Source organism: Antechinus flavipes, chromosome 3, assembly GCF_016432865.1.
Source record: "Antechinus flavipes isolate AdamAnt ecotype Samford, QLD, Australia chromosome 3, AdamAnt_v2, whole genome shotgun sequence".
Taxonomy (NCBI): Eukaryota; Metazoa; Chordata; class Mammalia; order Dasyuromorphia; family Dasyuridae; genus Antechinus; species Antechinus flavipes.
In genome coordinates, this window is record NC_067400.1 from 26728201 (window position 1) to 26848511 (window position 120311).

Genomic DNA, 120311 nt, shown 5'->3' on the forward strand with positions numbered 1-120311 from the left:
GTAGATGAATCGATGGTTAGTGGATGGTGGATGGTGGATGGTAGATGGGTAGGTAGATGAGATAGATAGATAGATAGATAAAATTTTAAACAAAATATCTCCTGCCTTCAAGGAGCTACATTCTAAAGGATGACCACAAAGATCTTCCCTCTAACTTCTATGTCAGAAGGTATGAATTTTAAAATTATAGAACGTTATAGATTGTAACATTCCATGACATCTTCTAGTTTGGACATTGTACAAATACTATACTGCATCAGGAAAAAGAAAAGAATTTTACATTAGCACATAATACAATTCACAATTATATTGGTCATCAATAGGACTGTATGGTTGGTTCGAGTAGATGCACGGCAAGTAGGTTGTATCACTTTGGCTATGTTTTTGAAGACATTTTAGTGAGAAAATTTGGACTTCTTACAAAGACTGAATGGACCATTTCCTATTTATAGAAATTTGTGTTTCTCCCCAAATGATCACCTGTGTCTAAGAGTGATGTTGATGATATAATGATGTCACCGGGTATTTTAGGTGAGAGCTTTTGTAATGTGATTCACGATTCAAGATTCATGATCTTGTTTGATTAAAAACAACATGTAGATATTTTGTATCAATCAGCTAAGAGATCAATTGATTTCGTAAAGTCAAACAAGAGGTGATTATGAACCAGGATTTGAATTCAGATCTTCCCAAGTCAAATCCAAGACCATATTCATTTCATTATATTATTTATATTGGAAAATAACTAATAGCTAATTACAAGGAAGACTTTTCTGTGTCTTTTGTCTTTTACAAAATTTGATTATAAACATATAACCAGATTGAACATTTTAATTTAATTAACATTTGATTTAGTTCAATCAAATAATCCCCTATGTTGATTTTTTCATTGAAATAATAATTATGTCAATGGGGTCATCAATCGAGTCCAAATCATTATTTTTAAAAATGAGTAAACCATTTATATTTACAGTTATATTCTAACCATCTTCTTCCAAAATGAGCATGACTGAAGTAATGAGTCCAATCTATTTGGACCATCTGCTTCTTTCTGAAATATTCACCTTGAAGGAAAACTGTTGGCGATAGGCAGTGGAATTCTCCCAACAGCCTCTGGCCCGATTCTCATCTCTTCCCTGATGCCTAAAGCTTGGTTCTTTCTTGTCACTCTCTTCTATAAAAGCAGGGCCCTTATCTAAATCAGGGCAAAGAAAGAACGTGTGTCACAAACTTACCGAACAACAATTAAGAATCTAATCAGGTCCCGCGGCCCTCGCCTCAACGGCATACAGGAAGTGAGATGGAGGAAATTCATCTCCATCCCGGCACGAATGGGAAATCTGATTTTCAAAGTTGCTGTAAGATAAATTGTATTTAAATAATACATCTCCCATTCACTCCAGCAGTGAGACACATTCCCCTTACCAATCTGGTTCCCAGCAGGCAGTCCAGTCTGATGAAGTATCAGCAAAATGTCAGCTCCCACTGAGAGGAACAACTGAGTGGAGACAGTGAGCAGTGACAGGCCTTTCAAAAAGCTATTATACAAATTCACATTTTCAAATAAGGATGTGTACGCGCTTGCATGTATATATGCATATATATGACATATGCATTCATTGTTCGATTAGCCACATGAATAGATAGAAACTTTGGTACAAGAAATCTGAAGCTGCCAGTTTTGGCACATGTGGCTTTGAAGCCAGATTTATCTTACTAATTATATTTTTCCTTAACTGATATTCAAATTAGCCTGTGCTTGCGACCAGGAAAATCTGGGTACAAATCCTGCCTCTGAAGTTTACTAGTTGCATGACACCCTAGGCAAATCATTTAATCTTGAAGTGTCCCAAGGAAAATGATGGATATCAGCACCTCCTCTAAAACTATAGCCTACAGAAGAGGGGCTGGTCTTTACTGATCAAAGACATTTCTTTATAATAAGATGATATCTCTAAAATATTTTCTAAGCCTTGAATGCGACTTTTTCTCAAGCTCTAGCCTGGCACTGAAGTCACCTTCTAGGTTTTCATACTTCCTCTTGCCCCTGGTTACTCTGGGCAATACTTCTCCTAAGGCCATTTAGGATATATTATTATTACCTGCCATGAAGTGGGGGCTTAAGAAAGGACCAGAACAGTATAATCACCCCCCCTCTCTCTACTGATTTGTCTTCAGAGATTTTTATCCTTTATCAATCATTAGCCTATTCCCATCCCATTGTATTCTGCCCATTCTAATGATTCTGAATTCTTGGCTTTTAATATCCCAATGGCTCTTCCTGTGCCCAACTCTCTGCCTCCTCACACCTATTCACCTTGACCCTTCCCACAATGTTTCATTACAAACATCCTTCCATTGTGTCTTCTGGAATTTCTGCTTAATAATTAACATACTAACTTTCACCTTTCACCTCTTCCTTTTTAATTCTTTTCATTTTCTGGTAATAACTGATACCTGTTTTCCATTTAATAACACAGGTTCCTTTACCACCCTTTCCCCATCTAACCTTGCTTTCTCTTATTTCCCTACTTACTAGTGTTGGTGAAGCATTTGCAATATACCTTGCTCTTCCTTGCCTTCTAGTATCATTTATCAATAATATCCCCTCCTTTGAAGTTCATGCTACTTAAATTTATCATCCAATGCAGATCCTGGGCTCTGTCAATATCTGAGGCATTATCCATCCTTCTTTTATTAATTCAATAGCTGTCTCATTGTTCCTTTCTACTTCTTAACCCTTCCCCTCAGACTAGGGGTCTCCACTATGGCTGTGGATACTTCCTCAATAACCCTAACTTGCCACTTTCCCCATCTACTCCCTTCCCTTGATGTACTTCTCTACTTCAGCTACACACATAATCATATCTTTCATTTTGGAATCACTTACAATTATGCCATTTTATATTGATGAGCTCTAAGATTCATTTATCTAATGAAAATTTTTATATTTCTATCATTTCATATACTTTACAACCCATACTCCTGTTTCTCATTGTCATTCTTAATGCAACTCTCTCCAGTTCTTTCCCAGGTAATCACCTTTGCACTAACTAATCTATAATCTCCTCTTTGCTGTACCTCAGACCTTTAGTGAATTATTTTAATTCTACACTATCCTCTCCTCTTGAATGCTTCACCTCCATGTCTTGTCCCTGATCATGTCTTACCACTTCCAAATCCCTGATTATTTCACCAGTCTCCTTCTTTACTTATCCTACTGAACTGAGCTGAAAGAAATGACAAAACCATTCTGATTGGGTCCAGTATAAATGCAGATTATCTTATTTCAACTGGTTCATCACTACATCCAGGGAATTATCTCACACATCCTTAATCAATTCACTATCACAATATCCATGGAAAACTCTAACCATCTCATCTTTCTTCAACCTCCCAAAGCACTCAGTCCCGGCTCCATCTCCATTATATGTGAGGACCTCATTGCATAATTCAATCAAAAAATAAATTGAAGCCATTGGCCAAATGTTCCCTTTTCTCCACTTATTTACCTCATAATCCTCTTAAATAATTCCTCATTATTTTATGAATTCTGGTCCTGAACAAAGGATCTTGCCAAAGTCAACGTCCTTAAATATCCCCTTGATTCTATCCCATCCTGACTTCTGCTGAAGATTAACTCCACCTCTGGCCCATGTTATCATTCCCTCTCCTGCATCAGTCTCTTGAAATACAAGTGCCTCTTGTTTGCTGCCTAAAACTCTGCCATTCTCAAAAAAAAAAATCCATTCGATCCTACCATACCCACTATCATCTTATCTCTTTTTTCTCTTTTCAATTAAACTCACTAAAAAAGCACAGTAAACTAATTGCCCCATGTCTTTGCCTCTGATTCTTTTAAAACCTTCTGCAATTCTGCTTTTTTATTTCATCATTCAATGGAAACGGCTCTCTTCAAAGTTATCAGTGATCTCTTAATTTCCAAATCTAATGACTTTTTTTTTAAACACCAGACCTTCTTGACATTTCTGCAGCATTTAGTACTGTCAATCAAGAGGTCAACTAGGTAGTTATTAATCATTATTATTAATTATTAGTATATCACCTCTTTATGGATAATTCTTTCCTCTTCAGGTTTTCATGAGACCCCTCTCACCTGACTCACTTTTTCTTAATCTCCTTTGTTAGTTCTTCACTCATATTAGGTTTCCTAATTAGAGATGTCCTCTAAGGATCTCTCTGGGCCCTCCATTCTTTTCTTTCTATACTATTTCATCTGATGATCTCATGAACTCTCAGTGGTTCAATTTGCATATGATTCCCAGATCTATATTTCTAACCCTACACTTCCCTGATATTCCCATATCAACAAATCTCTTTTGGAAAACTGGAAATGTTGATACCATAGGTAATTTAAGTTCAACACACCAAAATACAACTCATTACCTTTCCTCAAAGACTTTCTCTCTTCCAAACTTTCTTATTATTTCCAGATCTTTATCCTTCCAGTTATTCAAATTCACAACTTGAATGTCATGTTTGACTTCTCACTTTCACTCACCCTACCCAATTGTGTTTCCAAATTTTATCATTTCTACTCTCACAGCATTTTCCCCTTCTCCTCTATTTGCTCAACCACCAACCTAGTTCAGGTCCTCATCAACCCTCATCCAGACTATTGCAATAGACCTCAATTCCATGCCTCATTCTTTCCCAACTTTAATTCATTCTCCATAACATGTCAAAGTGATTTTTTTCTTAAATTTCCTAAATTTGAGTCTGATTGTGTCATATATACTCATCCATCAATAAATTCCAATGCTCCCTATTACCTCTAGGATCAAATATAAAGACTTCCATTTGAAATTTAAAATAGATCATTAACTAGCCCATTGTTACTTTCCCAAATAGACTTTACACTTGCACTGCTACATTTGCACTAGTTTTGACTGGCCCTGAAAACAACATTCTCTCCCATCTTTCCTTTTAAGTTAACTATCCTACAGGTCTGAAATCCTTTCTTTCCTCACCTTGCCTCATCTTGAGTCCCTTCAAGACTCATCTCAAATCCCACCTTCTGAAAGAAGTTTTCCCTGGTCTTCTCAGATATTATAGAGCATTTCTTGAGATTTTTTCCTCATCCGGCAGTATATAATCTATAAGTACTTAGCTGTTTATATTTTTTCATAGAATGATTTTAAGTATACACACACACATAAGGAGCTAATGATAGTCACCTTTGGGAGGGAAGGAAAAAAGGGAAAAAAGAAATTTACATGATAGCTTTTTATATATTTAAAAGAAATAGCAAGTTGTATATTATAATTTGCAGTTTCATGTAAAATTATCATTTTATTCCCTGTATTGTGGAAATGGTTGTTTTATTTCATAAATTAAAAGCAAAATACTTACTTTTAAAAAGAAAAAATGAGAAAGTTCCTCCAGAACAGTAACTGTCTTGCTTATTTTTATTTGTATCCCTACTGTTTAGCAGAAATATTAGAGAAAATAGGAAGCACTTTAGTGCTTGTTGACCAATTGATTGATTGAATTATTACTGTCAGAGCTGAATAATTTTCTGTGAAAAGAAATGGGCAAGCTTTTGCCTTTATTTGTATTCTCAATGCTAAGCAAGTGTCTGGCATACAGCAATCATTTAATAAATGCTCATTAATTTATTGTTAACTTGACCAATGGAGGAAAAACATGTGTTTCATCAAATATTCAAACCCAGAGGCCACCCAATACAGTTACATTTCCTTGTAGCTGTCAGGAATTCAGGATCTTAAATTTGGATACTTTTTTCAGCCACCAGTTTTCCGGGGACCTAAACAAGTCTATAATCTATAAAATGTTGACAAATAATGCACATATAAATCATTACCAAAGTGAAGAATGATCCTTGCTCACCCCATCTCTCAAGATCTCAGCCATTCATTTTCTTTGTCCGTTTATTTGTTTGTTTGTTTTTTTTAGATCAGCCTGCTATTTAATTGTCATGGGCCACTTACAGTAGGAAAATTCCCTCTACAACTGCAGGTCATATCTACAACTTAGTCATAGAGAATTGTCTTAAAAAGTGAGAGGTAAAGTCACTTGCCTAGAGTCAGAATTTGAACTTGGGACTCCCTGACCCCAGGGACAGCCTCAGACACATACTAGCTGTGTGGTCCTGGTCATGTCACTTTATCCTCTTTTCCTTGGTTTCTCATCTGTAAAATGAGCTGGAAAAGAAAATGGCAAAGTATCTTTGCCAAGAAAGCCCTAAATGGGATCATGAAGAATCGGGCCCAACCAAAATAATAATAATAATAATAATAACTTCTTGACTCTGACACCAGACCTGTCTCCATGGGTCGACCTTTTCTTGTTGGCTTGATGTCACTGGTGGTGGATACCGTGGCCAACTTGCCGGCTTTCCTGTCGCCATAAAGGCATGAAAGTTCTGAATGGGATTTGGTGTGAGCCACCCTCCGGCCTAGATCAAACTGTAGACTCAGTGAAGTTGGAAACTGCTCACGGGCTCTGTGCCTCTGTTAATATAACCAATGATGCCAGGAATCTGCCCTTTTCATTCTGAAGGTTCTGAAAAGTCTCCTCTTTTATTTGTTTTTCTTCTTCATAGGTTTCTGCCAATCATAACTGGGTTTAAAATTCTCCTTATGTGTTGGTAAATATGGTTGCTTAGCTGCCCACAGTAATCCTTAATTATTCTTAGAGCACAATTCCAGAGCCCTGAATTAGATGCCTGGCAAAGCGCAAAATACAATGCAGTGAATCATCCAGAAATCACTCAATCCGCCCTCCCCTGTACAGCTCCTTCTTGTACCATCAGCATTTTTTGACTGATGGCCCGATGTCACTGTTGTGGTTGTTTCTCTTTGGGGCAGACTGGAAATTAATCTTTACTTCCGCAGGGGTTCATTTACTCTGATAGATGAGAGCTAACCACTGATTTCTAGGCTTATTCTATAACACCTGAAACAAATATTGCATCTCAAACTCATTAAACTATGTACTGAATTATTCCTCAGCTTTTCTTTCTTTGATCAGTTATCACTCACCCTTGTCTTTTTTTTTTTTTTGACATGCAAAAAGCTCCCTCAAACTTAACCCAGAGTCATCTAGAAAGGCATGTATTTGTCCCATAAACCACTGGACCTGGAATCTGGAAGTCCTATATTCATATCTAACCTCAGATACATAAGTTCTTAAAGAATAAAGACTTAAAGAAGTAACTTACATTCTGTGTGTCCCAGTTTCCTCAACTGTAAAGTGGGCAGGCTATTATCATCTTCTTCTCAGGATAGGATCAAATTAGATAACATAAGCACAGAGTAGGTACTTAATAAATGCTTATTTCTTTCCTTTCATCCATATGCATTAGAATCTTTCATGAAGAAGCCCAGGAGATAGTTTGTGACAAAACATTAGTAAATGTTTTGCTTCTAGAGGTTCTTGTAATCTCTCACCTAGACCATTATGATAGTTCATTGGTGGTCATTCTATACTAGTTCTCCAACTTTTAACATATCTTCCACGAAGTAATCAAATTAATATTCTATGTCACATATATTCATATACCCACTCAAAAATCTTAAATGATTCCTCATTCTAGGATAAAATACAAACATCCATCTGAAATTTAAACTCTCAACAATTGGGCTTCCTTCCAACTTTTGAGTCTTAATTCCTATTGTTTCCCTTACTACATTCTCTTTTCTAATTAAAGTGGTCCATTAGATAGCTAAGACACAAATGATAGCTGATGGCTAAGACACAAATGATAGCTGATATCCCATCTCTGTATTTTTGATAAAAGTGGTCCCTCATGTTTGTCTTCTACTCTTCTCTCATCTGTCTCTTGCACAGTCCATATATTCCTTCATTTCCAAACTCCTACACCTTTCTTTATCTCATCAGTTTTACTATTCTCTTCCTCTTGAAATTATTTTTCTTCTTTTGTAATCACTTTGCACTTACATTTTTATATGAAGGTCATCTTCACCTAGTAGAGTGCATGCTCTTAGGAAGGGACTATTTGTTTGTTTGTTTGTTTTTCATTTTTATCTAAGCTTTTTCTGTAACTAAGAATTCTGTAAGTAATAATATAACTAATATTATATTTCAAATGACTGATAAGAGTTGTTCCTTCTGAATGGTCCTCTGGTACTACTTAGGGAATTGGTTTTTTTCATAGATATCCAAATCTCGTTAATCCTAAAGAAGACCCAAACTCAAGCAAACTCTGATGGAAAGATTACTGGGATTCAAGGATCCTCCACATTAATGCTATTGCATCATATATTGATTTGAATTATTGAGTTCAAATATTCACTCCAATTCAATTTGACAGACATTTTAAGCCCCTATCTTGTACAAAGTAAGAAGTATTATGGCCGGTAGATAAAGAATTGTAGCTGAAGAAAATATGGGTTCAACTTCTGCTGTTGATAATTATTAGCGGCATGTGATCTTTGACATATAAAAACTTCTCACTGCCCCCATACAAATCTCTGACATGATAGTATGTCTTAGTACATAGCACATTTGACTTGAAGCCAAGAAAACTTGGATTTAAATTCTACCTCAAAGACCTGGTATGTGACCCTGAACAAGTCAGCCAGTTTTATCTCCATTTTCTCATCTGTAAAATGAGAGGAAGACACCTGGTGACTTTTGAAGCTTTGTCTGTGATCATTTGATTATAAATTACAGAGGGTTCTTAATCCTCCCTCTATCTATGAACCTCAAAATGCATTAGGCATTAATATTAAGTCCTTTGAGATTTAAAAAAAAAGAACAAAAAAGATCTTGCCCTCAGAGAACTTATATTTTACTTCACAAATATAAGATAAGGAGATGTAATTAAATAGCAGTGATTTTGAAAGTGATATGGAAATTTTAGTGGACTGCCAGCCTAATATGGGTCACCATTGCAAAATAGTAACTAGTCTCCCCAAAAAAATATCTTGAGTAACATTGAAAAACATAACTTCCTAGTATAAAGACCTGATAGTACTGCCATGGTCAGACTATATCTGAAGTAGTATATTTAGTTCTAGGTAGCATAATTTAAGAATATTGCCAAGATAGAGAACATCCAGAGGACAGAAGCCAGTGTGGTCAATCACTAAGTCAGCAAGTTTTCATTAAGCACTCATTCTGTGGTAATTAAACTTTAGAAATACAAAGAAATCAAAAATATAGTTCTTTCCTCAAGGAGTTCATATTATAATATGATAGATAACATTCAAGCAACTGTGTATGTATAGGATATATCCAATTTCTGTGGAAGATTAAGGGATAGGGTGGACTCACTGGGTATATTAAGCTTCATATAAAGTAGAATCAGGGTGGTTATAATGTTAATCATGTAATCTTGGAGAAGTATTTGTCTCATTAAAATTTGGCTCCAGAGAAGTGAGTCAAATTTAGAAAAAGCAAGAGCCATGCCCCAATTGATTAATTATCAAAAGATACGATGTATGTCCAAAGGGCTTTAAATTCATGCATGTTCTTTGGCCTAAGCACCCCTAATAATCATGAATACCAAAAAAATGAAAAAAAAAGAAAAGAAAATGATCCATATGTACAAAAATATTTATAGTAGCTCTCTTCTCAGGGGAAAAAAAATGGAAATTGAGGAGATGACCATCAATTGGGGAATGGCTCAATAAAGTGTGTTTTGTGTTTGTAATAGAATATTATTGTTCTATGAAAAATGATGAGCAGGATGCTCTCAGGAAAAAAAAAATAACCTGGAAAGTCCTCTATGAACTCAAGCAAAGAGAAATGTACTTTATACAAAGTAATAGCAATATTGTGGAATGATCACAAATGTAAATGGCTTTGCTATTCTCAGCAGAACAATGATCCATGAAAACTCTGAAGGACTTATGATCTTATGATGAAAAATCCTTTCATACCAAGAGAAGGAACTGATTGTGTGTGAATACAGATTGAAACATTCTCTCTCTCTCTTTATCTATCTCTCTATCTCTCCATCTCTCTCTCTCCTCTCTCTATTTTTCTTGAGAGGGTTTTTTTTTAATTAGGATGAGAAATCTGTTTTCTTTCATAGCATGACTTTAATGGAAATGTTTTTTCATAACTGTGCATGTGTTTTTTTAATTAGGAGTGGGGATAAGGGAGAGAACCTAGAACTCAAAAATTCTACAAACAAATGTAAAATATTTGTTTTAAATGTAACTGGGGAAATGTATTAAATAAACAAATTAAATGCCACAAATATTTGCTTTAAATTTTTTTCTAATAAATAAGTAAATACTTTTGAAAAAAATTGGCTCCAGAGTACAAAACTAGGAAGACTGAGTGATAACAATAAAGAAAAAAATGTAAATTTGATACCAAGACAAATTTCATAACAATTAAAGTTATCCCAAAATGAAATGAACTATGTTCAGAAGAGAAGAGGTTCCCTTTCATTGGGGATATTCAAACAAAGGCTTGATGGGCTCTTATTGGTTTTCTTTTAGTTGGAATTGGTTTTTGGGTTTAGGTTGTTTTAGTCTGTTGTTGAGGACCCTTCTAATACTGTAATTCTATGATGTGGTAATGTTCAGTGACCAATATGTTGTCAGAGACATCCAGACACCAAATCTTCACATCCTTCAGTCTCTGCATTTATCTGTCTTTTCATTTCAAGTGCCTTGGATGTGATTCATCAATATGTTAACAAACCTGCTTCTTTCCATGATAGTCCTGTTTCCACATTACATTTAGAGAAGGGGTCCATAAGCAATGTAGGAGGGAATTTTTATTTGGTAATTGTCCAGATCCATGGGAGACAGCTGAATGAGAAAGAAATCAGTTTGAATATGTGTATTTAATCAATTTTCAAAGAGCCTGAAGTTGCTCAATTTTAAATGCTTGATTGAACATAATAGTTTGTTTCTAAGCAGAAAGAAAATAACTGCAAGTTGACTTCACAGACAACGTTGCTCAGATTGAATGTAGTTTCACTTGTTTCTTCCTTAATGAAGACAAGTAAAACTGAAGAAACCGGGGGAAAATTTTTTCCTACTATTTTAAGATACTGTCTGTCTTACTCACTGCATTTTGGTGTCATCATTAATCAATTGTCTGAATGTGGAGAAGGGAAGAAAATGAACCCACTGAATGCTTAGCTTGGCTTATTTTAGCTTAGCTAAGAAAGAGCCCAGATTTCTTAGTTATCTACCTTTGTGAGTTTTTCCATGTCATTAGTATATTTTGCAAACCCAACTTGGAACTCAAAATCTCAAGGAAGAAATTCATATAATATCATTGAGATTATCCCAAATCTTCCAACAAGAATAAGGCATGATAGATACTACAGGAAATTCTATTATACTGAATCTTACAACTAAGAATGGAGCAACCTGAAGCTGACAAACTATGATTGAAAGTCCAGAAAGGTCAAGTAGGTCTTGTTCCCCTGGCCACATTGCACATAAGCCACAATGGATATTTCAAAATCCATTATCGAATCTTTAAAAAATGTGACCAAAGGGATCAAAATATCAATGTCTCTCACACATCACTTTGATATTTATATTCCCTTTAAATTTCAACTTATTTTAATCTTGCTCTCTTTTGTTCCCAAAGAGAAACATGTAAGAGGATTTCAGTGATAGAATGCTGTCACAATATTCAGATGGCACTAACTCAGTTGTACTTAGAATTTTGAGCTATTGATGGAACACAGATGAGAATCTGTGTGATTCTTATATTGTCTGATGTAAATTCTTAATGTTGTACTATCTTTGGTTTCACAGACCATTTCCTCCTTTATGAATGATTACTCAGAAGAAAAAAAAAAGATTTTTCGGAGGAATATAATATCAAAAGACTTTACCAAGTTAATCCTAAAGCTTTAAGTAATTTTTTTTTACCAAATGAAGCATGTATTATCAGTTGGTATATTTAAAGTATATGAGAAAAAAAGGATAGGTTACATTTTGATTGATGGCATATGTCATGTTATACATGTATGCATATACACACATAAACATATATTAAATATTCACATTCAGTATATACCTGACAAGATAGTAAAATATTATATTCATCAATACAGACCCAATTTTTAATATTTTAATATTTTGATTAGTTCTTAACAAGACTTTGAAATTATGATAAATATATTGATTCCTTAATAAAGATTAATTTTCATGACAACTTTGAGATCAAAGAGTTTGATGGTTTTCCTATATCTAACTTAAACTATACGTTCTTATAAAAGAATAGCTTGTTGTGATTTCTCACAAAACCTTTATTTAGCAAAGATAATTTTCTTAGTAGTCAAAAAACATGTACTCCCTATCAAAATTCCCAATAGTTTAAAAATTTAGTAGAAGGAATTTCCAGGGAAACCCATTTTGAAAATACAAACTATCATCTCCTCTAAAGCATTTCAAATCTAGATGGTTAATCTAATTGAATATGTTTGGCTAATTGGAAGCAGTTGTCAGAAACATAGAAACCAATGATATCCTTTAAAGTTCAGGGTTATCACTGTGGATTTATTAAGCAATAGAAGCTATTATAGGTGTTTTTCCAAGTGGAAAATGCCTAAAGAAATCAGTAGGAACCAGGAGTAAAGCAATAGAAATAGCAACTTTGACCTTTGACAGCAATGTCAAGAGAAAGACAGAGATTCCCACAATAGTATATTGAAATAGGTATAATTTATGTCATACCTTTATATCCCTATCAAAGTAAAACAGTCCCTGCCTTCAATGAATTTACATTTTACTAAGACAACAGAAAATGCAGAGCATATGAAAAAACAATAACAATTTCATTTCAATGGGTCAAGAATGTTAATAAATGGGGATAAGGAAAGTTGAGAAAACACTTCCTGAAGGTCATGGCACTTGAACTGTTTTAGAAGAAATCAAGGATTCTGAGAGGTAGAAGAGAAGAAGGTAGTTAGCTGCCCTAAAATTACAAATAATTACCATAGACATCACTGAAATCTATACAAAAGATAATATATCAAGTTTTTCACTTGTTTTCATCTATAAAGTAGAACTGGATGGTACTCTTTTGTTCACAGTATTTCCTCATTATTTTTCCAGTTTTCTCAAATATTTCTAAAATGTTACTTAGGAAAATTAATTGCAAAGCCCAAACCTGTATTTCCTGCTTCAAATTTTGTTAGAGTTGTCTTTTGTCCATCTGGCATCAGATTTACCTTTGAAGTGAAATTTATTTCTAAGAAAGAGCATTCAATAAATTTCCATGGTAAGAAGTATCATTATATAGTTCTGAATGTCATCTCCAAATGTAAAGCTGCCTGTTGCTTCAAGGGTAAAATTCATTCTTACATCATTATGTGTTTCTTTGCTACTTTATGCTACTGGTCATTGCAGATAGGCCTGAGGATACTTAAATGACTGCATGAAGCATCATAATAATTGTGATGCCTACCAGCCCATGGCTCTATGAAGCCAGTTACATAGGGAAAAAAAATTCAAATAGAATAAGCACACACTGTTTTGGTGTATGCAATCTATCATGTGAGTGTATGGGATCAAGGAATGAATTTAGCTTTCTTCTCCCTCCTCTTCCTCCTCCTCCTCCTCTTTCTCTCCTCTTCCCCCTCCTCCCTTTCTTTCTTTCTTCCTCCCTTTCTTTCTTCCTCCCTTTCTCTCTCTCTCTCTCTCTCTCTCTCTCTCTCTTCTCTTTCTCTCTCTCTCTCTCTCTCTCTCTCTTCTCTCTCTCTCTCTCTCTCTCTCTCTCTCTCTCTCTCTTCTCTTTCTCTCTCTCTCTCTCTCTCTCTCTCTCTCTCTCTTTTTCTGTCTATTCCTCTGTCCTTCTCTCTGAGTGTCTCTCTCTTTCTATTTTTCCTTTCCTTTCTCTCTCTCCCTCTTGTCATCTTTCTCTTTCTCTTCCCCTCTGTCCCCCCCTCCCCTCTCTTTCCCTCCCTCTTTATTCCCTTCCCCCTCTTTCTCCTTTTACCTCTCCTCTCTTGGTTATATTTTAGTACATCTTCCAAGTTGTTGAACTCCCAGTGCATTCCTGTTTTAGTGTTGGCTATCTTAGCCAACCATTTGAATTCAAGTGTGCAATCTATTGGTTTCTAAGCTATTTTCAAAGATGTTTGGCTCCAGCAGCCTGTTCAACAATTAGAGTTCAGTGTTGAGGATGAAAGAGCTTTTGGGTGTTGTGTCTGCTCACTCACAGAGTATCCTACAACACCCGATCACAGCCAGTAACTGTCCATGGTAATTTAAAGGTACTTGTCATATCTTTGGATGCTTTTCATCTTCAGTTGTTGAGGTTGATTTCAGTTCAAAGGACGGTTGAAAGATGAAAGGGTTACTGTAGGGTTTGACTATTCATGATTCAGCCCACTTTTCATCTGGGTCTCCTAACCACCCATGGACTAGACCACTTTTAATCTTCCCACTACTTTCCCCTAATGGTTGTTCCTCCTTTGAACTCCTTCCTCTAATGTCAAAGTCTAGAAACAAGTGTCACAAGGGTTTCAACTAGACCTCCCATTCAGATAAAGTGCCAACACAGAAATCTAGATGTCTAAAGACATTACATATGGTCACCGCATGAGGCATAAAGTAATGGAGCTTCTCTGAAAATTTCAGATAGTAAAAGATTCAGTCCTTTCCCTCTGGCACAGAGGTTCCATTTCACTCACACAAATGCACGCAGATCTGCAGCGTACACATGTATACAATGCATATACAGAATGCACACACAGTCACAGATGTACATATGCATACATGTCATGTGTATGGCATTGTGTGTTATGTATATATGCAAATGTGCCTATCTCTACTGCAATATGCACATGTGTGTTTATATGTGAGGTCATAAGTGTATTTGTGTGATATGGGTACATATATGTCACATGCACAAACATACATTCCTATGTTGGTTTGTGCAAGACCGTATGATAGAAACTAAGGACAAAAAGTTAAAAATAAAAAGGTCTCACCAGCCCTGAAGTCAGGAGGACCTGAGTTCAAATCTGGCCTCAGACATTTAACACTTCCTAGCTGTGTGATCCTGGGCAAGTCACTTAACCCCAATTGCCTCAGCAAAAAATAAATAAATAAATAAACAAACAAACAAACAAATCAGGTCTCTTCCCTCAAGAAGCTTAATTTTTCTTATGAAGGTTGGGGTACAAAAGAGATGAATAAACAAAGTAGATACAAAATAATGTCGAAAAAAGGGAAATTCTAACAAATGAGGGAGGATGCCATAGGGGAAGGAGGTGCAGATGGCAAGATCAGAAAAGGAATTTTATAGGAGGGGGTGCTTCCAGCCACAGAGTCACAATCCTTCCCTCACATTCGGCCACTATATCCTTTGAAGCAGAGATTAACATGGTACTGGCAAAACACCATCTCCAACAAATGCGAAAAGGCCTTAGTTATAACCAGAAATATTTTTTAATCATCTTCCACTCCTTTATTCTTCTGTAGAATTTCTGGGCACCTACAGGTACTTCCTATGGTCCAATTTAAAACCCAAATGGAGGTGGTAATCGACAAACGTGAGATATAGCTTTAGGATCTCTAATCCAATGTGAATTTATCCATTACCCCTAGAAACAAATGAGTGAATAAAGCCACTGAGCTGTGAAGAAATCTGGATTATTGGCTAATTCCCTCTTACAATACTTAGATTAATATCAGTATCATTCTTATACCATGGAACTTTGATGTTGGAGTTTTTCATTTATGTTTTAATTTTTTTTTTAATTTCCTCCATCATAAGAAATGAAAATGATTGAATGGCTCCCCCTCTGACTTGTTTTTTTTTTTTTTTTTTTGCTTGGTGCCCTGAAACTTCACTTTATTCTATTGAAAATGAATATTCTGGATTTGTTGAGCATCAGGTGCTCCCTACTAACAGGATGATCATCTCAGCTCTATTTGGTGGTCAAATGATTACTCTGTAAATGGATCCAGGAATCAGGGCAGTTAAAGGAAATAAAAGACAAACAAACAAACAAAAAAAAAAAATCCACAAAGCCTTTTTAGTGGCTAGTACCACTAAAAAATAATTGGCTGGAATCCCACTGTCTCTTATTCAAACACAGTGAGTTCATTTGGAACTTGCCATAAGTAGTGAGTCTTACTATTATTGAGAGTTTTAAAAGCCTCAACAGTGGTGACTAATGTCAAGACTAGCCAGCAAGCCACTGCAAAGATCATCATCCCTAGACTTTTGTGGAGAGCCCCCAGTCTCACTTAGTCCATAAATCTAGACGCACATTTTACTCTGGGGCTTGTAATACCAAGAGGAGTGTACAGAGGAAAAATAAACCCCATTTGGTGGAGTAAATGGTATGCCTGCTCCCATAACTACCCGTGGTTTATTATAGTGCTATGTTGTTTCCAGCCCTACTTATAGCACTGATCATATGGGACCCTTAAAGGCTTGTTGATGCCTCATGGGCAGCTTCAGAATGATTTGGTTTATAAATAATTCTGCCTGAATATCTTATATCTTTAGCATTACCTCTCCTGTGCTTTTTATTAGCGGGACATTTGCATGAAACTGGGCTATTTGGATACTTGCCCTTGAAGAATATTGCTCCCCCCCCCCAAGCTCCCATTCCAAGCCTCTAAGTCAGAAGGGCATTTTTCATACCATGGCCATTTCCATATGCTACACAGCTAAGATTTGTGACCTGAGATCAGGGGAAAGGAGCAGGAGAGGATGAAATACAAAGAAAAAAATGTGGTATTCATAAGATAGTCTAGATCTGTCCATAAATGTTCTTCCCCTTTTCTGTATTAACTAACACCTGAATTTTGGTTGTTTCACCTATAATCTTTATTTAGATGTCTCACTGGGGTTTTGGTCCAATTTAATTCACCAGATATTGATTAACTGCCACAAAGTAGTCTAAACTTAGATAAACTTAAATTCAGAAAAACCTGAGTTCAAATTTTGTCTTGGATATTTACTAGCTGTGTAACCCTGAATAAATCACTTAAACCATTCTGTTTTAATTTCCTCATCTCTAAAATGCATATGATCGTAGCACTTAACCTTCCAGAGAGTGAGAATAAAATAACATATGTCAAGCTTTTTGTAAATCTTAAAACGCTTCTTGACAAGTCAGTTATGTTGTTTGTAGGGCAATGTTTTATATACTAAGGACTTAAAAAAAAAAACCCTGCCCTCAAGGAGTTGATATTTTCCTAGGATGATACAACATATGCACAGACTGTTTAAGCACATATAAATCAAGATAGAGTAATATCAAAAGAGAGTATACAACAACCAGAAAGATCCCAATGGCTTCATGTAGGTCTAAGTATCTAAGAAAAAAGGGGGGCAGCTAAGGGGCGCAGTGGATAGAGCACCAGCCCTGAAATCAGGAGGACCTGAGTTCAAATCTAATCTCAAACACTTAACACTTCCTAGCTGTGTGACCCTGGGCAATCACTTAACCCCAATTGCCTCAGCAAAAAAGAAAAAAAAGATAAAAATGCAGGGTAGATACCAATTACCAAGAGGGGCATTGCATGCTTAAAGATTATGTTAAAGTTTAGATATAGCACCATGGATAGTCCATAAATTATCATTACCTCTAGGATGAAATGCAAACTCTTCATTGCCATTTACCCAAACTGAATCCAGCCTATTTTCCCTTCTCTGTTATACTCTCCTTCATGCTGTCTACATTTCTATCAAATTGACCTTTTCATTGGACTACCATTGGCCTTCTATGCCAGGAATGGATAAAAATCTTGACCTTGATTTCTATAACTCTTACTTTCTTTCAAAGTTCAACTCAAACACTACCTTATGTAAAACCTTTTTTTAAATCCATCCAGTTGCTAGGACCATCACCTAAAACACATACTTTATATTTACTTATCAGTGAATATGTCAAGTTCTCCCTTAGAATGGGAAATCATTGATCTTGATAGCAAGAAATATTTGATTTCTGTTTTTGTATCTCCAGCACCAATTATAGTATCTCTTACATAGTAAGTACTTAATAGATACTTTTTGGTTAATGGACAAGTTACTTATAGGCAACAGTTTTTCTTCTGTCCTTGAAAATTTTAGATCCACGGTGTTCATTTGATTTTGTTGTTGTTGTTTGTTTGTTTTTTACAACCTCAAGTCCAGCATTCCATGCTTATCCTTTTATTTGTGAAAGTTTTTTTTTCCTCTCTAAATTATCAAACACCATTGGTTCCATGTACATCTGCAGCTGTCATAGTCTTCGGGTTTGGCATTCAGAAATGAGACAGTATTTGGATTGTATAAAACTCCCCATTGGAATTTGGGAGCAGAGCTGGATTGACTGAAACAACCTAATTCTGATAGAAATTCCAATTGACTAATGAAAATTAATACTTATTGATAGCATTCTCACTTTAATATGAAATATTTGAATGTTAATACATGATGGTTATTAAAATATTATTATATTAATATATTATTAAAAGATATTGGATGTTCCTAAAGGTTCTCAATTGTACAACAAGAAATACCACAATAAATATAAACAAAATCTCTTTGGAGTAAGATACAGTGGATGGAAAGTCAAGAAGTATCTGGGCTTCAGTCCTGGCACATAGTTAGCATTTAATGATTTGTTAATTCATTTATTTAATGATTTAAACTAAATGTAATATGATAGAGAGGTGAATCAAGTTTCCAGTACCACAAGGAATATTCTAAGATTATGAATTAGATGTTATAAATTTGTAGGGGTTGTTTCTTTTTTGGTATTTATGTCCCTAAACCCAAAATTCCTGGCACACAGTAGATCTTTCATAAATGGTTATTAATTGATTGATTGATCTGCAGTTGTAGGAGGGATTTCCATGAGGAAAAATACATAGTTGTTTGCAGATCATTTCCTGCACTAGATTGTAAGCTCAAGAAGTCAGGTGTTATTTTTGCCTTTTTATGAGCTCTTCCCCCTAGTAGTGTGCTTGACACATAGATCATACCTAATAAATATTGCTTAATAAATAAAAAAATAAAAAAAAAGACAAAAATAAATTAAAAAAATAAATAGAACTTGACAAGTGATGAAGCTACAGACCACAAAGCAAAACAAAGAAGTAACAACAACAACAATAGCTTTATACCCAGGGAAAGAATATTTAATTTTGCTTTATTACCCTGATTTTTTTGGCCAATTCCTTCAAATATATAGTTTAAAAGTGCCCATTGAGAGTTATCTTGTTTTCCCCCTTAGGGAACAGTGGCCTGAAAATGAAAACTTATTTCTATTTTTGCCTGTTTGGAAGCTGACACTGTAAATGGTTGAGAAGTTTCTCAAGCCTCAAACTGATAATTTAGTTGGGCTGTTAAGATAACCTCACAGATGAGACTTGATTTGTGTGGGTGTTTCCCTGCCTTTGAGATTTTGTCTCAGAGTTAATATCCTTCTTTATTTAAAAAGATATATATGGGGGAGAAGAAAAAAAAATTTAAAGGAAGATCCTGGGAAAAGGGGGAAAGGAATACACCTCTGCTCACCTGTCATAGCAGGTTAAACGCTCGGAGGATGTGGGGCAAAGAGAAAATTCTAGAACACTATGTGCAGCCCATCAAGCCAGATGAGGAACTGGGGAGTTGTAATCTGGGAAACTGTAGCCTGCGTTGCTGTTGTGGCAAACATTGTAGCCTCTCTGGGAACTCTCGGAGCTCCCATTCGGCCCTGCACATGTGGCAATAAAGCCCAGCACATGCTACCCACATCAGAGTCTCGGCTAGTATCTTCCCAATTGCCTGTTAATGGTCATTTTATTCTGCATTTGGGGGGATCAAGTGAGACCCTGCTCCTCGCCTTTTGGCTGCTTAATAAGGTTTCTGGTCTCTCCCTGTTCACTCTGTGCTATTGTGAAGTAGCTGACACAGTGTAATTCCCAGATATCTTTTTGTCTGTGTGCAGAATGCCCAGAGGGGACCTTTGGTCCAAGATGTGGGTTCAGCTGTCAATGCAAGAATGGAGCTGTTTGTGACCCTGTGAGCGGAGCCTGTACCTGCCCAGCTGAGTGGACAGGAACATTCTGCGAAGAAGGTAATTTCTTCCTGCCTTTCTCCTTTAATTTGTGAGCAGACTTTTTGCAGGTCAGCTCCCATCACTTTCAACAGAGGCAGCTCTGAATGTCGAGCGATCGGGCTGGGCATCTTTCCAGGTTTGTCATTGTCTACCCCCGGGTGCCACGCGGAGTGGCCTTTGCATCAGGCTATTTTGAAGAAAAAAAAAAAGGTGGTTTCCTGGACCACTTCTTCGCTTTCAAGAATGGAATAAACAAAGAAATAATGGCACATTGGAGAATGAAGGACAGCCTAAGAATTCACATTCTATACCAAATTGCTTCACTCAATGTCACTGACCAGCCCATTTTCACCAAACCTTTCTATAATACTACATGTAGGTAAGACTAGTGTATTTATGTCATTGTTAGGTTGGCGAAGCACTTTACATATTAACTCACCAGATTGTCACAAGAACCTCATGAGGTTGGTCCTGCGGGTAGCGTTCTCCCCATTTTTTTTCAAAAAACAGACATGTTTCCAAATTACAAACAGGTTGCCCAGGGTCACATAGCTAGGGCCAGAGAAAGGACATGGACCCAGGTTTTCCTGATGTGATTCCAAGGAGATTAGTTTGTCTACACTGTCATCAACCACTTGTAACATAGGTTTGATGTTAAATGACTTGATCAGGGTCACACAGAGAATAAAATCATTTGTATTAGCAAGTGGGAATCGGCTTGAGATTTGACCAGGATCTGTTCTTCACATATCAGTGTCAGGAACTCTCCACTAATACAGATTGACCTCATAAGTTTTAGAAGAATTTCCAACAGGCATTAAGATGAAGTGATTTATTCATGGTCCTATCATGTGTCAGTTCTGATCAGTCAGATTTTAAGACTAGCACTCTACCTCCTAGGTATTTTCACACATATATATGTATACATACGCATGCAGGTATACTTGTACATGTATGTTTGTGTATGTGTATACCTTTGTCTGAAAATGCTGTCAAGGCATGTTATATCATGGACTCCTGACAGGCTTATAAAATCTATGGACCCCTTCTGAGGAAATGCATAAAATAAAATACATCAGTTCACAAAGGAAACCACTTCTATTGAAATACAGTTATCGAGATTTTTTTTTTAAGTTCACAGACCCCCCCCCCCAGCTTAAGGACCACTGTTTAAAGGACAATATAAGAAAAACAGAGATGCCAAACTCTATTTCTTCCTAAAATGGACTGTGAAGTTAATATAGGGTGGAACAATACAATACAGTAGGGGCAGATTCATTCTTAATTCACCATAGTGACTGAGACTTCCCTGTTGCTTGGGAAAAATAGACTAAAAGTATCCAGGAGAAGGAGGCTTGATTGGAATCTTGGGTAAACAAAGGCAGAAGTTGTTTTTTGGTCTGTTCTAAGGAATATTAATACAGTTAACAATACACCCCTCTAGATATATCAGGAAGTAGAATAAAACCTCTCTCCTAAAACTATGAAACTCTAGAAGTGAATATGTTATCACATAGTAATTTGCTAAACTGAAGCAAGAGTTATTTTGGATCGAATTTGCGACATAGCTCATGCATGAAATGATCTGTGGCGTGTTCTTGTGAAGTTGTTTTCACACCACAAAACGATGAAAACTAGAGAAAAAAAAATGTCTCCTGGCTAGAGCATTGCACAAATATTGAAACCTGTGATTGAGGGTTTTGTAGAAGGCTCTGAGTGCAACTTATCATTTATATTTTATGAGCCAATAACTGTTCACCAAAATTACAGCTGTTTAGCTTTCAAAATTATCTGTTAATTTATAATAGGCTAAAGAAATTTACCTGCAAGAGGTGGTGGATGCTACTCATGGGGCTGCACTGCCATCTCGTGGTAGACCTTGCCTCCTCAAGAAGGAGTATCATGGAAAAGATGTGAAATGCATGGGTGATATTCTTTCTTTTTGCCAGAAAACCCAATGTTCAAAAGAGTATTGCTATAGCAATAGAGGTTAAGTGTGAGGTGGTGAATTATGGGGAGGAATTGGGTCCAAATTCCTTTCTTATTATAATTATGATCTTGGTTAAATCATGTGACTTCCACAGACTTGTTTTTTTTTTCCTCATCTATAAAATGAGTTTCATAGCTCTGAAAACTCGTGGTGTCTGTTGTCCCTTGGTTGAGTTTAATTTCCTCATCCACAAAGTCAGTATATTAGCTTTGATAATATCTCTAAGGTTGCTTCCACCTCCATTGCTCCATATCTAGTCTATGAGAATTTCCTAGGACAGATCTAGACATGGAAGAGACCTTGCAGACTTTATTGAGTCCAATCATTCCGTTTGACAGTTGAAAATACTGAGGCTCAGGGAAGTTCGGTCACTAGCCAGGGGCACACAGCTCTTAAATATCTGAGGTAGGATTCTAACCCATGTCTTGATGACTATAAATCATCGTGTGTGTGTGTGTGTGTGTGTGTGTGTGTGTGTGTGTGTATGTGTGTGTGTGTGTAAATTTATACAAATGTTTATCTATATGTGTGTAACTATAGGTACATGTTGAAGAAAATTGAACAAGTTATTTTAAGCATTTACTATTTACCAGGTATTGCATAACTATAAAAACAATCTCTGCCTTCAAAGAAACTTCTAACAGAGAAGACAACATAAAAATAATTAGCAAGAAATAAGCAAGGAAATGGAAGGTGGATTTAGCGGGGGAGACTCTGAAGGTTGGGAACATAGGGAAAAGGCTTCCTCAAGTGACAGGATGGATGATGCTTCTGCTGCTGCTACATGTTGCAATGATATCTAAGGTTAACTAAGCCCTTTCCTTTATATGACTTTGATATTTGAGTTTGGGGTCAATGAGGAAACTCAAACTCAGAGACATTTTGATTTGTGTCAAGTCACACAGCTGGTAAATAATGAGGCTGAGACCTATGATTAGGGTCTTCCAATTCCTCCTGCAGTGGCTTTCTCATTAGTCTATATTCTTGTGAATTTTAAGGTTCAAATGAGTTAATGCTTAGAAAGCACTCTGCAGACTAGAAAGCACCAACAGGTAAGGTGTTCGGCTGAATCGGAAAATTATCTGTGAGTGTTAGGTGTTGTCAATATCCCTGTAATTATTAGCAATTGAAAAGCAGCTTACTTAGCAGATAGAGGGTTGATCTTAAAAACAAGGAGACTTATGCTACATGAAGTCTTATTTCTGATATGCATAAGCTGTAAGACTGGGCAAGTCACTTAATTTCTTTGTACCTTAGACAACTCTCTAATACGATGAAGAGGCTTGTCTGTTTTCATGGAACAACTTTTCCTTCCAGGAGTTTACCCTACTGAGTAATCCCGGGTTCAGATCCATACCAGTAAATCCTTGATTGAAGGAATATAGACAAAGAACCTGCATTAATATACTTTTTCCCTTAAGTGTGACAAATTAAAAACAAAATGGACATCACTAGTTTAAAAATGAAATCCTTTTCCATATGTGCTGTGACATGTCTAAGTCTAACAAACTTCATAGCCATGCTTATGGCAAAAGTAACTATCACAATACAAAGATTTGTGTATCACTAGGTCTAGGTTAAGGCAAATAATTTATGCCAGGACGTAGTCATAAGTAATTCAATTCACACTGTTGAAAGTTCTAATTATTTAAAATATGGTCATTGGTTCCAGTCCAATAGAAATATGCAGTTTTAATTCAAATAATGCAACAACTTCATGAGATTCATTGTTTGCATTAATTAGCTCCTAGCTTATCTTGTACTGAGACTGAATAGAAATGTATATTTTTCTGTTTTAAAAACTATCTGGCTCAAAAGGATAGTTCTATAGATATATTGGGCAGAGGGCTGAGTCTGGAATCAAGGCATGGGATGGGATCTCAGTTTTGTTACTTTGGGATCTTAGGTTAGACATTTGGCCTCTGTTTCTTCATCTAGATTTGTGACTGACTCGGTGATCTTTGAGACCCTTTCCTCTATGGTTCTTTGATCTTTAACATTTCAAGTAATGTTTGCTGGAAGGAAGGTTCATTTCCAGTAAACACCTCAATGTGTTGTCATGAATTAGACCTTCACAATGCACCACAAGACCTGGATTTTCAGATTGGTGTTATTCTACTTGGCTGTGCACCTCTAGGATGATCATTAAATCTCAGTTTCTTCATCTATAAAACCAGTGGATCAGGTCTCCTTAACTCCCATAAAAACACTCAGTTATTCCATTCCATGTTAAATTGGATTGATTGGCCAATGATCATCAGGTAGTTTCCTGGCAATGCATGTCTCTATTTCACTTCAGGCTGGGATTTCTCTTTTGAGCTTTTAATGAGATAAGTTGCTTTACGTTTTCCTCTTGATTTTTCACCCATTTTCTTCCCAAACTTGCTGAATAGCTCAGTGGCCACCAGATGGCTCTACACCACCATTTCCTCAGTGTAGACTTTTCTGACATGCATACAACTTTTGTTTTCAGATCTAATACTTGTCTGAAACACAGCATTTGGAAATTCCATGGGGTAGGGACGTTCAGGTCAACCCTAAAACCCAAAATAGGAAAATAAGAAGTAAAGAATGAACATTACGGAAGGTCTCACTGACTGTCACAGAAATAAATGTATCCCTTTAAGATCATTGTGTCTTCAAGAGTGGAGGCTTTATAAGCTTGATATTGAAATTTAATGTTTGCTAGAAATCATGGAACCTCTCTAAACCTCAACTTTTTTCTTGGTAAAATGGAGATAGTATCCATATTATTCAAACCCATAGTTCAAAATATTATTAGGAACCCCAACTGAGATAGAAAACTATTTTCAAATGTTAAAAAATAACCTCTGAGAGACCCAGGAAGGTATTAGGATAAGAAATCACATAAGTTAGGTGGGAAAAGAGCACATTTTTCTAAAATAGTGGTAAAAATACCAGAAATTTCCCAATGGAAAAAAATCCAAGAGAAGGAACAATAGTGATAAAAATCAAAGTGTGTTAAAATGCTAATTTAACAGAAAAAAAAACTACTGGATTTTGTGATAATCACTGAAATTAGATGTAATAAGACTCCTTACTAGAACATGATTCTGGAAACATATGTCATATTCTTATTTAATTACAACAGGAAGCATTTATGTACTGTTTTAAGATTTTCAAAGCATTTTAAAAATCATCTCATTTGATCCTCACAATAAACTTATGAGGTTGGTGCTACTCTTAGCCCCAAGATATAGACAAGAAAAGTAAGGCAGTAACTTGCCAAAAGGCACACAGCTAGTGGGAGTCTGAGGCTAGATTTGAACTCAGCTCTTTATGATTTTGGAACCAGCATTCTATATGTTGTTCCACCTAGTAAATAATAGGGAGAAATGTGGTTCAGTAGGAATGTATATTGAAGTTCAATTCAAATGTAGAAATCCAGGATCCAGGAACTAGATGATGAAATGATGGTAAAGAATATTCAAGTGAAGATCAACAGAAAAATTAGTATTGTCATGAGTAAATACTGTAGAATTCTAGGGAGCATTTAAAATAGGATTTGAACCAAGTCCTCCTGAATCTAAGTCCAGTGCTTTATCTACCATGTCACCTAACTGATTAAGGAAATATATAAGAAATAGAGTTGGGTTGGTTATGTAGTAAGAGTAAATGATAATGAGCATCTTCTAAATTTATAAGATATAAAAATTCCTGGAGGAAAGCCTCTAGCACATTGGTTAGATTTATGGGGAGAATATATAAGAGAATATGGATATATAGGATCAGAAGACATGGACAGCTGTAATGCATCCCTTTTGGGAGGGCATATAAACATTCAAGATGGCTAGACTATGGGAAGACATGCCATAAATGGAGGGAACTTTCCTCCTTCGCCTTCTTCCTCCTTTTCTTGAGCTATTTGACTGCTCACAAGACCTATATGAGGAGGGCATCAACAACAACAGTATTGCCCATGATATGAAAGACTAATAGATCTTCCATTTACCTTACCATGAACTGTAACATCCTCACTATGTTCTCCTAGTCTTTACCTAGAAATTCATTGGTGCTGTCATCCAACCTATTTATGTTTCCTAAGGACCTCTAAGTCTTGCCCTTTCTCCTACAGCTGAACTTTCTTTAATTTGTTGTCTCCCTTAATTAGAGTCTGAACTCTGGTGGCAAAGACTGTCTAGAATTGTCTATTTGGATTCCCAATGGTTATTTTAATATCTTAATCACTTAATAATGTTTTTTTCAATATTCATTCATTTGGCTTGGCTCTAGTGGCAAGAACTAGAAACAAAGAGTAGATGTTTCAAGGAGACAGATAAAGACTTGACATCAGAAGCTCATTCACAATTAGAAATTTCCAAAAGTAGAATAGAATTGCCTCAGAAAGTTGCAACTTCTTCTCGTTGGAGGTCTTCAGTCAAAGATCAAAATGACCACATGTGCGGTGTGTTATATAAAGGGTTATTATTTAAGGGAGGATTGGTGTAGATGGCCTCTGAGTTTCTTTCTCCCTAACATGCTTTGATTTTGTAAGTCAGTGATAGAATCCCAGAAGACTTTAACCACATCCATATTGACATCCTCATAAATGAATATATAAATGAAACAAGGAAACATCAAGAAGCTGTGGCTAAATTGAATATTGGCTAGCAGGTTCTCATCAAGGAAATAAATAAAGGAAATTGACAAGTTGATTTTATCATCCCTTCTTTTCCCCACCATGTGATAGAAAATACCAATTCATGATCCTCTTGAGTCATCTTCTCTTTTGGTGTTCATAATGAACTAAAAAATAGACCACTAAACTGCAGTTTGTAAGTCAACTTACCTAAGGGAACCCTCGTCTCTTGCTTCACCCTTCACTGGGGCTGCCAATATCTATCCAAGAGGAAGTTTTTTTTTTGTTTTTTGTTTTTTTTTAAGGAAAGAATAACTTGTAGAGACCCTTCATATACCTTAATGCTCAAAGATTTTAGTGGAATAAGGTGCACAGGGAAAAAAGAAAAAAAAATCAATGAAGAAAAGTAGTTCAGGAACTGTCTTTAATATTCTTTGTATTCCCGGTGCGTACCACAGTGCCTGGCATGTAGTAGGCACTTAATAAATGTCTGCTGACAAATTAACAAAAGCAAAAAAAACTTGTGGACAATCCTAAAACTTCATGGTATTGCTTGTGAATACTTTTTTATCAATAAAAATCAGAAGACAGTAGTTGTGTCAAGGAGCAGAAAATCTGAAATGAATAAGATCTTAATAGGTAGGAAATGCTTGGTTGAAGATAGAGCATCCATTTCAGAGACAGCTGCTGGTATACAACCCAGTCTTCAACTGGCACAGATCAAATTAAACACTAAATGAGAAGGAAGAAGAAAAATGAGAAAATACTATCTGAAATTATAATAATCTCAAATGAAACTTTAGAAAAGAAAATTAAATGGATAAAAGTAAAAACATTGGTACTATCATTTCTTATAGGGAAAAATCCTAATTGAAAATAGTTGACAGTGAGAAGATTAAAAGAGTCCAGAAACCATCTAATCCCACTGTTTCCCTGCCAGTTAAGGAAAAATGAGAGCAAAGTCAATGTAGGGGGGAAATTAATGGGAAATGATTATATCATCCCCATAAAGAAGTGAAAATTAACATTACTATAGTTGCTGGCAGGGCTAACCAAGATACATTTACTTGTAAAAGAAGCCAAAAGTTGGTCAAGAAAATTGATATAAGGTAGGACCAATATTCTAGAACATTATATTTCTTTATTGGCAATGATTATGGAACATATTTAGACACTATCATCTCAGTACATGATATACTATGAGGGGAAGTGCTAACAGCCCATAAGAATATCAAGTCATTAACAACAACAACAAAAGCTATTATCTATCTATGACTTTAAAGTTTTGCCAAGCACGTCACAAATTACCTTATCTTATCCTCACAACAATCTTCTGAATGAAGAGTTATTATTATGTCCATTTCCCAGATGAGGAAATTGAAGCTCAGAAAATGTAAGCAACTTGCCCAGTAAGAATCTGAAGTACATAAGCAACTTGCCCACTAAGAATCTGAAGTACATAGTTACCATTTGCCCTGCCATAATCCCTGATGATATCCTCCAGGCTTTACTGTGGGCTCTTATTCTTTACCTAGCAATTAGATAAGTATCTGAAGCTGAATTTGAACAGAGGCCTTCCCAACTTCAAATTTATTAGTTTTCCATCTAGCTGCCTAATTATACATAAATAAATACATGCAGAAGAATAAATCAAAGCAGAGATGAATTTTTAAAGATTCTCCATAAGTGATTTTAAAGAGGGATGGATTCCAATAGAAAAAGTCATGAATGATTACTTTACTAAAAAAAAATAAACTAAAACACTAATAGTCATCTTGATTCATTTGCCTGCTTTGTCTTCTTTTAAAATGTTTATGACAATGGTCTATATGCTATCAAAGTTTTTCTCCATGTAAACAAGAATACGGAACAACCCGACTTTTATAGATTGCTTTTTTTCTATCAGATTAAATCTTTAGAAGCACACAATGAAATTGGCTAAAAAGTGGGGATTCACCTTCATATCCACTGTTTAATTGATTCTTTTGTACTCAGACAAGATGTCTCCCACGCACACATTAAAATTACATAAGACTCAACAAATCCAGCTACAGAGATAACCATTTAATGATCCACAGGGTACTGACTTCAAGTGAGTGTAAAACGAGAAGAGATATTTCCCATTAAATGGTTTGCTAGTGTCACAGAAGATATCCATCAGAGTCCAAACAAAAAAGATCTCAGCTGAGGTGGGCAGTTTATGCAAAGGGCCTTTCTCCGCTATTTCCTTTATGTCATGAAATACTCTGAAACCTCATCAGAAAAAAAGAGCAATTGAATAAAGGTTGGACTCAACTTCCTCATTGTAGGGGGAAAATTGAATGACACGTGACTTGGAATATGGCAGACAGCTCAATCTGTAGCCTATCAACTCCAGTTTCAGCAAGTATCACAAACAACCAAAAAATTAATTACCCCTATTTGAATATAAGAAGACTGGGCCTGGTCTCATTTGGTAAACTATAGTATCCATGATCCAAAACTCCTTGTTGCAAAGGCCACCTCACCTTTCGCACCATTTCCCAAGTTGAAGCTACATGAATGGAAATCATGCATACTCATGAAAGAATTAGATTGACAAATAACTGAAAGGACTTTTGAAAGGTGAGTCACAGGAGTAAGTTGGCTGTCTGCCACTGAGTTAACTGGCAATGTCTGTTACTAAAGAAAAATAACGGAAGACATCAGTGTAGATTTAGGGAAGTGGCAGATGAGAGACAACAGATGGGCAGTCCATTTGGATTGTGGAGATACCAATAAGGCAGAGGAAAGATTTCAATACATAGAATGGTATGGTACTAAAAAATAATTTGAACAGAAATCACAGAGAATGAGAAGGTATTAAAATCCATCAAAAGAAAACAGTTGGAAACATATATTTATGTTTTTTAATTTAATGTTTTTGTTTATACAAAATCTAGTTTCTTCTTATAGATCATCGAACTAGAAAGGAACTTTGAGATCATTTCGTTCAATGCCCAGGGAGGTTAATTTGCTTTCTCAATATGTTGCAAGTAATAATTCCAAGTGATAATTCTGGTTCTAAACCCAATTCCTTTTCTACTGTATCTCATTTTTCCCCTTCTTCACTTAGTTTATTTTATAGTATAGGTTGCTGTTCAGCCATTTTGAGTAATGTCTGAGTATTTGTAACCACATTTGGGCTTTTCTTGACAAAGTTACTGAAGTGGTTTGCCAATTTCTTCTCCAGCTCATTTTACAGAAGAGAAAACTGAGGCAAACAGAGTAAAGTGGCTTGCCCAGGGATACTGCAACTAAATAGTCTCCAAGGCCAGATTTGGAGATAAACCTTCCTAATTTCAGGCCCAGCACTCTATTCACTGTGCTACCTAACTAAAATAACCATGAGTCTCCAAAAGGTATTCACCCAAATCATCATGTAGAGTTTTCAATGAAGCACCACCACGAAAAAAATGGGTCATATTTGAAAGCAATGTCCAAATAGACTTAGAAACAACTATGACTTTTATTGGAAGTCCAGACCTCCAGCCTGAAATAAAAAGGAACACAATCATTTGCATGTTCTAACAGGTTTACTGAAAGCAAAGGTAAAAGAAAATCCCCATACATACCCTAAGAAAAGAATTCTTTGGCTCTTCTCTCAGTTGAGAAGCTCCATGGTCTCTGGCTATCCTCACTCTAGTGTGTTTCAAGTTCTTTGACTTGAGGGCATTGTAACTCAACCACAAATGGAGCTCCATCAGTTGGGGAATTAGAGTAGCAATCAAAGTGTCCCATTCAGAATGGCACTCAGGCATTCAGCCATTGGGCCAGAGGAGTCCTTTCTATACTCTTTTAAAGCACAGATGATATGAGTGATTTTTTTTTTTGTAAGCTTTGATGGCTGTAGTAATCATCCATCGCCTTTAGGCATAAGCCCTAACAGGCTCACAACAAAATGGACAGGTTGGAATCAATTACTTCAACGTCCCCTTGTAATAAATTGTTAGATATATCATCGTTTACTTCAAATAAATGCGCACATTGGAAAAGGAGAATTTTATGCTCTGAGGTTCTGTCCATAAACCAATCCTCTAAAAAGCATGTATGTGTGTGTGTATACATGAACATAGATGCACATTCATATATCTATATACATATCTCCATATTTACATATCTATCTGTTTATACACACAAATTAGTCACTAAATTCAAGGTATACAAACTATGAATGGAATCAGTTTTGTCTAGGACCAATATCTCATGAAAAGTTATATCTTACTTGGGCTTCATGGTTTTGAAAATAGTACTTAGCATGCCTTGAATCTGTCCATTTCCAATGAAACTGATTTGGCCTTGAACAAATGCTGGGCTTTGGCTTTGTTTTTTTAATTTTTTATCATTATTGTCACTGGCAGGTGAGGAAAATCTTTCCAGCAATGAAAATCAGTATCCACTTTGTATGTTATCGACTAGGAAAGAGACTTAGCCAAGTAATACCGCTAGTATGTGTCAGAGGTGGACTCAGTTTTTCCTCACTCTAAAACCTGATCATCAACCAATATACCACAAATAAAAATATGTAAAAGGATATGATAAAGTAGCATGGCATCCTGGATAGAAGTCTTGCTTTGGAGTCATGAAGACACAGGAATTCACGGTCAGTTTCTGATGTACGTTATTTATGTGACTAGAAGTGAATCATTCCATCATTCAACAAACTAGACAATTCTCTAAGAATTAAAGTTATAGATGTAATAATGCAAATCTGCATTAAAGGAAGATAATTTATGGCTGGTAAGTTCTCCACATTGATACAATCACAGAGCCAAATTTCCCAAAAAAGTTTGTCAATGAGTAAATCACTTTCTAGTGATTTGACTACTTCAGCTCTCTCTAAAAGCTATAACTCCCACTATATAAACTATAGTAACTATATACTAACTATACTAAACCATAACTTCCACTCCAGAAAAAAAGTTGACACAGAGCTAAGAACTGGAGTGTGATTTCATTAATAGAGAACTCCTAAGTGAGTAAATTCCCTTTACCAAAGCAGGTTAGTACCTTCACTACAAACTGTAGTCTGAAATAGCCATCTAGAACAATGACAAATTGAGTGATTTTGCCCAGAGTCATAGAGGTGAGCTGAGTTAGATGTGGTTTATCCCAAAACTAAAAGGGAGAACAAAACCCCTGAATGCCTCTCCCCTCTAGAAGCCCTTTAACCAAACAAATGAAACTGCTTTCTTCTTACTTGTTCAGCAAACATCGTTCTTCATTCTAAATAAATGAATTACAATAAAGCTGTCTTATCTTCTAATATCATCACATACACATAATTTAACTGATGATAAGATGGTACTATTTCCCTTAAGTGACACGTCTACTCAAAAGGCTTAAATCATTAGGATAACGTTTATTTTGATAAAGATTTCCTTTTGAGGAAGGAAGAAAATTAATAAAAGGTCATAAGGAAAAAGGAGCAGAGATAGCAATATTAATTTTCTAAGGTTGTTTCTTCCCTCTTTGCTGAATACACAGGGATGCATAATGTGGTCAGGTGAAGAACTCCTGCAGAGAAGTACCAAGTACTTGACTGGAGCAAGTAGAAATTGAAGTTTCTCCATGCTCATATTAGTAATAGGCATAAGATATAAGATTTGAACTCAGACCTCCCTAATCCTAAGCTTTTGTCTCTTTTTCCCTTTGAACTTGTTGGAGGGCAGCATGGTATAGTAGGTGAAATGCTATATTTGGAGTTAGAAGATTTTAATTCAAATCTCACCTCAGATATTTATCAGCTATACGACTGAGCAAGTCACTCAACTTCTCTCAGTTGCCTCAACAGTAAAATAAAGTAAAATAAAGGTAATAACAGTGCTTGCTTATTAATAAGCCTGAGGGTAGATAAATGGTGTAGTACATAGAGTTCTGGCTCTGTAGTTAAAAAGACCTGAGTTCAAATCCATCCTTTGACATTTACTTGTTGTATGACCCTAGGCAAATCCCTTTACACTATGTGCCTCAGTTTCCTTATTTGTAAAATAATCTGGAGAAGGAAATAGCAAACTACTCCAGCATCTTTTTCAAGAAAACCCTAAGTGGGGTCTCAAAGACAAGACTGTAACAATTGAACAAGACCAATCATCTTGCTTCACAGATTGTAAAGATCAAATGCTGTAGTTGATATAAAGCATTTGCAACTAAAGCACTATGTAAATGCTAACTATTATTATTGTTAAAGTTACAAAATGAATTCATTTAAAGAAGGGAAGTGGTCAGTCTGGAGTAAGGGATCCTTGCATCCCAGAACAGAGATCAGAATAAGAATATTCCCTTTCAAGTTCCTCAAGGCTTCCTCATAATCATCATCCTTGTATCCTTCCCCAAACACTCATGATTATTGTCTTCAATATCTCGTCACCTTAGAAGTCTATGGACTTAAAGCTGGATTCAATGGGGAGCCTTCAACCTCATTTCAGATACAATTGTATGCATTAATACTCATCTGTGCCCCCATCATCTTCTGGAACAGTTTGCCCCGGACAAATCTTGACATCTCACACAATAACAAAATCATTATAAGATAAATAATAATAAATAAAATAAATCCTATCTCTGCTATTTAACCATTACTTAATAGCCTTGTGCCTCAGTTTCCTCATCTGTAAGATGTGGGGATGAGGTGGTCTATTTGGCCTCAGAGGATGCTGTTAGCCCTCAGTAGTTCATCTTTTCACCCTAAAGGTGACTCAGCTCAGAATGGAAAAGTAAACAGTTGCTGCATTCCCAAAAAGAACAACAGCTCATCTAGAGGAAGCCACAGTGATAGGTGCATGGGGATCTTCCAAGAACAGAAAGACGGGAAACGGCATGCCGAGAACTAGCCATAGGGAGTGGAGCCATTCAAATGTCCATATAAGGCTGGGAAATATTTTCTCCACTCGGTAATGGTTTAGGTTAGCCCATGGGAAATAGACACCTTCTTTACTCATCTCCAGTGATTCAGCTTGGGGTGAAGGCTGCCTACATAGATTTGATTTGGGGCCAAGTACAATTTCTCCTTCCTCCTCCTTCCAACAATTTCAGGAAGAGAATCAGTAATAAGACTATCGGATGATAAATGCTTGGCTTTTCCTGTATTTGAAAAACGTAACCATCCCTGCTTGGGAAGCACATTTTTGGAACAAGCTGTAAACCTCAGTCCTTTCACATGAAGGGCAACAAACATTATCGTTCCAAGATCTGGATTCTCCAGAAGCCAGTTTGTCACTGGAATACACAGGAAACACATTGTAAATCTAAATCACATCAAGATGAGCCCAGGTTTTAAGAGGGGAAAAATTCTAACATCAATCACAAGGATCTTACCTAGTCATTTTTTCTGAGTTTGAAAAATCCTTGAAGATACTATCTGATTTAAAGTCCTAGATGATTCTATCAACAAAATAAAATTAGTTCCTTAGGGAATTCTTTCAAATTTGGACTGGAATGGGCTCAGAGTACTTCCAGGATTTTCCACTAGAGGGCTGTGGCTCACTCCTTCTTTTCTTTTCCACAGTCTTAAATTTGTACTGAGTAGACACTTTTTTTCTTATTGTATTGTTGTTTTTAGCACTAGATATACATTGTTAAGGTTTGTTGTCCTTCAAATTTGATTTCCTACCTTGAATTGTGTTCTGCCAGATAGTAGATGCTTATAAATTATGCTTATTGATTGATTAATTGAATTTGATTTCTCAGGTATCTTAGTCAATGTGCTGTGGCCACATCCCATACAAACATCTAGGAGGAAGGACTAAGCCAGGTTGATCTCAAATCTATTAGGGGGATGTCTATTTCAAGTTTGTGAAGACTTCCCCAACAATGGTGGATGAGAACATTTTGTTCCAACAACCATGAAGACAACTGAAGCATGTGCTGTGGAGTATTTAGTTAGACATCAAAGATTCCTGATCATCCATTGCATTCTGGGCCATTGCACTTAGTCAGACGTCAAAGATGTCAGGATCATCCATTGCATCCTGGGCCACTGCTAGTCATCTTGACATTTATCTCACCAATGGACTTTGATGACTCAGGAAGGGAGAATGAAGTTGGTGACTTTGTACAGCTCTGAGTCACTTAAATCCAATTCACAAACAAGTCAAGACATCACTCATGATATCACTGGTCCTCTTCAAAAATGAAAAACAAACAACAAAACACTCAATATGTAGCCTAATATGAATCCTAGATTTATCTAATCCTTCAACCAATTAATTTGATACTTAGTGAGGTTCAGCAGTTACTTTTAATTCAATTCCATTTTTTTCTGTTCATTTATTAAGCCTCAACCTCATGCCAGGTTCTGTGATGGATATTTAGGTACAAAAACAAAAAAGCAAATAGTTCTGGATGTCAAACAGCTTATGCCTAGAATATAAAACAACTAATCATAATTTAAAATGGAAGTTGCTAATAAAACTAACAAGATTATTTTATTTTTTCAGCTTCCCTAGGGTTTCTTCCCTATAAGATTGTTATTGTTGAGGAAGCTCCCTCTCTCACTGTAGATTAGCACCTTCCCCTCAACTGATCCCCTTAGAGCTGCCTAGAATAAAGAGATATTAAGTGACTTACTCAGGGCCACACAGCAGCCAGAGTGGATCAGAGGCAGTATTTGAATTCATGTCTCCCTAACTTCAAAATCAGTTCTCTATCCACTGTGTCATGTGCGTTCTCTCCTTTTAAAGAATAGGATATTCCAAAATATTTGTCAGAGGTTGAGTTGATTCAAAAGTTCCAGAAAAGAGGATAGATGAAAAAGGTCTTTCATCATCTTCACCTTCATTATAACAGCACTACAAAAAATTATGTGGAACTCTCTATTTTGCAAAATTTTTTTGCCTCTATCTTTGTGTGATTTTTCACTCCCTGTTAGTCCTATTTAACTGTCAATACCCTACTCCTTCTACTGCTTCTGACTATAATATTGGCTAAGTGGTCCATAGGTTACTTTTTGTGATTTAGAGAACAAAAAGAAGTGACCTGGGTTTTCCTTTTCTCCTTAGAAGCTGCCTTCCCAAAATGTTACCATTCTTTTTCTCTCAATTCTAAAATATAACACCCACTTCTTCCTCTTGCTTCTTTAGCAAAGAACAGAAAGCCAGAAACACAAACAGAATTGAAATGTCAAATATTTTCCCCCTGACAAAATATTTTTGTTACTAGGTTAAAATATGGTAGAGTGAAAATACTTGACCTCAGAGCTGAACTGGTTTGTTGTACCAGGTATTTTGAGAGGGGTGGATGGAGGGGAGCAGTAAAGGAGAGGTCAGGAAACTATTCAGGTGGGTAAGGCAAGTTGGTTCTATTGATCATGGTTTCATGAGTCATAGTTGAACACAGGCCATTCTTCTGAGGGCACTGGAGCCCTAAGCAAAAACTGTGATGTAGGTGAGATTGGTCTTTGTCAGGTTTGTTTCTATTCTTGAGTGATTGACACACCTCTTTCCCTCTCTTGCCCTTTGTTCCTTCTCAAGGGCCTGTCATTTATCTATCTTAGTCTTTGGAAAAATTAGTATTTTTTTTTTTACTGTTGCCTCTTATTTTTACTTCATCTTCTTTTTTAACTACATCTTTCCTCTCATACTTCCAAGTCATCCCCTGCAATGAAGAATTGTTTTTAAAAGAAGGGGGAATTATCAACATCTCAGTCTTTGCCAATAACATGGCTAGACTTTCAAATTCATAAGCAATATCAGATAAGTTCTTAGCTCTTAAGGATTTACAATGCCATACTGTTTTCTGGGAATCAATATATAGTGGGGGAGTTTACAGGCAGAGCCTAGGTAGATACTTTTAGACCAGATGCCTTCCTGTTCGCATCACTGGGGAAAACTGATCCCACTGATGTCTGTGATATGCGGGGTGCACTGAATATTTGGAGGAGCTGAATTCAAAGAGAAATTTGAGGGATCATTTTAATGTAACAAAAAAAGAACCAAAGGAAAGCTAGATAGAAGTAAAGGGAAGCAAGATAAATTTGAAAACTATAGTTTTAACTTACTGCCTACTTAAAAAGGAAAAGTAAACTATCAATAATAGATACCGACAGGTTCACATACAATCCCCTTTCCTACTACTACATATACATGGAAATGCCTGTTTTGCATGGTATTTGTTAAATCCAGAATAAGATTTTCTTTTAAATGGAGGTGGCACATGGCAGTGTCATAATTATCAGATGCCAATTTCTGAATTCAGAAAATATGACGTTACTTGAAAAAAAGAATAAATAGGATGCCGAAGAAATAAGTTAGTTTTGTGTGTTAGGGGTTTGTGTGTGATGCATGAGTTATATTTATATATGGGCTTAATGCCTGAGTGTGACTGATGGCGTATGAAAATAATAATTTCATAAAAATGCATTTATACAAACCAGAAAAGGGGAGATTTGTGTGGATAAACCTGGATTTATTCCTGTCCTATGTTGTAATTTTCTGCATTGAAAAATGTGGCTTTGGATGAGAAAGTTCCAGCTGTGCAGTAATTTCTTATCATTTGTATAAAATAACCTTTGGGCTGCATGCCTTTCCACCAGCACCCGGTGCCTTCTCAGAAATGCTGTGTGTGATTCCTCGGGCTCCATGGTGTAAAGGTAATGAACAATGGGCCAGAGGGTCAGCCAGTCCCTGCCTTCTTTAAAATGATTAGGGAAACCATTAAATAAAATAAACGCAGAATTTTTTAAAAGTTTCCCAGTGGTTAAAAAGTTGATGTCCAGAAGCCTTGAATTTGAGTTGGTCCATTCACCAGGTACTCAAGCAGTACAATGGAACAGGAAATTCATTTTTTAAAATGCCCCATAAACTACAGACTGAAGGTTCCTCCCTCCTCCATTTTCTATTTATCCAGATGGACTTTTGGACTTGAGTGTTGCCATGTGGGTGATTGAGAGAATGCTATTCCCTGCAACCATATTCCAAGAATGTGCCTGAGCTTTTTGGCTAAATAGGAGCCCAGGGGGCAAGTCCAGGCCCAATAATATAAGCCTCAAAAGTGTCCCTCCCAGTCTACTCGATTTTTCCTCTCCAGAGTTTCCTATATGAAATGAAAGATCAAGTCAACCCCCTACTATGTTATATGTTCAACATAGTTTCTTTGGTTCCAGACTATGGAACCATCTTATTTTAAACTTTCCTTTGCTATATATGCATTTTGATTTAAAAAAATAATAAAACCCTTACATCCTCATAATCACCAATATTAAGTGATTTAAGGATTATGAAGCTCTTTGAATCACATTTTAATCTCATCACAACCAATTTTGGGAAGTAGGTATGGTTGGCAACATAGGAATGTAGATTTAGAATTAGAAGATCATCTACTCAAATATCCTAATTTCACAGGGAGTGAACTGAAGTCAGCAAATATATCTCATTTACAGGCTTAGTGCGTTGCCCAGGAACACTAAGAGTGACTTGCTCAAGATAACAAAACCAGTGGGTATCAGAGGTTGGACTTGAACTTCAGCTCTCCTGACTTCAAAATCTTCCCTTCTATTGATTATGTAATTCTGCCTCTTAATTGTAGCCATTAGTAAAGAAAAAAATGTGCCTTGGGAGTTCAGAATTCTCCTATGTCGTTGTAGTAAAAATGAATCACCGTAGGAGATAAAGAGAAGCAGAAGAAATGGGATCTATATGGTTGAATATGTTCCTATGGATGAGGATAATGAAGACCTCCCTGTGACATATACTGACTGTGTGATCCTGAGCTAATGACCTAACATCCCAGTGCTAGACGTACCTCTCTGAGTAAGAATGGCAGAAAAAGCGCCAATTTGCATCATTTCTTATCCAGGAGTTCCCCATACCTATCAAATTCATAGGCCCCAGTCTTGCCCTGTTAGTATAAGCAGATGTTATTGTCCAATTTTACTGACGAAAAAACTGAAGCTCAAAGAAGTTGTCATTTGCCCATGACCACGTAGCTAATAGGTGTCAGAAACAAGACTCAAAATCAGGACTCTCCCGATTCCAGGTTTCTAGAATGAAAAGGAGATTCAAACTTAAGTTAATCTAATTCTTCCCCATTTTACAGAAGAGGAAATGGGGACTGAAAGAGGTTTATGGTCATAGAACCAGAGTCAGAAGCAGAATTTGGGACCCAAGACCTTGAATTCCAAATTCATCAACCTTTGGTATCTCCCGACACTTTCTATTTGAAACCAAGACATCTTGCTTTTGTACCCAACTTAGCTCAAAAATAAAAAAGTCAAGCCACGATGTAGACAAAGCAACTGGTGAGTTGGCTATATGTCACCGTTTCTGCCAGCTCTTTTAACTCTTTGTGTATTTAGCTAGAACATGAGTGGCTCGGAGATAGTACATGTCTCTCCCTAAGTATTTGTGCAATCCTTACATAGAACATTATGTTGGCTACAACTGGGCTCTCTGGGGGCACATAGAAATGATCCCAAAGAAAGAGCATGGGCCAAAATCTAAAGCTTTCAGAGTTCACAAAAACCTCCTATGTTGGCAAACTCATAAAAGAAGAAAGGTCTCTGGTGTTTCTGGGATGCATCATCCTTTGTTGGATCCCCCGGCCTGCAGACCATTCTGGGAAGAGTTTCTCCAAAGGGCTCATTTGCCATGTGTAGGAAAGTGCTCCCCGCACACCCCCCTCCCCAGCAATTTGCAGAAGGGTTTTGTTTTGCAAAAACCCAATAATTTCCTGGAAACTTCAAAAACAATAATATTGAGTTGTCACACACTTCCTGGCTGATTATGGAAGGTTTAGAATGTCTGTGTCAATATTTTTCTTTTTCTTTTTCTTTTTACTGAATCTGGCAACTGAAAAGTGAGTAACCCAATAGTGAAGGTAAGGGGCCATCAATGCTGTTCCTTATCTTTGGGACAACATTTGGAAATCTTTTCTGCATTTTCCTGGAAGAAGATAGTTTTTTTTGTGTTTCAGCTCATTCTAGTGATCACCGATTTTTCCAATGAATGATTTTCTTTAAAAAGAAAAAAAATTCTGTCCTTTGTAAAAAGATATATTTTTAACTAATGGAATAAAACAAGTACTTCTTTAATGGTGTAATGAAAAAAGATAATTGCACATGAAACTATAAATCTATTATGCATGTCCTTTTGAAATTTAAGGAAGATTTCTTGAGATACTGGCATTTAGGGAGTCAGTTTAGACGACTAGATTTCAAGGGGGTGGATTTGGGTTCAATAACTACTCCTGCTCTGCAATTTTGAGTATTAAGTCTCTGGGCTTGTTTCCTTATCTGAAAACTGAATGGAAGTCCCTTCCAGCCCTAAAACAATAGTCCCCGAAACAAAGAAAAATTGGAGAAATACACAGTCACTAGCATATGTGTACATATAACATTGTGTTCCCCTGATCCCCCATGTCTCTCCGGATAACTGTCTTTCCATCTCTTTTCCCTGAGATGGTGATAGAGATAGAGAATAGGGAAGAAACTATGATTTCACTGCTATGCGGAATTCCCAGGTGAAGGATCTCCCTCTCCTGATGCAAGTTTCTGGTGTTAGAAGGTTAATGAGAGTATGAATGGTTTGATTTGCCCAGGTCACATGGTCAATGTATTTCAAGAGCCAAATGAGCTACTTATGAGAGTTCATTTTAAAATGCAGTGGCCAGCAGAGAACTGCCACTTTTCTGATACAAACAGTTGTTGGATGGGTAGGAGTTTCTCAGCTTGGTAGGGCCTGTTAATGCTTATTGGCGCTGGCCCAGCTTTCATGGGTTCAGGATCAAATCAGAGCTCAGATGAGAGGGTATGATCCTGGGATCTTAGAACAGGAGACAGCTGAATTCCATTTTGTCAGATATTTAATTGCTGTGTAACAATGAGGAGCTCAGTTTATCTTCCTGAGTCTCAGTTTTCTCATCTGTAAAATGAGAATGACACTAATTATGGAAATGCAACATATGGGTAAATAGGGGACAATACTAATAACCCTAGATGACAAAGTCTTGGCCACATTGGCCACAGCCCTCAAGCAGAACGAGCGTTGATTTCGTATCCCCAGAACCTGGTACTAGTAGTCACCTAGAAATGCTTTTTGGATTGATTGGGAGAAGGGGAATCCAGAGTTCTCTGAGATGGAGTCAAGAAGGAAGTACATTCCAGGCATGTGGGAGAGCTGCCCAAAGGCACATGGCAGAAGATAGAAGCTCAGCTCAGAGAGAAGCAATAAGCCAGTTTGGCTGGGGAGTAGATTGCAGGAAGGGAAGTAATTTGAAATAATTTTGGAAGTGGAGACCAGGGTTTAACTGTTAAGGGTTCGAAATGCCAAGTTTGTGAGTTTATATTTTATTCCAGAGTCCACAGAGGGCCACTGGTTTCTGACAAAAGGGCAGACCTATGTTTTAGGAAGATTATTTTGGCAGCCGTGTGACAGATGGATTTGAGAGGGGCATAATCTGGAAGCAGAGAGACAAGCTGAAGTATTATAAAAGTGTGGGAGTGGTTGTTGAGCCTTAGAAAAAGAAGGGAAGGAAGGCTGGGTGTGGAGGAGGCAGAATTGACAAGATTTGGCAGTTGACTGGCTTTAGGAAGGGAGGGAGAATAAAGAGTCAAGGAGGACTCCAAGATTTTAAATCTGGGTTACTACAAGGTTAGGGATGCCCTCCATAAAATGGCGAGATTGGAGACTGACCCTGTTTCTGGGCAAGAGTGAGAAAAGGGGAAGAGCTGATCCGTTCTGGTTCAACTCACTTCTACTAAGTTTCAGATATCCACCCAGCAATTGCAAATTGTTACCCCAGACTCTCTGGCAGATGACTTCATGAAATCCAACAAATGTGTAAGATGATCCATGTAGGTTCTCACTTCAGCTCTTGTCTAGTCAAGAAACCCTCTTTTTCACTTGCTTAAACTGATTATATTTAACCAAGTCCTCTCTCACACCCTTCCAAGCATAACCCCTTCCCTCCCCCAGTATTTGAACACAGACATTTTTCTGTTCTATTTTATATTGTTTTTTAACCCACCCTTTTCTTTTTTACTGCCCCTGTCATCACCTTGATCCAAAGCTTCATCACCCCATGTCTGGATTATTGAAGTAGTCTCCTAAATGATATCCTTTCTGCTCTCCCTCCCTCCTCTCTCTATTGCAAGTTAACTACTTCTGGGGAATACTTTTGCTCCCCATTGCCTACAGGATAACATCCAAACTTCTCAAACTTGATACCCCAAATGCCTCACAATCTGACCCCACTCATTTTCCCCCTCCTGGTTGATTTTGTATTCATTGTCCAACTAATCTTCATTCTATCCAAAATAATCTTATTCTCTGCTCCTCAACACTCTTGGTATATATAGCCTCCCTATACCTTTGCTGAATCTTTGGAAAATACTCTGTTCCCCCCCCCCAATCTAAAGTTCTTGGGGAGCAAGGATTCTTTTAACTTTTTACTTCTATATCCTCTCTAGCACCCAATATAGTGCATTCCATGTACTAGCTACTTAGTATACACTTACAGAGTTGAAATGAAATGGATTGTATTTGCATTGAATTATGTGACAAATTACAACTTTCTTTCAAAGTGCAATTCACTTCTGTGAAGCCCCCCTGGACTAGTTTTCTCTCCTTCTTCTGAATATCTATTGCTCTATTATCTCTGTCTGTGACTCTCAACTAAAATGAGATTTTTGGTCTCAAAGCCCCTTTATGCTCTTAAAAATTAACAGGGACTCCAAAGAGCTTTAGTATATATCTGTTATATGTATTAACAGATATATACTATATATATATATTATAAATTAAATGGATGAAATTTTAAAATATGAATTTATTAATTTTAAAATAACCATGACAAACTCACTGCATGCTATCATAAACAATACATTTATGAAAATAATATTTCTAAAACCAAACACAATAGCAAAAAGAGTGACATTGCTTTACATATTTTTTTGAAAATCTCTTTAATGTCTGATTTAATAAAAGGCAGCTGGATCCCCAAATTTGTTTTTGAACATTGTTGTCATATGTTGTTTTGGATAAAGTATTTGAAGAAATGGAGTCACACAGAAATATAATGGGAAAGTTGAGTATCTGAGTAAGCAAATACAATCTTAGTATTGTTATGAAAATGATTTTGACCTCATGACCTTTTAAAGATGTCTCAAGGAACCCCTTATCTATGCCACTTATTTTTTATTTGTGTTATCCTATATCGTTGTGAATCCTTTAGTTAGACATGCCATGTTTTTAATGACTATAGAATAGGGGAGAGGGATCATTATGTTTGATGGATCTTTGTAACTAAGCTTGTAGCACAATTGCACATAATATATTTGTTCAATTTTCAGTAGTATCCAATTCTTCTTGGGGTTTTCTTGGCAAAGGTATTGGAGTAGTTTGCTGTTTTCTTCTCTGGTTCATTTTAAAAATGAGGAAACTGAGGTAAACAGATTTAAATGACTTTCTCAGGATCACCCACTTATTAAATGTCTGAAGTCAGACTTGAACTCACAAAAATGAGTCTTCTGACTCCAGGAATGGTGCTCTATGCACATGGCACTATCTAGCCACTCAGTTGCACTTAACAGACTTTTATGAATGAGGAGGATGAGAAGGGTCTCTGTTATCTTCCGACTGAGCATCTTTCTTCAGGGAATAATAATAACTAATAGGTATAGAGAACTCTACTTGTTTATCTGATTTATCAGTACAACCCTGGGAAGTAGACAAATGCATTACAAATGCATGATCTTTGAGGGGTTAAAGCTTGAGGAATCCCTAATACTAAGAAGAACCCGTTCTTTTACTTCAAACCATTACTTTCTCCATCGTAACAAGCTGCTTGCCTAGATCTTACTCATTGAAGGGATCTGGGTATAAATAAAGCAAGCAAATAATTACTATTTACTGAGCACCTATTATGCTCCATATACTTTCTTAGCTATAGGAAATACAGGAACAAATAAACAACAAAAATCCCCTTCCCCAAGGAATCCTTAGTTTTGGGGAAAACAAAACTCATAAAAAACACAACACTCACTATATGCAAAGTATTAGGGGAAGAGCAGCAGCAGGAGCTAAAAAGATTAGAAAACAGAAGACACTTGGATTGAAATTTGAAATGAAACATGTAGGCAGCAAGGGCATTCATTCCAGATATAGGCAAAGACAAAGAAGAAAGAAACATTATGTCTTATACAGGAGAGAGAAAATGGTCAAGTTGGAGAGTGCAGGAAGGATTAAGAATAAGTCTAGAAAGAAATCTTTCTAAATAAGAGTTTTAAGCTGGAGTCTCAGATTTTTTGCTTTAAAAATATTTTAATGGGGCAACGAGGTGGCTCAGTGGATAGAGTACCAGCCCTGCAGTCAGGAGGACCTGAGTTCAAATCAGGTCTCAGACACTTGATACTTCCTAGCTGTGTGACTCCAGGCAATTCACTTAACCCCAATTGCTAAAGCAAAAACATAAAAATAAAATAAATATTTTGATGACTTTTTCAATATGATTGATTTCCTTTATAATCCAATGTATTTTATTTTGTGTATCTAAAAGCATCCTGAGAAATGGTCCATAGACTTTATTGAGCTGTCAAAGAAGCTCATAAAATTAAAAAAAAAAAAAAAACCAAGATTAAGAATCTCTGTTTTAAACAAGATCATGATGTGGTGATGAGTTATGCAGACATTGGGGAACAGCAATTTTTGACTAAGTCCTCCTACCTAGTCCTCCTTAGAAGGATTGTGGTGTTAACCTTTTCCTCATTGTCCTTCAGTAGTAAGCTATCCAAGTATTATTTATCATCCCCATTTTACTGATGGGAAAACTGGATTATAGAGATTGTGACTAGCTCCAAGATAATACCTAATTACAATCTGAGACCAGAGTCTCCCCTAAATTCAGTTTTAGTGCTCTTGCTTGCTTTGATATCCAATATCCAACTCTCAGACTCAACCCATTGATAAGTCTGGGACAAGTTAGTTTAATGGAATTAGTCAACTTAGTGGGTGTTTTCTCCTCCTTTGTGTAATACCCCATACAGACTGCATTTCAAAGAATCTCTATAGTTTAGTGACCTCATGGGTTGCCCCTATTCAATCTTCTATTTCAAAATACAGCAAAGTTGGCTCCTGATATTTTATTAAGTTCAATTAAGTAATGGAGCTCTTTGTCTTCAGTGTCAACTTCATCTTCCTAGGAAACTGCCTGAACTTTTCTATCTTGTAAAATGGCACCCTGGCTTTTGTGGAAGACTTGAAAGTAAGTTGATTGATCTCTGGCTACAGAGAAAAAAAATCCAGGTCTTTAAGCACTTTTTACCATTACCATCCCAAAGCTCATGGCCAAGGTCAAGTTAACAATGGCATTCTGTGTCTGTGTTTACAAATAATGAATCACCATTGGAGTTTCAAGACTGTGGGATAAGGCTGGACTTGGCAGCTCAGTTCAAAGATTGTCAATAAGCCCTCTAAGTGACCTGCCTCTGGATCTTCTGGTCAGAGTAGACAAGGTCCACCCATCATGAATAGGGTCATCCAGAAGGCGGAGATCTGATTCAAAGAATCTTAGTTTCAGGTCTGATGTAGCCTGGAATGATTTGAGCTAGCCTTAATCAGATTAAAAGCTGCTCTGGTTGTTCCCAAGATACAAATGAAAAAGCTTTCAAGTTATTAAGGGTATAGGTGACTTATGCAGAGATACCTTACAAACAGAAGTTAATGAAACAGATGAATTCATCTATGTTCTATTGTTGAAGAACCAAGAAAACCTGGCTATTATAAAGAATGTGGCTAGAGCTATGACAGATGGCTGACTCGTTTTGCAGGGATAATAGTTGCTGACATTTTTATAGAATGTTAATGTTGACAATATGCTTTACATATGTTATCTCTCTTGAGTCTCATGATAATCCATGATATAGACATAGAATTATGTCTGCTTGATAGAATTCTAAGCATATTGTCAACATTAATCACAACTTATCCAGCATTGCAGAATTAATAAGTAACATAGATGGGGTTTGAATCCACATTGCCTCTACATTTGAAGACCTAGCTTATGGTGTCAAATCCCAGTTATACTACTTTCAACCCTGGGCAAGTTATTTAACTCCTTAGGCCTGTGTCATTATCTGTAAAATAAAGGACTTGGAAAAGATGACCTCTACGTTTTCTTCTGATTCTATAATCTTGCTCGTTTCATTCCCACTCATTTTGAAGAATCGAAAATAATAGAAGTGGAAATTGATGCAGATGATTTATCAAAGCTATTTTCCTTCAGAATCCAGGAATTCTTATTCATGAAAAGTTCAATAAAAAGGTCATTTTTTAAAAATCACAAACCTTGGCTAATTTTGAGTCTTTCCCCATTCAGTCTTCAGGGAATGCTCATGGTGAATAGATCTCAAAGCTGGCCATGCAAAGGATGGTAGTTCAATTCAGAAGACAGAATGATTAAAAAAAAAAAAATTCCAGGAAGAGCCTAGGGATGGAGTTGACATGCCCACTCACTATGCCATAGTGTTCAACAGCTAATTCATGCAGGATGAAAATTAATTGGATTTGGGGGTTTGGGGTTTTTTTGGTACTACGATTTAATATATCTTTTTTAAAAGGATTTTGAGAGTAAATATTGGACAGTGTTTCCAAATTTAACGAGTTAGGAAAAATGTTTTCTTTTTTTGTTTGTTTGTTTTTCTGGTCATGAATTTCTTTCACAACCAATTTTTATACAATACTTACTATCTGCAAAATATTGTCTTAAGTAGGTGCTTGGGAGATGGAGTGGGAATCATACAAAGATCATCAAGCCATGACATTTGAATTCAATAAATTTGAAATTCAGCAACAGGTTTTATAATCTTTTTCACAACTACCAAAAATGCTCTTCTCAAAGGCCATGTCTGACTATGCCATTGTCCTGTTCAAGAATCCTCATTGACTTGTAATTTCTTCTTGAATAAAACACGATTGACATTTCTAGTCCTTCATTGTCTGGTAAAAGGTGATTTTTCTAGGTCTGCTTAACTCATATTCACAAACACTTTGGTCCCAGATGAAATGGCTTATTTGACCCAGACACCAAATTCTTGGTCATGCTGTTCCAAATGCCAGTAATGTACTCCCTATTCACTTCACTTCTTAGACAGTCAGACTTCCTCTAAAACTCAGCTCATATGTTTTGGACTATGAAAAGAGGTCAGTCTCACATTCTAATTACCCCGTAATAATTAGACTCTTCCATTTAAAGATATACATACATAATATATGTGTGTATATACATATATGTTATATACACATGCTACATATGTAAGTCCTTTGGAATTATCTTAGGTTATTGTCTTAATTAGAAAATCTAAGTCTTTCATAAGTGATCATGCTTATAATATTGTTGTCATTGTGTACAGTGTTTTCCCAGTTCTTTTCACTTTACTTTCTATCAGTTTAAATAAGATTTCCCAAGTTTTTTAGAAACCATGTACCTCATCCTTTCTCACAGCTCAGTAGTATCCCATCCTAATCATAGCCCACAGCGTGTCCAGTCATTCCCTTATTGATGGGCATCCCTCAGATTTATAATTTTTGCTGCCACAAAATAGTTATTATAAATATTTTTGCCCATATAAGTCCTTTTCCATTTTCTTTGATTTCTTTGGGACACAGACCCAGGGAGTGGGATTATTGTATCAAAGAATATACACAGTTTTATAGCCTTTGGGTAGTAGTTCTAAATTGTTCTCCAGAATGGTTAGACTAGTTCACAATGCTACCAACAGTGCATAGTATTCCAATATTTCCACATCTCCTCTGTTATTTGTCGTTTTCATTTTCTGTCTTGTTAATCAATCTGATAGGTATGAGGTGGCATCTCAGACTTGTTTTAGTTTATATTTAATGGTGATTTAAAGTATTTTTATGTGACTATTGATGACATTTCTTTTTCTGAAAATATGCCTATCATATCTTTTGGCCATTTATATATTGGGGAATGGTCCCTATTTGTATAAATTTTGACTCAGTTCCCAGTAAATTAGAGAAATAAGGACTTTAACAGAAAAAACTTGCTGTGAATTTTTCCCACTTTCTTCTTTTCATTCTAATTTTATTGAATTAGTTTTGTTTGTATAAAAGCTTTTTAACTTCATGTAATCAAAATTATCCATTTTGCTTCCTGTTATCTTCACTAAATCTTATTTGGTCATAAACTCTTCTGTTATCCATAGACCTGACAAGTACATTTTTTCTGTGCTGCCCTAATTTGTTTATGATATCACTATTTATATCTATATCATTTACTTATTTTGGCAAACAGTATAAGATGCTGATTTGGCATAATTTCTTTCTTTTTCTTTTTTCTTTCTTTTTTTTTTTTTTTTGGTTGTTGTTTGCTAAGGCAATTGGGGTAAAGTGACTTGCCCAGGGTCACACAGCTAGAAAGTTATTAAGCATCTGAAACCAGATTTGAACTCAAGTTCTCCTGAATTTAGGGCTGGTGTTCTAGGCATAATAATTTCTGATTGGAAAATCAAGGCAGTCTTCTTGAATGAAGTGGGATTTAAAATTTTAGGGTTTATTTTTTAGGATAGCTAAGAGTCCAAGTAGTAGAAACAAAAAGAAAAAGGTTCCAGAAATCAAAACAATCATGAGCAATGACTCAGAAATCTCTATGTATATGGAATGATGGATGGACCGGTTAGCAAAATATTCTGACACATAGGGAGGGGACCACTTAGATATCAGGTTAGAAAAATAGATCAGTGCCAGTTAGCTGAACTGTCAAGTAAAAAACAAAACTAAACCTTTGTTTAGTAAGCAATAGGGACCTGTGTCCCTACAGAGGGGCCATATTGTCTCATTTGAGTTTTGTGTGTTTATGAGAAAATACTATTTGCTCTCATTTTTATAGTATTTTCAGACTTGCCAAATCCTTTTCTTAAATTAATTATTCAATCCTCACTGTCCTGTGGGGCAAGTTGTATCATTATCCCCATTTTCCACATGAAGATGATCAGCAACACTGTATGACTTGTCCAGAGTCTTACACTTAATGATTTTCCAAGATGGAATCCAAACCTAGAAATATATAACTCAAAATATCTTTGCAATGTCACAGTTCCTTAGGCACCAAAAAAAAAAAAAAAAAAGAAATGTAAGACTTGCATGAAAAATATGTACATATGCATTTAAATAGCTTTTTATCTATTATAAAAATACACATTCTTCTTCATCCTGGTGCTGTCCTCCAAATGTACCTTGGATATTTTCTTAGACATTCATCAACATCCAATTTGCTTATTCTAAATAATATTATTCATTATTGTTGAGGTGATTATTAGTATTAGTATTTGATTATATTGTGGTGAGTAGGACCATAGACATAATGGAAATATTAATTTATCAAATATAATTGATGACAATGGGCCAAACATGGCACATGAGACATAGATGTCACATACTAGACATTTGCAAATGACTCAAGGCTGAGAGGAATCATTAACACACTGGATGTTAGCTATCAGATTAAAAAAAGAAAAATCCAAACAGACCATAGCATTGAGCTAAATCTAGCTAATATCCAGATGATATTTCAAAGGGATAAATAGACATTACATACCAACATCACCATTGCCAATCAGTCATTTTTCAGTTGTTTCAGAATCTTCATCAGCCAATTTGGGATTTTCTTGGCAAAGACATTAGAATATATTACCATTTCCTTCTCCAGCTCAATTTACAAAAGAGGAAACCAGGGCAGACAGGATTAAGTGACTTTTCCAGGGTCACAGAATACTAGTTCTGATACAGTTCAGATACAGAACTAGTATCTGAAGCTAGATTTGAACTTAAGAAGATGAGTCTTGTAGATTCCAGAACCAGTTCTCTATCCATTGCACTACCTACTCGCCCTCTATATATGGTACCACATACTACAATTGCTATCCTCACTGATCTTCATAGTTTAAAGGAACTGGGGGATACATTCAGGGAATTATCATAGAATGACAGTATTGAAAAAATTAACTTCATAAGCACAAGCTTATAGGAGATCAGTTAGAGGGCAATGTGAAAAGAAACTGGGAGTTGCAATAGGCTGAAAGTTCAATCTGAGTCAGAAATGAAATACAATCACCGATGGCGATATGTTTTTGGTCTTTATTAATAGAAGCAATATGTTTTTGGTCTTTATTAGTAGAAGCAAGGGAAGAGAAGATGCTTCTCCTGTATTTTACCTAGGTTAGATCAAATTTGGAGAATTGTGTCCACTTCTGAGTGACACAGTTTAAAGTGGATATTGATAGTCTGGAGTGTCCAAAGGAAAGCCATTTGTATGGTGAAGGACCTTAGGTCTCAGGGAACCTGAGGTTGAAAATTGGAGGGTGGAGATTGCAGAGATAATTTTTCCCTTAAAATATTTGAAAGGTTGCCATATGAAAAGGAGATGTTTTTCATACTTCATTTTTGAAAAAGATCAGTGACATCAAGGGGTGATTGGATTTAAATGAGGCTGAGTTGTACAAAATAGATTAGAGTTAGTTACTCTTTTTGACCTTTGAGAGCAGAACCAGCAGCAATGAAAGGAAATCATTAAGAAACAAATTTAGATTTGAAATCAAGGAAAACTCCAGAACAATAAGAGAATTGTTTTAATGTTAAACAGATTGCCTCAAAATGAGATAGGATCCTCTTCATTAGAGTAAAGGCTAAGCTTGCTGCACATGATATAGTAAAGATTCCTGTAATTTATGACTGGACTAGCTGGATTGGACTAACTAGGGTTCTTTTAGCTCTCAAATTTTGTGATTCTATGTTTTACAATTTTCTGCATGTGTCCCTCACTTTCTTTAAATCAATTTAGATCAATGAGACTAGTGAGTGTCCAAATATATGATGTTCATGAAGATGTACTTAACCTATTTTAATCAATTCAGGCCAACACTTTAAATTTAATAGCAAAGCAGTGGATTCTGAGGCCTAATTCTTATTCATTCAATAATTGTACTGACACTACTAAAGCACTGTACTAGGTACTATGGGGAGATATAAAGATGGTAGAGAGAGGTCTGTGCCATTGTAGAAAGAAGATTGAATCAGTTACCAATGGAACTGGGTTGAACATATGATCATAGATTTACAGCAAGAAAGGATCATTGATATCATTGAAACCAGATGCATCATTGGTAAGAAAACTGAGGGTCAGAGAAGGGAAGTCCCTTGTCCCAGTGGTTGCCACAGATAATTTCTATCATCTATGCACAGGATAGTTTAAAGGAAAGTATCCTGTAAGCCTTGAGTTCCTACAGAAATGCACCAGTACCACCTCTCCTTGATCTCACAACTGCTTCCAACACTGTCTTACAGGGTGAAGGAGAGGTAAGGCAATAAACTAATCTATTTTAATAGAAGAGGGTTAGAAGTTGGCCCCTAGGTAACAAATAAGTATTTGTTGTGGCTTTCCTTGGACCACGTCCCCCTCTTTATTGTCTCACCCCTTAGTAAATCTAATGTTTGGAATTCCATGTCAGGCAGGAGGGAAAGGTGAAACATTAGTAGATCAGTGGAGGGAGTAATTGGGGGGCTGGTTAAGATGGCTTTCAATTCCCTAAAATTATGCTTTGCGGCTGACTGGTCATTCTGCCTTGATGTAGTTCCAGGTGTGCCCAGGGTTGCACAAGTTGGATCTTGAGAGATGGATTGATGAACTAGAAAGAATGTTGGGTTGAGATTCAGACAAGCTGGATACAAATGCGCCTCTGAGGTGGTTGTGTGACATTAGGATAGCTGCTGACCTCTCTAGAGCTCATGGTCCTCTTCTGTCACAGTAGTAGGATTACTTAAACTTTTTTTCCAATCCTGACCCCAGGTTATATGTATATAAAATAAAATTTTACTGATAATAAATCTTAATTTCATGATCTCCATATTCAATTAAGAGACCCCATATAGGGTTGTGACCCACAGTTTAAGAAGCTATGGACTAGATGACATCTAGGTCCTTTCCCATTCTAGATCTCTGACTTTAGAAGCCTGTGACCTGAGAGGCAGCATGGCAGAATGGCAAAGAACACTTCTAGTTCTTATTACTTATATGACTTCAGCCCACTAGTTTCATCCTTCAAAACTCCATTTCATTGTGAGTTGACTCAATACAAGTCAATATTGTGATACCTAGTCAAAAAAAGATACTGAAATCTTGAACTTAATGAAAAAGGGCATAGTGCCTTGATCTAGCAAGGCTTTCTGGGAACTGTCCCAGTCAAGCCACATCTAGGATATTAGGTGCAGTTCTGATCAAGCAATAAAAAATTAGCCAGCATTTACTAAGGGCTTCCTAAATGCCAGGTACAGTGGTAACTGTAGGGATTGAAAGAAAGGTCAGATCAAAACCAATTCTTGACCCCCAAGGAAGTCACATATACATGGAGGAGAAATCATGTATAGAAATGGCTATATATGTCACAGAGAAGAGTAGACAGAAAGTAACCCTGGAGGGTAGAGTTCAAATGCCTAAGAGCAGGAGCAGGGAGGCTGAAAGGGAAAAAAAAATCTCTTGCAAAGGTGACATTTTAGGCTTCAAGAAGCCAGGAATGACAAGGGTTGGAAGAGAGGAGGGGAAAACTTTTAGGCAAGGTTGGTGAAAGGGAGCAAACACTACAAAAGCATAGAGATTAGAGATGGAGGGCCATGTTCAAGGTATAGCAAGTGGGCTAGTATTGCTGGAGCATAGATGCCATAGAAAGGAGAAATATGGAAGGGTGGGAAGGTAGGTAGGGGATGGGTTATGATGCTGTGTACATGACAATAAGAGAGCTTTATGCTTATTCTTGTTGATAAAAGAGATCCCCCAGAGTTTGTTAAGATTGTACTAGTTGGGGGTATGGAGATGACATTATCAGATCTATGCTTTAGGAAAATCACTTTGGCATCTGTACAAAAGATGAATCGAAAGGAAAGACTTGAAGAAGAAAGCCTGATTAGAAAGGAGACTACCGAAAGATAAAACCACTGGGCTACTGCCTATGTGAGTGGAGAGAAGGGGACATGTAGGAGCGATGTGGTGCAAATGAAAACAATATTTGACAGTAGATTGGCTATGTAGGGTGAGGACATTAAGGCTGCAAACTTGAGAAACTGGCAGGATTATTCACCAGTAATAGGAAAATTCAGAAAAGGTGTGTGTATGTGGGGGGGGGGGGAGTTAGAAGGGAAAGACAATGGATTTTGTTTTAGACATATGGAATTTGAGATGCACACAGGCTATCCAGTCCCAAATATATAATAGATTGATGGAAATAGGAAATTGGATTTCAGGACAGAAACTCAAGCTTAATATAGAGATAAGGGAATCATCTAGATAGAAATTTAACTGCACTCATGGGAACTACAGATGAGATCTTCAAGAGAGATAATATAGAGACAAATCAGAGAGGGCCGAGGACAGAGATTGGAAGCCATCCAAAGTCAGGGATGTGATCAAGATATAGATAGGGCATAAGAGATTAAGAAGGAGCATTTGGACAGATAGGAAGACAACTAAGAGAAACCAGAACCCCCAAAACTCAAGAACAGAGAGTAATCAGGGGAAACTTTTCAATTTTGCTAAAGACTGTAAGGGTTAAGAAAAACGGAAATTGAGAAAATGGTCAAGATAGTTGGCAATAAAGAGACTATTGGTAATGTTGAAGAGAGCTGTCAGTTGAATGATGGGGTCAAAAGCCAGATAGCAGGGCAGCTGGGTGCACAGTGGATAGAGCATGAGTCCTGAAGTCAGGAGGACCTGAGTTCAAATCTGATCTCAGACATTTAACACTTCCTAGCTGTGTGACTCTAGGCAAGTCACTTAACCCCAATTGCCTCAGCAGGAAAAAAAAAAAAAGATAATACAGGATTTAAAAGGGAATAGCATTAAATAAAGATGACTTTTTCAAGGAGCTTAGCAGAAAAGGGAAAGGGATAGAAGCTGAAGGTAGGCTAAAGGTATCAAAGATCTTAGGGGCCAGTGAAGGTTTTTTGAAGATGAATAAGACATGGGATGTTTGTAACAGTGAAAATGCCAGAATATAGACAGTAACTCAAGATCAGACAGGGATTGGCAATTATCATTTTTAAGAGACATTGATATATAGGAGAACATAAAGAGGGGGACAGTCATGTCAGACAAGGCTTCTGTGTTCATGCCATTTGAAGTTTCATTGAAGGAGCTAAGAATGTTTAGTTTGGGGAATGGAAGACTTATCAGGGACAAGCCATGATGGCTGTAACTAAACATTTGAAGGTCAATCATGTGGGAGACACTTGGATTTACTCTCTTTTTGACTGTGAAGCTGGAAATGGAGTGGAAGTTGCAAAGAGAAAAATTTGGCCTCAAAGTATGGAAAACATTCTTAACTTTGAAAGCTATTCCAGAGTGGAATGGCTACCTCCAGTGGAATGAGTTTCTTCTACTAAAAGTTGGAGGAGCAATTTGGGGCTGTATTGATTGGAGAGCAGAGTCTTATATTTCTACAGATTGCGCTATCTAGTGACTAATTATCAAGCAGACCCACTAAATTGTTGGCCGATCCCTTTCTGACTTGCTTTTCCACTGCCTGTTGCCCAAATCTAGGAATTCTCTCCCTTCTCACTCTCACTCCTGGCTTCCATGGCTTCTTCTGAGACTTTGCCCAAGTTCATTCTTCTGCAGAAGACCTTTTCTGTTTCTCACTTCCCACTCTCCTACTACCAGTGTCTTCCCTTTGAGACTACTTTCCATCTATTCTGCATACATCACATATAAACGCAGCTATATGCATGTTATTTTCCCAATTAAAATGTGAGCTCCCTGAGGTCACTGACTCTGTTTTTGCCTTAATCAATAATGCACCATACCTGACTCATAATGATGCCTTAATAAATATTTGTTAACTGATTGACTTTCCAACTATGAGAGAATCTGACATTAAAAAGAGAGGGTTGGATGAGCATACCTTTGAGATCTTTCCAGCTTACAATTCTATGTAGATATCAGACAAATATCCAAGACAAGGTAGAGAGCTTTACTTGGAAATCCCACCACAGGCATTTTCTAGGTCCAGGATAAGGTACAACCTCTCTGGACCTCTCCTTCCCCACCGCTAAAATGAGTGTTTTGGGCTCAAAATCCTTTCCAGCTTTGAATCAATGATATTATTCATTTAATCTGGGTCCTAATAGTTCACATTATACCTTAATCTTGCTTATTTCTGGAAAATCAGGACATCTGTGATGGAAATAAATATAATTTCTGCTCATCATTGCTTAACTTCAGTGAAGAGATTTGGGTTCATACTGTTGCCCCAGGTGGTAGCATCTCAAAATATTAAAATGTGGTCAGTTTTCTGCTGATCCTTACAGTTTTCCTCTCCAAAATAAGTCAATGAAGCCATTTCCAAAGAGCAGAAAGGGGATTGAAACCTGTGATCAAGATACTTGGTAATACTACATCATTGGGTAGTCCTAGATCTGAGCCTGTTTCCCCCCAAAGAAGGCTGGCTGAGAGGACCTCAAAGTTTCCTTCCAGACATGGAATGCCATAATTCTAAGTGAGCCTGGGACAAGGCCCTTCTGGGAACCCCTTGGGAGTGCTGGGGCCATTGGATGTTTGCTTTCCTCAGAGTCCTGCTGTTGCTTACATTGTTTGCAGGAACAATCAGGCCAGCAAGTTGACATCATAGGTCGATTCTGAAAGAGAGGAAGGAGATGCTGTAGTGAGATAACCCAAGAAAAAATCCCCAAAGTCTATGGTTCAGAAGAAGTTACAGCTTGAGAGAAGACCCAGACTCCAGTCGAGATCCAGCTGCTCTGGGATCCTGGCTCTGATGTGTTTATTCTTTGACCAAGAAACAAAGATCTGGGTGAGATCATGCCTCAGCCCATGAAAAATGGACAATTAAAACAATGGACCTGTCAGTTCTCTTCCCAGATTGCAAATAAATAATCAGCCTGTCGGGCTGCTGGCTCTACTGGACCATTAGTTTAATACAAAGACATTCGGGGGAACAGGAGGGACACCGCTGATCTATCACCAATGTGACTTTGATGAAGGCCCATGCAAAAGGGATTCTGGAACACCAGGGAGGGTGAATCTCAGGCTGTGGCAAAGAGGACATTGGCTACATTTAGCATTTATTATGAAAGTCATATGTATTTCAACCCCCCTCTCCAAAAAAAATAATTAAATGAGTTGCTTCTTATATCTTATATTTGGTATACCATGACATGTGACTAATAATGATGGTTATAAAATACTACTAATAATAGCTATTTTAAACCTTGCAAAGTATTAATATGTCATCTCATTTCATCATTATAATGCTGGGAGGAAGGTACTATCATTACTTCCATTTTACAGATGAGGAAACTGAGACAAAGAGAGCTTAGTTAAGTATCTTGCCTAGGGGCACACAGGATTTAAAATCAGATTTTGCTAACTCCAAGTCCAGAACTCTGTCCACTGTGGCAGCTAGCTTTCTCTCCAGAAGATTCAACATTGAGTCGGGGAGACCTGTAACTAAATCCTACCACAGACACTTAATAGCCAAGTATCCTGGGGAAAGTCACTTTTACTTCCATTGAAGTCTCAGTTTCTTCATCTGTCAGATGGGGATAATATAGCACCTACATCACAGAGTTATTGTAGGGTCAAAATGTGTGCAAAGTGATTTATAATCCTTAAAATGTATATGACTGTGAGCCATTATTCTTTTGGTGAGAGCTAATCATGTATGTCGCCTTGTATTTGCCTATTTCCTAGGACTCCAAGAAAAGCCCAAGAGTGAAGGTTGCAGTCAAGTTTGTAACTGTCACAATGGAGCCAGCTGTGATCCTCAAACCGGGCAATGTCTCTGCACATCTGGATGGACAGGACCTACTTGCCAGGAAGGTAGTGTTAACCCTTCATGTCAAGGTCAAAATGTTTCATCCCAGAGATGGAGACAATAGTAGAATGCAATCAACTTTCTACCACTCTCATGTTTGCAAACACTTGGACTCCATTCCATTCCCTCTTCACAACAAACTTAGGAAGTGGGCGATAAAGATATTTGACGAATAGGTAAACCAAGGGTCAGGATGATACAATATTTTATTCAGGGTCACATAGGCAGCCAGTACCAGAGGCAAGAGATGAACTCAGATTTTTCTCATTTCATTTCACTGCTCTACCCATCGCAAGCATAGAACTTCAAGTATATAATAAAATATAATACAACAAGCACTTATTATATTGTGTTTGGAGCAGCTCTTTGGTGAAGTGAATAGAGTACCAGTCTTGGAGTCAGGAATCTGGCCTCAGACAACTACTAACTGTGTGACCTTGAGCAAGCCACTTAATCCTGTTAATCTCAATTTCCTTATCTGAAGTAAATTCCAGAAGGCAATGGTAGTAAATTACTCTTATCTTTACCAAGAAAATCCTAGAACAATTGGGTTCACAGACAGTCAGACACAAATGAAGCTACTTAACAACAGTAACAACAACACTGTGTTACCTTTTAAGGATTGAATTTTTAGTTTAAAAAAAAAACTTCCCCAGCATATTTTTATCATCATCCTCATCTTCCTCTTCCTCCTCCTCATCATTCCCCCATCACCACTATTATGATTATTATTAACACCACCACCAAAAGTACTGTCACTATCTTTGTGACAGCTATTATCATCCCCATCTTTGTCTCCATTCCAACCACTGGCTACTTATGATAGAATATGAATTAAAATGTCAATTTAACTGCATTTTTTAGTTAACTTCTTCTTAGTATATACCACATATTACATCTTTATATCTCAATGTATGATAATGTTTTCTAAAGCAAAGGACAAGCAAAGCTTTATTAGCTTCATTAAGACATGGAGAGGTTATAGCCCTGTGGTACTCAAGCCTGGTCAGAACATATCTTTAGTATTACATTCAGTTCAGGATTCTATATTTTAGAAAGGGTGCTACTGAGCTTCAGAATGTCTAGAAGAGGGTGTTTCATGTAGTAAATATCCATAAGATAATGCGATGTTAGTACTGAATAGTATAGCTAGCCCAGAGAAGAATTAAAAGTGACATAAGAGCTGCCTTCAAATATGTGAAGGGTTGTCATACAAAAGAGGCATTCAACTTGTTCTTCCTGATCTCAGAGAAAAGAATTGGGATCAATGGAAACTGGGAAAAAAAGATTCCAATTTGATTGGGAGTGGGGGGAGGGAGAATACAAAAAAACCCAAAATTATCCTAAAATACAATGGGCTATCCCCTAATGGATTTCTTCAAACAGTGGCCACACAACAACTTGCCAGAGAGGTTTTGGGAGAAATTGGGAGTATTCAAGTGACCTTTGGAATCTCTTCCAAATCTGATCCTATGGTACTTCATCTAAAAAGGTAACAACACCTGGAAGAAAGATCTTGGCAACCTGACTCCATACTTATCATGTATTTGTCACCTCACTCCATGATATATGCTGTGGTTGCAAAAACAATATTTTGTAGTGACTGATTAATTGCTTTGATTCATGTCTTTGGTCTTCCTTTAAGTGTGACTCCTCCAATCCTCATGAAAATAGAATGAGTGTCATAATGGCATCCACTCCCTATTTTCATTGCCAAGATTTTGGGGGATACTCAAGGTAAATTCAGTTGCAGCAACACGTCCAAACCAGCTTGAAACTTTTGGCTAATATCAAAATAGTTTGTGTGTATCACTGCAGTCTATGTCAAAATATTAAAGAAGTCACTTTAGTTTAAATTCCTTTAAGTTATTTCATTAATCAATCAAAAAGATTGCATTGGTTTTTATGTGGTGTTGAGACTGTGTGATAGTGATGTCATGATAAAGGTGGTAATAGTGATCTATACATGGTGTAATAATACTAGGGGTGATTATAGGGAAGATTCCAATAAAAACAGAATGGGGGGTAATGAGGAGGAAGGAAAAAATGGTGATTGGGATAAAGATAAAGATGACCATAGTAATGACTAATGATGATGATAATCAAGAGAGTGGAAGTATTGCTGAAAATGTAATGATGATGATTGTGGAGATGACAAAGAAGATTGTAGTGATTTTGATAGTGAGGGTGATAATAAAGATGGTAAAAGTAATGATGGGAGTGGTGATGAAGATGGTGATGATGATGATAAATTTGATTATAATGATATGATAAAATGATGATAATGAAGATGATAATGATGGTGGTTAAGCTGATAATAATGGTGACGATTAGGATAATGATGGAGGATGAGAATGATGAAGATGAGAATAATGAGAAAGGTAACAATAGTGATGATGATGATGATGAAAAATATATTGGAGGTAAAATTGTGATGATGATGACAAAGACAGTGATTGGAGAAATAATCATGATGATTGTTGGTAGTTATAATAACTATGTTAATGATGATTTGGAACTCACTTTTTCTCCCCAAGGCATTCAAGGTTAATTGACTTGCCCAGGGTCACACAGTTAGTGTCAATTGCCTGAGGTCAGATTTTAACGGGGGTCCTCCTGACTCCAGGGTCAAGGTTCTATCCACTGTACCACACAGCTTCTGCAAATCACATTAGCACCCAGATTTTTAAGGTTCACAAAACACTTTTCTCATGACAAAACTGTGAGGTAAATCTCAAAGTAATATTATTTCCATTTAAAGATGAGAAATTAGTTCAATTCATATTCATATAGCTTTGTGAAATTTTTAAAACATTTTATAAATAGTATTTAATTTATGCTCACAACAATCCCAGTGCTATTATTATTATCCCCATTTTTCAGATGACAAAACTGACTTTTCCAAAATCCTACAAATCTTAAGTATCTGCAGTTGGATTTTGAACTGGATCTTCTCGACTCCTCCTGGCAGCCTCTAGGTCAGACATTTACTAAGTGCCTATTATGTGCCAGACAATGTGCAAAGAAAACAAAGACAAAAAAAGTCCCTGTCTTGAGAGAGTTGATTTTGCATTAGCTATATATAACATGGACAGAATTAAATAAATATAAATCACTTTAAAGGTACATATAAAGTGATGCCCAAAGGTAGAGAGAATTACTACTTGGGTGACCAGGAAAGGTATCATATTGGAGGTGTCCTGCAAGCTACTCTTGGAAAGAGATTAAGTGACACCTCAGTGTAAATGGACCTAAGTTTATCCAACAGTTCAAGAAAGGAGGGAAGAAATAAGCATTCATCCATTGTGTTCAAGGCACTGAACTCTCATCTGATCCTCAAAACAACAACACATCTAGTGATTTGGCAATTGATTAAACAACTACATTTCCCTCCTAAACACAAAAGAACCCACACCATTTTAAAAATTATTTTAGATAATAGTGTTTTGTTTTTCTCCAGATACATGAAAAGAAACATTTAAGCATCCATTTTTATAAGATTTAGATTTTCAAAATTTTCTTTCTCTTTCCTTCCCTCACCTCCTCTCTTCTGAAAAAGGTAGTTAGTTTGCTCTAGTTTATACATGTGCTCTCATGTAAAACATATTTCCATATTAGTCACAGTTGCGAAAGAAAAAACAGATCAAAGGAGGGAAAACATGAGAAAGAATAAAATAAAAAAATATGGTTTGATGTTCACTCAGAGTTCATCAGTTCTTTATGTGGGTATGGATAGCATTTTCCTTCATGAGTCTATTGTACTTGTCTTGGATCATTACATTGCTAAGAAAAGCCAAGTCAGTTGTAATTGATCATAACCCAATGTTGCTGATTCTGTGTACAATGTCTCCCTGGTTATGCTCACTTCACTTTGAATCAGTTCGTACAAGTCTTTCTGGGTTTTTCTGAGATCTGCTTATTATTCATTTCTTATTGAAAAACAGTATTCCATTACATTCATATACCACAGTTTATCCACTTATTCCCCAACCAATAAGCATCTCTGCAATTTCCAATATGTTCCATCATGACAAGGACTGTGATAAATATTTTTGCACATGTAAGTCCTTTTCCCTTTTTATGATCCCTTTGGGAAAAGGACCTAGTAGTGGTATTGTTGGGTCAGAGGTTGTACAGTTTGGTTGAAGAACCTTTACTATTAAGAAAAACAACCAGCTTGACAAGTTTAATTTTTTTCTTTTTTTCTGTCCTAGACTTTCTCTTTGACATCTGATAGGTTTGTGGTTAGAACTAATTGGCAGGTATGCCAAACCAAAGCAAAACATTTCATTTTTGTTGATGTTCAGTCATTTCAGTCATGTACAACTTTCTAGGAGCCTATTTGAGGTTTTCTTGGCAAAGATACTGTAGAGGTTTACCATTTCTTTCTCCAGCTCATTTTGTAGATAAGGCAACAGAGGTAAACAAAGTTAGCATGTTATCCAGAGTCACGCAGAACGAAGTGTTTAAAGCTGGATTGGAACTCGGGTCTTCCTGACTTCAGGCCTGGCATTTTATCTACTATATTATCTAGATTTGTCAAGGTCCCTGAAATTCATCTTCAATAATCAGGCTTCTTCACATTCCTTGACAAGAATATTTACCCATGGTTCTATTACATGGGACTATTTGGATGACAACTAAACTTTCACCCAAATACTGACAACTTTTAATAGATATCATTTTCTAAGTCTTTCCCTCTCTCTTATTATATCCCCTATTCTAGATCTAGGTTGATCCATAGAGTCTCCACAAGAGTCCTTTCCCCCTTCCAGTATGGAACCTGAATAAGTTAGAAAGTCTGGTCTTGAACCCCATCTCTGTTGCCTTCAGGATATTGTACACAACTTCTCTGAGACTCAGTTTCCTCTTCAGTAAAATAATGGATTTGGGTTTGGTCCCTTTCATTCCTCAACCTACAATCTATGGTCCTGAACAGTATTCTAATTAAGCTTAAATTATAAACCTGCCCCTTAAGTTGGAGATAGTTTCTCTTTTTACTCACTTCTCATTGTATAGCTCATATTCTTTTTTTTTCCTATTCTACCATGCATTATAGTCATTTGCTCATATGTCTGTAATTCAAAAAGACTTTTTTTCCCAAAAAGATTTGGGAAATCTGACCTTAATTTGTTCTCAATCTTAAGTCAAGATTATCAGTTGGGAATAATTTTACTTAACCAGCCTAAGTACTTTCAGCATAGATTTTTTTCACTAAGGTGCTCTAATAAGAACAGTTAATACAAAACATCTTCCAAAAAGTCTGTGATATACATTACATAACAAGTCCAGGAGAAAGTAAGCTCAGGCTTAGAAAGCATATATAGCAAAGGGTAACTCACACTTCCTGGTTGTTGTAATTTTTTTTTCCTTCCCATCTATAGAATGCACAAGAAGTTTCTCTTAGGTGTGGAATAGTTTCCTTAATGGACTTCCTGTGGAATTGTGAATTGATGTCTAGTCTATTATTGTCATTACCTAACCCATAGGTGTCCTTAGGACTTTAATATAGAGAGAGGAAATTTGCCATTCTATGAATCCTTGGAAAAGTGAAAGATGTTCCTTCAGCCAAAGGCCAAGGGAAGAATAAATGACAAGATCTAAGCTAAAGAAAAAGTCAAAGCTTCTTCTCTCCACTCTTACTCCTAACCAAGTTGTTCCTTTTCAAGAGGTGAGCTAGTTTAATTTTGTTTTATTTGTTTTATGGGAATACTACATGTACTCCCGCCTTTTGAATGATTCATTTCTCAACTTGTCTTATAATTTATAGATCATTCATAAAGTGACCAAGTTTCTTACCTCACCCAGGTGTCTTCTTGGGTAATGTCATTTCAGTTCCAAGCTTTTGATTCTGTTTTTGCACTTAGATTATTAAATCTTATAATTGTTTGAAACTCAAATCTGTAATCGAAATGGATTTGTTGTTTTCCCATGATGGAGATACCAAGCCATCTTATCGCTTACTTTAAATAAGATGGGGTGAGTAAATTAATCTCATCTGTCCATATCTTATCTCCCCAATAGGATTGTAACCTCCATGAAGGAGGAAACCATTTCTTATTCATCTTTTTCTTCCCACCCAATAGCTAATACAGTACTTTGGATGAAGGATGTGATAAATAAATATTTATTAAATTGGATGCCAGTTTAACCATGTCTAAATCCTTCTCAAAATACCCATTTTTGCACCCATCCTATTTTCTATATACTATATATAATCTATTGGGGGGGAGGCAAATAGCTTGTCTAGTTCATAAGACACCAGATTTGGAATTGGAGGAAAGGTTGGAGTGAGTTGAAAACTAATTTATGATCCTGGTTCAGATGCTCACTAGCTGTATCATTCAGGGGAAGTCATTTAATGTGTTTTTGCTTCAGGTTTGTTTGTTTTTTGTTTGTTTGTTTGTTTGTTTGTCTGTTCAGATGAAATGCTTTCTATGATCATCTCCAGTTCTAGATCTATGATCCTGTGGTTCTCTTTTGATAATAAAACTATAATCCTATAAAACCATTGATCCTAGGATGCTGTGGTTCTCTTATCCAGGTGAGAAAACTTAATCTCCTTCTCTTTAGACATAATATCCTTTCCTGTGTTAGATAGTCATCATACCTTTCTCAACTTCATTTTTCCCAGAGAAAACAGAAAGATGAAGCTATATGATGACTAAGACCTCTTCAGATTAAAATCTGTTACTATGACAATTCTTATATTTGATCCCTCCCCCCTCTCTCTGTCTGTCTCTCTGTCTCTCTCTCTCTCTGTCTCTCTCTCTCTCTCTCTCTCTCTCTCTCTCTCTTTGTGTGTGGGTCTCTCTCTGTGTGTCTGTCCTCCCTCTCTGTCTGTCTGTGTGTATGTGTATGTGCGTATGTATTCACAAGTACTCTCTGACTTTTTTTTTTCATTTCTATGTACTACGGGATCCACAGAATCACAAAATCACATAATTTCAGAAGTGGCATTGATTTTATTGGTCACCTTTGCTAAACACCTAAATATTAGGCAGTGCCTTTTATAGCCTTCCAGAGAAGAAAGCCACTAAGTCCCAAAGCAGCCCATCTTACTTTGGCATAGCTCTAACAGATAAAAAATGCTAAATTTGGCTCTGCAATTTGTACCCTTTGCTGGTAATTCTGCCTTTTGGGACAAAGCAGGATATATTCATTCCCTCTTTGATTGAATATTCCTTTAAATATTTGGAATCAACAAATTTGACCTTTCAACTCCCAAACCCATCTTTCCATCTGCAAGTTAAACATCCCTTGTTGAACAACCCTATACCCATAGGCTATGAACTCATTTTATCACTCTAATTATCTTTCTCTGGACATATTTCATTTAATTTATGTGCTTCCTAAAGTGTGGTTCACAAAACTAAACATAACATTCTGAATCATGAGATTTTATACGACTCTGCTATTTACAATTTATGTGCTTCTAGCCGTGACAGTTCCATTCTCTGTACCTCCATTTCCTTATCTGTCAAAGGAGGAAATTAAACTGCACATCCCTTCAAGCTTGTGATCTTAGGACCTTTCATCCAGATCTTGAGCCAACCAGTTAGATATTTTTGATAGTGTTCAGAGATCTTTGTGAGGCATAAATCATATATTGGGATTCAGTTACATTGATCAGGGGACATAAAGAGAGAATTTTGTGTCCTAGCCTCTTTGGCAGTCTGGTTAATCTTATGGATCCTTACTTACAAGAATGTTTTAAATATATCACATTAATAATAATAAAAATAATAACAATGCAGCAACAACTTGGACAGTATCACAAATGAAATCAATTACATTGAAATAGTTATCATTTAAAAAAAAAAAAAACCAAGATCCCAGATTCTAGTTTAAGAACCTCAACAGTCAAGATAGAATAAGAGCAAGATAGAGCCTAAGAAGCCAATCCTCTTATTCTTTCCTCAGTCCCCATCTCTCAATATAGTTCAAAATCACATTGGATTTATAAACTCTCCTATAACCCTGTTTACTCATATAGAGCTTTCAGTTCACTAAAATGCCCAATGTTTCATTGTTAATTTTGAGTTTATGAACCCAAGTAATTTACCTGGAACAAGAAATTTGAGCTTTTGGATACAGTATTTACTAAATCTGCCAAAGTTCTGTCACTTGGTAGAAGGTGAGATTTTATAGGATTGCATCTGTCTGCTGTCCCTATTGACCGAGTGTCTATTTTTATGAGGTACTGTGTAGCCTCAGGCTGTATATTAGAATATCAATAAACATAAAACCTCATCCCTACTGTATTTGGGAAGATGAGATATATCCATGGAAAGTGAAATCAATAATAATAGGATTAAATCACAATAGAAGACAACAGGGCAAGAGAGATGACAAGGAAGGATTTGATTCATTGCCAGATGAGGTGCATTGATTATAAATGCTGAGTTCAGAGGAAGGAGATATCATTTGGGCCTGGAGTGCTTTAGGATGATGCCATGGAAGAGATGATGGATCTCAAGGGATGAGTGATTTGAATAGGAAAAAGCAGAGAAGGAAAGGAGGGAGTAAGGAGAAAGCATTCCAAAGAGAGGGAAAAGGAGACCCAACCCAAATGGAAAAAGATGAGATAGAAATTGGTGAGTTCAGAGTGCAATAGGAAGCTCAGTTTGATTAGAATGGAAGGTTCCTTCTTGAAGAGGATGGTGGAAGATTACGACAAGAAAAGTCATGTAGGATTTAATTACAGATGGTCTTGAATACCAGACAAAAGAACTTAGACTTCATCCAATATCCATTAGAAAACCATTGAAAACCATCAAACATTTTTTGTGTAAGGGACTGACATGAAATATAGTCTTGGAAGAAGAATAATGTTGGGGTACCCAACAAGATGGTCCCAAAGAACAGAGAGAGCAACTCTGAGTCAGTAATAGCTGCCATAACTTTCAGTATTTTATTCTAATGGAGTAGAGTTCTTTTTTCCAAAAATGTGAAACTCTTTTGGATTCTTTCAATGGAGACAGTAGAATAAATACTAGCTTAGGAATCAAGGGACCTAGGTTGAAATGCTCTGCTATTTACAATTTATGTTCTTTTAGCCATATCAGTTCTCTTCTCTGTCCTTCATTTCTTTTACCATCAAAGGAGGGACCAGGAGTAGACATCCCTTCTAGCTCATAATATTCATCCAGTTTGTGAAGCAACGGGTTAGATATTTTCTATAAAGTATTCAAAGTTCTTTATGAGGGATAGACCATATATTGTGATACAGTTACATCAATCAGGGGAGAATTTAAACCTTTGGTTTGGGCAATATTTTGTTGAAATAAAGGAGAAAGATGATTCTTTTGTCTTGAGAATGACATTTTCATAATTTACCATAAATATATGAATATAATCTATCCCATTGGTCACTATGGCCAAACCTGCCTTTCCTGTATCCAGGAGAAGTGGGATCACGTGACAAGCTGGAATATTTATCCAGAAGCTTGGCCACAATTTATGCATGAATTCAGTAAGCTGCCCAGGCTGGGCTCCGAGTGTCTTTGTCAAGATGGCTCCTGCACCACTTGGCTCACTGTCTTCTTCAGATAGTTCTGAAGCATCACATGCATTTCAGGCTGAATCCAAGAGATGCGAGAACAGAATTGTGTGATATTATGTTATATACCAAGGAAATTTTTATTTGTGATGCACTTAAAGCTCCTATGGCCAAGATGAAAAGCTATAATCATATCTAAAGATTATGTATTCAAAAGGAAAAAAAAAACCCAGTGCTCCTATTGACAGGGAGCTTATGAAATGACAGTCTATTGATGTTAAAGCCTAAAAGCACAGCAAATACGTGTCACCTCTGATGTGGCCTTCTAGGACTATTTCAGGTTATAGGAACTATCACAGTACACAGATTTCCAGACAGAAACTGGCCTGCATCTAGATACTGGGAATGAAAAAAATTTGTTTTTTTTTTTTTAATTATTTATAACCTGTTCTCCTCCTACCTTGCCCTTCTTCTTATACCTTTCTCCCTTCACACACTCTGTTATCCACTTACTGTCCTCCTTGCTGTTCCTTACACAAGATGCTCCATCTCCCAATTCTGGGCATTTTCACTACATCCCCTCTGTGCCTGAAATTCTTTCCTCCTCATTTTCTCACTTATTTCTTCATTCAAGTCTCAGCCAAAATCCCATAAAAAAAATTCCACCAATGTTAATGTTTTCTCCTGAGACTGTCTCTTATTTGTCCTGTAAATATCTTGTTTGTCCATAGTTATTTGTATGTTGTCTAAACATTTATTGTGAGCTCCTTGAGAGAAAGGGCTTTTGTTTATTTATCATATTTCTTTATTATTTTATATTTCATTAGTTAATATTTTAATATCCTCTTTAATATAATTGTTCATTTATTTCTATCCCTAGGACTTAGCACAATATCAGGCACAGAGTAAGCACTGAGTAATTGCTCACTGTCATTATTCAATAAAATAAAATCCTTTTCCTACCCTCAAAGGGCTTGTATACTACTGGGGTAAAAAGCATAAGATTTAAACATTAAAATGTCCTCTATTTCCTCACCCTCTCATCTCTCACTCACTTCTCAGCTTCTGCTATCACACTGTTGTCTACATCAGAGGTTGGAACTGCTCTAGGCTTTCTACTTTGGGGAAATGTTTGAATGAGGTAGGAATGAAGAGGGAGTACATCCTAGATAAAGGAAAGAAAGAGGTAAGAAGTGGAAATCCCCAAGCAGTTATTTTAATTGAATAAATTAGAAATGATTGATCCTGGTGTTTCTGGCTCTTAGCCAAATACTGTTGAAAAAAAAAAAGATTATCAGATTGAACAGACTTATTTTTTCATATAATTTTATTCAACTATAATATGATTCAGGCTCAGTTGGATAGCAATTTTATTTGCTTGATTTCAAAGGATAAGAAGAGCTGAACAAGAATGTGTGATGCAGTGGTAAGATAGTTCCACCTGGAGTCAAAGGATATGGTACTTTCTATTCATCTGAATTTAGCATACATTTATTAAACACCTACTGTGTGCTAAGCACTGGGGATTCAAAGATAAAATAAAAGAAATTTCATCCTGAAGTTACCTTCTGCTGCTTTTCTGTGAACTCAAGTAAATATATTCCTTATGTTCTCTCGGTATCAGCTGCTTTATCTTTTTTTTTTTTTTTTTTTTAAGATAGTGGTTCTGGGAGTTGGGAGGGTTAGTGTTGGACTCAATTACCTGAGCTCCCTTCCTTCTAACTTTCAATCCTAAGAACTAGAAGCTGTTTGGGGTGGGGGGGAGGAGTATTTGTGATTGACTTTTAGGAAAATGTGCTTGTGCCATATGTGAGTGATTCAGGAAATAGCATCCAATTGATATAAATCATGCTAAAAGTCAAAGAAAAATTCATCTAGTAAAGTAAAAATGTCCATTTTAAGGAACTGTTTTATATGATCTCAGGGTCCTAGTATATAAACTTCTGGAGAATAATGTCTGGCACATAGTAGGCTCTTAGTAAATGCTTGTCAGATGATTGATTCTTTCATGTTAATTTTTGGATGCCTGGTACCTAGAGCTTAATAAATATTTATTGAATCAAGGCATTAGTTTTAATTAAAATCAAAAGTCAGAACAGCAAGCATTTATTAATCACCTACATAGGTTCTAAGTATTGTGTTAGGCACTGGGAATACAAAGAAAGGCAAAAAACAATTCTTGCTCTTAAGGAGCTCACATTAAAATGGAGTAAAAAAACATGCAATCTATTGTGTACAAACATGGTAAACATAGACTAATTTGGAGGTAATCATCAGAGAGACCTCTATTGATCTGCAAGTCCTCATTTCATAGACAAGGAAAGTAACAAGCAGAAAGATGAAGTCAAGTGCCCAAAGACAAGATGAGTGACTTTCAGTGCTAAAATGTAGTTCTTCCCAAATCCTGAGTTCTCACTAAACCATACATAACAGAGCCATCTCTATTAGGCAGTTCTGCTGTCTTTTCCTAGACACTAAAATGGTCCTTGTGTCTCTATACATAGTGGGCACTTAATAAATGCTCACTGAATCAAATAGAATTGAAACCCAATGTGTCAGAGCATTTCCAAAGATGAATTCCTTATTAGATTTCCAACAATGCTCTAAGACTTTGGAACATAAAGCTCGAATGTGTGTACTGAATTTGTCATCATTTCATTCTGTCCTGTTTTTTAGTCTTTTGTAGAAGTCTTTTTTTCACCTGGGTTTCAAAGTATGGCCTTAAAAAAAAATAAAAATGTTCCCTTTTATTGTTATTATCACTGTAAATACTGCCACCTCTACTCCTCACCCCCTTCCCTTCCCCAACATCACTTCTGTTAAGTAGCTTTTTGCAAATAAAAGGTTTTAATGGGCCCTGTTCTGTAAATAAGCATTCTCAAGGAAGTCCCTGACCTTAAGGCCACATCTCTAACTATGGGAAATGGCTTAATCGATTATTATAATGGTGTTTTGAAAGTAAATTTGCTTTCAACTGTACTACTTTCCCTCACCAACACAATGCATTCTCTTCCAAACACAGGATTCTGTGGGTGCATTTGCTGACCCAAGGTTAAGTCCAATATCCATGTGACTTCTGCTACACACAGTAGCATCACACTCCAGAACAATATGGGAACTGAAAAGGATTTAGGCTAAATACAGCCTTGAGTTCCCAGAGGTTTTTTCCTACTCACTTACCTGACAGTCAAAGCCATGACTTCAGCCAAGACTGGGATTCTTCTGCATCCATTCTTTGTAACCATGGGAACAAAAACTCTGACTTTATTAAAAATTTGGGAAATCACCATCCAAGGTCATTTGAAGGAGATGACACTTCAAATCTAACAGAGGGAGACAGGGCTTTCCAAAGGAAGAGATGACAAGAAAGAGCCAGTGTTGAAGCATAGGGATAGCCAATGGCATGTTGTTTATGGTGAACACCAACCAGGTCCATTTGTTCAGAACATATGACGTATAAGAGGGTGTAATTTCTTATCATCATGGAAAGATAGGTTTGAGTTAGATTGTGAAATGTTGTATTCATCAAATAAAGGATTTTTAGTCTGTATTTTATTTATTTATTCATTCGTTGGTCCGTTTCTTCATTTGTCTGTTTGTTTGTTTTCTTACTGAAGCAATTGGGGTTAAGTTATTTGCTGAGGAAGTGTTGTGTCTGAAACCAGATATGAATTCAGGTCCTCCTGACTTCAGGGCTGATGCTCTATCCACTGTGCCACCTAGGTGCCCTCAATCTATATTTTAAAAGTATTAATTTATCAAGTATGTGGGCATTTGTTGATATAATGATTTTTGTTGGTTTTGTTGTTGATTTGGTCAATTATGCTGATAGCTTTCCTAAATTTGAACTAACTTGCTTTCCTGGTTTAAATCCCACCTGGTCAAAGTTTATGATCCTTGTGATATATTTTTTAATCTCATTGCTAGGATTTTATTTTTTAAAAAATCAATATCCATTAAGAAAATTGGTGTATAGTATTTTTTTTCTCTTTTTGTTCTCCCTTGTTTAAAAGTAACAAAGCCATATTTGTGTTATAAAAGAAACTATGATAGAATTCATTTATAAATCCATCTACTCCTGGGGATTTTATCTTAGGGAGCTAATTTATATCTTATTCAATTACTTGCTTTTCTAAGATGGAGTTAAATATTCTATTTCCTCTTCTGTTAATCTGGGAAGTTTATATTTTTTGTAATTATTAATTTGTTTCACTTAGATTGTCAGTTTCATTGGCTTATAATTAGGCAAAATAACTCCTAATAAATGCTTTAATTTCATCATCATTGGTGGTACATTTACCCTTTTCATTTTGGATACTAGTAATTTAATTTTCTTTTTTCTTTTTTAAAATGAAATCAACCAATGGTTTATCTGTTTTGTTGTTGTTGTTTTTAATAAAACTAGCTTCTAACTTTGTTTATTAGTTCTATGATTTTTTTTCTTTAATTTTTCTTAATCTCTACTTTGATTTTCAGGATTTCCATTTTTTTAATTTAATTGGGTATTTTAAATTTGTTCTTATCCTAGTTTTTTTTTTCTTTAAAGTTTTGTGTCCAATTCACTGTTTTGATCTTTTTTTCTTTTACTGATGTACATATTTAAAAATACAAATTTCCCCAGAAATATTGCTTTGAAGTCAAAGCTTTATCCCACAAATTTTAAAATGTTGGTTCACTTTTGCCATTCTTCTTAATGAAATAATTGGGTTTTATGATTCATTCTTTGACCTAGTCATTCTTTAGTTTTAAATTACTTAGGTTTCAATTATTTTTTTTTTAATTTATACTTCCACAGCACATTATTGCATGCATTTTTATTGCATTATAACCTGAAAAGGGTGCCTTTAATGTTTCTGCATTTGTGAAGTTTTTATACAGTTTTTTTTTGTGAAAGTACTTTTTATAATTGAGAAAAAAGGCATACTCCTTTCTATTCCCACCCCATTGTAGCTGTAAGAGATAGAGTGCTAGTTGGGGCTGGAGCTCTGCTGACCTAGGCTGTGTTGGGACTGCACATCAGACTCCCACCTCTTTGTCACAGATCCTCTCCACTGACCTTCGTAGCTCTCTCTGTTGTCCCTGGGCTGAGAGATCCGGAAGATTCCAGCACTTCTGCTGATTATAGTGTCCCATCTTGCTGAGGCTGAGGTCCAGGTGGTAACTGGGGCCAGGGCCAGGCCTACATTGGGATTGTGTGCTGGGGTCCCACTCTGGTTCCACAGACCTTTTCTGCTGACCTTCTAGGGCCTCTTTGGGATTTCTGGGCTGAGAGGTCTGGAAGCCACCTATACTGCTGCTGATTCAGATAGATTAAGTGATTTACCCAAGAATATACTACTACTAAGGAGTATAGGCAAGCGTTAAACTTAAAGTTAACTTCAATTGTATGTGTGTGTGTATCTACACATACACAAAAGCACATAGATGTGTAAATACACACACAATAACATAATTTAAGGAGGATAGCCAGAATTGGATCTTGTATCTTCTTCATCATATTTTGGTGAGGCAATCAGGATTAAGTGATTTGCCCAGTGTCTCACAGCTAGGAAGTGTTAAGTGTCTGAGGTCACATTTGAACTCAGGTCCTCCTGAGTGGTGCTCTATTCACCTTATCATCTTGCTGCCCGCATTGTGTCACAAAGCCTTTCCTACCATCTTTTTTGTAATAGATTATATTTAAAGGCACATTCAGTTTTCTGAGCAAATAGTTGAAGTTTATCTGATACCAGCATTTCCAGGTAATAAACTGTTTTTCCCCTTTTCGTCTATCCAATACAAAATAACTAATTTGAATGGATTTCTCTGAGTCACCTTACTTTGACATCAAATAGACATCTCCTTTACCTATTTCTGAAATAACCAATTCATCCTTCCTTTATACCACAGAATTCAAAGAGTGATTATTAGCAAAATTATACACTATTACATAAAGAATGGCTGTGGAAATTTTAACTGCTATTGATGAGAATGAGGAGGAAGGAATGAACCCAACAGAATGACTGACAAGTGACAAAATTTCAGTTCATGTTCATTTGTGTGTAGACTGGAGCAGCCTGGGAACTTTCAGCCAATGGCACCATGAAAACTCATTCTTTTGATGGACACTCCTCCATGAATTATGCAATGATTTTACTTGATTTTACCTGACATCACCCTATGATTTCCTTCAGTGACAGAAAAATTGCAGCCAGTCCTTGACAGTTGGTCACAAATGGACTGAACCAAACAAAATCAAATGGTGAACTAATCCCCAAGTAAATGTAATGAAACTGAGGTCCCAGAGGACAGCACACTTCTGTAGGCAATGGTCTTATTTAATAAAATTTCCCCCTGCTCTCATGGTGCGTGCTGTATTTACAAAGACAAATTTAATTCATTGGGTTTACATTTCCTCTTCCCTTAGTTTGGCCAGTAGGCACATGTGGTAAGGCCCATAACCCGGTATGTCAGTGCTGGGCAGAGAATAAACAATGTCACCCAGTCCTGCCCAGCTGCTATGGAAACAACCATGCTTTTATCCAAGGTTTTTCTGGGCTGTGATGTATTCATTAAGAAGACACAGAGAGTCCAGATCCTTTCTAAGGAGGCTAATATCCAAATAATAGTACCTACTCATTTTTTATTCCATTTCAGGGTGGGATAATTTTTTACTACGATGTACCTTCTCTCTACAGCTCCATGTTTTTCTTGTGTGATATTTTCCTATTAGGAATATTATAAAATATTATAGTGATATAGTGAATATTATAGTAATTATGGTGAATATTTTTTCAGATAAATGTGAAAGAGACAGACAGACAAGGGCTGGGAAGAAAAAAGAGAGAGAAGAGAGAGGATAAAAAGGGAAAATAGAAAGAGAAGAGAGAGATGGAAAGAATGAAAGGACATAGAAATAAACAGAGGGAAGGTCAGAAAGGGAATAGAAAGAGAAGAGAGAGATGGAAAGAGTGAAAGGACATTGAGAAATAAACAGAGAGAAGGTCAGAAAGGGAATAGAAAGAGAAGAGAGAGATGAAAAGAGTGAAAGGACACTGAGAAATAAACAGAAGGTCAGAAAGGGAAGGCAGTGAGAACAAGAAATGAGAGAGAAAGAGACAAAGAGAGATAAAGAGAGGGAAAGAGAAGAGAGAAGAGAAGAAAGGAAGAAAGGGAGAAGCAGAAAAGTGAGAAAAAATAAAGGAGGGAGAGAGGAAAGTAAGGGGAGAAGACAAATTGTTATTATAAACTAATATGTTGCAACAAGCAGTAAATCTAAAATGATTCATAAAGTCAATTACAGATTCTGCTTAGGAACAATCAAATTAAACAAATTGTTATGCTGGATTGAGGATGGTGACTAGCTCAAAAGACGAGCTGCCAATTGGCTCAATGATACCTAATAAAATAAAGATGAGTCCCCTAGCTCCCAAAGCTTCACATTCATGTGTTAGGCTATCAGGAGCATTGAAACTTGTGATAGAGGAATGTGTGATTAAAACAAATCCCAAAAGACATTTTAAAAGGCTCAGTCAGATGCTTAATTTTTAAACTTTCAATTATTTATAATACTCTTTTGTATGCTTAAGAATAAAATAGCCTTGGCTCTCTTGCCTACATTCTTTCCCTTTCCATTTGGCAATGTCTGTTTTCCTTTCCTTCTGTAGATCGTTCATTGAACTCCAACACTGGTCTGTGTAGGTCATTTTTAAGTACCTTAACATAAATGATAGTTTAATATAGGGATTCTGCATGCTTTGGGACCCTTATTCTTACCTTCTCCCTCCACCCCCAACCAAAAAAAAAAGCCAACTCAGACATAGACCTATGTTCAATCCATAGTTCTTAATTATCTCTGACATGTGTCCAACAGATAATTCAATTCAATAAGCATTTATTAAACACCTATTCTGTGCCAAACACTGCTCAGTGCTCAGTACATTGAAGAATTATAAAGTTCTAATGAACAAAATGGATCAGTCCAACTTAATTGCCATTTTAGACATTCTCTTCCTAAATCAGATTTAGGAAGGAAATCACATTCATTAGGAAAAAGATTCAAATTAATATCTTCTCCTAACCTTAAAAAAAATGAAAGTCCCAGAAGCCAGACAATGAAACAGCAGAAAAGGGGAGATGTACTCCAACAGATTATAAACTTGCATTTTGAGATATGGTGTTTTTGATGTCTTGCTTAATTTGCTTTTGTCACAAGGTCAGTTTCAGTGTAAGTCAACTAGGTGGTACAGTGGATACAGTGATGATCCTGGAGCCAGGAAGACTCAAAGACTCACCTTCCTAAATTCAAATCCTGGCTCAGACACTTATTGATTGTGTGACCCTAGAAAAGTCACCTAACTCTGTTTGCCTCAGTTTCCTTATCTTTTCAAAAAAGCAGAAAAGGAAATAGAAATCTCCCACCCCACAGAATCTTTGCCAATAAAATCCCAAATGGGGTTACAAAGAGTTGGATATGACTGAAAAAAACTGAACAATTTCATTGTAGATGGAATGCTGGAAAACAAATGTGATATAAAGACAAATTATATCAATAAAATTATTTTTGCCTACATGAGGATCTCTTATAGATACTGTTGTTGTTGCAGGTCACCATGTATGATTGGTGTGTAGCACCAATGGAACCAAGTGGAACCAAGAAAACCTGAGTTCAAAACCTGCCTCAGCTCTTAGCTGTGTGACTCTGGTCAAGTTATTTAACCTCTCACTGCATCAACTTGATCATTTGTAAGATGAGGATGATACGTGTACAGCTTGTCTCATATGATTCCAGTGATCATAGGATTATAGGTTTTAGGATTGAAAGGGGATTTAAGGACCTTTGAATCCAAATCCCTTCATTTTATAGAAGAGGAAATTAAGACCCAGAGAGGTTAATAGCCTTGACCAGGACTTTAAGTAATAGAGGTACGATTCAAATTCAGATCCGTTGACCCTGAATCTAATCATCTTTCCTCTGTCACCGAAGATCACACAAAGTACTTTGCCAGTATTAAAACACCATCAAAATGCCAGTTACTATTATCAAAGATCTTTTCAGATTTTGGTTCATTTTTTTGTCAACAACAATTATTGACCATCATAATCTTGGCAGATGAGATGCAAATCTCATCCATTCAGTTCTCATTTGTGTTGATCAGAATTCTTTCTTTACAGCACAGTCTGATAAAATGAATGACTAGTGGCACTGTGTCTAGTGACTAGAGTTAGAGTTTGAAAGACTGAGTTCATATTTAAACTCAAACATTTAGTAGCTTTGTGACCCTAGGCAAGTCACAACCCCTTTTGCCTCTGTTTCCTCCACTGTAAAAATGAACTGGACAAAAAATGGCAAACCACTCTAGTATCTCTGCCAAGAAAACCACCCAAAGACAGGTTATGAAGAATTGAACATGAGTAAAATGATTAAACAATGACAACAAAACAACCCATAAAATGGATCTTTAAGTTATATGAGATGCCTTTTTTTTAAGGAGAAAAACAACTTTGGATTGAAGGATTTTGTTTGCTTTTTTGTATTATTCTTTTCTTATAAAACTGAGGCTCGATTTAGGGAGTCGCTCCTTAAGAAGTCAAATTGGCCTCAGCCCAGTCAACATATGATTGGATGCTGCTGGAAAAGCACCTTGGCAGAATCGCTTATAATTACAGGACTGTGAAAAGGGGTTCAAGAAAATCTCCATAAAAAGGTGTAGCTGGCTCTGAAGCAAAGGTTCCAGCAGCCAAAAGCAACTGGGCTTTCATGTTCTCAACTCTGGAGCAGAGGATCGACATTTTCTCTTGGCAGAGCTCAGAGGAAGCAGAGGAGCTGGCAGGAAGGGATCTGCCACGTGGCTATAACTCAAAGGATGGACAGGTTTGGGTCCACTGTGGTGAGAGTAGAGGGCAAAGACCCAGCTGTGCCTGATGGCTTGAGACCTTTAAGCAGTGGACATTCAGATCAGGGAGAGGTTCTGAAGTAGCCACAGAGAGTAGACATCTTTCATTTCCTAGGATACTCAGTCTTCATGGGGACTTTCTGCTTCTAGAGGTTGTGAGTCATGAAGTATTTCAGAAACTGTAAATAATTCAACTGATAATATTCCTGAGCAATTCCCCCCCCACACACACACACATGATACAGAAGGACTTGGAAAACACTTGTCATGGAATAACCAGCCAGTGCCAGGAAGAAGAGATCAGGAAATGAATGGAAAACCTGGCTTCTACCACTGCAACTCACAGTAAACAAAGTTTAGACAAACCAAGTTTTATTAACTTTAGTATAGAGATTCATTCTCTCTCTCCCTCTCTCTCTTTCTCCCCCTCTCCTCCTCCCATCTTCTCTCTCTCTCTCTCTCTCTTTCTCCCTCCCTCTCTCCCTCCCTCCATTTCTTTATCCCTCTCTTTCCCGTTTTCTCTTTTCTCTCTCTTCTCTTTTTCTTTGTTTCTTCCTCTCCCTCCTTTTCTCTCTCTTATTTTTCTCTTTTTTCTCTCTTATCCCTATTTTTTACTCTCTCTCTCCCTCCTTCTCTCAGTCTGTGTATGTCTCTTCTCTGTGTCTCTCTATCTGGTCTGTCTCTCTCTTCCTCTTTTTTATCTCTCTTCTCTCCCATTTTATCTCCCTTCTCTCCTTCTTTTCTCTCTCTGTCTCTACCTCTATCCTTGTCTCTCGTTGTCACTCTTTCTGCCTCTGTCTGTCTCTATCTCCATTTGTGTGTCTCTCTCTATGTACCTCGCCCTGTCTCTCTCTGTCTCTATTTCTCTGTCTCTATCTGTCTGTCTCCCTCTTTCTCCCTGTCTAAGTATGAGAATTTCTTTTAGATAGTATATAATTATAAAAAGAAGAATAGGATAACAGATTGAAAGCAGGATATCTCTTAATACATCATCTAATCTAATTCCTTCATTTTATAGATGAGAAAATTAAGCTTAAATGGCATGCTCAAAGATACATTCTGGATTCAGAGGATGTGGCTTTTTATGTCTCCACTATCTTATGATCTACATGACTTTGGGCAAGTCATTTAAATTGTTCAGATCTCAGTTTTCTCAACTGTACAATAAGATTGGAAGAAATAGCTTGTAAGGTCTCTTTTAGTTCTAAGTGTCCATTGCTATGTCCAAGGATAAAAACTGCAGAGACAACACTGGAATCCACTGACTTCAAATCCTGTTCCACCATGTGTCTCTACTGCCTTCAGATTCCAACAGTGAGCTTTTAGAAAACAAAGATCAACAAGTTAAAATATCTCCTATTTAACTGAATCATCATAAAAGCAAGTTTCTGCTGGATCAAAAGACAGAGAGATACTTGGTATTACTATTCTCTTCAACTTGCCTAACTCCACCAATCAGATCAAAGTTCAAGAAGTTCCTTGAGCACCATCCATGGAGAAGAGACAGTTATTGGCAATGGAGATAGATACCAAAAAAAAAAAAAATATAGAGGGGAAAAGAGTATCTATTCACAAAGAACTTCTATTTCATTGGAAGAAGACACTGGGATACAAACCAAGGGTGTCAGGAAAATGTTTAACAGCTGCCTCTTTGGAAGGGTGGAATATAGACCTGATATACTTTTAAATTTGATCTCTATTAATAATTTCTCCATTATTTAATTACCCACATAATCAGCAAAACAATTCATCAAGATGCTGATTTCTGAGATGTAAAAATTAAATAATCATCTCTCCTGAGCCTTTTTGAGCCAGTTCTTACACACACACCTGATACAACAGTCAAACTGAGAAGTTTATACGCCATACATAAGGGAGGAAGAGGTACAGACTATGAAAAGTCTGGAAAAAACTTCCTGTAAGATATTTGAGGTACACCTTGTAATATGAGGGGTAAGTGGATTCCAGACCTGAGGGATGGTCTTTCCAAAGGCCCATAGTAGGGAAGTGGAGGGCTAAAGATCGAGTCAATTATGTTGGCTTATTGACATAATCTAAACCCAGATTCTTCTTCTAGGATTTGAGGTACAGTGAGGGGCAGAATCCTCATGGGATTTTAATGGAAAACAATGGGACAGCCTCCGCCAGAGAGAAAAGATTAATTTCCACTAGGGAATGGTAATAATAGTAAAGGCAAGAGTGAAAGCCAAGGAATGACCCAAAGGCAGCTTAAGAAAATGAGGGAGGGAAGACCAAAACTTCACTCCAAGAGCAGCCAAATCCAATCATTACATGCTGGGTGTGGACTTCCTTGTTAAAATTTGAGGACATGTGGACAAGGGATGCATCATAAGCCTTTCCAAGAGTCAACTTTCACACATTCCCGAAGTTATAGAGGAAATCAGGCTTGTGAATTAAAAAAATGTTCCTTGGGAGTTGGAGAGTGGCAAAGGAAGCCATGATTACCATAGATACAGATAAATACAACTAGGAAGTCAGCAGCTATTCACAAGGCAGCTGGGTGTGCTAGAAAGGGCAGTGGGCTCCAATACAGCAACTTGAATTTGAATCCTGGCTCACTTACGTACTAGTTGAGAGACAATGGCTAAATCACAGATCCTCTCTAGGTCTAAATGAAAATTGAACCAGATGAATTCTGAAGGCTCTGCTCATCCCTAAACTGTGATCCTAAGTCACCAAATCTCTCAGCCTCAGTTTGCTCATATGGGAAAAAAAAATATGATTGTACTAGTCAGAACTACTTGACAGGACTGGTGAGAAAAGGCATTGAGCATCATAAAACATCAATCTGAGATAAATTGATGATGATAATAACTAATGTTATTTTAGCAGATTGTGTTTTTGTGACTGGTGGTATTCGTAATACTGGCTATCATTTATATAGTATCTACTATAGCCCAGGCACTATATTAAATATTCCACATTCACAGATCTGGGAGATAGGTATCATTATCCCCACTTTACAAATGAGGTAGACAGAGATTAAATGATTTACCCAAAGACACTTGTATCTGAGGCCAAATCTGAACTGAGATTTCCTGGCTCCAAGCCTAGTGCTCTATGTACACTGCACCATCTGGCCGCCTTTCAAAGAGGAGGTTAGCTTTATAGAGTTTAGAGTCTTAATTGCAAAATCTCATTATGTTTGTGGCTTTAAAAGTTTATTTGCTTTACATATGAATACATATGTGCATATTCATATACATGTGTATGGAAAAAAATGTTATGTGCTACCATGGTTCCAGAGAATTTATAATGGACCCTATTGCTCTCCTTAGAGAGTGATGGGCTATGGATTTGAAATGTGACATACACTGAATTATGGATGATGGGTCAGGTTTTGTTTAAATGGGTTTTTTTCTGCTAAAAAGGAAGAATACACACATATAATATGTATATATGTATAAATTATACATATATATTATGTATGTGTATGCACACATAAACACATATATATAGAAGCATTAGGAAATGATTGATACTTCTTAATAACTTAATTAAGAATTAATAATAATATATTCCAGTAAAAATAAATGCTTCATAACCCCTTTGAAAATAAAGTTATATTGGAAAATTTTATCATCTTGCTTCAGAACTAAATTAGACAAAGATATCATTTAGATAATTTAAAGAATCGTGGATTAAGAGGAGTTGGATTTGATATCTTCTAATTTCCCTTTTAGATCTAAATCTCTAATCCTATGATTCTATAACTTGCAGATGGTCTGGGAAAGTGTAAATATAATCACACCAGAGAAGAATCATGAGTCCAGTGGAATTTTATCTTCTTTAATATTATGTTAGATATAGAGAGATTCACAGATAGTATCAATTAAAAAGTTATTAACATGAGATATGGGCAATTATAGATAATGTCTCCATCCTTTAGAGCTGAAATTGCCCTTTGCTTGAATAGGTCAGCATTAACCCTCAGTTTATCAATAAGCAGTTGTTAAAAATGTTATGCAGTTATTTTTGATCACAAACAAATCATGTGTGTCCTGCTGGTGGAATGGATCTTGACCTGTACACAGAGATGTCTGCCATCATTGACTATTGTATTTCTATTTGAACCAATTTTAGCTATACTCTGAACAGATTGGGAAAGTGTGTTGGGGTTAAATATTGTTATCTCCTGTTTATAAGCTGTGTGACCTTGGAAAAATTCCCCTTCATCTTTTGGGAATTTCATTTCTTTATCCATAACATTAGGTCATTAAATTAGGATAGAATGCTTTGCTGTCTTGTCTACATTGTAGCTAAATTGGTCTATTTGATTCCATTAGGACAGTCTATCTCTTGTCTCCATGACTTTAAACTTGGAATGTTCTCCCTCCACACCTCTGTCTCTTCATATCTCAAGTTGACTTAAAGACTCAGCTCAATTACTATACAAGGCCTTTCCTTATTTTATAATCCCATCCCATCCCAAATCACCCAGTATTTTATTATGTATGTTCTATATTTACTAGCTGTGCTCATATCTCCCACATTACCCCACCCCTAGGTAAAATATGTTATTGATGATAGGGACTGATTTTTGTCTTTATATTCCCAATACTTAGAATACTGCCTGGCAGTCAACAAATATTAACAAATACTTATTTAATTAAGGAGAAAAAGAAGGAGGAGGAAAAGGAAGAGGAGAAGAAAGAGGTGGAGGAGGAAGAGGAGGAAGAAGAGGAGAATGAACAAGGGGAGGAGGAGAAAAAATGAGGAGGAAGAGGAAAAGAAAGAGGAGGAGAAAGAGAACAAGGAGGAAGAGGAAAAGGGGAGGAGAAGAAAAAGAATGAAGAGGAAGAGGAAAAGGAGTAGAAAGAAGAGGAGGAGGAGGGGAAGGAGAAGTCACTATCTTTGCAACTAAATCATAAGAGAAGATATCACTGCAAAAGAAGAAGAATATCAACACAGATTGGGATCCAGGGAAGCACTTTCAAATTACAGGAAAAGAATGCTCCACCATTTTGAAACTTAAGATAGAAAAGAAAATCAGAAAGCTATTGAGGAGAACTAGAGGAAGTTATAGACCAAGGGTAAGCTATAAGGGAGTACTGATGTCATATGGAGGTAGGAAATGGGAAGCTGCTTGGGAAGTGATTTGGTTGTTGATTTTTTATGACACAAAATAATCCAATAGTTGTAGATAAAAAAATTGTCTTTCAGTTATAGAATTGTGCCTTGGGAGTTTTCTTTCTCCGTAATTTTCAGAAGTTGAAGGGGAGACAGTACTAGAAAGCAAAGAGAAAGGAATTAGAATTGCATTTGAGAAGAGGAAAAGAGAGGAGAGAGGAAGAGAAAAGAGGGAAGGGAAAGAGAGAAGGAAAAGAAGAGAGAATGAAATTGTACTCACTTTGAATAGCAGAGAGCAAAGGGTAAAGAAAACACCTGACAAGAGTCTGTCATCTTTACATCTTTATATCTTACATGATGTTCACATTTGTTTGTGACCAAAAATAGCTGCATAACATTTTTTTAACAACTGCTTAGTGATAAACTGAGGATTAATGCTGACCTGTTCAAGCAAAGTATAATTTTATCTCTAAAGGATGGAGACATTATAATTCCCTATATTTCATATTAATAACTTTTTAATTGATGCTATCTGTGAATCTCTATAAATCTAACAGAATATTAAAGAAGATTAGAGATCTGGAATATTAATTCTTATTCAGTCAAGCCTTTGTTTCTCCCTTAAAATAATATTTCTATAATACGAACTTTGTACTCACAAGAGAGAAGTCAGTCGCCAAATATTGGAGAAGTATCTGTTGGTACAGTGAATAGAATGCCAAATCTGAAATTCAGGAAGATTCATCTTCATGAGTTCTAATCTGGAACTAGCTGTATGACCCTGGAACAAGTCATCTATCTTAGTTTGCCTCAGTTTCCTCATCAATAAAATGAGCAGGAGAAACAATGGCAAATCTCTCCAGTATCTCTGCCAAGAAAACAACAAATGGAATCTCCAATTAGAAGATTTGATTGAAAAACAACTGAACAGCACAAACAAAAAGCACGGAGACATTTTTCCAGATTTTCAGGATGGGATCATTTGAGGTGGCAAAAGTAAAGAAAAAACATTTCTGAATTGTGCTTAGACCCTGGAAGCTACAGAATACTGCGAGAGTACTGTGCTATAATGATGATCTATAGCCAAAGAATAGAAGGCAGAGAGTTGGGCACAATATGTGTACAGTGCCTTCAGCCAAAAAAAAAAAAAAAAAAAAAGATGTTTTTAGTCAAATCTTGAAGGATAAGTAATAGTTGAACAGATAGAACCTAAAGACATTTTTCCAGCTGAGAATATGATACGAACAAAAGGAGATAAAATATGATGTATATTTGGATAATGTTCATCCATCTGATGAGTCTGGAACATAGGGCTATAACATAGAACTATATAAAGGGGAGTCATAGTGATAAGGGCAGAAAAGTAGATTGTGGCAGTGATAAATGGCTGATGTGCTCCCTAATGATGTCTGATCATTTGGTAGATGCTCTTTTATTCAATGGAAGGTCATGACTCATCCCTATATATTAGTCCAGGAATGGAACTCTCAAAACACATTGGGATAGGGAAACGGTGGAGCTACAGAGACAGAGGGGCTAGCAATAACATCGATAAAACTGCTGGGAAGGGATCTCACTACTTCATGACTCCCTAATTTGTATGAAGTCAGCATCATGATAGAAACTGTGTATCTAGAATTTTTAAAAGTAAATTGAGGAAAAGTGTGAGAAAAAAGTGCAGGTAGACAGATGAGAAGAAGGAATTAGAGTGTTGGGGGTACATGGTGAATGTCCTCACTGGATCTGCTTCATTGGATGAACACAAAAAGAAGCTTCAAAAGTGGGGTTTCTGACACAACAGCCTCATTCTCTCTGATACCTACTGAAATAATGGGAAGAAATCTAGAAGTACAGTTAAAGAAAGCTGGATTTTACTGCCAAAAGACCATCTTGAAACAATAACTTCATTTCTCCTTCTTGACATCATCCTTGGAGAGTGGAGATCAACACATTGCCCCACTACCCTCACCCTCACCCTCAGGTGTGAGAATACTAAATCAGATAATGTGGACCTGGTGCACATGGTCCCAGATTAGGCTAATTGACTTGTCTTTCTGCTGCACTGGTCTTAATGAAGATAGCAGAAGTGACCACAAGCACCATTCTGGACCTAATTCTTATACTGGTGCTTTTAATAGTATTTTGGTTTTGTCAGATTATATGACTACATTATCCTAGCTGATAGGCAAAATACTCCAACCCATTGCGTCTAATTCTTCTCCAGTCAGAACAAGTTCCTTCTTTGCTAATGCCAAATGGACTGATCCTCCAGGGTGTACACATACTTATCCAATATGCCCATTATGAGGATGAATACCAAACACAGAAAAGGGAAATTTCCACATTCACCTAGTCCCGTATGATCATCTGAGCTGTGATAGCGCCCAAATTTCCTACCTTACTGAGAAATAGAGGGAGAATCAAAGGGCCAGAAGCAGACACATCTTAAAGTCAATTTTATGACCTTCCAGCTCAGAGGGACAGTCTCTAGATAGATAGCCAGCCCAGTCTCCAGTCTCCCTCTGCCTTTTATTTATACCCTTGATCTACATTGATATCTCTGGTCTTGCAATGTTTCACTGCCTATGATCGCCCTGAGTGGCTATATTTCTTACTGTAGGGCATCCTTTCACTTCAGAGAATTCCCCAGTCATTAGTTGTTGTAATTTCTTCCTACATGGCATCCTGCTACCAAGACATTCCCTGGTTGTTAACCATGATTAACTTATATTGTTATCACTTACAAGCTGTGTGACCTTGGCTAAGATTCTTGATCTCTCCGAAGCTCATTTTCCTCACCCCCAAAAGTAGCATCTACTCTATCTATTTCATTCATCATGCAGGTGATTATCACATACAGTTCAGAATCCACTTTCCAATCTATGGGGAACTACAGATGTAATATTTTTTATCCAGCTGTAAACAATATGAGGCGGCAAAAATATTAGTTCTTAGAGTAATCCATCGACAGCATTGAAGAACATCCCTCGATGCTTAAGCATGCCAGTTTAAATAGCCAGTCGCGACATTATTTAATTAGAGTCCATGGAAAGAAACATCTAAATTTCACAAGCACAGAAGCAAACAATTGCAAGAATACAAAGTGTAATGAGTCAAGAAAGACTTGATTATCCCAACCAAGTTCATTGTCACAACAACTGCTAGGTGCCTTGAACCATTAGTAAGCACTTAAATAATGCTCAGGCAACTATTTTGCTCTAGGTTTTAATGAGAGATCTTTCTTGCCAGACTTCCATCATTGTTGTTGTTGTTTTAAACAAAATTGTTTTATTTTCATTAAATTTAGGATTGAGGCTCTAAGCTAAGCCTGACAGGAACACAAAGCGTAAATGAGTAATATCAAACATCTTCTGTCTTTATGTCTTTCCCATACTCCTATGCTTCAGAGATTTGAGGTCTCATTGGGAGCATTGTCTCTTCCATTGGAAAAAATCCCTTGGTTAGCCTACTTAGGGACTTGCTGTGGTTATCTTGCAACTAAATTGTCCATGAGCCTACTTCTATTGTCTTTACTGGATAGCAAACACATAGTCCAACGCTGCTTGTATACCCAAGGGCATTCCAACATGGTAGACCCTACCACAGATGACTTAAGAACCCAAAGTGGATACCAAACACAGTGTTCAAGGAGTACTTTAATGCAGAACATAGAGAAGGGGGGAAGTAGTTTGCCTTCAATTTAATTTTACAACAAAAACATGTCCTGTGCTCAAGGAACTCACATTTTACTGGGAGAAATTAATACACAGAGAGATAAGTCAGTATATAGCAATGTTCTGAGAAAACAAGAAAGGTCTTGTATAGAAGGCAGTACCCAAGCTGTGCTCTGAGGAAACTAGGGATTCTAACAGGGAGAAAGGGAGGAGGGAAAAGATTTGAAGGATGGAATAGAATAGCCTGCTGCCAACATCTAATAGAAAGAATTTAAAATGTTTCAAGAGTAGACATTGCTTTGTTTTTTTATCTTTGCAATTCCAGCATCTATCACAGAACTGGGCACACAGTAGGTACTTAATTAAAACTCACAGTAGTGACTTGAATTTCTGAGACAGCTGCCTGACCAAAAAAAAAAATTAGATCTCAGTAGGAATAACTTGAGCGGGACCAAAAATACCATCACTTTGAGCCATCACTTTGAATGTTTAAGTAACTGAGTGCCCAAGAACATGAAATGAAACGTTGGCTGACTTCCAGAAATAGTGTAACATGTGGTTTTGTTCTTTTTTCAACAGGGTGCCCAGGCAGTACTTATGGTCCTTTCTGCCAAAAGATGTGTAAATGCATGAATGGAGGCCATTGTGACCCCCTGCTTGGCACCTGCAACTGCTCCCCTGGCTTCATTGGCAAAGACTGTGGTCAGGGTAAGTCTCTGGAAATGGTACCAGAGGAGTTAACTGTATCTTGCCAGGACAGCTTACTCCTTTAGCCAAGGCCAGTACTGAATGAGAGTCTTTAGGAGTTTCAGTGAGCAGAAAAAAACAATGGCCCAGCTATTGTATTTGATAATTTACTGCAGTGCAAACAAACACACACTGACCCAAATCTCAGGGTGAGTATTCCTTTTGTCAGAATTTGATTTAAAGCTGGAGTCTGTGGAAACCAGCCAAATAGAGAGTTCTGGGCCCAGCACCTCCCACTCCCACAGAGCTGGGTCAGACTCAGGATTGGAAACTGGATTGGCCCAGATCCCACCCAACTGGGGTTGCCTGGGTTCAAAATTTCAAACTCATTTTCAATATCTTAAAGTTCCACTTCCCCCAAAACAATTTCCCAGCTCAAAGGAAAACTGTTCCAAAAGACTCAGAGACTTCAACTTGAGATGACTGAACAACCATTGACTTAAGTGTGAGTGGTTAGGGGCAAACAGATCCAATTTCCCTAAAAATATGCATGGGTTTTGAATGGACAAGGAAAATTATGCCTTACTAGATCGAAGGAGACTAGTTGCAAAGGCAGATGAATTCTAATCCCCAGCACATCTCTCTGCTCACAAAGCCATCACACAAATTGAGAGCCTCATCTCTTCTCACCTTTCCTGATTGGTCTCTCTAACTCAATCTTCTCTCCTCTTCAATGAATCATTCACAAAACCACTAAGATGATATTCCTAGAGCCCAAAAGAGTCATTTCACTCTCTGATCAATACACTGGAACAGCTCTCTCTGGCCCCGAATATAAAATTTCAACACCTCTGGGGTTCAAAGCTCTTCATGATCTGGTTGTCCTCTGTCTTAACTGTGTTATTGTACTTCATGCCTTCTCACACACTCTTTATTCCAGCAAAAATTAGAGCACTAGAAATACTGAAGGAGCAGTGGAGAGAATACTGGCCTGAAGTCAGAAAGACTTAAATTCAAATCTAGCCTCCGACTATCTGTGGCACCCTAGGCACTTAACTCCACCTCAGTTTCCTAATCTGTAAAATTAACTGTAGAAGGCAATGGCCAACCACTCCAATATCTTTGCCAAGGAAACCCCAAATAGAGTCACAAAGAATCAGACATGACTGAAAAGTATTCCAACAACAAAGCTGTACACATCCCCACATACCCAGTGCTTCAAATAGTCCCCTCATCTCTTCTTCTTGTGATTTCAACATCCCTTCTATACTCCACTCACGTGACATCTTCTCTCATTGGGTTTTTTTCTGATGTCCCAACTTGAAGACGTTCTCCCTCACATAGAATAATAAAACCCCATTTTTTTTTCTTCAGAGAAATAGTCTGGTGTGGTGGAGAGAGAGCTGACCTCAGAACCAGGAAGACAGTTTCAGGGTTTGGGATCTTCCACAACACATCTAACCTTCCAGTGCTTTAGCCAGTAGAATCAAATTCAATTTTTTTTAGAAAACCACATATTAACATTATCCTGTTCTATTGTATTTGTATTTATTTTGTTTTCCAATTACATTTAATCTGACTTGGCCAGCATTTGAGTGTGCTGCTCTACTCCAGACAACTCATTCAATTATAAATTGTCAAGAAGGTGCCAATCCAACTTGGCATGGGAAGTTTCCTCAACCAAGAGTTCTTAAATTAACAAAGTCACAGACTTTATCCCATATTTCATATTTAATTTCTCCGGGTATACATTGATTCCCTTCAGATAGGCCGTCAGTTCTTTGCAGGAAAGAAATGATACCTTTTTGCCTTCATAATCCCCACATCTGCCACATAGGAAGCACTAAATAAATATAAGCGGAATTAAATTGAACAGATATTCATTTTCATTTCAACAAATATTCATTTTTGAGCTTCTAATATGTATTGGGCACTATATATGGACTCTATTCAGAGACTGTCTTATCTCCATTCTAAGAAACACATGGGAAGAAAAATAATTATATTTACCATCCTACTGGGATACAATTAGTATATAAGTTGCCTGGGGGCAAGTACTTTGTCTGTATCCTGGCACTATCGCAGCATCTTATACTTAATAAGAACAATAATACTAATAATGATGATGATAAAACAATAAATATTGGATTTTTTTTTAATTTGATGGAATGGATTGGAAAGTAATCAACACATTTTTTTTTTCTGAATTACCTACAATACATTTGGGGATGATGTCTGAACCACTGACCTATCCTACTTTATAGGAAATTAGGAGAAGTTGAACCAAAGAAGTTGAATTCTGGTTCCTCTCTTCTATCAACCATCTGTGAGATCTTAGACAAAGGTCTCATTTTCCTCATTTATCCAGCAAAGATCATTGCTAAAGTCACTCTTGGGCTAATATATGCTGGCATTATATTTACAATCAAGCAAGCAGTCATTTACCAAGCACCATGCTTGGCACCAATCTTGTTGGGAACAAGAAAATACACAACATTAAAGAAAATATTATCGACCAATTTGCAAGTAAGAGTCAGTGAAAATAATCTTGAGCCCATATCTCCTACACACATATTATTTGCTCCTCAGTATCATCAGTGAAGGCCTGCTTACAATAAAACCCTGTCCTGGTATTTGTACAGATAAGCTGAATTTCTAAGGATACCATTTTGTGGTCAAGAATGAAAACTGGGAAGTCCTCCAAAGGTCATCTACTCAAGTCCTCTCACTGTAGAGATGAAGAATATGAGAACCTTGGAGATTAAATGAACATTTCAAGGTCACATAGGAACTGAGTGGTCAAGCTAGGATCTGACTTTTAAATTTGTGCTTTCTGCACCAAAGAAGAATAAGTACACTTTTTAAAAAAGGTGAGCTTCAATCTAAATTGGGACCAGTTGAGGCCCATGATTTACAAGAGAGATTTCTAGTCAAAGTGTTTTGACACTACGTGTTTGCTTGGAAATTCCTAACGTCAACTCAAATTGTGATGAAAAAATAAGCAAAGCTTTGAACAATTTCTTTTCCTTTTGAAAGCAACTTTTTTTTAGATTCAAAGCTGAACTGAAGGCAACTCAGAGAAGGCTGTTTGATTAAAAGAAGGGGCCTTGTATTACAAAGTTTGAAAAAAAATTGTCCGCTGACCGCCAGAATGTTTTAATGAGAAAAATCTGCTCATGTTATTTTTCCTGTAGTTTGTCCTGAAAATCACTATGGGAGAAATTGTGCCCTGTTGTGTTCTGGTGGCTCAGGGCAGGGTGACCCAAAGACTGGAAGGTGCCAGTGCCTGCTTTGGTATAGTGGACCCAGCTGTCAGCAAAGCAAGAGAATGAGATATACAAGGTCACCTTGCCTATCTAAGGAATAACAAATATTAAACATAAAGGTAGCTTGGAAGCTGAGGAAAGTAAATACACTTTTCTTATTTATAATGGTTTCTTCATGGAGAGAAAAAAGCATGTTAAAATATTTGATCTTTTGAAGCCACACTTTAATTCTTTTACTGAATCTTTGAAATGTATTTTTTTATATCACTTACATTTCCTATTGAACCTTTCTTCCCTCTTTCAGAGAGCAATCACTTATAACAAAGAACAAGAAAAGGAAAGAAAACAGCTCATCAAAACTAACAATCAACCAATAACCACTTATTAAGCGCCTACTGTGTGCCAGATTCTGTGATAAGCCTTTTAAAAGAGCCTGATTTTAGTTATAGCATTCACACGCAAGATTCCCCATTGCTTCTAAAAAGACAGACAGAGACTGAGAGTGGTGGAGGGAGGGAGGAAGAGACAGACAAAGAGAGAAAATGCCTCCATAGATGTCTTCTTTGGATCCAGGCTTGTCTTTATAATTTCATAGGATTCAGTTTCAATTGTTTTGCTGTTATCATTCTTTCCAGTTATATTGCATCTATTACTTTTCTATTTCTGTTCACTTCAGTTTACATCAAATCAATCTCTCAATAGTTGTCTATGTAATGTACATCCATCCTTTCTTATATCGAAGTAATATCCCGCTAAATTCATCTACCATAACTTTTTTTTTAAATATCCCACAATTTATGGATATTTGCTTTGTTACCAGTTTTTTCTGCTATAAAAACTGTGCCTATTAATATTTGAGCATATAAAAAAACTTTTTTTTTATCATTTGCTTCCCTTCATACAGTTATTCATTTCTTGCAATTCACTTTTTAAGAACTTGTTGTTTATATCTTTTAAAATTATTTTTCCATTGGGGAATGTCATTTAGTCTTATATATTCCTGGTAGTTAACTATTTATCTTGGATGTCAATTTTTTATCAGAAATACTTGGTACAAAGATTTTTCTTGCCCTATTTGCAATATTTTATTCATGTAAAATGTTTCCAATTCTCTATAATCAGAAGCAATTGTTTCATTTGTAAACACACGTCTTTTTATTTATACATTTTATTTTTAAATCATTTTCAATTGCAACTATATTCTCATTTTCTTCTTCCCAAAGAGCTAGTCCTTGCAACTAAGAATAAAAAACAAAAAGGGAGAGGTGGGGAAAAGCAATTCTACAAAATGAAGCAATGCATCACACAAATCCGACAGTAGAGACAATACTTTGAAGAGCCTATTACAAAAAATCATAAATCTTTTCATTTAATAGGAAATTACCAGATAATAGCTTGAGTGCTATTTATAAAATTTTAAATGGGTGCATCCATGCTCAATTCTGTGGATAGAAGCATATAGATAAGAGCAGATACCAAGTTCATCAGGCTTGATTTCAAACACTCCAAAAGCTCATCCTGTTATTTTTATCCACATCTTTCAGTAAATCCACCCCTCATGACTGAAAACAATGGAGAGAATCTTTGTTTGCATGTTCCTTTGAATGATACAGCAAAGGAACATGGAAGTAAGTTGATCTTTCCATTTATTTTCTTCCAATCTCTCTACAATACAATAGCACTGACTACTTTGGCAACATCTCAAAATGGATTTGACACAGGTATCCCAAACTCTACAGACTCAAAATAGAGCTCCTCATATTTTACCTCAAACAACCACCTTTCTCTCAGTCACTTAAGGTTGTGTCTTTGTACTCTCCTTCAGCCCATGTATGAAAACATTGCCATTTCTAGTTCCACATTCTCTCCTTCTCTCTCCTGCTCCAGGTAAGGCCCTTATTATCTATTATAATAACCTTCCATTCCACAATAAATTACTTTCCTAACTCACTCCCTAGTCCAATACATCCTTCATTCAATTACCAATGTGAATTTGCTAATATAGAGGTTTGCCTATGTAAACCTCCCTCCCTGAACTCAGTAAACTTCACTGGCCTTCTATTACTTTGCACAAAGTATGGGTGGTGTGTTTGTGTGTGTGTGTGTGTGTGTGTGTGTGTGTGTGTGTGTGTGTGTGTATTTTAAAGTAATTTCCATAGAAATTTTCATTAAACTCATGATAGCTAAAGAGATCACCAAGTGAGATAGATTAAAGGGCCCAGTACAAAACTTCAAAAATATTCCAATGCTTTACTTAAAAGAAATATTCATTATGGTGTAAAGCACCCCAAGAATCCAAAAGTCCTTACCTTTTTCACTCATTGATTCTTACTGATATTTACTAGCTTTTTGTCCTACCCCTATAATCAATATGATTGTCAAAATCACATCAAAATATATGAGGAAAAAAAAGTTGACTATATCTTATTAAGTCAAATACAGTTAGTCATCCATATGGGCATCATTTTTGAATCAGTTGTCATCAGCAGATTAACTAGATAAAGCAAGGACCAAAATCCAACATAAATTAAAAGAAAGAATAAAAAGCGAGAAGCTGGGTATAATTTCAACAACTCCCATCTGACTCATTTAAATGAACTATTGATGCTAAAGAATGGAAAATGGGTAAAATTAAAGAACTTTGACTCTGATGTAATCACTTCTGAGAGAAGTTGAATCAACATTAAATAATCATTCTCCAAAAGAGGCCAAAAGAACCCCCAAACCATGTCAGCCAGGAAGCACTAGAACTCCTTGCCAAGCACACTGTCATGGAAGCCAAAGTCAACACTCCTTTAGAATGTAAACTCATTTGCAAAATGTTACAGAGGAGAATAGTATAACATTGAAAATGGTATCACCTCACCAACACAGGAAGAGAAAAATGCATCTGAAAGAAAGCTTAGCCCCAAACCCAAATAAGACAGTTCATCTCGAGAACATTTGTATGTGAAACTGAAAGGAAGACAATAACTAAACATAAAACAGAAGAGAGATTTCTAATGTTTCCTTATTTATGACGGACAGTGATTGAATCACTACATTTGGATCCTAACATTTTAGTAATCAGTGTGTTTTACGAGGAAATTAAACTAGCACTTTCAAAAGACAAAACCAGGAATAGTGGACACATTATATTAACTAAATAGAGAGAGACTACACAGTGGAGATGGTGCGATTTTGAAGGCCATAATTTTCCATGACATCTTAAAAAATGTGTAGAATTTATTTAAATTCTATTTAAACATCATCATGGACTTGGTATAATCACCAAGAAGAGATGACTCAGAAGATTGTCAACTATAAACTCATTTAATTATTCATTTTCTTATTAACAGCTTTCTGAGAATGGTAATTGATATGTAACCCAATCTAATCCACATTTATTAAACACTATGGTAAGATCAAGGGGCACAGATTCATGTTTAGTTGCCTTTGAATCCAAACATTTATGTCTTCGGTAAAGGGGAACTTCCAATAAGGAAACTACAAAGACTATGAAAAAGCAATCTTTATCCTCAGGCAGGTTACATTATCCTGCATGAAAACAACAGGAACTTATAGTCTGGACTTATATTTACCAGGTTCAATTGGGGGTGGGATGGCTTCTCATAAATCATTGCCTTCTATTCACATCTCTACTCAGAGTTTAGACTAAGAACATCATATTTCGGTTCATTTGGCTCCAATCCATGGGCCTCCTCTAGGGACATCATAATACTTTAGATTTTAGGTTTCTACAGATGTGAGCAAAAGGTCCTTAGGTTCCCAGTGCAAGCACACGAACTAATAATATTTATCAGAGTCAAGGCTGTCTTTATTCTACCACACAGAGCATAAGAGACTCACAGGACACCATAAGCATTAAAGTACAATTCTCGTTCACTTTCTAGTAATTCCTACCTTTTCCTTCCTGTTAAGGATCTATACCATCCTTCAGATATATAACACTACCCTTTGTTTGAGACTCCCCAGAAAGATGGATATAAGATATAGAAAAATACCCCATTGCCCTCCAGTGAATCTTTCTATGCCCTTCCAAAAGGTTGCTAAACTCTCATCCACCCCACTTTTAATTCCCAAAACAACCATGGCAGCAGCAGATAGGTGCATAAAGACTCAGAACCAGCTCTGGGGCAACAAAATAGCTCTACTCTCCAAAAGGCTCAGCTCAGGATTTCTTAATGTGCCAATATTGCCTTAAACTGCTCCTATTTGCAGGATTCTATTTTGAGGCTAAACTGTTCTTCCTTCAAAAACTTCTGGCCAGTCTTGTATAGGGTTAAAGGGTAACACAACACACACACACACACACACACACACACACACACACACACACACACACAGAGTTTACTTCTTATTCTTTGATCTAGTCTATTGGTATGTCTGCTCCAGTGTATAGTCCTTATTCCAACAGAGAAGCCCAGATCACCAGTGACCATTATAATTAATTGGTTTTATTGGGTAATCAATGGGTATATCCATAGTTTACATGGAATATTATTTTCCAAACTAAATGAAAAAGCCCATCTTTTACCCTTGTCAAGCTGCTGATACTACTCAGTCAAATACCATGGAGAGAATATTTAATCAACAATTTAAGAGCATTGGACTTCCAATGAGAGGATCTGAGTTCTAATCCTGGATTTAAAAGTGGCTCTGCCACATATTATCTCTGTGATTAGAGGCAGGTAATTTCATCTCTGCTTGTTTCTGTTTCCTCCTCTTCAGATGAAATCATATGGCTTCTGAGGTCCTCCTAGGTCTGATGCTAAGCTTTAACAGCAAATCCTAAATCCCATATACCCAAAGGGATTTCAGTATGGAGTAGGCAGATTTTTATAGATTGTTCTATAATAAACAGCTTCAGAGAGAAAGAATATAAAGTCTGTATATTTTTTGTTTGTTGTGCCCTACATAGGGCACAATTAGGCTAAAAACTTTTCTTGATTAAACTAACTCCAATGTACTTGTCAAGAAGAAAAAAATCTGCATTCTAATCTGTGGTCTATGAATTGTGAAAGAAAAATCAACAAAATCTGTTTATTTTGACAACTTAATATTTTTTCAGGTACTCAGATTATGGTTATAAGAAAAATTATAAAGGACTATTTATCAAAAATACTCCAAGCTTCATCTATTTGGGATTTCACTGTAGTTTCACAAATAGCCAACCTTTTAAGTGTTAGGAAACATGATTTAACCCTCATTCCTTACAGCTGTAATGAGGGTTAAATCATGTATCTATTAAGTATACTACCTGGCAGTGTTAGAAAGTTGTCTGCCTTCCTTGTTTAATTCAGTATTAAGAGTTAATATCAGACTTTCAGCCATGTTTTTGACTGACCAAATAACCCAATCTCTTGCCCCTAGATCCAGTGACGTGCTGTTAAATGTTTGTTAGTAAGTTCTCTACAAAAACACAATACACTGTAAAGCTTAATCTGCATTATTAAAATTTTTCATCACTTTCTTAAGTATTGGCAAGCAACAAAACAATAAATTAAGCTCTAATTTATAGTAGTTGTCAATTTCTGAGCTGCTACACTCCCACTAAAAATTTAACAATCAGCTCTTGGAAGCCAAATCGACTTGGATCCATCACATCCTATATAGTTCCCTCTTTTTATTTTAATCTTTATCATTATTATAGGAAGATCATAAATTTCCCAATCAGGAAGGAACATAAATATGATATCATCTACTTAGTGGTATGGTGTATTTTTAAAGAGTTCTGAGCTTCTCAGAAGAATAATCTTGTTATAGATTTAAATCTTATCACCAATTTTTACTACATAGAACCAAGGCTAGTATATTAAACTCTCCAAGACTCAATTTCCTCATCTGTCAAATGGGAATAATCATATTTTTACTATCTGCTCCTCAGGTATGTTGCAAAGAAAGCACTTTTTAAAAATAGATCCTAAATAGCTACTTACATGTTGTGACCCCATTTACTTATGAACTTCTTGAAGACAGATTATTTTTTACATTTCTTTGTATCCCCATAATGTAGCACAGTGTCTGGCACAGGGTGCTTAATAAATGCTTGGTGATTGGTTTGTTGTTGCTATCTCTACCTCAGAATTGATTCTGTGTGCTTAACTTCAGAAAATCCATAAGCATTTCTTCATGCCATGACATTATCATGTACCATTTCTCCATCTAACTTGCTGAGAAATGTTTCAATGTAATATTTTCCTCTACTATATTAATTTTTAAAATATGGTTACAGTTTGTCCCCAGGCAAAATATGGCCATAAATGTCAGCTAACCTGTGCCTGCAAAAATGGTGGGATTTGTAATCCTATCGATGGAAATTGTACCTGTGGACTTGGCTGGACAGGCAATTACTGTGAAGAGGGTAAGTTTTATTCTGTCCCTTAGCTAATTAGCAGGATCTATTCTAGATCATGCGGTAGCCATAAAAAATGTCATACAAAAATCATGACTTTGATAACAATAGATGGTATCCATGTATTATTTTAAATCTTGTAAATATTTTTTTCAACAATGAGGTGTTTCAAAGCAATTACAATAAACTTATATGGAAAGTGCTATCCATATTCAGAGGAAAAAACTATGGAGACAGAATGTGGATCAAAGCATACGTTTTTCACCTTTTCTTTATTTTTGTTTTTTCCTTTCTCATGTTTTTTATTTCCCTTTTGATCTGATTTTTCTTGGGCAGCATAACAAATATGTCCTTATGAAGGGGGAAAGGGGATAGAGAGAGAGAAAAATTTGGAACACAAGGTTTTGCAAAGATGAATGTTGAAAACTATCTTTATATGTATTTTGAAAAATAAAATCTATTAAAATATTTTTTAATTTTAATTTTTTAAATTAAAAATAAAATTTGCAAATAATCTGAAATTATTCCAGTGATCTTCTTTTGGTAATATGGTCATGAATTCAGAAGTAAAAAGGACTTTCTAGGCCCTTGAGTCCAATCCTGTCATATTATAGATGAAGAAATTAATGTTGAGAAAGATTTGGTGTTTGCCCAGCATCATATGGCTAGTGTGTTTCTGAGGCAAGATTGGAATCCAGATTTTCCTGACTCAAAATCCATTGCTTTATTAGCTATAGGATATCAGATAGCATATCTACCATAAATATAGCAGTTATATCACAGTTCCCCTCACAACAACACTGTGAAATACATGCTATTATACCCATTTAAAAAAGCAAGAAATGGAGACAGAGAATGGAAGTTTGCATGTCCAGACTTGTCCAGACCACCCTTTCCCCTACTCATTCTTATACTCTTTCTACTGTGTCATCTTATTGTATAATCAGGTATAAATCTGGTACCAGGAAGTTGAAAGTCATTCAACAGAGAAGTTCATTAGAAGTTTATCTGTTCTCAACTTGAATATGAGTTTTGTCTCTGAATCATATGAGCAGAACCAAGAGAACATTGTTATTGGTAACAGCAATATTGTTATAAGAATGACTTTGAGTGACTAAGTCATTTTGACTATTATAAACACTCTGATTAGAGACAAATGAACCATGAAGGAAGAGGCTATCTGTATCCAAAGAAAGAACCGATAAATGGAAGTATGTAGATAGATAACAATTGCACATATGTGTACATATACATATACATATTTGTCACTTATGGTAACCATTATTGGGGGGAGGAGAAAAAAAGGAAGAAAAATGTTATATCATAACTTTATTGTAGTGTTCTGGTTGGTTTTCTGGAGGTCTCTGGACCAGCCTTCGTTTCAGCAGATTAATCACCACGAGAATAGCCACGTGTTAAAGTCCAAATTCTTTATTGTCTCCTTCATAATCTAGTTTCCTTGCTTACCACCACAGTGGTATGAAATGGAGTGAATCTCTCTCCTTGGCTCCAAGAGCTTGAGCTCCCGTCTCCAGTCCTCTGTCTTCTCTGAGTCTGACCCTGGTTGAGTTTGTCACACTTTATATGCTATATTTTAATTATATCATCTTAGATGTGAATCTTATGAAACTATATTAAATACTAAGTACATGTACTGAACTAGAGAACTATTAATCACCATGCTAAACTAGATAATCATTATATTATCAATTCCACTGAGTTAGTACCTTGTAAGAATCCTTATTTCAAGTACAGAGTTCTGTTCCATAACACTTTATTATTATTATTATATTTTAATAGTAAGTTGTACCTTATCAATTTGCAGTCTCATATGTAATCATCTTTTTTTCCCATTCTATTAGGGAACTTCTTGCTTTATTTCATAAATTAAAAATAAAATAAACAAAAAAAAATTTAAATAAAAAAATGAGTCATATGACTTTGGGATCTTTAACTTAGATTAAAAGAATATTTTTGATCATGTTATTTTCATAATACTGTAAGAAAACATTTAAAGTTGTAAGAGCTCATAGAAGTCACTTTGTCTAAGACTAATTTTACAGATGAAAAAATGAAGATCTAAAATCCTAGACTTGTCTAAACCCCCAATCTTCAGACAAGAGACAGAGGTAGATGTGAATTCTACATCCTTTAACTCTAAATTGAGAGTGCCATGCTGTTCCTTGCACTTTATTGTCTTCCCTCTGTTTCTCTCTACATCATTCCAATGAGTATGCTCAACTACCCCCCCAACTCCAATGTTATTGTTAAGAAACTTGTAGAAATAGAAAGATCGTTAAGAAAAAAATGGATGTGTCTACATTCAAGAATAAAGAAAAGGCTGGATTTCAATTTAGATATTAGTTAAAATAAAAATACAGTATTTTTTTCCCATCTAAATTTTCAGTCTTCTTGAAACCAATCTATGGATCCCTTGGTAAGAATCCCTAAGAGTTGCAGGCTTTATGATAGATCATATATGCAGAATATAAGGAGATACATGGGAAAAAATTAGATAATGTGAGAAAGCATAACTAGATTTTTATCTGCCCCATTGGAGAGAATTTCCACATCAATGAGAGCAAATAACAAAATCTTTGTTGATGCAAGGAAAAATTAAGGAATAATTATAAAGATCTACCTGTAGAACTGGGCTTTTCTAGGCAAGACAGGTCCTTTCTCTCTGGAAATATTCATATGAAGGTTCAAATGATAACTTGACAGGGGTGTTATAGAAGAGAATTCTTCAAGATCACATTTGACTAAATGGACTCTGAGTTCCTTTCCAATACTGGGTTTGTGTGAAACAGAATCACTCACATTCATTTCCCACCCCCCCACCCCCCGCAGCATATAATCTTCAGGATAATTTTCTCAGAAAAGTTTCAGCTTTTGGCATCATTTCAAATGTTACTTTGGAAAGATCTTCATCCTGAAATAACCCAAGAAATTAGCACATTTTCATTAAGTAAAAAGTAGTAATTCCTGAATATCATCTCTTTTACAGCATGCCTTCCTGGTACATATGGTCCAAACTGCCATTTGAACTGTTCTTGTCAGAACAATGGGACTTGCAATAGATTTACCGGCTTCTGTCAATGTCCAAAGGGTTACTATGGGAATAGCTGTGATCATCGTAAGTACTGTGGCATTTAAAAGCATTTAAAAATACAAGCAAAGAGGGAAAGTATAAATATGTATATTGTTCAGAATATTATCAGTCTAATTTACCATTTTTAGGATAACTGTCTAGAAGCCATCTCATGGTCCTAAATTGTTGTTATACAGGTATTAATGGTGGCTGCCCTGAACCATACATAGACATGGTAGAGGTTCCGTTGCACTTCATTCATTGCATCAATACAGTAATGCCATCAATGATTTTTTTTTCCAGTTTATTCACAATTTTCCTTTCTTAGAGATATCTTTGAAAATTGACTTCTCATTGCTCTCAATAAAGTATTTCCAACACACATTTCTTCTGCATGCACGAGATCCAGCACAGCCAATCTTCCCAATCTAATTCTTCTAAAGATCATTTCCTTTTTATCACATTGAATGCCGGGATATTAGAATTTGAATATGATGATTCCATCATCATCTATGGTAAGAGAAGATTGATGGAGAATTGTCCCACAAAAAAAAATCATATTCACTGACTCTTATTAATAATATTTGTTCATATTGTTATCGGGCAGCTAGGTGGCACAGTGAGATAGAGTACCAGGCCTGAAGTTAAGAAGACTTTATGATTTCAAATCTGGTCTCAGACACACTTTGTGACCCTGGACACATTACTTAACCCTATTTGCCCCAGTTTCTCAACTGTAAAACGAGATGGGAAAGGAAATGGCAAGCTACTTAGTATGTTTGCAAGAAAACTCCAAATGGGATCACAAAAAATTGGACATGATTGAACAGCAACAGCATTTATGTTATTCTCTTTTTTCTAGAAACATTTTTTCTTACTAATTTGGATAGGGGAGAATTATTAAATAATTCGCTCTAAGAGAACTATAATCCAGTGAGTACAATAATCTGGACCTCAATTCATTTATATATATATATATACATATATATGTATATATTTATATTATATAGATATTTATATAGTATGTGTATGTATATATATATGTATGTATACACATATTATATTATGTGTTCATATATGTGTGTATATGTGTTTATATGTGTTACTTGCTTTGTACAAAGCATTGTACTATACATTGGGGAATATAGAGATAAAAATAAATTACTCCCAGTCTTTAATTACTTTAAGTCTTTTAGGTCACAGAAAGGAAAGGAAAGGAGGACACAGCTACAACATACACAAAGATAAGTTAATATAAGTAAATTAAGGAGAGTGGAAGAGGAAGAGGATGACTAATGTTGATGTGATGCAGTAAGGCTTGTAAAAAACACTTTGAATATATTATTTCATTTGATCCTCATAGCAACCACTTGAGATAGCTACTATTATTTTCCTGACTTTATATAGAAGGAAACTGGGGCATCTTGTCCAGGATCACACAGTCAGTATAGGATGTTTGATTTGAACCTAGACTGTTTTGCTCCAAAGCCACAGCTCTATTCACTACCTCATGCTATTTTCTGACCAGACTACAGATGGCTCTGCAGAAGAAATGACCCTTGAGATGATGAATGTAAGGGGAGAATTAAAGATTCTGAGAAGCTATGTGGAGAAGAGTCCATTCTCTCTGAAGACTCAATAATAGCCTTTGAAAAGAGATGAATGGCGGTTAGACACTCTAGCTGTTGTTTGTGGCCAGTGGGTTTCCACTAAATTGAATTCCTATTATTTTCTCTACTCTTCGGGAACCTTCAGCAGTTCAGGACTGTTAATGACAACTGTGAGGATGCCTAAAGTAGAAAGATGTTTGAATAGGTTGGCAAAAAAATAACTAGCCTCCAGATTTAGAGGTGAGGTTATGAGAGAACAAAATACTAAAGCAACTATAATTTACTGATTCATATCCAGTACACGATATGCAGCATAATCAAGTTAAATAGGTTGATAGAAACCTAAGTAGTCTCGTGTCCCAGCCAAGTTTCTTCTCTGAGTCAGAGGAAATATAGTACTCCAAACCATTTTTGGTTTCCACCCTACCCATTATGATGAATTACATCAATATATTCATGTAAAGACATGGGTTCTCAGTCAGCAGGATGAAAGACAGAACTCTGTTCTAACTGTAATTGTCTTTATTGAAACAAGACTGTCAGACCTCACCATCCCTTCAAAGTTCAATCTCAGTGCACATTTAACTGGTTGAACACATTAGAACTTAGTCAACAAATATTGTATTAAGCCTTTGCCATGTGCCAGGCACTGTCTGGGCACTGGGAATATAAGGAAAAAGAAAAACAATAGTCCTTTCTCTCAAGGACCTCCCATTAGAATGAGGAGGCAACATACAAATAATTAAGAGCATACAAATTCTATATGAAGGAGCTAAAAGGCAACCTCAGAGGAAGAACATTATTTTGGCCACAGCAATCAAACTTGCCTCTATTTACCTTTATGGAATTTTCATTCATGGGATCTCACGTACTCTTTGAGTCTTGTTTTGCTTCTTCAGAGACTAAAAGACTTATCCAAGATGACATAGTCTGAGTCAAAGATGTCATCAGAAATCAAATCCTCCCAACTCTGAGGCAGTCAGTTATCCATGTTACATGTTCTCTCCATTTATTTGGGATATATTTGTACTCTCTTATCGCCATACAAGTGGCAGTGTGGCAGAGTAGATAGATAGTCCTGAGGTTAGGATATCTGGTGATGTTGTGATGTTGGTCAAGTCATCACTTACAGGGGCTCTAGGTAGCCCCCCCAATGCTCCAAGTTGTAGAAAAGGGGCCAACTTGTACTTTTAGAAGTAGTTTCCTTACCTGAGAGACGTCTGTATCAACACTATTGATATGCATTTTCCCCTAGGAGAGTGTAAGCTCCTTGAGTACAGGAAGAGTGTCATTTTTTAAATCTCTGTTTTGCCAGGATCTGGCACATAGAGAGTGCTTAATAAAGGCTTCATGGGTGAATGAATTCAAGATCTTTCTCAGCTGCCTGATTTCTGATTATGTCCTCGGAGGAAGCCAAGAGACATCATTCTACCTGCAATTACCAATCAGTTTTGGATGAGAGTGATCTAGGGCATTGTACAGAGATAACACTACCAGCAGAGGTCCACTGTAAAAGGGACTTGGCTGATTTTAAAATGAAATTACACATGTGTAGTCCCGTGAAAAATTTCAAATGCCATATGAGAATTACTTGTTCTTATTGTTTGTAATTACAGATGAGCACTTTATAACCATAGATATAAAAAATAGCTATAGCCAGTTCCTCTTCCTGCTTAACAGCTGATCTAAAAAGGCAAACTTCCTTTCTTACAATAGATAATGAAATCAGGTGAAGCATTAATAATGAGAGGTATTACAGTGCAGACAATGGAGAAAAAGCTAGAGTGTCCGGACACCCTGGGCCCAAGACCAGCCCTGACATATAACAGCTGTGTGACCAAAAATGAATCACTTAACTACTCCCTAAGAGTCCAAGTTAACAAAGGATTGCTTATCTTCCTCGCTGGGGGGAGTCACCATAGAGGACTTCTATGTGTCAATCATATCACAAGTTCAGGCAAAATAATAACAACATAGTGTGTATCGAAAAAAAAAAAGAATGACCTTTCTTGCACAAAGAGTACAGAATAAACATTATAGAGAAAAGAGTAAGGGAGGGACAATGTTTTAAGGTGAGAAGTGAACAGATTTAGAAGTTGGGGGATCTGGGTTTAAATATGGAAACCATTTAAACTTCCTAGACTTTAGTTTCCTTGTATACAAAATGAGAAGATTAAATTAGAGACCTACTTTGTACACTCATAAATGGGTGATTCTACTTTTTAAGAAGAAAATAAAAAGTCAGGCAAGAAAAGGGGAAAAAGAGAATTATAATATTTTTTAAAGATTACAACAACCACAATACTCATTGCCTAATTGTTTTTTCTTTATTTATTTTAATTTATAGAAAAAACAAGCACATGAAGTTGCAAATGCATTGCGTGCAGCTTCTTTTTACAACCCGTTTGTTAATTTCTGAACCTAGTAGGCCTTTTACAAAATTTTAGGTGAATAGAATAAATAAGCCCAGTAGTCTGGGTCAGTTATTTTTATCACTTGCAATGCTTGAGAATAATAGAGAATGTGTAAATCAATTAACATCTCAGTGCTATAATTTCAGAGCTGGAAACAACCTTCGAGATCATGCAATCCAACTCACTTCTTTACAGATAAAGAAACATCAGCCAAATCTGGAATTCTCTGCCAAGTCTTCTGCCTCCACATCCAGGATTCTTTCATCTACAATACACTGTTCTATGCTCTAATCTAGTCACTTGAGGAAGATCAAATTATAAATTTCCAGTGGCTACAGGCAGGATAAACTGGGACTTGAATATCAAGCAGAAACAGCTGGTCTTTAGCCTAGAGACATTAGAAAACCATTCAGCGTTTTTGAGTAGAAAAGCAGAATGATCAAAGCTCTGTTTTAGAAAGATGAATCCAGAGATCATTTTTAGAAGAGATCCAGAAGGAGAGAATCAATACTCTTTCAACATGTATTAAGCATCTACTATGTGTCAACCACTGTTGTAGGCAATGTGGGTACAAATAAAACATTTAGTAAGCAGTTACTATGTGTCCGACCCTGCCACATTGTAAACATAATGAATGAAAAAATCCTGACTTTCAAGGAGATTATATTTTAATGGAGAGATAACAAGTGTATCTATGTATGTATAGATGTGTGTGTATATTTAAGTAGAATTAATGTAAAGCTGAAATATACTAGCACATACAAAGTAGTTGAATACAAAGTAGTTTTGGGAGAGCAGATATTATCTTTTGAGAGAATCAAGAAACACTTCCTTCAGAAGATAGTATTTGAGTTGTTTCTAAAAAGAAGAAAAGGGTATTCTCTACAAGGAAAAAGTAAGAAAGAAATGCCTTCTAGACATAGAGAGCTTTCAGTGAAAAAACATGGAGATGGGAGATGGAATATAACGAAAGAAGAACAGAGAGAAGACCAATTTGGATGTATCACAAAATTCAAGAGGGGAAGTAATGTCCAATGAGGCTGGAAAGATAACTCAGAGGCAGGTTGCTAATTTAGTGGCACAGTGGCTAGTACCAGACTTGAAATCAGGGGTGACTGGGTTCAGCTTCTATCTAAGCACTTATTAGCTACCTGACTGGGAAATTCACTTCACCTCTCTTGATCTCAGCTATCTCATCTGTAAAATAAAAATACTAATAGCTCTTACCTTTCAGGGTGTTATGAAAATCAAATGAGATAATATTTGTAAAGTACTAAGTAAATCTTGAAGCGTTTCATAAATTATTATTATTATTATTATTTTTACAGGATATAAATTCTCTTTGTCTTTTCCAGTTTAATTACTGGGATTAATGCACACATACTTATTTTAAAAACTAAAATGTTTTCATCAAACTCTTAAAGATTTTTTTCCTTTTAATTCATTGGCTTAGTTTACCAAGATCAAGTGAGATATTATTTGTAAAGCACTTAGCGCATCACAAGCGCTGAATAAATGCATATTCCTTCCTCTTTCTCTACCTTCTCACACAAACCAAAAATAGATTGGTTTCATTTGTTTTTTTTCCTCTTTAGGAGGGGCAAAATCACATATTGCCATTTCTATTCCACAGAATGCCCTCCTGGATTTTATGGCTTGGACTGTGCTCATCCTTGTGATTGCAGAAATGGAGCCAGGTGTGATGCTGAGAATGGCAAGTGCATCTGTCCCGTAGGTTACAATGGCAGCCGCTGTGAAAAAGGTAGAGTCCAAGTATATTGGAGTATTTACCAACTAATCCATCAAGAAGCATTTATTAAGAACCCACAGTGTGCTAGATACTGTGAATGCAAATCAAAAATGTAAACAATCTCTGACCTCAAGGAGCTTATGTTCTATTGGGGAGAGAAATGTGCTTCTCTAAGTATATATAACATAAATATATTTGAAGTAACAAGGCAGTTACATGAAATAATTGGAAAGGGAAGACATTAGCAGTTGGGAACATACGGAAAAGGTTTATGTTAATGTTAATATTGAAAGTGGTGCTTGATCCATACCTTAAAGAGAAGGATTCTGTTACAGAAAAGCAAGATTCCAGATATGGGAAATGATCCATAAACAAAATATATTTCAGTATTTATATATAAAATTTCTCTTTATTCAGGAAATCTCTTCATCTGAGAATGACAACAAAAAATGAAACAAATGTGCAAATAATGCATATTTGTATGCATATATGTGCATATATACATACATGCATTCATATACATGATTTGGAATTAGGGTTTTGGTTCAGAGCCACCCCTAATTTGATTCCAATATGATTTCATAGATATAGGCTCTGCATGCAAGTCTTGCTCTTGAGACACATATTAGCTATATGTCTTTGGGAAAGCTATTTAATCTCTCAGTGTCCCAAGCAACACTTTAATAAATAAAAATGGAGAAGCAACTAGGTGGCACAGTGGATAGAGCAACCAGCCTTTGAGTCAGGAGCATGTAAGTTCAAATTCTTCCTCAGATACTTACAGGTTGTATGACCCTGGGCAAGTAACTTAACTTTGATTGCCTAATAGGGGGAAAAAGGAATTTCAACTCTGAATTGGTAAAAGCAATTCCCATAGCAGGAGTTCCTCACAAGATGAAATCACAAGTGTAGGACAAAAAAAGAAAATGTCTTCAGAAACTCTCTTATTGTTTCTCTTTCTCTGCCATTAATAGAGTGCCCATTTGGAACCTTTGGAGATAGGTGCCAACAATTTTGTGACTGTGAAGGATCAGGACCCTGCCATCCTGTTACTGGGAAATGCTTTTGTCCCCCTGGAAGAACTGGAGACAGATGTGATCTTGGTATGGTTAAGAAGCACTTTCTGTGTGGTTCCATTAACATGAGGGAAGTATTTGGCCCCCTCACTAGGAGGAAAAGTGGAGGGCTGCCAGTTGTTTGCGTGACAGAATCTTTCACTCAGGCTAATGTTACAAGGGGTAAAAGATCTCAAATATCTCTACTGAGTTGTGGGCTGCTTTGAATACCCCCTTTAATGGGCACCCCAAAACAAGGCTTGGAAAATTTGTCACTATATTGTCATGCAAGTGTACGGTTACAAAGAGCCTTTCTTGCTGACCTTCAATGTCAAAAATAATGAACTATTATCATTCTTAAATGTCATTGGAGTAGAGTGACCAAAAGTGACATGAGCAGGTTCCTGCAACTGACTAGAAGAATAACCCACTTCTAACCAAAAGGTGATACCAGTATAATATCATGCAAAGAATATTGGGTTTGAATTTAGGGCTTGGGTTTAAATTCTAAATTTGCCACATACCTCCTATGTGAACTTTTGGGACCTCAATTTCCTCTTATGTAGAAAAATGAGGAGTTTGGACAAAAGAGTCTTTAAGGCACTTTCTTGCTCTGAACTTATGTATAATCCAATGAGATGACCTGAAATATTGTAGACTTCCTGAGGATAGGAGTTAGATTTTTTTTTTCTGTATCCAGAGAATCTAAAACAATACTCAGCTCATATTCATAGGTCCATGATAAATACTGATTGATTGGTTGATTAATGAAGTGTTGGGTCCTAACCTTTTGGATGTTCTTTTGAATTTGTAGGATTCAAGTGCTTTTCTTTCCTCATATGTTTTCCTTTTCATATTGTATGAAGATACATTAATGGAAAAAAAAAGCCACAATGATAAAGACTGCATTTGTATAGTTTTATCTTAATGCCTGAGGAGTATGGTGGAATGGATACAGAGCTAATCTCAGAGTCAAGAAGACCTTGATTCAATTCTGGCCTCTGACACATAAAGGATATATGACTCTGGGCAAGTCACCTAACATCTCAATGGTCCCAAAACAGCACCTGACTCTCTAATGTTGAGAAGGTACCAATCTCAATTAAGTATGTAGAATTGCCTTCTCGGGAGCCTCTTATGATAATGAAATCCTAAGTCCAGTAATGTCTCATCCCATCTTGATATCATAATGATGAAGTAAATAGGTTGACTAAATAACTAAAAGTTATATAATCAAAAGTCTAGAGTAAGAAGGAAGCTCAGAAACCATCCAGTCCCAAACCCTCATTTTATAGATGAAAAAATTAAGGATGAAGGAGGTTAAGTGACTACTGGTAGTAAGCTCCAAGGTAAGATTTGAACCATCATCATCCATTATTAGACAATCTGAGTATTTTAGATCAAAGAGCTGATGCAGGCTTACTATAGCTAAACTTGGTTTTAGCCACACAAAGAAATCAACTCAGATTCTGCTTACAAGAGAATTGGTCTGCCAGTCAGCTCACTATCTTCCTATAAGAATGATCAGAATAGTCAAAGTTACTGGCTGTCCTTCTGTCCATCCAGGTTCCCACAGTCATCAGTGTTGTTAACTTTTCTTTCCTCATCAGTACCATTGAGAACAGCTTCTTCTGTTATTATGTCATTTAGAGTAGTTTCTTTTCTCAGCTGGGATGAGTCTTGAATCTATGGAGTCACTGAGAAAGGGGTATCTGAATTTTGTCATATCTTCAGGTTCTAAATATAATCAGATTAAATTCTCAAAACTTTTTTTTTCAAATCCATCATGGAAGCAGTGTGAATAGCTACTTATGATCAGTTTACCAAAAGTGGAATGGATTGCCTCAGGAAAAACTGGAGATCTTCAAGAAAGATCTTCACTAGAGATCTTCAAGAAAAGTTCACTTGCTGGATATATTTTAAATTAGTTTATTTTGGAATATATGTTGCTCTGTGAGTCCCCTAATCTGTTCCATAACCCTAAAATTCAATGATTCAACAAAATAATTATTCCAAGTCAGTGAATTTACAAATCATGAGAGTTATTCAAGTGTTATTAAAGAGAAAAGGAATGGTTTTCTCTTGTCCAATCCTATAACTTTGAAATAGGCTCTAGAAAACAGAGATGTTATAAGTTTCAGTGGAAAGGAAATCCCCTCCAGACTCCCTCCCAAGTTCAACCTCCTAACTCTCTGGCACATCTAAAAGTTTGCAAGCAAAGTTCCTAAGGGGCTGGATCTCAGAAGCAAAGTGTCCACTGCTGTTGGATAACATGAGAGCCCCTTGCTTTGTCATAAGCTCGCTGGGGGCATCCTGGTCCACACAGACTTGTTACAAGGCCTGTTTTATTTGCATTTTTATTTTCAATTAGGCTCAGTTCATCTGTGATATTAACTGTGAGCAGCTGTGACTATGCAGGAGTCATAAAGATAAAAGACCTAATTTTAATTTGAACCCTGGTAAAGGACCCATTAAATGGCCATAATGTTAATTCAAAAAAGAATATAACGAGTTTTTATGGGACTATTTCCCCCTACTTGGTAAATGAACATTTGCAGGCTTTCAAACAGATGTCTTAAAGACATGTTATTAACATGAAAATGTGGTATTGCCGAAATTAAAATCAGGCTCCAGATTGTAGAGAAGAGATCTTGCCTTGTAACATTAAAAAAAAAAAAATGGGAAAGTCTAAGCTCCAGACCTAGCTGAAGAATCCCCCTCTTCCTTTCTCCCTCCCCTTTTCTCTTTTTCTCCTCCTCCTCCAAAGCCAGGCTGGGTGTGTTGGCTTGAATTTGAAATGACACAGAAAAATATTTGGTATTTATTCAATGGTTGATGTGGTTTAAAGAAAAACACTCCTGCCACTGACCATATTTCAGAGAAGTCCTTCATACTGTCTATGGCTCTTTTTACTCTTCTTCTTATTTCTTCATTTGGGAAAGATTTAATGTTATTGTTCAGATGACTTTGGGAACAATAATGCCAGGAACTCTTGTCAACTTATGGAGCACAAAAGGACCACTCCATAGATGTGTCTTGAATTGGATGGAGTGTGGTGAACAAACAGAACCCTTAATTTTAAAAGTGAGATTATGGGTTCAAATCCTACCTTCTTCACTTTACATGAAAGCAGCTCCCATTTGTCATTTTTCTTCTCCTGGCTTCAATTTCTTCATCCATAAAAATGGAAGGATTGTACTACATGACCAATTTAGATCCATGACTATAGTATCATTCATCCCATCTTTAAATCTATGACCCTATGACCCTATGCATTTTAGAATCTTATTTACATGATCTTTCTTTCCTTCTTTCTTTCTTTCTTTCTTTCTTTCTTTCTTTCTTTCTTTCTTTCTTTCTTTCTTTCTTTCTTTTTCCCTCCCTCCTTCCTTCCTTCCTTCCCTTCCTTCCTTCCCTTTTTCTTTCTTTCTTTCTTTCTTTCTTTCTTTCTTTCTTTCTTTCTTTCTTAGGTAATTGGGGTTAAGTGACTTGCCCAGGGTCACCACAGCTAGGAAATGTTTAGTGTCTAAAATCGGATTTGAACTCAGGTCCTCTTGACTTCATGCTGTTCCAACAGACCTCACTTAGACTATTGTGTTCTAATCTGGACACCAAAGTTTAAGTAGAACACATATGGAATAGGAGTGTATATGGAGGAAATGATGAACGGCTTCTGGAACCCCTATCCAAGAGGCTTAATTGAAGAAACTGGGCCTGATTCTATTGGAGAAGAGAAGATTCAGTGGGGAGATGAGAGCTATGTTATTGAGGGGCTTTCCTCCAGAGGAAGGTGGACCCCAAGAAAGCAGAAACAAGAACAGTAGAAGAAAAATACAAGAGGTAAATTTAGGCAAAATGTTGGGGAAAACTTCCTAGCAATGATTTATTATTCAAAAGCAGAATGGGTGACTTCAAAAGAGATCTCCCCTCTTCTCTTAAGCAAGGGAAGGATGCTTACTGCTTGGATATGCTGGGGCAAGGGTTGACTGGACTGGGTAATAACCAATATACCTACGAGATCACAGAATTCCAGGCCTCCAAGACTGGTTAGAAGGCAACCCAGTCATTTATTTTCTTGTGGGTGAGGCTTTTCACCCATCCCCACAATCCTGGGAAACTGAATCTATCAATGGACTGTTAGGTATCACCATCACAACCTGGGCTGTTGACAATTGGTCCTTCACCTAGAGCAAATACCCCAAGCTGTAGGGGAACATAGGGGCCTCCTTTATTGTTGTCCCTCCCATTGAACTAGTCCTGGCTCCTGTGTCCTATTTCTGAACAATCAAACACATAATTCAGTCCATTCCAAATAACTTTATAAAAACTCAGTTGGACCATATGGAAAAACTAGGAGCTGATGAGGGAGAATGTGTGTGATAAGCTAACTTTTGTGGGGTTCTTTGAAAAATTTAAGAGCAAAGTTAAAGTGTGGGCTATGTCATTCTTCATCATGCATCTGAGCACTTCAAGGATCAGTGATAACTCCAGGCATGGGACAGCCTCCCACCAAACTCTCTTGATCTGTGTAGATAGCCTTTGAAAGCAGCTGTGAGCAAAGCTTCATTCTATGGCCTTGACTAGGCTGGTCTTCAGAACTTTCCAGTCCTAGCCTAGTGGCTTCCCAGCTTCCCAGCTTGGGGAAGACCTGCCAGACTTTGCTCTCCACACTTGGATTCTTCCAATTCCAGAAACCCTTTCATACCCTAATGAAAAAGCTGGAGGTGACCAGCATCCTAGCTAGAAGTACTCTGGAGGTCATTGTGTCCAATAAGTGACCTGAGGGTAAAGATTCATTCCCAAGATCACAGGGGCCAAACCCAGGCCCACTCCATCAGCCACCTACTAGGTACCAGGAACTGTGCTAAGTACCTTAAAAATATAATTTCATTGGATTTTCACAAGAGCTCTGGGAAATAGGAGTTATTCTTATCTCCACTTTTACCAATGAGGAAACTGAAGCAAACCTAAGTTGAGTTGACTAGGATCATACAACTAATAAGTGTCTGAAGGAATTTGAACTCCAGGTTCAGTACTCTACCCACGGCACCACCTAATTGCCCTTACTGGAGCCTCCTTCCAAAATAGCATTGTTTTATTTTGCAACTATTGACAGAGAAAACAAGACTAATCTCAGAACCAGAAAAATTCAAATTCCCATCTCTGAGATATACTGGATTATGACCATAGCAAAGTCACATGATCTTTACTACGTCAAACATCTCTCTAAGATTAGAAAATTCATAGAACGTACCAACCTTTTTTGGTATAGGGACACTTTTCACTCAGGACATTGCCCTGCTAATGTGATCATAGATGTAGTCTCTATCCTTAAATTTTCCACAAACTTATACATATAAATGTCATCTCCACAATAGAACATAAGCTTCTTGAGAGCTTCATCTGTTTCCTCCATTTCCTAATACAAAGACTTGAACATAAAAGATTTTTATTAAATGCTTGTTGATTGATCACTTGACAACTACTCAGTTTCCAACATCTCCTCCACATGACTTCTCTGCTGTGATATGCAGGAATATTTAAATAAGACTTTTAAAACTAAAAGCTGCTCTCCTATCCTCTCTTTTCTCCACTTCTCCCCTGATCTCCTGAATTTCTTATCCCCTTCTCTTTTTCCAGAAAACTAATCCTTTTCATTATATAACATTCCAGAGGAGGAAGAAGATACCACATGGTTAACCAGCTGACTTTATGAGACTATCATTATCTTATTGAGAGCCAAGAAGCAATAACAAAAATCAATATGAATCCAGAAAAATATATCTTGTAAAGTTCTGCTTCATTTCTTTTTCTTTTTCACTTTACAGAATGCAGATCAGATCGGTATGGGCCCAATTGCTCTCTGCAGTGCCAGTGTTCCCCAGGATCCCAATGCAACCCTCAGAATGGGAACTGTGTAAGCCCCTTGAAAAGGATGGAGCCAACCTCTGAAGAAAACGACCTAGAGAAGAAATAGCCCAGAATGAAGGTTCTTTAATGCATTCAAAACCAAAAAAAAAAAAAAGTATTCTATGTTACGCTCAATGTAGTCAACCAGTCTTTCTCAATGGATGAGGAAGAATGGAATCCACACTATGGAAATCTGGCCCTTGCTTGACTTTCTGCTTCTATACTTATAAACACACACACACACACACACACACACACACACACACACACACACATGCAAACCTCTAGTTCAACCTCTAATTCCTACTAATAAATAATATAATCCAGAACATGATAATGATTTTCCAAGTACCAAAATTAATCACACTCATTAAAAATAAACTTTTAAAAAATATTTACAAATATAATTTTAATTTGGAAATGAGTTCCTCTATTTAGTCAGAGAGTCATATTTCCTTATTAATATTTTCTAAATATTCTCATACGTATTTCTTGCCCTATGTTTTCTGAGAGAGCTGAGAATTAATCCTTCTGAAGAGTGGGATAGAAATATGGCACAGGCAATTTGCAAGAAAACCATTCAAAGATCTAGTGGTAGTTTAAACATAATTAACAAACAAAAAGGGAAACAGGGCATAGATGGAAGGAATTTTAAAAGTCATCTGTACCAATCACCAATCTTTGCAGATGAGGAAACTCAGTCCTAGAGAGTTTAAATGACTTGCTTTGTAGTCATACAGGTAATAAGTAGCAGAGTCTGGACTTCCTGGTTCAAAAAGAAAGATGTTTTAAACCGCATGATTTGGGGAGATCCTCTGTTTTCATCTCTTTTAGAGGGAAGTTTTTTTTTTCTTTTTATTTATAAAGGTTCTTGATCTTACTTCTGTTGCTGACCTTGTGAAGTTTACACTCTGCTCTTACTCACAATTATATAGGATGGATATAATGGGCCTTTCAGATAAAATGGATAATTATTAGTCCAGTGTCTAAAAAGTGATGTGGACATTTAGAATGACAATTTGTTTAGTAAAAAAAAAAATAGATAACATTCATTTGTGTTATAGCCTTCAGTATAAAATAATCTCTAAAATCCTTTTTTCTCTACATAGCATTTTGGGAGGAAAGAAAAAAGAAAAAAAAAGAAGGAAGGAAGGAAGAGAGGTAAGGAGGGAGAGAGGGAGGGAGGAAGAAAAGGAAGGGGAAAGGGAGGGAGAAAGGGAAGGGAGGAATGATGAAAAGGAGGGAAGGGAGAGAGGTAAAACATTTAGGAAAAGAGTAAGAAAGAAAAAAGAAAAAAGTTTAGGTTAGATGTCAAAAGTGTGGACACTTGGTTCATAAGAAGCTGACACTTAAGGGACCATTATAAGATTGATTGGCTTCATTGAAATTTTTTGTTTTCATAAGAAAATGTATGAATTTCCCAATGGAATCTTCATTTTCTCCATAAATTTCCATAGGATCAAAAGTTTGGAATTTAGAGGGAACATGTCAGTCATTTAATTCTTCTTTCATTTTTCAGATAAGAACACAGGCTCAAAAGGCTAAGTGTCAAAGTCACCCAGGTGGCAAGGGGCAGCAGAACTGACATTTGAACCATGATCATATCTATAGAACAGAAAGGAATTTTAGAGATCATTTAATCCAAATCATATCATTTTACAGGTGAAAAATCCAAGTCCCAGAAAGATAAAGAGACTTAATTGCCTGGGACCCCTGGGCTCTTAAGAAATGCTTGTTGATACTTGCCCAAGACTACACAGCTAGTCAGAGGCAGAATTGAAACAGACTCCATGGCCATGCCCTTTTCAATTCTACCATGTTGCTTTCATACTTTGATTACAAATCCAGACTCTTTTAAATTAAATTAGACAACAAATTGGACAGTTCATCCCATTTTTGTTTGTATTTTGCCAGTAACTTTCATAACAACCTCATTGAACTATTCAGAAAATGAAATTAATAGATCCAGCCATCATTCTTAACTCATCCTGGATCTTTTAGCATATGTTTTCAGATCTCAACAAGGCAAGTATTGAAACAAGAGCAAGGGGTTCTTAAACCAACCTTTGTAAATAAATTTCAAGGGATACATGACCTTGGAGATGGAAAAAAATTACATTTTCAATTTAGCTAATCTCAAACTGAATTTAACACTTCCTTCAATTGTTTATAAAAATAATTCAGAGAAAGGGTTCATAAGTTTCCATTAGATTGCCAAAAGAGAGTCCATTATACACATAAAAATTAACTTTTTTCCTCATGAGGCTATTTCTTATTGTCAATAGAGCAATATGCTATTATAACATACTTCAAACTATAGAGTGCAGCATTTCTATCAGTATAGATTATTTTTGTGTTTATACCTAGTACCTAATACATAGCAGGAACTTGCTAAATGTTAATTAATTGATTTAGCAAGAGAACTGTTGGTTATGGTAGGATGGAGTGTATAAAGAATGGCTTTTGCCCATGCTTTTCATAATTATGAGTCAATTTGACCAACTTAGAATTCTCTTGGGAAAAGGGGGTGGTGTGGAGGCGGAAATGATTAACAATATAACAAGAAAGCCAAGCTTCTAGCAGAATGCCTGTTTTTAATGTTCAATGACCCTTTGCTGATATAAATTTGACCTTCAAATTTGTGGGGGTGACAAAGGCCTTCTGTGCATGGATCCTGCAGGCCTTTATCAGGACGAATGGAAGACTGTACTTCCTCCATTCTGCGTTACCCTGAAATTCAGGATGCTAGAGCAGGATGCTTCCAAGAAATGTACCTAAAACTAAGTTATTTCTTAGAAGCTGATGAGCTATATGATCATAAGCTTTCTGAACCTCAGTTTCTTCATTTGTAAAATGGGTATAATAATAATGCCTATAATGCTTAGTATTACTGAAGGTCAAATGAGATCACTTGTATAAGGTGTTTGGCGACTTTAAAGTACTAGAGATATGCCAGTTAGCAACAAATTACTATTGTGCTATACATCTATTTCAAAAATGAGACTCCATTGCCAAATCCATTGACTCACCCCACTTTTTGTAAACCTCCTGGACTTGATAAAATATATGCAAATAATCATAACTACAAAATTGTCATTAGTTAGGGAGTGGAATTCATTTTGGAGAATTAAAGATTGATGTTAATTGAGTTACTATCCAGGGGCTTTTCAAGTAGGACCTTGGAAGAACAATTCTGTTGGTTAGAGCAAAGTCCATTATCATATCACCTATAATGCCAAATAGAATAAAATGGGCTGCTGTATTGGAAAATTCATGGAAATCCATGAAATTATAGGCCTTCAACATCTTTATTAAGGCATTTTTGTACTCTTTCAGCTATTTTCTTTTCAAAGAAAGAAAGAAAGAAAGAAAGAAAGAAAAAAAGGAAGGAAGGAAGGAAGGAAGGAAGGAAGGAAGGAAGGAAGGAAGGAAGGAAGGAAGGAAGGAAGGAAAGAAGGAAGGAAGGAAGAAAGAAAGAAAGAAAGAAAGAAAGAAAGAAAGAAAGAAAGAAAGAAAGAAAGAAAGAAAGAAAGAAAGAAAGAAAGAAAGAAAGAAAGAAAAACAACCTCAACTCTAAAATATAGTTGGGAGGGGAGCATTAAAAAAAAAAAAACTTTCACTAATGTATATATACATGTTCATCAATAGGTTCACTAACCATGTATTTAGAACCTGCTATGGGTAGAAAAGTGTGTTGGATCCTGGGAGAACACACTGCCTGAAACAAAATAAGCATTTAATGAATTCTTGTTTAATCAATAAAATATCAAAACACATAGAAATGTCAGCAGCTATTAACATAACTCCATTACTCAATGATTATGAAAAATTATTATTATTATTATACTTTTAGTATATTTAATGTTATCCTGTTTATCATAAATATATTAATATGTTGGTATATTCAGTATATCCTTTGTGTGTGTGTGTGTGTGTGTGTGTGTGTATATTATGTATATCATCCATATTATATATGGAGAGAGAGAGAGAGAGAGAGAGAGAGAGAGAGAGAGAGAGAGAGAGAGAGAGGGAGAGGATATAATACATACATTATAGACATCAGTTATTTTACAGGGCATTTCCAGTACAAGTTCTGTGTTTAGCCCTTCAAAGTAATATCTAGTTGCCCTAGTCTTTCTAAATTTTCTATTTGGATATTAAGATTCCCAAATAAAGCAGCTGAATGACTTGGCTAGACAATCTTTTAGAGAAACTGATAATCATTTTGAGAGCCATTCACACAAATGATAGCTCTTCAATTGGAAATACATTAGAAAGTTGGATGCTGATTTGCATGTGGATACTTTACCTTGGATTCCTAGAACCCTGGCATTCAGATATAGAAAAAACCCTAATGAGGAAATGAGTAAACATTGCCAGCATTTCACATTAAAAATTTGGTAAGAGATTTCAACTAAAACCACTTCTCTTGGTCCATCATAGATAATGTTAAGTGTACTCAAATTTTTGAAGAGTTTTAATTATTCTTTTATTTGGGGGCATAGAGTTCTAGATCTACAATTCTGTTGGTGAATGAAAGAATATAATGTAATTTATGGAGTACAAGGAAACTCCTTTTACCATTGAAAATCCATATCTACTTAGCAATCTGTGGTCTTTATACAACTGTCTGAAACAAGAAGAAGTTAAATGGTTTAGTCATAGCTCATATGTAGTAAATATAACACTTGAACTCAGGTCTTCTGGACTTCCAAATCAGCTTCCTCTCTGTTTCTCTAGGCTGCCTCTCATCCTTGGACCTAAGAAAAACATATTTCTAAATAGATTTATTCCTAATCACTTTACTCATATTTGATATTTTCCAAAAAAGAAATGCACATCTGTAGGGGGAGGGGATGGGGAGAGAATTTAGGAAACTTTAGAGCCAAACATTCAGAATGTTTTGTTTAAGTTATCACATTTTGGAATTTTTGTTTTTATTTTTGCTTTTATCTCCTTTGATCTTTAAAACAAGCCAGTGAGAATGATAGTGTGGAATTTTACCTTAACAAAACTAAGACCCATGGAATTGAAATGAATTATTAGACCAATGTCACATAAGTATGAATCACCAAGGAAAACTATAAGGGCTAGGAGTTTTTACTCCCAGGACAGATTTCATTCCATTCTTTATTATATCTCAGAGATGGATAATTCAGAGACATCCAAAGTGTTTTCTTCATGCCTAAAAATAAGAGCTGAACTATTTAAATGTCTGAGACTATATTTGACTTTAGGTCTTTCTGACTGCAGTCCCAGGATTCCACCTACTGTGTCACCTATTCCAATTCTGTCTCTGACTACTACTAATTGTATGATTCTATCCCTTGAGCAGTTCTCTAGGAATTACTAAGTTGACATATTGAAATTTGGGTTGGTGGAAGAAATTCCCATACTGAGACCTCTCTACATTGGAAAAAAAAATGCTAGATTCTTCTTGTTTCCTCAAGGCATTGCCCTAAACTCAAGTAACACAAAGGTTACTTTGTGAAATAGTTTCTGCCTTCTAAATGGTTATTGTCTTCTAGAGAGTAACTATGAAATATGTCTGTCTCTGTATCTGCTTCTGTATGTATATGTGTGTGTGATGTATATATGCATGTGTCATTACTCAATTTTGGTGTTTTCTTTGCAAAAGGTCCATAGTTTATTTGGTGCATAAACAAAACAATGATTTTAAGTACCACATAGGCATAGGGATTTCATGGTAAGAAGCCAGGTGGGTGGAGAGAAGGGAGAAATCTCTTTTCTCCCATTCCACGTCCATATACGTCATTCTGTTCTATTTTGATATATTGAGTGGGTTCATAAAGTATTCTAGCAAGGTGCTTTTTAAGAAAATGATTATGGTAAAAGTTAAGTAATTATCCTCAGTATTTACATAATAATGAATTTCTGTTTATTTATTTGAAGTACTATACAAATCAAGCATTCATTTTTCCTTCCATGCATTATAATATGCCTGATATCTTGTTTGTATTGACTGATCCTTGATTTAGTAAAGCCTTACCTGACTTCTGCCTTCCTATATGTAAACTCACACTTACATCAATTCCCTAAATACACACAACCCACAAGCATATCAATAAGTTTATTATTAATTTATGTAACTCAAAGTATTTTTCTATTTAAAAAAAATGTGCCAATCAATACATTCTTCATTTACTAGAAAGGCAGTACTTTGATGAGGTTGAGTCTGGCACTACATGTTAAGGTTTGGGACCAAATCATAGAGTTCCATAGAATTCACATGTGAAGAATTCACAATGGCTTTCTCCTTACCAAAAGATACCTTTATTTATTAGGCATTATTGACAAAATGAAGAGATCAAATAAACATCAGGACTAGTAAATATGAAATAGATTTGGGGGAGCATATAATTAGCAAGGAGAATGGTTTTAACAATTAGCAATGAAAAAGCCAAGTTCCCCCAGTGGAAAGGAGAAAGGGAATATCCCATTTATTGGTAGGCTAAATCCACAGAAGAGTTTATCATGCTAAAAGAGTTAGCTAGCTATAACAAGGAGAAAGACACCATGAGGCATAGGCTAGAGGTGAGAGGAAACACCCCATACAGCAGAATGCCATCGTGGCTAACCCAAAAGGGATTCAGCAAAGATGGCATAAACCATGGGCAGATTTACTGGGGAAATTTAACCTCAGGGATGTGATATCATAATTTGATTTTCTGATTGGATATAGTAAAGCAGAATTTCCCCAAGACCTCCATAGGGATGGGACTGTAAACCCAAACTAATCCCCATCAGTGTCCTTCCAATGCTTACATCAGTAGTATTAGAATCTTATCAATACTTCAGACTTGCTCTGTGAATCCTATCTATTTACCCAGAATCTCATCATTTCTGGACCAAATAAGAGTTTATTTGCAAATTTGCATCTTTAAATATCCTTATTTCTAAGTTTACTGTTTGCTCATAGATACCCCAAAAACTAGACCTTTGAAATTCCCAGAAGCAATGTTATCTTTTGAGACATTCATTTTCCTCTTTGGATAAGATTCTTCATGGAACTTTAGTCTGCAATTTATATGTATACTAAAAACCCAGTAAATAATTGTATATTTACATTTAAACCAATTAACATAGTTGGGAGATGTGACATAAATGGTGCTTTTCTAAAATAAAACCAAAGGAGGAATTATGATTATATGTTGGCAAATGAGGACAGCATATTTTCATTAAAATTAATATGTAACTTGAGGGTATAACGGCTTCTTTTAATGCTTAAGTAATATCAGAGATTAAGGGTACCCATAGAATTCTTAACAGCAAGCTAAAATCCTCTCTTCTTTGTGAGATTAATAAAAAAAAATTATCCAAGTCAGGGTCCTTCTCTAATTAAATCTTATGGATTTTAATGTAGCTACAATTGTTAATTGATTGTTAATGCATTACACATTGTTTCAGGAGCCTACTTGCAAGTAGTGAAGAGAGAATTGGATGCAGAGTCTGGGGAATTCTTTTCATTCTTGCTTCTGACTCTTACTGGCTGTGTGACCCTGGGGAGGTCGTTTGACCCCTTTGAAATTTCAATTTCCCCATACATTAAACTGGATTGATATTTCACTATCTGAGATGGCTGCTATAATTAAAATGCTTTGTAAAGCTTAAAATGCTTCGCAAACAACATTATCATCATCATCATTACCAATTAGGATAGCTCCACATTCCCATTGAAAATGACATCATTTGTAGAGATTGGCCCACATCATTGCTTGGGAATCCTTTCTGTCTAATCATCTATTTCCTGTGGATCAGTGTTCTCACTTACAATGGCATTTCCTTAAACTATTGACATAAGAAGATGAAGATAAAAATGTCTTTGAAAACAAACCTCACAAATTATCTCAAATAGATGCACACAGAACTGACATTCCTATTTAGGAAAAAAAAAAAAACTATTCCATTTAGTTATGAGCATGTCTTATTCCATCCTGGTTACACAGGATTTTTAATTTATTGAACTAATTAAGTAAGAGAAAAATATTGTAGTTAACTTAACACCCAATCTTTTGAACAATTTTCAAGCTGGAATATATCAGCTCTGTGTGACTCTAGTATATCTGATATTCTTAATAACTACACAAAAATGAAGAGAACAATGAATGAAGAACCGAGATTCATGGATTTCGTTAGAAACACATGATTTATACTAGATGAGGCCTTAGAGATTATTTTCTCTAACTCTTTCATTTTGTAGATGAGCAGATTGAGGCCCAGAATGACTAATTGACTTGTGTAATGAGTTAAATAACAGCAGAATCAAGAGTGAGATCAGGCTTCCTGATGCACAGTGCTGTTTGGCACACTATCACCTCTCCTGTGCGTGAGACTACAGGAAAGCAGTCAAAAACAAGGGAAAGAACCCGTATTTTAGAAGACATTTTATGTGTTTCAAGGACTACAAGGGTCAAAATTACCTTCAGCAACAGAGTAGGTGAAGAGAAGTGAAATCATTATATTTGAGTAGCTATGGTGGTCCAGAATTGTCTCCATCCGGACCCTTTCTCACAGAAGAAGTTTGCAATCATTAGATAATAAGAAGATATTTTTTTGTTTTCCTTTACCTTGCTTTCCATCCAGCTAAACAAACATATATTAAGTTTCAACAATATGTCAAGCACTGTCCTAGGTGCTGGGGATTCAAAAACAAAAATTAAGTTATCTTTGGCTTCAGGAAGTTTACATTCTCACTGGGGGAATACAATTATATGTGTGTGTGTGTGTGTGTGTGTGTGTGTGTGTGTGTGAAACAACATATATATGTATATATATATATAAATTTATATATATATAAATTAATTTCAAGGAGTATGGTGCATTGTCAGGCACAATCTTCTATAGGAGATTTGTGTCTATGTGTGTGTGTGTATGGAGAGATGGATGGATGGATGGATGGATAGATGGATGGATGGATGGATAGGGTATGTATGTATGTGTATCTTTCTCATTTTGGTATGACCTAAGCTCTTTCATACCTGCATTATCATCACAAATGAGTTATGACCCTAATTGCATGCTATTGAGCACAGGTGTGAAGAATAAAAGTCTTAACTGCATCCTACTCAGGAAATAACTTTACTTTACTTTCCTTCCAGGGAAAACAATCTAAATGTGTAAAATGTTCCATTTTCCTTGTTCTAAGCTTTTTTTTAAACATCTGAGATTTTAGCTTATAAGCTTTTACAGTATTTTAGTTAAATATCATTTTGATTAGCAACAGATTTCCATTTTCCTTGATACTGATTAACACGGTGGCAAAGCTTTCCAGCCACACAAGCATAGTACTCATATTTTTTTTCTAATTCCCTATTAAGGTACCAAGGAAGCCACAGTGGTTGGTTAATAAGGCAGCTTTAGCCAACATTGGCTTTTGATCTCATTTTGCCATCAGTATGAGTGGATTGATGGGGGGCCAAAATTAATACTCCCAGTCTCTGTATGGCTGATTAGCCAAAGGGATTTTCTTTTTATCAATTCATACAGTGAAGCAAAATTCCAAAAAATTATGAGAAAAACTTAGATAATATCCATGAACCTATAATGTGCTCTTCCATGTTTCAATCTTTCATTTAACACCTGTTGAAAAGA

At 36.3% G+C, this 120311-nt stretch overlaps 1 protein-coding gene across 1 annotated transcript; it reads left to right on the plus strand.

Annotated features, from left to right (window-relative positions):
* Nucleotides 1-19884: 19884 nt before the first annotated feature.
* Nucleotides 19885-110959, plus strand: LOC127552853 (multiple epidermal growth factor-like domains protein 6). Its single transcript, XM_051983135.1, has 8 exons — nt 19885-20002; nt 56296-56424; nt 85141-85269; nt 94750-94878; nt 97877-98005; nt 103618-103746; nt 104709-104837; nt 110618-110959. Exons 3-8 carry the CDS (start codon nt 85179-85181, stop codon nt 110764-110766), a joined length of 756 nt encoding a protein of 251 aa, XP_051839095.1. The 5' UTR covers nt 19885-20002; nt 56296-56424; nt 85141-85178; the 3' UTR covers nt 110767-110959.
* The last annotated feature ends 9352 nt before the right edge of the window (nt 110960-120311 follow it).

Coding starts and splice junctions, on each gene's coding strand:
- LOC127552853 (XM_051983135.1), top strand. CDS start 85,179: ATGTGTAAATGCATGAATGGAGGCCATTGTGACCCCCTGCTTGGCACC. Junction 85,270..94,749: donor TGGCAAAGACTGTGGTCAGG/GTAAGTCTCTGG, acceptor ATATGGTTACAG/TTTGTCCCCAGGCAAAATAT. Junction 94,879..97,876: donor AGGCAATTACTGTGAAGAGG/GTAAGTTTTATT, acceptor TCTCTTTTACAG/CATGCCTTCCTGGTACATAT.